This window comes from Sylvia atricapilla, chromosome 1, assembly GCF_009819655.1.
Source record: "Sylvia atricapilla isolate bSylAtr1 chromosome 1, bSylAtr1.pri, whole genome shotgun sequence".
NCBI lineage: Eukaryota > Metazoa > Chordata > Aves > Passeriformes > Sylviidae > Sylvia > Sylvia atricapilla.
Window position 1 is genome coordinate 82349958 of NC_089140.1, and position 119001 is coordinate 82468958.

Sequence of the window (119001 nt, forward strand, 5' to 3'; positions counted from 1 at the left end):
GGTTTATTATGAAGAAGAACCTCTGCCTGTCACCGATCCTGTTTCTCGCACAGGCCCGAGGAGGGCTCAGAGCCGCGGGCACAGGACAAACCGGACACACAGCGCTGCGCTGCGCTCCCTGAACCGGCGCTGTCCCGCTGCCCCTCGGGCGCCGGCGGCGGGGCGGCGCCGCCCGTGAGGAGGGGGCGTGCCCCATTCAGGGGGCGTGGCCACCCGGCCTCGCGCCTCCCTCCCGCGCAGGCGCCCCTGAGCGGAAGTGGCGCGGCGCGGGGAAGGCGGCGGCGATGGCGGAGAAGTTCGACTCCCTGGAGGAGCACCTGGAGAAGTTCGTGGAGAACATCAGGCAGCTCGGCATCATCGTCAGCGACTTCCAGCCCAGCAGCCAGACGGGGCTCAATCAGAAATTGTGAGGGGCTTTGGTCGGGGGCGGGCCGGGCCGGGCTGCGGGGCCTTTTCCTCCTGCAGGCCCAGGGTGGTGCCTCGGGGCTCTCTTCCTGTCTGGGTATCGCTGGCCTCGCACCCACTGTCAGGGCCAGCGCAGCGACCCCGAAATCGGCTAAACCCGACCGGTTTTTCTTCCCAACAGGAATTTCATGGTGACGGGCTTGCAGGATATCGACAAATGCCGGCAGCAGCTTCACGATATCAGCGTGCCCTTGGAAGTTTTTGAGTAAGTCTGTGTGTGCCTGGAAGGGCAGGTGCTGCAGTCGGTGAAACGAGGTAGTGTGGGTATTTTGAGTGAGGGCTGCTTGTCTCAAACGCGGTTCTTCTGAATGCCTCATGAAAACGTGGCAGGAGGAGGTCAGAAGTACCTTCTGCCTGTGAGGAGGCAGAAAGGTAGGAGGAGTGATAAAATACACACCTGTCTTCATAGAACCACAGGGAGCTTTGAGTCAGAAAGGACCTTAAAGCTCATCTAGTTCCAATGCTCCCACCGTGGGCAGAGATGCCACCTACTAGATAAGTTGCTCAGAGCCCAGTCCAGCCTGGCCTTTCAGATTTTTTTTTTTTTACTTCTAGATGTATAGGCAGTAACACGAATTCTGCCCAATTTAGTGTTTTCATAACAGTAACACGAATTCTGCCCAATTTAGTGTTTTCATAACATCGCAGAATGGGAACGGTTAGAAAGGGCCTTCAAGAATATCTGGTTCTAACACCCCTGCCATGGGCAGGGACACCCATTTAGTGTGTCAGCTTTCATTTTTTAAAATAGACTTTTACACTAGATTAAGATCAGAATTTAAAGTTTCAAGTGAAAATAACGTAAGTCAGTTTAGTTTCAGGAGTGGCAGTCTGGCAGAACTGGAACATCAAAAGAAAAATGAACATAGAGGAAGAGCTGTACCAGAGAGCTTTTGTGATACAGATGACAAGTTAATTTACTAGTGTTTCTTCTAAGTCCAGATGTTACTGGTCTGCTGCACTCCAGTGTGTTACTGGCTGTACACAGCTTTTTTCAATTGGGCTTTTACTCCAGCTGTAAATTTGTGATGACTCTTAAATGTTCTCTCTAGTGAGTTTCCCTTTTCCAGGAATTGTGTTACAGAACAAAATTGCACATAGGTTTGCTGATACAGGGGTGTGAATTTTTTCCTCTTTGCTGTGGTATGTGCAGCCCCTCCTCATCCTTGATTTGCTGGGTGCCATATTCTCATGTGCATAATGCTCACCATGTCCCATCTGGGCCACTTCCTGCTTAGTGCCTTTTCAGTTGATTGGAAAAGGACCATCTTCCTTTGAGAATCTGTCCTTATTGCCTGTGAGGAGCTGGTAGATAAGTATATATATATATATGTTTATATTTTCGTGTGCTTTTAGTACTTTGTTCAAAGCTCTCCACGTTTTCTGGAAACAGAGGTTTGCTGGCCATGGCCTTGTCCTTGAGCTGCCTTTTGGAAATGGATGAGTTTAACTGTGGTGGTTTTTAAAATGCGCATTTTGGGTAACAGTAGAAAGAAAAAGACAGCAAGATGAGTAATTCTGCACCTTGGAGAGCATCCTAATGGGAATGTGATCATTTAGTCGTGTCGTTTCTGTTTTCAGATACATAGATCAAGGCCGCAACCCTCAGCTTTACACTAAAGAGTGTCTGGAGCGAGCTTTGGCTAAAAATGAGCAAGTGAAAGGAAAAATTGACACTATGAAGGTAAACCAGAATTAATGGAAGTATAATGCAATAATGTATTTGCAAAGTTTTTACTTTTCTGCAAATATGTGGGTGTTTTTCACTTGTGCAATTATTAACTTCTGTTATTATGTGATTTGTCTTAGGAATTGCTCTGCATCCCTGCATCTTAATTGATGCTGATGCAGCCTTTTCAGGAAAGGAAACCTGTAGTTCATCTCACAGCTGGGGATGCAGCTTTCGCTGTGATTTTATATTGGTTAAAGCTGTATGTAGCAGTAGAGATATTTAACTCAGTTTTTTTGCGCGTGTGTGATTTTGTTGTGTGCAGACTTAGAAATAAGCAAAACAAAAGTAATTTTGTTGAATTGATGAATGAATAATAGAGGGCTAAAATGTCAAACATGCTCTATAATCATCAGGTAATCTTCATAAAATTAGTGAAAATGTAGGCCAGTGTTTAGCGGTTTCTGAACTCGTACTTCCATTTAGTATGAACCTAAGCGTTCTGTGGTACTGTTTAACTCCTGGAACTACTGCAGAAAAACACAATTAGAAAAGGAAGTTTAATGAGTTCTGAGAATGTTCTTTGTTTGGCTGAACTTAGTGTGGAGGATGACAAGTTGTGCTGCAGAATGTAGACATAAGTCCTCAGCTTCTTTTTGTTTTCTCTGTGCTTATGAAATTGTATGCTTTAAAGCAGGTGTGAGTTGCTTTTTGGAAGTGGAGTGGATTCTGTATCAAATCAAGAGGACATGTCCTTATTCAGCTTTCCTTAATAAGGTCAAGCAGATATTGGTGCACCAGAGTTTACTAGAGAGGTCCAACTGCTTTGTATTTCTTAGGAGAAAGTGCAAGTGGATTTCTGGGAATTCAAGGACATTTTAGTTTGCCTGATGCATTCTTTGTGGATTTCATGTGGGCATTTTCTGTGGATTTTGTAAATACAGCTTTCTTTGTGTGGGTTTGGGGGTTTTGGGGTACTTCAGTTCACTGAGAGATGTGTTGGGTACAAACATTTCTGTTCATCAGGTAACATTGCTTGATGAAATCTAAATAAATTGTCCAGATGATTTTTTTTTCTCTTTCCAGAAATTTAAAAGCCTATTAATTCAAGAACTGACAAAGGTGTTCCCAGAAGATATGGCAAAGTACAAAGCTATTAGAGGAGAAGATCCTCCTCCTTAAGTTGGTCTTTGATGGCTCTAAAAATGTCCCATGAACTGACACCACCTTATAAAAACATTGATTGGAGAGAGGGAATCCAGGCTCTCCTGACAACTGTACTAAAAATGGCAGTGGTGACTGTAAAGGAGCTTAAAGATTGTTCATGGTTCTGGTCTGAAGCTACTGAATCTTTCTGAAGACTTCTTCTCAGTGATTGTGGTTGAAACTTCGTATGGTAATCTGCTTTTCTTTCCTGAAGGGTTTGAGAAATGTAGTTGCCTACAGGTCATCAATGCAGAGCATTTCCCACTAAGTGCATTTCCATAGCAGAAAAACATGGTTTTTTGTCTTCTGAAAAGTGTGCCTCAGGACTGTGGGCTCATCTGGTTGTTTTGTTTTTTTTTTTAAGAGAAATGCATTTATTACACTTGATTATTTTTCATTTGTAAACTTCAGGGTTTTGGTTTTTTACTGCAGTACGAACAGTTGACTGCTTTTGTCTTGCCAAATTCTACTGAGCAGGAGCCTGTCAAGGGCTGCAGTTCTCGTGTGTCATAATTAGTTGCAGCCAGGAAAACCTTCAGATCTTGTTTTGTTCTGGGAGCTGCAGTGCAGATGGCTGAGGATATAAAAAGTGAGCATACCTGGGGACTAGCTCCTCTATGACTTTAATATTTTGTACAGTATTTAATGCAAGCTTTTGTTTATTCATTTTCTGCAAGCAAGTTGTTGAATAAAAATTTGAAAAAAAATCTATATAATGACATTTTTCTTTTCTATGCTTCTCTTTGGAGTGGGAACTGAAAACTGTGGAAAAAAAAAAAAGCATATTCCTCAGTTCCACACTGATAGAAATAAAATGTGTATCAAAACTTGGCTCTTAAAAATTTACATCTGTAGGTGGTTCAGCTTGGTATTTTGGTTTTATGATGAAAATTTCCATTTCAGTACCTGAAACTGGAGATTCTGGGCATCAGTAATTGTCACCTGAAGTCTTGGTTAGCTGTGAGCTCCTCTGTGGGATCTGTAGCTGTTGATAGATAAGGGAGCCCCAGTATGGAACAGGATACCCAGGGGTTGGAGATTTGTGGGATAAATTTGAGTTTGCAGTGAGAGCAAGAGGAGCCCTTTTAGTCTTGGATATTTGTGAAGCTGGAGCTTTTTGTGCTTATGTTTATTCTCCCAGATCTATCTTGACTTTTTGTATCAGCAATTTATTTTATTACTTTAACTTTTTTCTGGTTTTGGGCAGGAGCTCCAAAGCAGCACTGTATTCATGTGCTCCATAGCAGGCCTGCCTAGTCTACTGAAGACTGAACAGGGATTTTAGGCATGTTTGAAGTTACTGGTGGCACAGCTTGCACACCTGAAGCACTGCCTGTGCTCAGTTACCTGCCTGAAGCAGAGCCCATCCATGATGCCAAGTACCACCAAACTTTGACACAGCAAGAGGAAAAACAAAAACAGAAAATTAGGTGTTCCTTTTAAAATTTGTTACCTTCCAGTCTAAGTTAATCTAATTGGTGCCTGATATTACCCTGCCCTGCACACTTGCTTTTTCTTGTATTTGTTCCACCTCTAATCACTTTCACCTTCACAATTTTACTGTATGAACTTGGAAGAGAAGAGTGATGGGGAAAAGGCACTCTGGGTTTGGCTCGGTGTGGATTGCCCTGACTCCCTGGGAGCTGTTGGGGCAAGGCCTGTGGCTGCCAGGTGGGATGTGTATAGGACACGGGTAAAGAGGATTTTTTGTGTGTGTATAATGTAGTTGGAAAAGGAGCTTAAGAGCAAAATTGTTGACAGCAGGCAGGGGAAGCTGTATTTAAATGACAGATGAGAGAACATTTAGGAGGCAAGAGGCCTGTAGATGCTGGTCTGGATATTGGGTATTCTGTCACCTAGCACTGCCACCAGCTTGTGTGTCAGATTTAGTGGAGTAGGACTCTAAAACTGCTGCTTCCAGGAAGTCCTGTTTATATCTTATGGATTCACAGAATCACAGATTAGGTTGCATTGGAAGGGACCTTAAAGATTATTTAGTTTCCACTCCCCTGCCTGCTCAAAGCCCTCTCCAACCTGGCCTTGATCGCTTCCAGATATGGGCCCATTCCAGTGTTTCACCACCCTCACAGTGAAGAATTTCTTCCTGACACCTCACCTAAACCTGCCCACTTCCAGTTGGATCCCATCACCCTCTGTCCTGGGATTAACTTGGAGTTAGAGAGCCATGAGGGATAAGCAGTTCCACAGCCCAGAGGCCCTGAAAATGTGTGAAATGTCTGCTCTGTGAGTGTATTGATTTGCTGTTGTCATTAGAAAATTAAGTACCCCAGGCTGGCCACAGTGAGGATGACTACCCCCATAACACATCCATACCTGCTGATAAGAAGGTTTGAGGCTTCTCTAGCTCAGAGACATGATTTACACCCAAAGCATGGATCACATGCTTTCCCTGGATATCTAGGTGGTTGTGGTAAAAGTGACTGGGATAGTTGGTGGAGATGGAGGGTTAGGGAATAACATTAGGTCACATCATCACAAAGTCTCAGCTGCCTGTGTTTTGTATGGAATCTAGGAAAACATTTTTTGGGTGGTGGGTATATACATTAGGAATAAAAATAAATTAAAAAACGAAACAAGCCATAAAAAACCTCTTAGTTAAATCATCAGGTTTCATGTTCAGCTTCTGTTCCAACTTTTTGATACCTTCTATTATTTTATCCTTGCTTCATTAACTGTTTCTGGGCTAATGATGCAAAATATGCTATTGCTGCAACTGTCCATATTTAGCATGATATTGAAGAGAGGTAACTGTTGTAAATTATGTTTGTCTCAGAGAAGAAAAGGTAGCCAGAATGACTGTGTATGAGTTTGTAATGTGGAATGAGGATTGTTAGAAACAATGGTGTTTTCCATTTCCAATTGCATACAGAACAGAAAAATCCAACCTGTTTTTTCTCATTTGTTAATTGGTTCTCTGAAAAGGAGCACAGGGCTGAACTATCCTGATGTCTACTTTGATGATGACCTTCAAGGCATCTGGTAAAGGAGACTGTTAGATCTTTCCTCTTTCCTGCTCTCTTTTCTGGATTGTGTGGTTGGAGGTGAGATGGAATTTTATTTAAGGATAACATTAAAACATCATCAGCCAGGGAGCAAAGCTTCTAAAATAGATTTTTGTTGCCCTTTAGTTATCTCAAAAGGAAGTTAGAAGCATACGTGTTTCAAGTGCATCCTTGAATTTTTAGTTAGATTGGTAAGATTTTGAAAATAATAGGGAATATGCATTACAGGTAATTATTTTTTTTTAAAATTATCTTTATTACAAACATTGTAAGATGAGAACATGCTACATAATGCTGCCCAGTACACAGTTGTTTAAAATAGACTGTGTGCTCCAATACTCCATTTAAGATAAACAAAGTCAGTGTAAAACTCTTCTGCTCAGGCACAGAAAGAAATGGATCAAGAAGGTGCTAAGGATTTTACTGCCACCTTTTAAGGCTTGGCATCCTCTCTGTCCCTTTTTTTACCGGAAGGAGAAGCCGTTGGGGGCCCAGCCTTCCCCTGTCCTTGAAACATTTTTTACTTAAGCCTCCTTGAGAAGAACAAGTAATGCAGAGCTGTGCAGTCTGACAGGGACAGACATAGCTGCTACAGGAGTTGGATGCTGCTCAGCTGTTGGTTTATGCAACCTATAGCTCTTGTTAATTTGGTTTTTTTTCATGCAGATCAAGGTACTGTCATTGTTAGCCAGTTCTCAGCATAAGATGAATCACCAGTGTGCCTAAGACAATCTGTTTCTCTCATACCAATAAAAATACTCTCAGAAGACTGAGAGTCTCTTGATGGCAAAAAAAGTTATCCTAGGCAGAGCAGTTTGGGATTCAGTGACTGACCTTTCTAATTCAGTTGGATTAACTGCTAAGTGGTGGGAATGGTTTGCCAATTTCCCAAATATTTCATATTGTGATGTGTTTATAAATTGCTTCCTTTGATGAATGCAGTTCCCAAGTGACTGAAAGTGCTTACTGTGTGATTCTAGCAGCTATCCCAGGTACTCTATAATCTCATCTCTCACTCTTCTCTGATTACAGAAATAGAGCAGATAAACTGTGCAGTCCACTTCTTTTTGCCATAAGTGATCTTTGAGATTTTAACTAGATCAGTTAGGAAATACTCACTGAACTTGTAGTTTTACTGAAACCTTGCTAAATAAATTTTTAAATAAATATATAAAGGTGAGTTCTATAAACAAAGACTTAAAAAATGTGTAATAAGTGTTCCAAACACTCAGTTTAACAGCAAGTTTATAACAGAGAAATATCCCTGCCAAGAGTATTTCTGGATACTCATATTTCAACACAAAGTCATTTCTTACTCTACTATGATTAATAGCTGCAGCATTTCTGGGCAGGTGCCAGATGTCCTTCCAGCTCTGCAGAGCAGAGAGTCAAGGTGACACGAATATCTGCCCTGCTCTGAGAAAACTGTGCTTGCTGCATGTATTTCAATTACTTCCATATGCTTAAGATCCTTCTGTATATTTTCTTAATTAAAGCAATGGAGAAGCGAGCACACTTTAAAGGATACTTCTATAACAGCTCTTGTAATGCTCTTAAATCAGGAATCTCTATTTTCTGTATTGTGACATATTTCATACTGAGAACTAGATTGTATTTAGTCTCAAAAAGATGTAATGCAGACAGAAAAAAAGAAACATCTTTCAGAACAGTGTGAAAATTTCCAAATCAATTCTTTCTCCTCTCCTGGAAGAGAAGTCCCTTCATGTGCTAAGGAATGGCACTTAGAATTTCTTTTCCTACAGACCTGACCAGACTCTGCTTCACTTGCTGTTTGCAATTTAATTGTATTAAACAAATTTATCCAAATATTTCGCAAAGGAAGACAAAGCTACTTTTGTATATAATCTGGGAAAAGATAATTCAAATTAGTGTCATGCTGCATTACTTAATTACTTACTTGGGTCATATTTGTATCATTTCTGCAGCAAAAAAAAAAAAATAGGCATTTACTGTTCATGTTAATTGTTGACAGTCATAAACTTTTATTTGGAGTGTTACTAGGGATTCAAAATTCTCGAGTCTATATAAATGTATTAGCATATACCAAGCCAATTCTGTACCATCATGGAGACTTTCAGTTCCTGTCAGTAAACAAAGAGAAGCTTATCATTTTCTCTGAAATCACTGTTAGGTCCCATTTTTGTGGAGAAAATATTTTACCCTTAATCACCTTAGAAATACACTGCTAAATGAAGATATTTTCATTTAAATGTATGAGAAATTCCATCCTCAAGCTTATTATTTGTTTTAAAGTATTACTACATTTCTCAATAATAGACTATTACCTGGTATTTTTTTACATTTGACCTATACTTTTTTGAGACCTTCTCTGATTTGGTCAAAGCATAAGACCCAAGAAGTTCCAGCAGATAAAGTGGCTTTGAATAGATCTCTAATCAAACACCAGATGTCACTCAGTCTAAGATTATTTAATATAATTTCCGGTCATCACTTATTAGGTTACAATACTTAAATGAATAACTGAATAGGCATCTGCTACTCAACAAAACAAAAGATGGATTCAGTGATGCAGCAAATCCTGTTTAAGAGAAGTATGGTTAAAGAAACCCATCAACATTTCTTCTTTCAGAGACCTTAGGCATAAACTATGTGACATTGCATTTTAGCTGGCCTGAGAATTTCTCTGTTTATGTAGCACACTGCAGAATACACACAACTTCACAGATACACTGTTTACTTGGACAGACTTTATGCTCTTATATAAATGGACTTCCTAAAGTTGCTCTGGGTACGTGTAACCTCTGTCGTTTCTAGAGGTTGATACTCAGGGTTGCAGAGCATTACGATTCCAAGAAAAATCAAACCTGCTGCTCAGCTTAGAGGCTGAGTGGAGGCATCTTAGATTGAGTGGAGGGGAAAGAACCCTTAGGAGTCTGTGTTGGAACTCACTGAGATCGTGGTGAAAGCAAAAGAAAGGAATTCATTAATAAACCTCTTTTTTTCTCTCTTCTTTTTGGCTCCAAAATCTATCATAGAATCAGTTACAAAGCTTGCCGTGCAAATGTTGCTGTTACCTTTTATCATTATTTGAGGAGCACAAACAGCCTAAGGAAAGATCACAGGCACCTGAAGGGAGGATTTACAGGCAAACAAAATTGTGCCTCAGAACAATGTAGCAGTACACAACTAACTGGCTATGCTTTCCCAGTCTCCACTGATACAGGATGCGTAGGTGCAGCACTTGGGGACGTGGTTTAGTGGTGAACTTGGCCGTGCTGGGTTAATGGTTGGGATCAATGATCTCGAGGCTCTTTTCCAGCCTTAACAATTCTATGATTCTGTGAGATCATCTTGATGTATATTACCTTTGTGCTTTATAAGTCTCAGTTTTTTTCCTCCATGAATTTCTTGGACTGCCTTCTAAATGCCTTTAAGCTGCAACATCTACAAAATCTCAGAGCAAGGAGTTCCACAGTTCATATTAATTTGTTTTGATTTAGTCATCCACTAATTTAATTCTTAGTGCTTGTATTGGAAGATGTATGGAGAACACGTCTCCTTTCCTCTTCACTTGCGGTTGTATAGAATACTGCAATATTCCCTTCCAAATCATATTTTTTCCAGGCTTCAGGCTACTCTGTTTAGCTCTTCCTCGTACAGAAGCCTTTGTGTGCTTCAGATCATACTTGCCACTCTTCTCTGAACTGTTTCCAATATTCACTTCTGACTTTTTAAATCCTGAGAGATGCTCTAAGATTCTTTATGATGTATCTTGTTGAAGGACCACCAGGAATCCAGAGTCTGTCTATGCATCTTTGATGTCCAACGCTCACACACGCTTTTAGGGAGCTCCAACAGCCCTCCCTGTATCTACGTAAAGCCTTCCCTGCGCCAAAAGCTGTGTTAGCTTTTTTCTAATACATACTTTCCTTAATATATAATCTTGCTTTTGCTGTTCCTCGATGATTGAAGTGTTCTTCCTTATCATTTCAGGATTACAAATGTAGTTGGCAAGTCAGATTCCTGACCTACAAAGATAACTGCGCACACTGTATTTATCCAGAACCATGCCATTTAAGGCAATGTACACAGCTTTTAAGCAAACATTTGCATAAAGTATATGTCAATTTCAGTTCACGTATAAAACCCTCCGGTATTTTTTTCAGAGGATTTGTCAACATTGATAGAATGTTTAGAACTCCTCTTTTCTAAATGATGGCAAAGGTAAAGGATCTTAGCCACATTTGTTGGATCAGGTACCTGTGCTTTTTGAGAGTAAATATTAAACTGAGAGTTGTAGAGGCATCCTCCTTTGCCCAAAGATCCTCCAGCATAAAACCATTTTGCTGTGCCTAAGACCTCTTGCCACTGATATAACATTGAGTTTAATTTCAAAACAGCTTAATAGACCGAGTTTTAATATTGTAGCATGTTAACTCACCCCTGTAAGCCATCTGGGAACTACATCAGATGCCCTTTGAAAAGTACAGAAAAAAAGAATTTCTGTCTCACAGCTTTGGCATTTCCTTTTCTTATCTTCTTATCTGCACTCTGGGGCTGGTCAAGTAAACACAGACACATTTAAATGAATATGTAAAAGTTCAAACTATCATAGCCTGCAGTTGTACAATCATTTAAACAGCCACAGACGCATGTTAGTGATTATGTGTAAACAGATATAAGAATGGTATTTAAATGTACAAGTATGCAGTCATCCAGCCCTGCACAACCAGGAATTGTGCATCTGTCAGGTTCTAACCATTCCATACCACACTGTGCATGTCATACGGTACTGACATTTTCTCATGTAAGAATCTAGGGGTCCTTTTTTTAACTATAGTTCTATATTCTCTACTGACTTATATTTTTATCTAAGTGACTATATGTACTTTGTGTAGTAGTATTGAACATTCTTCAGGAAACCGTGGCCATATTGGAGCTCCATGAGCTGTAACAGCTGCTTTATTTACTCAGTGCTTTAGCAATTTCATACAGATTAAAGCCACAGCACAAGAGAGCTATTAAAAATTGAAAGTAATTATAGCAATTTTGCTGGTCTGTTTTCTCTAAGTGATCTGGTAAACTGCAGAGCTAGAAAACTGCAGAACAATTTCCACACAATTTTGTCCAGTTGATAGTAGAAAAAGAGGGGGTTGAAGTGGGTCCTAATAATCAAATTCGTGGTTACTGGGATATGTATTCCCTTCAAAGAAGGCAACCTGAAGACTCATCAATAATTATAAATTGCTGCAAATTATTGAAGCTGATTTATCTCCTGGGCATAGAAACAGAAAAAAGTACTGCAGAGGCAGCAGTATTTGGGGAGATGTAATGATGAAGCAAAAGGCTATTCTGATCCATTTTTATAGTAGTTGTCTTTGCAACAGTCCTGAAGCAACCCCAGTAAGGGCAGGATGAAAGATTTAGATTTGTCTGAGGAATTGACACTATTCTCCCATTCTTCAATTGGTTTGAACTGGCTCTTCACTGGAATAAAAATCTTGTTGAATTTTGCATCTTTTGCAGTAACTGTGGAACTGGGGGACCTGAGGGCAGGGATCGATTTACTGCATCTTTAGTGTTTAGATGCGCTGACCAACAAATTGCTTCCTAATTTCAAAGGACTGACGCATTTTAAAGAAAGATGCTGCCCTATTGTTGCACAGAGGATATGCAAAATTGACTGGATTTTTTTATACAGTTGAAACTCTTATACAACAGCAACCTTTAGTATTACTGCAACACAGATAAAAAATTGCAAAACCAGAGTGACTGTAAATATTAACCCCAGAGAATTCAAAAGAAGATAAAGAACTTAATAAAATGCTTATGTATAAGGCTAGAATAGACAAAATCATCTTACCAGCCCTACTACATTCCAGAAAAATTCTTAATATTGGAGAACATAAGGTTTCATTCAGGCATTCTTTGACTTAGTTATGAAAGTTGAGCTAGGCTAAAATATTTCACTGAAAAACAGGCAGAATCCAAAAGCAGGTCTTAGACATGATGGCTCTGATGTAAACTAAACCTTGTGACCTGCAAATTTATGAGCAAGCTCTAGCAGTTACGTGCCTGATCTGAGCTATTGAAGTGATGACTCATTGTATCCCTTGTTTTTCTCTCTGGAAGTGACTTATCCATGTTGCTCAAGGCTGACAGGAACAAAGCCAAAACTGTAAGAGAATAAATCTTGTTAATGGTGTGCTGAGAATAGTCTGTGAGAGTCAGACTGGGAATAGTGAAGGACAGAGGTCCATCCTGATGTCCTCATCATCTCAGGTAAACACTATCATAGATTTGTTTAGGTTGGAAAAGGCCTTTAAGACCATTGAGTCTAACCATTAACCCAGCACTACCAAGTCCAACAGTAAACCATATCCTAAGTGCCACATCTATATAGCTTTTAAACAGCTCCAGAGCTGCAAATACTCAGCAGCAACGTCCCCTCCTTGCAGAGCTGCCCAGTTAAAGCTGAGGTGCAGTGTGCAGGTGCATTAGGCTGCAATTACTGGAGGGGCTCCCAAAGTGCTCTTGCAATCCTGTCTGCAATTTCACATCCCCACAGCATCTACAACCTGTATCAGGAATCAGCCCTGGTATGATCTAACATATATACACCCTGTATGGTTTTTTAAGAGTAAAAGTGTTTTTGGTGCTCATTTATTAAGCAGCGTTTCAGACCAGAACCCCACTGTGTAAATAAAACACCAGCCCACTGTCATCCAGAAAACAGCAGGAGTGAGGGCGAGGCATCCCCGAAGAGCAGTGCAAATACTAATTTTCACAATATTCCTGTGGCAAGTGTGGTTCAAGCTGAAGAATTATGAGGTGAATGAACAACATAAGCACAGGCCACAGGCACAGGAGATGTAGGAACCAGGCTCTAGCTGCCTTCAGATCTTTTCCTCAGATAGCCTAGAAATGTTTTACATGTGCAGTACAGATAATCAGAAATCATGCCAGCCTTAAACTGAAGGAGTGCTAAACTGATCAATATGACAAAATGTTTTGAAGCAGCATTAGCTTGCAAAGCTGCTCAAATCTGTTTCGTTGAGGCTGTGTTAAAATTAATTTTAATGCATTTTAGCAAGTGTGTCAAAAGAATTCTGAGGGGAGAAGTCTGTTGATACAGATCACTCACCAGACCCAGAGTGAATGGTTTTACAGCCCGGCATATAAAAACAACTTTTGTCTATTTAGCAAGATGCCCTAGGAACCAATTTTCTAGAGCCATTGTAATTGCTTACCATGAAAATTGCAGGTTGTGTTCAAGAAAGGCTAAACACCAGCAGAACCTTTGTGCGTTTGCTCCACTTTCTGCCGAGCAGCTTTGGCTGCAGCTTTCTGAGCATCATATCTCATTTACAAGGTGACCCAGAACACAAAACCTTGTAATTAGCCTGAAAACCCAACCTGCTTTCTCTCCCTGCCTGCCAGCCTCCTCGCCTTCTGCTGCCCTTGGTTGCGATGGCAGCGTTTTCCCAACAAAAGGGGGTCTCATGCAGAAGGAGAACAGTGGAGCCAAGATTTTCAGAGCTTTTGCATGCAGCCAGATAAATATTCATTATGCAACTGTGTGCTTAAGAGCTGCTTTTTGAATTAAGCTCTGAGGCTATTGTTCACCCTCAAATAGCACCCAGAAGAAACTTTTCCTTATTTGAAAATAAACAAGTTCCTAGATAGACTGCAAATGTGAAATTACCTTCCTTCTCCAAACAACAATAAGGAACTGCCAAGACAGGAGTAAAAAGGTGCTTGACCAGTGTAAATTGGTCTGTTGAGATCTGTAAAACCTCCCCAGCTTTCACTAGGTGACAATAATAATTTGGCCCATCATATTCATGGTACAGACAAAAGCAGAATCGTTCTAACTGATGAGAAATTATGCAATGATCTATGTATTACTTCTAAGTATGTAGTATGAATTTGTTGCATGGTACAAATTACAAAAGGTCATAATTTAAATATTTACATCTGCAAATGTATTAAGCTGCTGATCTTCTTTTCAGTGATTCCCCATCCTATTCTGTGTGGCTTTCTCTTTTTTTGTGTCACTGATTTTTTTTTTTACCTTGAGATGGTACAACAACCAAAATGTCTGACTATGCTTTGGCACCTATTTCAACACAGACACAGACACACACACACAAAACCCCCAAACAACAACAACAACAACAACAACCCCCAAAAAACAAACAAAGAAAAAAACAAACAAACAAAAAAGAACAACAGCAAAAAAGTACTCTGGGATGATTTCAACAGCATTTTCTGAAATAGTTAACATCTATGCTGACCAAGGCTTATTTTAGTTCATAAATCTTATAAGCATCAGAAAAGATGCTGTACCTTCAGCAGAACACTGATTACTATAATACATCTTTCTGCCATAAACTGACAGAGATGCAGATACAAATATACAAGGACTTGAGTGGTAGAGATCAGCTTCAGGTTTGGTGACATTAAGACATCTTAAGGAAAGAGGAAAAACTGAGGAAAGAAGGCTGATTCTAGCTGGGTATCTGCATTTGGATTAAGAATTTTATATTTTTTAACCAGCGTATGAATGTTATATATTAGTTGCAGGCTGCTGTAAAGTGAAAGACTGAGAAGTACTCTATCACTACAAAGTCACTTTGGTTCCTTCTAAATAATACAAATTAGATGTAATTAATTCTTGAAATAACAGAATTTACTTAAAGTTGAAATTAATAACTTATGTAGTTGCTTAGCAACTCAGACAATACTAACATCCTTAGCCAGGTATAGAGTTCTTTTTCTGAATTTCTGACAGAATTTTTCCTTTCATTAAAAGCTTTGGAACAGCTTCCCTGCCTCTTCTGCTATAAACTCAAGACTCTCTCCTTCCTTTTCTCTCTGTACAAGAGGTAGTCTTGATTTAGGGGAAGTGATTCTACAGAATTGAAAACTGTGATTTATTTCATAACATCTCTATGGGCTTTGAACTATTTATGAGGAAAGGTTGACCTTTGTTTTCATTAAGTAATTTGGTTAAATGTAATTGATTTTTTTAAAACCTCTTCTTTGTCCTGAACCGCACATGTTGCTGATGTGACTCGGATAAGCAGAAATGTGGATGCCATAGGATAGGGGAACAAGATTTCCTTTAATGCTGTTAAAGAAAACTTTGCACCAGACTTGGATCAGATATGTGCAGTGAAATGACAAGAGGAAAATTTTCCAGCAACAAGGCAGAGCAATAGAAATGCCAGTGACACATAAGGAAGGAATTCTTCCATGGTGAGAGTAGTTAAGCACTGAAACAGGTTGACCAAAGAGGTGGTGAATTTCCTCCCTTGGCAATTCTCAAGACTCACCTGGACGACTTCCAGAAATCCTTTCCAATCACGTTTTCTGTGATTCCATCTAGGGGACAAGTTATCTGTATTTTTCTGTGATTTCTGCGCCAGGACACAATATGGATAACTTTTCCCTCTCCATAAACACATTATGGATATGATTAGGCCCCATGATGAGGCTTAGGTAATGGAACAGAGCATGAGAAAATAGGGGAAAAAACAACAGAAACTGCCAAACATAACAAACAGTAGAGTGAGCAGCTGGCAAACATTACAGTGTAACACCATGAAAAGTGCCTAGATTTCACAGCTGGTTATGGGGAACTGTGTGAGAGAAGAACAAGATTCCCAGGTAACTGTAAGAGAACGGGAGGGCAATCTTGGGAAAAAACCCACAGTGTCCAGGTTACCATATCAATTAACTGTGTAGAGCTTTGGGAAAACTTCTTCACCGAAAGCATTGGAACAGGCTGCCCAGGGAAGTGGTAGAGTCACTGTCCATGAAGGTATTTAAAAAATGTACAAATGTGGCACTTGGGGACATGGTTTAGAGGTGGCCTTGGTGGTGCTGGGTTAACAGTGAAAGTGGATGATCTTAGAGGTCTTATCCAACCTTAAGGGTTCTGTATCATGCGAGGCTGAGATGTGACAACTAAAGGTATCAGAAATGCTAAATGTAATTATGGATGTAGCAAAACTGGAACCAATGGGGAAAATGTAACTACAGCTTTTTATTTGGGAGGAGGCAAAGGTGTGGGAAAAGAGATGGATCAAAGTGGGCAGCAGGAATTACAAACGTGGCAAAGTGGAGAAAAGTGTGGATAGATGAAGACAGCCATGTATAAGCAAGCTGCTGGTTGATGACTGTCTTATCAAGTCCTGCATCAACTGCAGTTTTTCTGATCTTCCAATATCCTATTCTTTACTGTACTTTTCCTGTGCAGTCACACTCTCAAGCCTGTGCTTGTGTGGAGAAGTCTGTGTCAGTGACCAGAGAAAGGGACATGGGTCACTAGGATTCACAGTGCCAACAACAGGACAGAACAGGATGTAGACATCCCTCAGTGATGAGGGAAAGGAGATTAGGGCTGGGGGCCTATGAATTGCCAATGTGAAATGGAAGACTTGGCAGAGCTGCTTCTGGGAAGAGCTGATAGCTGATACCCAGTAACAACACTCATTCTTCAGTCCCTCCTCATTCCAGGTGGGACAGGATCAGGCTGACTATCTTCAGCAGGAACAGAACTTTGAAGGGCTGGATACAAAATGTTTTGCCCTGTTCAGTAACATGACTTTTTTAACCTTGACATTTCTGAGTCAAACATCATAATACATAATGCTGGCAAACAACAGAAAATCAGGAAGAGGGCTGGGGGAAAGAAATGTGCAGAAGTAGATGTTTGCTTATTCTTTTCTTAATTGCTTGGCTGCCATGGAGATAAGCATAGTGCATAGTTCCAGCAGGAACTACTGTTATTCTTGCACATGCAATTCTATAGCTCTGCGTATGTTTATCAAGCCTTAAAAATAAGGTATTTCAGGAGAGATTTGCTTTAGGGATTCTTAACCTCACATCTACAAACAGTACTGTCTTCCAATGGTCTCTCAAAGACTTGAGACTAAGGACTCTCTCTCCATATCTTTTGAAATGCGTTTTGAAGAACAAGAATTTTATCTATGAGTTTTTATAACATTTTTTTAAACTCTATGAGCTTTGTTCTCTTGTTTTTTTTTTTCTTGTATTTCAGTAAGGCTTAAACAGCTGAGCAAAAAGGGGGAGATGGTGATAAACTATGGACATATTATTTGATAACTGATTTCTCTTTATATAGGGAATTCTTCCAGAAGAGGGATTTCTACACTTGACATCTCTGGTCTGGTTCCACAGATGAGAGAAGTATATCTGCACGTGTAGACCGCTGTTCTTGTTTATGTTAGTGCCTCTGGAAGGCTTAATAGGAATATACTCATTCTCTCTCATGCATTCTCTCTCATGCATTCTGACACCTACAGATAAGAGAGAAGAAAGCCCAGCACCTTGAGAGCCTCTCCAGCTCATAAGAAAGGTTGAGGCAAGGCATGAGCTTTAAGGCTTGCTTTCAAAGTCTGTCATGCCTTCACCCAGGCTGGAGGAAAACATCTAACCCACAGTTAAAAAGCAGAAATACACAGACTGAGAAGGCAGCATGAACAGAAACAGATCTACATGAAAGCATCCCAAGAAGCACTAGAGCACAGGTTGGAAGAATGGCCAGCATCAACGGCCAATGATGTATGTGACAGAAATAAAATCAGTGGCAACTAAGGGAGGTGCTGCTTGCAGCAAGGGCGCAGGACAACTACCTCGGCAATGAAAGACTGCAATCTGACAACAAAGCAATGGCTGCAGGGCTGTATCACATGAGCTGTGCTCTTCTTATCCCAGAATTCCAGTAGGAAGACAGACTGCAGCCACAAGACACTCAAAATGAGGAAATGACAGAAAATGGGCAGCCGCCTTACCTAACATTTTAGCAGGCTGTTGTAAGTGAACTCCTGAGGCAAAAGATTATTCTTCAATAACTGGGCAATCCTGAGGGGTACAAAATAATTGGCCAACCAGCAAAGAGATTTCAGAATACATAACAAGGATTCAGCAGCTGGCTCTTCTAATTCTTCATGTTAAGCAGAAGTGATCCATCCTATACTAACAGTATACATGTTTATATGAGTAAAACTGAGGAAGGAATAATAGGATGGTTGGAGAATAAGTTTGGTTTAAAAATAATATCACCTTTCCCTCTCACAGGGCTTTTGATTGATTTTCATTAATTTGAAAGGGTTACATTCCTTGTTTTCTGAAAATATCACTGTCATATTGGGTATTCAACTGCTTCTAGGCAAATGTTCTAAAACTTGAGCTATAGTTGCCATAAATCTCTGATTCAATAATCAATAATTATTCCATACAAAGTAGGATGCTGAGGACTTTTCATCTCAGACTTCCTGGTATCAAGAATGTTCCACCCTTTTATTTGTGAAACTAAAGTCTTACAAATTAAAGGAAGGTGAATATGCACATGCAAAGGGTTGGATTGAGGGAGCAAGGATTGAGCAGTGGCACTCCAGTTCTACTTTACTCTTACTGCAAAAGCCTAAAAGTGATCTCTGCCCCTTCCCTCATTCACACACATTTATCACATCCTGTGAAGTTTGGTGGAGAGAAAGGCTCCTGGTATCAGCAGGATACTTGTTGGTTGCTTGCAGTTCAAATTAGCCTGTGAGGTGCTACTTGGGAAACTGCAATGTAGTTTCATGGGGAGAGTGTTCAAAGAGAGCTTTAGATCCTGATTTCCACAGGCAGAGAAACACTGTCTCTGCAGCACTGTCTCTGATGTCAGCCTCAGGGTTCTTCTATGAAAGAGATGCTGCTGCTTTCTCTACTCACTGTGTTCTCTTTCCTCCTTAGCTCCTGTCTGTGTACTAGGTGAGACCATCCTCTACAGGACTTTAAAGAATGTGAATTGTTACCATGTAAACATTGACACTTCTAGCCAGCTTTTTTAGGGCTGAGGTATCAAGCAAAGTGAAACTTCTGAGAATCTAAAATTTGAATCTAGGCACCAGGAGGGATAACTGGACAACATTTGAGTGCATAATTCCTTGCCTTGCTAGAATTATTAATACCACGTCTTCCTCCCTGCACTTCGACTTTCTCAGAAGGTCATTAACCAATAACCTGGTTAATCCCAGACCAGTTCCACTTTTGATATAAAGAGAAGCCAAGGCGAGATATATATACGTTCGTGCTTAACACAAATGCAGCACTACTAACCCTGTAAATCAGAATTCAGGTGGAAATTATTTGATTCCCTCCTTCTAATGAAATAACTCAGTCTTACTTTTACTTGAACAAAAAGAGGCTTAAACAGCAGCTGTAGCTCCACTGGTCACTTATTTAATTACACTTTCACTGTGTAAGTCAGCATGCAAAGGGGACACCATGGGCTGTAGCTGTAGAAATCATTGAATGTAACACAGTAACTTATTTTACTACTAAATATATTTAACATTATTAATCCCTAGCTGACTTTTGTGACATTCACCAGCTTTGCTGTAAATAATAATTTGCTGGTGCATGTGTCTGCTTTGTGGTAGGAGCCAAATGTGGATTATAATTGTAAGCATTTTAATTAAATGTGTATAGAAACAGTGGAACAATCCAAGCAAGGAATATTATGTATGGACAAGCAAATACACAAGCAAAAATATAAACATGTAACAAGCAACACATGGACAAATATCAATGATTCTACTAGAAATTGGGTAAAGATCCCAGATCAAAAGCTATTAGTGGAGTCTCTCAATACAGACAGATTCAAACCCACTCAGGTGATGTTGCATTCAAGTCTATGTGCAAAGAGGAAGCAGACCTTGTGTATAAAGGCCAAGAAGTTATTGTTAGCAAAGGTAAAATCTTAAGTCTAATTCAGGAATCATTATTGGTCTAGATGTATTACATAAAAAAAAGGTAGAATATTTATGTACAGATAAAAAGCCATAGTAATAGCATAGTAATAGCATAGTAATACAACTAAATGTAAAGCAACATCTTTTAGTTTCTGCCATTTTCTTAGTGTTATCTTCACCCTTCCATTGTTGTTCTGTGTCTGAAGATCAGAAGTTTCATGATGGTGTCAGTAGGGAAGGGAATATTGTGGCAAGTGGACAACATATGGAATCCTTTACCATGAGAAATATAATGTCCAGTTTGACAGTATGATATGCATAATACTGTGTACACACAAATTGTGTTTGCTAACATGCCTGTACACCTTTCTCTTTCATCTTTGGTCTGCAGCTCCAGGATACATAGTGCCATTTATATTAAATTTAGATTTATGTATGTTATATACTATATCTTTGCTCTTCTTCCTGGCCCTAACCCCAGTTTTGTCCACCTCCAGGTCTGAAGAATAATTGATCATGACTGATCTTTTTATAGCATGGAGTCTCCAGTGCCAATCCTGTGCCCCATCTCTTCTCATTCCATAGCTGTAATCCTGTCTGCCACATCTTATGCTTGTCATTGCAGACCTGTATCTCTCTACTCAACAGCATTTTATTTGAGTTGTAAAAATTCTAGGTCTACCTGGAACAACAGCTTGTTACTGTTACCTATAGCAAACAATGCTTCTATCACACAAAGGCAAACCAAACAGCTCTGGTGTAGCTACAGAAGTTAGAAAAACTGCTGCCACATCCAAACCACATGAAATAAAGCTGCAGGAAGTTCATAAGAAACTAAGACAGAGCACTCATGCCTCAGTCCTGAGCCCTTGCAGACTCAAGCCAGCCTTATGGCACATCACTAGCAGTGACAATATCACATTACAGGGCTACAGTTACACTAATATGGTTCCCAAGGGAAAATGCAGCTAGGCAAAAGAGACACAAAGGGACTAACTAACTGCTAGCACAGTAATGAATCTTCATGCCTGTGGCAGCAGGATGGCCTTGTGCCACAGGGAGCAAGAAGTGTGAGGGGGCAACAAGGACAAGGCTTCTCCACAAGAGATCACTCAGGAGCTGAGGATTACTATATCACAGGCACGAACAGTACCCTGTTCTATCAGAACAGATTTGCAGTACCTAGGTCCAGCCCAGGTAGTAGTTTGCCTTCTTCTCAGTGACATCTCCTTATCAGGTCTCTCGTTTCTACTCCTGTGAAGCCATTCTTGATCCTGGCTTAATGAGACTCTTGTGTGTGGGAAATGACTGTCTGGTGTGCTTATGTGAATTTAACCTTTTCTTTAAGTTTGTAGAAGGTGTTTCTATGGGCAGAAAATTGACTTACAATGAGTTGCAAAGGACACTTTCCTCTTCTTCAAAAATGGATGGAAGTAGTAATGAAGAACATCATCGCAGAAACCTGATAGAGAGATAAATCAGCATCAACATGCAGAGGTTGTAGAGTTAAAAGGCAAAGGTGTGGATGGGCTGCCAGCATGGGGAGAGGGCTGTTCTGTGGTTGTGTTCTTGCTTTTGTCTTCAGGAATGGGACAGATGGAGAGCTTTTGCCCCAGATGAGGGAATATTTTCTCTATGTTTATGAGAGTATAGGTCTTGCCATGCAGAAAACAAGTACCTGTGCCTTATTCTTACCTCCAGTGTCTCACTGCTGTCAAAAAGCACCCTGAAGTTGTTGGAGGCTGTTTCTGGGAGAAACTACTTCACAGAAACAAGAATGGTCTGTTCAGGGCCATGTGAGTGTGCCTGTGGGCAGAGTGGAGTGGCTTTGGTGCCCTTCAGGGACCAAATGTTGCATCACCTATAGAAATCTGCAAGCAGACGGCTTTGGATGAGTTTGCCTAGAAAAGTAAGACCTTAAAAGCAGTGGTGAAGGTCAAGAAGAATGATAATTGTTGATGGCATGTGACAGAAAATGTTCTCAAGATGTCAGCAGATCTCTCTGCAATGCCTTTACTTACCCAGATGGGAAAAGTACAGGAAAGACAGAGGGAGGGTGAACCTGCTCTCGGCTGAAGAGCAAGGAAATACTGCAGTCTCCAGACAAATGCCTGCAGGTGCATTGATGCTGGTGATTCCAGAAATATGACTGGTTATTGTCAGGGTGAACAGAGCCTCGGAAAGTTTCTTCTACAGCTACTGCTCTGATATCTTCAGTTTCATGTCCTGTTGCTGACACTTTAGCTGCTTTTCCTCTCCTCATTTGTGGCATTACCCCAGGTGCTCTGTCAGCCCATATCCACTTAGCTGGACTGCAGACCTCCACCAAGAGATCTGTGTGTACACCATTGCTTATATGTGGGAGAAAAATCTGTCAACACAATGGAAATCTGTATTGTTTTTTCATTGAAATAAGTATGAGAATATCTTCCCTATATTTACAGCATGGCAAAGCCATAAGTTGACTCACATAACTATTTGTGTGAGTTCTTCTTCCAAGCCAACTCACTGTGGTCAGAAGCAGCTAAGGACCCATGTGTTAACTGGTAGAAATAGTACAGAACTTTATTGGTTGTAATTTTTATTTTTTAATTTGAGAGAAGGAAGAATGTTTTAACAAGGTCTGACAAGTGCTAAAGGCAAGGTTAAAGTCATCCACTGCTCTCCCTTTGTCCACAAGTCCAGTCATTTTGTCACAGACAGCAATTAGATAGCTCAGGCATGACTGATGCTTGGTAAACCCATGATGATTCTTCCTAATAACTTTCTTCTGCATGGGCCCAGAAATGTGCTTCAAGGGGCCCTGGTCCAGGATTTTTGCAGGCTGGCTAGCCTGTAATTCCTGATCCTTGCTCTCAGATCCTTGTAGGCACTTTTGACCCCACTGATCTCCTCTGGCAGTGTTATTGATGCCCATTTGGATGGGCAGCAGGGAGTGATAGCCCAAGATCCTTGGTAGTTCCTCTGCTACATCTTGGATCTGAGCCCCTGGCAAGCCATGAATCGATCTAGATATCAAGCCAAGGAGGCAGATGGGGGCCTCTGTCCACCACAAATGGAAACCTACCATTACTGTCCCTTGCCATTGCCTCCTGTCAATAATATGTGGTTTATGCATGGACAACTTGAATGCTTCCACAAGTGCAACATTCTGCTTCTCTCTCGGTACTAGGTCACCAAGCCTGTTCCGTAACCGTCCTGCAAATGGGGAAGGAGCCATGTCCCAAGTGCCAGAACTCAGGCAAATTAATTGTATTTCATTCAGTAAAAGTAGTTTCTTTATGATCTTTCCTTTGATCATTCATATTATGAAGACTAAGCTCATACATTAATGCCTCACTGCTACTTGTGGCCAGTCTTGATTCTTCTGTTAAATAGTAACAGGAAAGCCAATCTACAGTTTCCAAAAATGCATGCAAATCCTTGAATACCTCAAAGTTTTACTGTCTCCATCATTAAAATGGTGGAGGAGGAAAGTTATTTCAGATAGCAGAGTGTCTAACCTGGTGGCTTGTCCTCTCCTTCAGTAAGAAGGCTCTGAATACTTGTCAGAATGCAGGGTTAGTAAACAGAATATGCTAAGGATACTGCAGAGCATTTTTCGGATTTGGATAACTCTGGCAACTGTACTTTTCCATTAAAATGAGTTTGTGAAGTTTGGGGATTATTTTTGTTGCTTACCTTCTAATTTAGTTGCTATGTGCTAACTGCATAATATTCTCCACACTGAAATATTTGTGGATTACTGCATTCATTTTTTTTTGTTATACCTGCTTTTAGTGGCTTTTCACACATTTATGTTCTTCACTAAAAGAATGATGGGAAGATTTTAATTTGGATCCCAGGATATGGGACTGGCCATGAATAAGTCTTGAAAGAACATCTTTTGAAACTGCAAAACCAAGAGTGAAACTTACAGTGAATAGATTTGTTATTGAAATATCCTGGCTTGTTACGCAAGTCTTATCTTCCCATTTCGTAATACCACTTGAACAAAAGACCCCAGCCCCATGCTGCATAGCTTATATAATATTTTACTATTTTTAAAACTACAAGAACCAGATTCATGGATCTTAAGCATAACTAATCCCTGATTGTGAAAACGAAGCACATGAAACTCTGAACACTCTCTCCCCATTGGAGCAGGCAGGCTTTTTTTGTGAAGGGAGTGGGGCTGGTGCAATCATGCTGCTCCATGCACAGCAGCCACATCCAGCTCTGCTCCTGGCAACCTACAGATGCAGCAGCTTGCATTTTAATTATTTTTTTTTTCCAAGAGACCTGAGATAGCAAACAAAGGTTTTGTGAAAAATCCATGACCAGTGCCTCACTGGTGCAGTCCATCCTGTCTTCCCCTGAAATTCTTTTTTCCTGGTTGTGGCGCTCCCTGTCCTGTGTGTGTTTGGGGGTTCTGTGTGCAGCAGCTGGGGAACAGCCATGGGTCACGGGGGCCCCTGTGTGCTTGAGGCAGCATCCAGAGCAAGTGAGAGCATGTGTCGATGTTCTTTCTTCCAGCTGCTTTCCAGGCAGTCTGCAATTCCATTTCTAACAGCCCATGGCGCCAAAAGGTAAAGAGAGGATGTGGCACTACTAATCTAAACCTTTTCTCTTTGTCCCTGTCTCCCAGCTGCTATGTCTGAAACAGCCTGTGGCCTAATGAAACTTTTTAGTGAAAAAAGTTTTTAGTGAAACTAGGAAACCTTTTGAGGAGACAAGAAGATACAGTCCCCATTCTTACAGTCTAAGGCAGGAACAAAATGAGCCTGAGTGCTGAATTATGAATTATTTTTACCTGCTGGTACAGAAGGATGATGGAACACTTCAGCAGCTGAAGATCTGCCCTGGAAGCCTCCAGAGAAGACTCAGACTTAAGAGTCTTATGTGTACTGAATATTCTCCCTCAGCTTACTTTAGGCAGACTGTAGCTGTTCCAGGTAGCATTCATTTGACTAAAAGAAAAGGTTTACAATTTACATATTTGTATCCAGGTCAATCACATCAGGCTCCATGTGTAACCAGCAGAGAGATAGGTTCATGTTAGCTTGAAGCAAATATTCACAGCAGGCTGTCTGGCTGAGCTGGCTTTTAAGTCAGCATTTGGATGCACCTTGACTCTCTTCATGTTCTCCACAGGGAACTCATACAGCTCAAAACATGGTCCTCAGCTCTGTGCTGGAAATTAGATAGTTATACTTGACTTACTCAACTGCATGGGGGGATTTACCCATGCTTTTGTGTTCTGAAATCAGGCTGGTGTCACTTGTGCTCTCTTTGGGAAGATGGAATGTGTGAAAATATTCAAGGCTGTGAGGACTCAAATGTTCCAGTTGTGTTTTAAATAGCAGACTAGAGAATCACTCTTTGGCCTGTAATATTAAAGTAATTCTTGTCTAACAACTATAACAATGTAAGATCATGCTGCTGTAGTAATTTCTCTTCCATCTCCTCTTTCTCTATTGCCTTCTCCCCCTGCCCACCGCCAAAAATAATTCAGTTTCTACCTGCAAATGCTTTTTAGTGTTGAAGGAGGTGAATAGATCAATTCTATATATGTCTGTGTTGTTTTCTTGTATATATGTAGCTGTAGAAGAACCTGTTCTGTTGCTTCTTCAGAAATGTCCTTGACTGTATGCTTTATCTGCTTCTACATTGGAAGGCTAGAAAACTTTTTTTTTTTAAAACTAAGGTATCAAAATATTATGCCATAATATTTTGCAACAGGGTGTGTAATTGGACTATGAGACCCTGTATCTTTAACTTTGTGTTTCAACAGAACATAATGATTCAGAAATATGAAGAAAATGTAAATACCAAGATTATGAACGACTTCAAATTTTTAATAACAGATCTGGAACAGAGGCAGTGGCGGAGAAGGTTACATCTGAAATCATAATGAAGTGTAAAATTGGCTTCTTTCCATACAGTTCAGGTTCCTGTCTTCTTGCATCTATCTCCATCTCTGTACTGTGGTTGCACATTGCTGTAACTTTCACACTCTACAAAATTCTATAAGCTCTTCCAAGAAGGCGTCACCCCCAATTGCTTGAGCAATAAAAGCGCTTAAATAATGTTGCTCTGCTGAAGCAGATTTGCATTTCTGCAGAAAGCTAATTCTGCAGTGGATTAATTCTTTTCTGAATTGCTGCTGAGAGGAAATGAACCTGCAGAGAGACAGCTGAGTCATAAATTTCTTGTCTAAGGTTACTTAAGGTCTCAATGTTCATTCCATACAACTCACTTGTATTGGACAGATCAATATTTACTTAACTGAGAATACACTAAGCTAAGTTACTATGATTTTACTAAACCAGCAATGCATTAATAAGCACAATAATCAAATTCAGGTTAAAATTTAAATTTAATCCATAAACCAGCATTTTCAGTTAATAGAACACCATACAAATGCAGCAAACTCAACCTCTGAACCACAGAGATTGCAGTGTGCAGACTTGTTTGGGTAATCGTAGATAGATTTCTTTCAGTACCTAGACACAAGGTCTTGGTTGATTTATGTTGGTAAATACCATCAAAAGTGCGTGGCTCATCTCTGAAATAATGCTATGTAGAGAGTTTAATCATAAAGCACCATCACAGAATGGTTTCAGTTGGAAGGGACCTTTTGAGCTCATCTACTTTGACACTTCTGCAATGAGCAGGTTTCTCAAAGCTCCATCCAATATGGTCTTGGCTTTTTCTAGGGGTGTGGCATCTACCATATCTCTGGGCAATCTGTTCCATTGCCTCACTATCCTCATTGTAAAAAATGTCACCCTTACAGCTAGTCTCAATCTCCCCTCTTCTAGTTTAAAACCATTGACCCTTGTCCTATCTCTACATATGCTTGTAAAGAGTCTGTCTCAATCTTTCTTATAGACCTCCTTTTAGTACTGAAAAGTTTCTTTGAAGTTTCCTTAGAGCCTTCTTTCATTCAGGCTGAACAACCCCAGCTCTCTCAGCTTGTCCTCATAGGAGAGTGCTCCAGCCCTCTGATCTTTTTCATGTCCTTTTCATCATGGCCCTGCATTTTCAGCACTAACCTTCAAGAAATATTAGTTTCTGCACAAATAACCTGGTGTAATCTACTGAAACAAATTTCAAATAGAACTGCTTTTGAATCAATGGCTACATTGCCTTTTAAAACACCTTTAGACTCATCTTTAGAAAACTGCTAAATTTTATGCCATTCTTCTACTTTTAATTCATTACCTTCAGCAAGTAGGAAGTGCTTCACCACAGCCTGTAAGGGTATCAGGGTGCTCTGCCCTATTGAGCTTCTGTCTGTTGAAGTGGGTCTCTCCAATAATTCGAATTTTTAATCTCATCTTTCTTCTCTAGACTTTTACAGGCAGAAAAGATTTGGGGCTTCATGGGTCTGTGCAGAAGAGAAAGAAAGCTACTTCTCTTCTGCAGAATCTTTGTTTCTTTTTTGAGTGTCAATGTTTATTTTCATAAGGGAGTGACACCTCTTACAAATGGTATTAGAAATTTAACTTTTTATTTCAATGCTGCAGTATGCTACTTCACCTTCTTAACTTAAAACAAATGAGTTTAGAGAACTCTTACCTCTCAATACTTCTTTTCAGGTTGAGTTGTGTTTGTCTCAGATTGCCTTTTCTCAGAGTTTTGATTTGTTTTCCGCTCTCTCTCTCTGGATGACTTTGCAAGCAATATCTATGAATCCTTGACTTCAGTTTTAGGCGGCCTTTTAACTTGTGTGTTGCTGATACGGTTTCAGTCTTCCCACCTGCTTTCAGACTGCTTACAGCTACATCATGTGAGGCAGGTTAGATAAAAAAGCCATCTGTGCTGTTTTGGGTTGAGGTTGAGTTGATTTTCTTCACAGTGGCTGTGTTTTGGATTTGAGCTGAACACAGGGTTGATAATATGGAGATGTTTTTGTTATTGCTGAGCATGGCTTGCTCAGAGCCAAGGCCTTTTCTGCTTCTTATACTGGCACATTAATGAGAGGGGTGGGGGTGCATGGGAAGATGGAAGGAGACACAGCCAGGACAGCTGACCACAGCTGATGAAAGGGATATTGCAAACCATATGACATCATGCTTAATATATAAAACTGGGGGAAGAAGAACAAATAGAGAAATATTTGGAGCATTTGTCTTCCCAAATCACTGTATAAGCATCCCCTGCTTTTCTGGGGATGGCTGAACATCTGGCTGACCACAGGAAGGGATTAATGAATTCTTTGTTCTGCTTTACTTGTGTATGTGTGGCTTTTGCTTTACCTTTTAAACAGTCTTTACCGTATGAGCTTTCTCACTTTTGCCCTTCCATTCTCTCTCTGATCTTGCTGGGGAAGTGAGCAAATGGATGTGTGGTATTTTGTTTCTAGATTGTTTTAAACCCTGAGACCATCCACAAACTGTAAAAAATGTTGTTTGGCAGGGAATTTTTGGAGTCGCTACTCCAAACTTCTGTTTGAAACAGGGCCGTTGCTGCAGCAGATTAGGTAAGTCATGTTTATATTTAAGAAGTCCTGAAAACCTCCAAAATCATAAATTCTGTCTGCCCCATGAATAAACCGTTTCCTTCCTGTGAATGTATCTTTTCCTAATGTCCACCTTAAGCCTCTCAAACTGCAACTCAAGTCCATCTCAGGCTTCTGCAAAGATGAGTGACACCATCAGCTTTTAGCTGCCATTTGCACAGACCTAGGCTGATCAGCACTCTGAAAGCCCTCTTCACAAGACCAAACTCCAGCTCCTCACATACATTCTGTGTCCCAAATCATCTTAGCTTTTATCTGCTGGACTGTCTCCAGTTTCTCCATGGCCCTATTTAAATTAAGGACCCCTATCTGCACATCCATGGGGATTCATCAATAATACTGAGAGAAGGAAGGTAAGAAATTCCTTCAGTCTGCTCACCATTATTCCAGCATGGAACAGTACATAAACTGCCCTATGTACAGTAGTGCCACACTGTCAGCTTGTACTCAGCCTGCCATTCCCTGCTGTCTCTGGGTTCTCCTCAGCAGGACTGCTGTTCATGCAGTCAGTTTCAATGCTGATTCAGTATTTTGCACTTCTTATTGAACTTCCTGTCTCTATTCTCCCTAATGATTATTTCAGCATTGGATTGCTAGACATTTGTCACAGTCAGCAAAAGTCTGCTTTTATAAAAATATCTTATGACTTGCTGAGCACATTCACTTTATTATGTCCTCTTTCATAGCATGCATACAAGCATTGCTCAGCTTTCTGGACTTCTAGGAATACAGCTTTTGGGATGCTAATTGAAATTCATGACTTATCCTATTGTCTTGTACCTAAAAGACCCTGGACAACCCTACTCATATATTCCGTCAGAATAAATCCTATGTACAATAACATTACTGTTTGTCTTGATCTACCTCAAATTTGTCTTCTTGACTGAACACAGTCTTCCCTGCTTTATTTTATTGTCATGGAACACAGTGTTTCTGTTCATCGCAAATACCAGTGGGCTACACAGAAAAAATTGTGATGTACTGTACCTGTACTGATACACTTCCAAAGAACCAACTAAATGGCTCCCTACTGACCCTTGTAGACAGCAGCAGTTTTCTGATGGTTGCCAAAAACTTCCTGTCCTCGGCTCCAAGTGTGTCTTTGTGACACAACTGCATTTCAAACACATTAGGTTTATTTTGAGCCCCATCTGCTTCTTGGGTAGTTGTGTCTGTAGGGGCTGCAGAAGTGTCTCTCTGTGACAGTTTAGGAATACCTGCTCTGTTCTCTTTAGCAGATGGTCATGTGAGTGTCAAAAGTTTTATTAAAGTGATGTCACATAAATTAGTCACTTCATCATAGCAAACTGGTACGAAAGTTTTCATTTAGTAGAGATGAACCAAACCTATTCTTAAGAAGTCCAGAAATTATGCAATAATTCTGATTTGTAAAAGCAACTGTGAATGTAAATATGTTGTCAGACTCTGATTGTGGCAATTTAATGAATTGCAAATACTTAGTGATGACATAAACAGAAAACAGGTGTTCTCTGCTGCCAAGACTTCATTTCCCACTTTCCTGAATCCTGTTTTATTTGCTTTATGGTTATTATAATGGCTGCCACCAAGCGCTGCCACTTCAGTGTGCTAACCGTGACTCACAGAAGTGCCTCATAAATTACATCAATGGGAAAGCAGATGAGCACATGAAGAGGAGGTGCAAAACTCATTAGTCATGCAGTCTCCTTTTCTGGGGACTGAATTGCCTGACAGAAAAGCATTGTGAGCGCCTCGTGCATCTGTCAAGTCCACCAGATGCCAATCTTACTCTTGCAGGTTTTTTGAAAGCTATGAATCGATATGCATTATTCAGTATTGTAAAACAGGACCTCAATTAAGCGGCTGACTAAAGCAGAAGGAAAAAGGTAATCACCCAATACACAGTGAGTTTCTTCAGACAAAGGGAATAACATAGATTTTGCCACTTGAAGCAATATCTAGATCACAGTCCATTTATTTCTTTTTCATACATTATCTTGCATGGTGATTCAGTTGAGGACAGGTATTCTGGAACAACAGAATGAAATGAATCTGAGCAGACACTGATTTTGATCCATCTGCATGAAATGAAGTGCATCAGTGTACTAGATCAAAATCAGAAAAAGATACAGGATTACACTCTGTATTTTTGGGGATGAGCCAGCACTTTCTTTATAACCTGTGTGACTCTGGGGATTTATAGCATACCTATAATACTTCACCTAAGGCTGAAACTGTGTAAGACCTTCAAAAGCTTTCCAGGATTTTTTTTGGTTTATTTTCACAGAAGGATCCAGTGCATTTACACAGCAGCACAGTACAATAAAAAAATTATAATGTTTTTAATTTTAGCAGCTGCAAAGGTTTTTTCTTTGTGAAAGAGTCTCACTAAGCTTGAAAAAAGAACTTAAGAGACCACTTACGACAACCTAAAGAAATAAAATAATGGCCATGAAGGCTTTAAAGAAACAGTAGATAGAGTACAGAAAAAAAACCTCACAAACAGAGCTGAGCCCCATGAGGAAGCATTACACAGAGGTCTGTCTATCCTGAAAATATTTGTCACTGAATAGAGTGCAATGCAGGATTTTGATCCCAGAAAAATACTAAAAATTATGACCTTTTTTCCTATATGAGGATGCATTGAGTCAGAACTGTGCTTAATATGTCCAAATGATCTTATAACCTAATATAAACCTGCCTCTCCTTCTCCCAGTTCTTCTCTGCATTCAGAACAAAGACAAATATAAACATGCTGAATCTGGTACCTACATTAAGTTCCTGAATCAGGTCCCTGCAGGAGCTTCAGGACTTCTCTGGTACCAATTTATTCAGTTATCTGGCTCTGGTGTGTGGCTGGCAAGATTTTCTTGTTTACAGGGGTATGTCAGTATTTCTTGGCAATAAGGCAGATGTACCTAAAAGGACAAAGCCATTTGAGTCTACTTTTAAGTACTCATTGTTCAGGTGAAGCTCTAACCAGCTTAAATGGACTGCAGCACTTAGGCAGAGCAAGAAAAGAGGGAAATAATCAGACTCTGATTGTGACTATTTAATGAATTGCAAATACTTAGCGACGACATAAACAGAAAACAGGTGTTTTCAGTAAGTGGTGGTTGCTTCTGGCACTTTCTGATTCTCCCCAGTTTTCACTTAGCTTTTTTTTTTTTTTTTTTTTTTTTTTTTTTTTTTTTTTTTTTTTGCCTCTTGAGCACTAACATAATCTTAAATTTGTTTCTGTTCTCAGGAACGTAATGTGCACAGAAACTTTTGCAGGTCAATATGCTGCTATGTAAACCAGCCTATTCTTGCATTCATTCCAGTTTGTTTGGTATTGGTTGTTTTTCCAATGAGGATAGCAATTTCTCTCCAAAAATTTGCCGTGATTCTACCCTTCATTGTAAGAAATGTTATAAAAAACAAAATCAATGGTTGACCTGCACAAATCTGATTGTACCATTAGGAGCCCTTAAGAGAAATGCATCGGTAAAATAGAGCATTGATCAAGGTAATTTTTCTATCATAATAATAATGATATTAAGAAAAATCCTGTTCACCAGCAGGGGACCTCCTTATTAATAGTCCACATACTATATGCATGTTCTGCATACTTTATGAGACTGCTTTTGCCAGATTGGTATGTTGATTGCTTTATATGTCACAACAATTAATAATATACAGATTTACAGTTGCCATCTTTAGGAGCTAAAAATGTAAAGTAAACTTAGCTGCCAGCTAAAATGCTGTCTTGGGAGGTGGGATGTGTTGCTGTGAAAATGTTCACAATATATGTTGTTTACAGCCCTTTTATGAAAAATACTCCTCCTTGTGGTAATTGAAACTTGTAAGGAATTTTCAATGACTGAGGCAAGCTGCAGAAGGAGCATTGCTGTGAATGGATAAAATCTGCTTTCAAAGCATTAAACAATATGAAAGCTTGATAAACACATTAACTTTAGGAGAGCTCAGATCTGGGGGAGCTGGGGGAGAAAAGAGGAGCTGGGGCCTGCCAAGTCCAAAAGCCTCTTGGACTGCTTTAGGAGCAGCAGTCAAGAGAGATGACCCTTCACCTCTGCTTGGCACTGGTGAGACATATCTGGACTTCTGCATTCAGCTCCAGGCTCCTGAGGACAAAAAAAGATGTGAACTTATTGGAGAAAGTCCAGCACAAGGTCACAGAGATGATGAAGCATCTTCAGCGTCAGGGAAGGCTGAGAGAGCTGGGGCTGTTCATCCTGGAGAAGAGAAGGCTCTGAGGAGTCCTCATAGCAGCCTCCCAGTAGCTGGAACTGCTTCAATAGCTTGGTGTTCATCCATGAGATTGTCCTTCATATGTGCTTCAAATGCCCATTCATTTGCCCTCCCTGCCCAGCCTGGCTCAGGTAAGCACAACTGAGCAAGGCTGGCTCCATACAGCTGAGAGTAAGAGGACTGCTTGCTTGAACCACACAGTCTTTGTAGACCAAAGGAGACTCGAGCCTCAGGCCAAGCCCATGGCCTAGGATACAGCTGTTCAGTGTTGTGGGCTTTTCATTCGAAGTCTTTGGGACACCATGAAGGACTCTGTCACAGCCCACCAGAGTGGGTGTTTCTGTAACATTGGTATAATGTGTGCCCGTGCACTTTGTGCCATAGGTCTTTATGTCAAGATGGTTGAGTTTGGCAGAAAGAGCTAGTTCTGCCATGCACTTACTCATATTTCCTGTTTCAAGTGGTGGTGGGAACTGCATTTGCATTTTTTTCCAGAGAAAACTAGTTGTACTTACTCCAAGATGGTGCTCAGAAACAAATAAACCAACACGTGTGTATGTATTTTTAACAACCAGGGAACTGGCATGGGGCAAACCCTTAAATTACTTAACAGGATAGATGTTGGCAGAGAATATCTTGGATTATCTAGAGTCATAATTTGACATATTCTGAATCAGAGATGTGGATTCAGGAACAAAAGAGATTCCTGTTTCAGGGTTGATAATTTTGCTGATAGAGCAAATCTATTTAGCACCATGAATTTGAGCAATGGGTACATTCGAGCACATTTACCTCAGTGAAGTTGTCATTTCTGACAAACAGTCTTTCAAATGGCTGATGTATGGAGAGAAGCAGCGAAGTAAATGTTTAAATGCACATGAGAAGTCAGCCACTTTTTTTACCAAATGTGAAAGAAAACCTCAGACAGCCCTGCATGCAAGTCAAGCATAGGCTCCCTCAGATCTATTAAGAAAAGCACAAACTAACTCTAAAGCTGTCAGATTTCTCTTTGGCTGTAGACTTCTGCCTCCATGCGTCACTTATTTCTCCTGCATCTCACACCATAAGCACACTCAGTTCTTCCCTAGAGAAGGAACAATCTCCAGTTCCCACCAGAAGATCTTTGCACTTGTTTTTATAAGATGATAGTCAAAACCCAAGATTACACTAAAAATCTAGATATTGTTGTCATATCTTCTCCAAAAGGACAATCCAGGTATTACAGACATAGCTCATTTCATGTGTTACTAAACATGTCTGAAACTTGCTCAGAGTAATTTCTCTTTCTCAGGACTTAGGAATATTTTGTCTTAGAATCAGAAAACTACTTTGTGAAGATTGTTTTGGGTTTGTTTTGTTTTGTTTTGGGTTGGTTTTATTTTTTTTTTCTTGGTTGTTTTCCTGAAGAAAGGAGCAGCGAGTACTGCACTATCCTTTGCACACATTTCCAGTGAAGTATTTATTATAACTGTAGTATCTGACATAACTTTGCCTGGACAATCAGTGCAGGTAAATTGATTTACAGAAGTTGTTTATGATTGTTCTGGATTTTCTCTCCCCAAATAGTTACATTTTCATTGTCAGCAAAAGACCACAGTCCAGTCTATGTTCTCACCAGATATAACTTTAGAGTTAGAAAGAGCTTTGTATATTTTTGGTAGGGTTTATTTTAGAAAAAGTGCAACAGATCTACCCTAAGGTTCTGACCAATGTGCTACCCCATCACTAAAGGAAATCTCTCTTAATAGGAGCTCAGAGACCAGGGCATACAAAGAAAATCAGACTAGATCTGCATCAAAGGGCTGGTGAATGAGTTCTTAGAGGAAGGATGTGAGTACTTTAGAAAGAATGACATGCAGAGAGGGACCACAAAAATTAGTTAGGCCAGGAAAAAAAGGAAAAATACTCATTATTTATCCATTGTGAAAGAAAAGCAGTGATTACTGCAATGGATCAAAGCAATAGAAAGGTGGACTAAAATTGCTTGGTTTTCTGTATTAAAAAGGAGGAAGTAGAAAAGCTTAGCAAGATAAAAATGTAAGACTGGTAGCTGCCATCCTTGATGATAACAATTATGGAAAACAACTATATTCTATAGATATGCTTATAAAATAATTCTGGATACCTAAAGTGGTCTGAGCTTTTTTTTTTTTTTTTTTTTTTTTTTTTTTTTTTTTTTTTTTTGTCTAAGCATTAGCTCTGCATGAGCAAATCTATGTAAGGGAGAAGAAAATAGTTTTGGAAGGTGATATCCAAGTATATGGTTCTGTGGTGGATATGCTTTACCCAGTTTAGTTTTCATTTATTGAATGAAAAGCAAGCCATTTGCTGTCCCTGCAGCACAAAATTAAGGGCATAATAATCCCAAGCTGTTAACCTACTCTGACACACAAGTTCTTAGTCCTGAGTAACTTTCACTCTTTGCAGAAGTCTGAGATCCTTATAGTCCTCCTGGAAACCAAAAGGTTCAGACTCAATGTGCTGAAATGATAAGGAACATTCTTACAAGCTACTGAAATCCAGATATTGTCTACACAGAGGATGTATACCAAATATATGTATGTATATATATGTATATATAACCTCCAAAGCATGAACCACTGTTTCTTACCTATGTCCTGCCTTTCAGTCCAACCCCTGCTATTCCCATTTTGTTGCCAGTTGTTAGAGATTTCAAATGTTTTCCAGGTTTGTGTCACTCATTTGTGAATCAAGATGCAAGACACATGCATTTTCTTTCCAGCTTGTGGCTTCCTATCACAACAAACAAAGAGCATGGGAGCGATGGAATCCTACCAGAAGTTAGGAAAACCAGCAGGAATTTTTGTCCATGAACTTCCTGTGTCTAATTGCAGCACACAGGCAAGTAACCTATGCTCACATCAGGAAGCATGAAGGGAAGGTGCTCACACACCAGGGTACTAGAGCAGCCTGACAACTTCCAGTGGTTGGCCAGAATCACTGAAGGCAGCCAGCAAATGTAGTTTTCATTTGCAGAGTAGATACAGACTACATTTCACATTCTTGTGCTTGAACAATTATAGGTTATTTGTATCAAAAGTGAGAAGAAAATGATGGTTAATTTCCTAAAAAGCCCTATTATGGAGGTAAGATGAAACTCTGAGGTATTAATAGACTGTGACGCACTGATGTTGTAGCAATAACATGAAGTAAATCAACAGCAATCTGTTCTGATCACTCAAACTGAATTGCTAGAATGTGTTGAACAGTGGAGCTAGCTCATACTCTTCCTGTTTATTAAATCTTTTCTTTAAAGAAATAATGCTGGGATAATGCCAGCCTTAAACAGTTCTCTTTCATCGATGTCATTTGCTGTCAGAAAGGACCTGGGGATTTTCAGGAGCGCAACATGATGAGTCAACCATGCAGGCCTGTGATAAAGCACAAAGAATACTGAAACTGCATAGGCAAGAGTGAAGCCAGCAGGTAGAGCAGTGTTATTCCCTCTCTGTTCAACGCTGTTGAAATTGTATCAAGACAACTATGCCCAGTTTTGCAACTCGATTACTATTTACAGGAAGGATAAGAGAAGGATCTTGTTGCTTTCTTTGACTACTAAAAGAGAAGGTTTAGAAAAAATAGAGACAGATGCTTTTCAGGGATAAAAGTGATAGGGTGAGAGGAAATGGACAGACATTGCAAAGTGTGAAATTCTAATTAATTGTTAGGGGAAAAAATAAAATTAATGAGATTGCTGAGAGACTTCATTAAATGTCAAGCTTCAGAATTATTTAAAATGTAACTGGTCAATGCCCTGAATAATGTAATCTAAGTTGGTTCAGTTTAGAGGTAGAGTTTGGGCCAGATGTTTGTTATGGCTTCCTTCCAACCTACAGAATTCTATAATCCTATGATCCTGCTGGAGCCCACAGAAAAAAATAAAATCCTTTCTCATCTCAACAGAGCCAGATTATTTAGAAATAATTTTTTCAAAAACAGTAGGTTAAATTCACCAGTGATATGGCTGCATCAAAGAATGGAATTGCACTGAATATTCCTGATTTCTATGTAAATCTAGTGCCAATTTTAAAAGAAGGTAAATATTATATTGGAAGAGTATCTGTCCAGGACAGTATGACATGACACATTTTCTTATTTAGAGACAGTGTTTAAATCCTAGATTTTTTAAATTCTGAGGGTTTTTTTTGGCCAACCAATGTTTAAATATATTTGCAAAGCTGTGTTTAACCTTCTTTTGAATATAATTTCTTATTTTATTGCAGTAAGTCTAGATTGTGATATCTCAGGGAATGCTTTCAGAATTCAGAATGCATGGACCCCTAACCTTCAACTCAGCCTGAAGCTCTGAAACAATAATATGCACATTTTTATCTCAATTGTTCTTCCATAATTTATAGTGAATGTAATTGGACTGAGACGCTCATAATAATGTGAACAGATGTCTTCACTTGTAATATGTTGTTCCATATTAGATTCTATTTTTATTACGGTTGAAATGGGCCTTTAATGCACATCTCCTTCCTGTGAAGTATGAAACAATTTAGAAGTCCAGGAGTAGTGTCTAACTGATAAACCAGATATAGATGGGAAACAAAAGTTTTGTTATCATCCATCAGAGAGAAAAGCCATAACTTTATGAATGAAGTGTTTTACACTGGAGAGTGAAGACACTGCCTCAGCATTTCTTGGACAATCCCATTACAAAATTAACAGCACATTATAAGATAAAACAACCAAAACAACAAGGGTTATCATTGTCCACAGGGTATTTCCCATTGTCTGTCATAGAAGCTTTGGTGCAAAGGACCAGACAGTCATTCAAAAATTTTAATAAGACTTGAACACACAACTAAAAAAAATCAAAATTGCTCATATCAATAGAAGCATACCTTAGGAATCTCTTAGTCTATTTTAGAAAATGTCTGCAAAAGAGAAGGTCAAAGAAGTTACTTCAGACTCTGCCTTCTGTACTGATTAATGGATTTGCCTAAACCAAGCAGGATTTGGTACCTGCTCCCCACTTCGTAATTGCAGTTCATCTCAAAGTAATTAGACTTCATTTGACAGGTCCTCAGAGACATTCCATAGGCATTCTGCATCAGGTAGAATGAGAACCCTGGATGCAGATGTATCATAGAATCATTGAGTAGACTATGCTGAGTCAGAAAGAACCTGATCAGGATCATTAAATCCAACTCCTGGCCCTGCACAGGACACCTCAAGAATCACATTGTGTGCCTGAAAGTGTTGTCCAAATGTAGATCCTTTCCAAAGCAACACCACATCAGTACTGAATGCACTCCTCAGCTGTCCATAGCACTGCCAAAAACCAGTGCACTCTTCATGTCCACGGGACACCACTGTAGATAATTCCAGTGCAGCTGGCAAATTCTGCCTTGCAATGCATTGCAAGAGGAGGAATTTACTGGCACACAGTGAGCTGCTGCCAGAAGGAAGGTCGTAAAACCATTATTAGGTTTTTCATAGGGAAACCCTTTAGGTACTCTTTTCAGGGAGATAAAAAGTTCAATTTAATGACTTAAATAGTTGTCCAAAACATGTTCCTACCTGTAGCACAGCAGAACTTTTTTACTTCACTCCAGTGAATTGGAACGGTCGGTGTCGTTGCTCTCTATTCCTGTACCTACTATCCATCCCCAAAGGTGCCACAAGAAACTGACATTGAAGAGATTGGGGCAGTTTGGAAGGAGAGTGAGAGGGCTTGAAGGAAGGCTGATTGGGCAAGGTACCCTAACTACTGCAAGCATGAAAATGAATGGTGCTGATCCTTATGGATGTGCATGCATGTGGAGAGCCACCATCAGAGCTCTGGACAGGTAAAATGTCTACCAGGAATGACAGGCCTTCTGCCTCTTTTCACTATACCTGTGATCTAGAAGAACATTAGTACCCCTTGTTTCAGAAGTAGGTTAATCACAAATAAATCACAAGTATGTTATTCATACGGATGTTTTGAAAAGGTATTAATGAGAGTTTGTTCTGTGCTTTCAATCTGTGTAGTCAAAAATTTTGCTTTGATCAATTAACACTACTTTTTAGTAGGTACAGGGAAGAAACATCTTGACAACAACATCTTGTTGCCCTAGAGCTGGCAGAAGCCCTCATTGGTATCTATGAACAGATGGCAGGCACAATAAATAATAGAAAATCAAATTCAAGAGAATGCAAGACTTTTGGGACAAGGGTGATACACTCCCCTGCTCTTTTTCAGCTTTGCTTTCTTGACTACTTTCCTTTACTTTCATTTTCTATCCCTTGTGCTAGTTTTATTTGTTTATTTGTTATATTTTTTTCTCCTCAGCCTCTTTTTCCTTTGCATATTTTTCCTTTTGGAGACAGGAGGAGGATGGTACTTCTTGATACAAATAAATGAAAGAGCCAATAAAGACAGTGGCAAATTGCACATGGTTAGAGAATACTCTTGTCTCTCTTCAAATGGAAGTTGTCTATTTAAAAAAGAATTTAGACTGCTACCTGACTGAGTGGTGAATAAAAATTATAACAAGGCATGGTGGCTGTTCATAAACAACTGCTATTCCCACTTTATCACACCGGGAGTCCTTCCAAGTTGCTCCTGCAGATGGTTATTTCCCCCTTGAGCTGCACAACAAGAAGAGGGGGTTAAATTGACTTTGCCCAAGTATCCTTGCCTTTCAGCAATATAAAGTCTGAACGAGACTAGGCAATGACAATAAATCAGAAAGAGTGCAGCATGTTTTGCCAAGTTTTATTTGGCACATGAAGAAGAGGAACATCTCACACCAGGAAAAGAATAGGCACTCTAAGCGATTGTTAAACAACAAAGACTCTATGTGCAATCTTGTTTGGCTGTTCTTGTTACCCAGTATTGACATCCTGGAGAGATTTGAAAGCAGAGAGTAAAAATGATCTCAATTCTGAGAAGATACATGGCAAAGTAAAACAATAACAGCCTGTATGTCTTGTTTAAAACCCCTGACTTCATTCTGCAAGTAGTTAAAACATTTACACCAAAACAGAGACACATTAATAAGGATAAAGATTATGAAATCACAATAAAAGAAGAGAAATTTAGACTGCAGTGCAGAAAACCTTTCTAGCAGTGAGACAAAGTATTGCCAGACGTATTTTAACTCTGATAGACTATGTATAGGTATACACCAAGACCTATATTTTGTTGGAAGGGGTCTAAAGACATTTAACTACATTCTAGCACTATATTCAATTAGCCAAATTGATTTTTAGTGCAGTCTCTTCAAACAATGAACTGCAAAATACTCAATATTCCGTCTCCTTTAATAGGGGACTATGTGCACTCTTCTTCAAAAACAACAGAATTACTTTGAGAAAAAGCATACATTAACTGTTTTTTTCCTCAAAATAAAGATGCATAGAATAATAAAAAACAATAAAAAACAAAATAAAGATGCATAGAATAATAAATAGCAAAAGATGCATAGAAAAATAAATAGCAAAAAAAAGGGGAAATACAATCGGAGATTTTTGTGCTCATCTTTGAATGCTGAAAATTGTAAATAAAGGATGGGTACCTGATGATAGAATCATCTACCATATACAGGGAAGTTACTAGAAACTATTTCAAGCTGAAAAACAATCTATCAGATTGTTGCAACAATCATTGCAAAAAAACACCCCCCCAAACCATCTGATTTTTATCCAATTTGTGATTTTTAAAAAAATAATGATATTATCTGGTTTATCTGTTATCAATAATTTTTGAAGATATGGGTAAGGGTTCACAGATTTTCAATATTTGGGGAGGAGGTGTTGTATTAGATGAAGGTATATATTTTTTTTAATAAACTATATCAACATTAACATTGCTATCTCCCTGTCTATAACACAAACTTTTTAAACTCTCATCAACCATCCTAAAATTAAATGGGAGCTGAATGTGTTCAGTGTTTCCCAGCATCAAAGCATATGGTGAAAATCTTATGCTTTTCTGATTCTCTGTCCCATTACATGAACAGATGGAAAATACTGAATGCTTTTAAGAATTATCAATAAATCTAATCTATATTATGTACTACTAAAGCACATTATCCCATCAGAATGAAAAAATGTGTTTTTACCATGCATACAGAATTTATTTCTTATTTATTGCAATTTTCTTTCTGGTTTCCCAAGAGTCTCTGCCACCTTAACTTGCATTATTCTGTCCTTCTTTTGTCCTTCTTGTCCTACTTCCTTGAAAATGGGAAGTAAATATGCTATCACAAGCTTAAAAAAAAAAAAAAAAAAAAAGTGGCGAATTATTCCCTTTTCTTTTTTAACTACAAGATAAACAAGCAAGGACACAATTACTGTAGAAATATGTCCTGAGCTGAATGCTTAGTAGTGCAGTCTTGCAGTATTAATGATGTTCCATGTGCATGTGTGCATTTTCATGTGTGGTGTGAAAAGCCACAGGTGCATTTTTGAAATCTCCATTCTTGTTTCACAGAATGGAAACTCAAATGCTCACACAGGTGGAAATTCTTATTATGGCCATGATCTGATTCATCTCATTAGGATGCTACTTCAGCTGTAATAGTATTAATACCTGCCACCACTATTAAATTATCAGGAGAAGCAAGTTAAATTAAAATGTAATGTAATTAATATCAACAAATTTGAGACCCAACCCTCATTGCTGAATTATCTAGATCAGCTGCACTCCATCAATTATACCGTCAATCACAATCTGGAACATTTTTGTTTTGTTATCTCAGGATTAGGTCCTTCTTTTAACCTCATGAATTTTTATTTGGGGATTTTTTTTCTATTGGTTAATTTGCAGCATTCCTATCTTAAGCATTAGAAAAACCTTGTATCCCTGAACTGGTTTTATGTTACAATATATTGATCCTTCATGTACCCTGTAAGGTGGAAATAGTAGAGAAATAATAAATTTGTGATAAGTATTTTTCTGCAGATGAGTTATTTTTTCTCTGTCTCTTCTGTATCCTCTTTCCTTATTATTTCTGCTGGTTGCCTCTCTGCCTTTCATCTCCTGAAGCATTTAAAAAAGGATTTCTTCTTAGTTTTCATGCCTGGACAGTCCTAGCATATGTTTACATTTAATCCAACAGTATTGATCATCTTTCCTCATTACTGAAAGATCATAATAGTCCTTGCTCTTGTTTCTTTTACACTGCCATGCAACCACTCTAGTTCCTTTCTGGCCTTTCTGAAATTCTCCCCAGTAAGTGGAACGTATTCTGAATTTCCCGTGTGATGGATGATCAGAATGCTCTCTCTGCTTCTTGGGAGAGTGGTTTGCTTAATTGACAGCTTCTTTAAAAAAGATCATAGACTCAGAGAGGGGTTTAGGGTGGAAGGGCCTCCGTAGTCACCTGCTCCAAGCAGACCTAGCTGCAAAGCTAGATCAGGTTGGCTGAGGCCTCAGTCTGGGCAGTTTTAAAAATTTCCAAGGATGGTGATTCTGTCACCTCTTTGGGTAGTGTCTAAACCTGCTTAAATAAAGATTTCTTCACCTCAATCAAAATGTCCCCTGCTATTACTTGTGGCTGCAGTCTCCCACCCTTTGAGAAGCTCTCCTGTATTGATGGTGTCCCTCTTGAAGCTGAATGGATGCAGGGACTGTCTCTGTTGCTCCTACACTCTGCATGTGTTACTATCACTCTCACAGGATGACTCTGCAACTGCGATAGCCTCAATCAGGTCTTCATGCACTGCTCAGAACCAGGCCAAAAGATGTTGATAGTATCTAAATATTAGTCATAATCTCTGCCATTTAAGGAAGCTGTGTGGTCTATTGTGTTTCTGGAGCGGGGGTAATGACCCTTAGTGTGCCTATGTCAATACACATTCAAATACTTTAATCCTCTAAGTTACACAATCCCATAGGTCTTAATATAGTTTCATTTCACAGAAAAAGCACTAATTCCTTAAAAGTGACCTTCCCCCCACCTATTTTTGAAAATGCAAGCATATTTATTGCTGTACTGCAGGTGGTAAGAGTATCTGAAGAGAAGGACAACAGACTATATTTTAAATAGCCAGAAATAAATAAGCTGGATCAATATACTGTAACAGATTGTTTTGCTCATTAGAAGGTAAAAATAAAAAGGAAACTTGTCAATCTACCAAAAATCTAGCCTTTCAATAAGGATATAATTGGAACAAGCTGTCAAAAACAACTTTGAAATTAAATTCACAGCAGCTGGTACTCAATACATTTCATGACAGGTCATCAAAGATAAAAATTTACCTCTACATGTTATTTCTTTCATCTCTGTCAGATATTTCAAAATGTCCAGAATTTTTAAAGCAATATTAACTATTTCATGTTGGAATAACACATAAATTGTGTCTCTATCTTAATTGGAGGCTTTTCATTTGCATGAATATGTCATTGTAACATTTGTTACTGTTAGTATTAATCCTTTCCTAACCCATTCCTCACAGCCTTGACTAGTCCTCAGTTTTGTTGTAGGTTTATCTCTCTAGCAATAGATGATTTACTTCCTCCTCTGTAAATAATACACAATATTTTCTATCAATCAACAGACTGTGGATACCATCTTACCTCTGAATATTTCTTAGGCACTCAAACATACCAATCCAGAGGTATTTAGAAAGACAGAGGATAGTATTAACAGTTAAATCTGATAAAGATCACTGCAATTCTGCTCTGCAGCTCACTATTAAAAAAAAAAAAAAAACAACCCAACTCACCTTTTTTCATAATACCCTCTTTGTAAAGGAACAATGAATGATTGTTTCTTTTCCACATCGAAAATTCTCTTTGATATTTCCTATCCCTCGAGAAGCCTCCCCCCAAAACAGTACAGAACTCCCTAGGTGACTAGTTTCCTAATTCGAGATAATCCATACATTTAGACAAAATCCTGTCTCAAGTGTGATATCTCTGCACTGCAAGGAACTATCAGTGATGATTGTAAAGCAGAGTGTGACCCCTGACAGTGATTGCACATTTCTAGGCCATTGCTTGGACTTGTGAAGCTGGAGCTACAGAACAAAAAAGCCTTTCTCCCCAAGGGTAGCTGCCGTGGACCTGTTGGAGGGTTGCTAGAAATCCAGATGATTAGTTGGTTTTCACACATTCCACTCTTCTGTCATCAAGGTTGGTGAACGATTAAAACTTGCTGGTACCTATTTTGGTATTCATTGTGTTTTGTACCCATCTCCACTTTGCCCTGCATCACCTTCACTGGTCCTTTTTGTCATTTGCAAAACCCTGCAGTGGTAGGGAGGATGTGTTACAAAAGTAAAAGGATGAGAGCTAGCAGGCGGGGATTCTGCTAAACCTCAAGAGATCCCTCATAGCAAAACTCTTCCTACAATTTCAGGAAAGTGTGTAAAGCTGTTTCTAAGACCAAGGTCAGGCCCAGGGCTCCAGACTGAACTTTCTGCACACTGTCACTCATAATAGTTGGAGTGGCATGCTTTTAGTGCTGGCATGATGCTGCCTTTTTTTTCTTTAACTCCAGAAAAATTCAACTGATTGCTCCTCTCACTGCTTCCCTGGTGTGTGAAAGAGAGAAGAAATGCGTGGAGTTGAAAAAAATTCATTGCACCGGCACCCTTGCACCCCCTGCACTCTTATTCTGTAGCCATGCCTAGGCGTCAAGGTTCATAAGGGAAGGTGTGATCTCAAAGAACTACTGTAGACCTGTAAGCCTTCAGTAAAACAGAGTTCTTTACTAGGGAGCTGGGGTCCCACCATTCCGGATGATTTTATAAGCAAAATAGCGAAACCACAGTGCTTTCAGAAGTTTGAGGTCAGTACAGCAAATATAATCTTGTGAAGTCACCACTTTAGCTGTCTTAGCAGTATTAGTTTCACTAATAAAGGATCCTGGATTGATTAAATTAGCATTTTAATTTTTTTTTTCAAAATATAGAATACTCAAGAATTAAGCAAACCTTTTGTCTTTATCTTATATTACAAGAATAAGACTGCATTTTATGGATCAGAATAATTTAGGTTGGAAAGGACCTCTAAGATCATGAAGTTCATGATTATCATAATTATCACAGGATTCATCTAGCAGCTGGGTAACATTTTATGGGAAGGTCTGTTGCCTCAGTATTGAAAATGAAACATATTTTTCAGAGAACAAGTGCAATATTTAATTTTGGCCAGTTTCAGTTTATTAAATCTCTGTGCAAAAGAATAAGATTTTCTCTTAGTTTTCCCCATAAGCCTCTTTACAGCATTTTGCAGACTGACTTAGATATACAAAATTAAATACAGAGCTGTGTTCTTTTGACCTGAAATCTTTGACCTGTGAGATAAAGTGACATTGTTTCTGCTTGAAGACCAGTTCAGCTAATTGCTGAGTGATGGCTGTGACACAGCTGGTACACGATTTTGTTCCCAAGGTAACTCTGCCACACAAAGTGATTCAGAATCAATCATTTGTTTTATAGGGAGACAGCAGGTGTTATGTGCTGCACAGGGGGAAAATAGGCATTTTTACTGAGAGGGTCATCCTTTTATTAAAATGTCCTTTCATCTCCCTTTGTGATGTAGAAGGCACATTTTCAGTGTTATAGCTGAAAGGAACATAATGTTTTCAATACGAAGGATACTCAGGAATTTCTTCTTTGCTTAACATGAGTTCCCTGGGACCAACAAGAACATAAAAATCTGTAATAAAACTGCAAAGAAATACGTTTACATCTCCTCTTACCTTCAGCAAAACCATAGAGCCTTTCCCTGTGCCTCTCACCTAAAAACATTGGTTCACAACAACAGTCAATAAGCTCCTTGATATTTACAGCACAGCATCTCATTAAATAGCAGTGTTTGGCAGTTAGGACTGTGTTCATCTCCCAGTAAAGTCTGATGGATTTCTGTGTTTACAGTCAGAGGTGCTGGACTGCATTTGCAGAGCTGAAATTGTTGCTGGGGAAAGCAAAAACTTCTACACAAACAATTACATATGCCTTCTTGTTCTTGAGACAACATCAGAAAATAAAACATAGAATTTGTTCCCCTCTCTCTGAATGGAAAAATCCTAATTTTTCACGTGTTCAAAAAAGAAACAATTTTTTAAAATAGAGACTCTAGCCCCAGATCACCATTTATTAGAATAAAATAAAGAAATAATGCTGTCTGCAATGTATTGAAGTATCTGTAAAACTGAAAAAAGGACATGGGTTTTGAATTGCTGATCCCTTTCTGTAGTTGCACAAAATAGTCCTTGATTTCCATCAGGTTCTACCTGCAGGCAAAGCCCCAGAATCTAGCCTATTATTTCTAAGGAAAACCAAAAAAATTTGAAGATGACACAAAAGAAGATTTCTGAGTTTGGTGAAAAATACATTTTTAAGAGCTGCACAAAGAGGTACTCTCTCCATTATTTTCTAAATATTTTTTAGGGTTTGTTTCTTTGTTTAAGAATATAACAAATGATTTCTTCAATTAGATTAAACCAAGATTTCTTAGCCAAAAGCTGTGAAGAAAATCTGTGATTGAATTCCAATAAATTGACTTTTCTATTAAAGCTGGTTTATTTTTATTCCAACCACAAACCAGCATCAGCATAAATTCCTGTGATACAAAAGAACATCCTGACAGATTATTTTAAAGCTATGGGAAATCCTTTTTCAGGTTTATTATGATTTTACAAGTTTAAAACTCAGTGATATTTTTTATTTTTGTACTGCTTGGAAATGTTTCTTATAATTTCAATATCTTCCTTGACATTATTTTTTTTCTTGTAGGGACACCTTTCTTGCTTGTAGGCAGTGTATGGTAGGATACTCTGGGCCAGCAGTCAAACCCCTTATATCTCTCATTTATTCCGGACAGAGTTTTATGTTCAATTACTTTTGTCAAGTTTTATCTTGCCTCAGTCACTTAGAGGCTGTCTTGTATTAGAATTAAATAGTTGTTTTCTAGGCTTTTTGGTTGTTTTTGGTTTGTTGGGGGTTTTTTTGAGGTGGGGTGTGTATGTGTGTGTTTGTTTTTTGTAGTGGTGTCTGTATGATCCTGACTACATGGTTTTTTTGGTTTTGTTGCAGAGATCCAAACGTGCATTGCATCTGTCTTTTGAACCATTAGAACATGAAGCATAGGCAAATCAAAGAGGCTGGTGTAGCCAAATTCAGTAAAGAATTGCATATCTATGATAAATCAACAGCCTCAATAGAAAAACTGAACAATTTTTTGATTGAAAAAATAAGTAGTGGCTGACTGTTGCCTTCTTGTCCTTATAGGGCTCATAATGTTGAGAATAAACCTCTTTTTCTGCAAAACCACTGTGTGAATTCAGTACCTCAGAAATCAAATCAGGGATTCAAAGTGCATTCTTTAAAAGCAAGCCCTTCAGTACGCTATTGAGCTGCACACATTAGGGATGGCTTAAATAAATCTGTAAAGGTGTTACTACATAAATGAGGCCTGGTGCCTCATTTCAATGGAACTCTGATTGACTGAGGTTTGTGACAGTGGAAGACAAAGCCAGAAGTGTTACCAGTACACTTCTCCCCACACAGCAGGCTAAGTTTTAAAAATAATGAAGATGCAATTTTCAGTGTGTTTTCATAGATCCTTAATTCCTATTTCTTGAAAAGGACAACATTTTATTATAATTTGCAAGTTCTAGAATGTATTGATTCCTGAAAGTTCGATTTTTTAATAGCAAAAACATTTCTCATGGTATAGAAGCATTGATACTATCATTATAATCTCTTCAGAATCCCTGGTATAAGGAACACATTTTCTCAATGTGTCATTCATAAGAGACATCAATTCTTTGACTCTCCTGATGGTTTATATGCCTTACTATTATTTTCTGCTGCCTTTTTTATTTCCAAATTTGTGTCATTGCCTGTAGGTCTTACTGTTAATTTCCATTGTTTTTCTACATTCGATATTTCCCTCTCATATTTATTTGCTTTTTATATTTCTAGTAAATCTCACTTGTCCTGATTCTGCATGGCAAGAGCCAGTGGTTCCAGTGATTTCTTAATCACTTCCCTCTGCCTATGCCCTGCTTTACTGATGTTCACAGGGTGCTTGTAGGTATTTTTAAAATAAAGCTCTTAAAAAAATTATTTTTTAAATCTTTTCAGTCAAAAATGTTTTATTCTCAAATATTTGTTCTTTAAAAAAGATTTTTTTTTATTCCTTCCTAGGAAAGAACCACCAAGTCAAACCCTTCTATTAGACATAGTGATAAATTAATGGTAACGTTACATGTTTCAGACATCATAGATGCATGTAATAGTTACTGTGGTAGTAGTATTCTCCTACATAAGACAATGGCCTTGAGAAATTGCTGCTCATGAGCAAGCAATTTGAGCCTTATGTGTTTTTGTGTTTTGCTTTTTTTTCTTTCATTAATGGAACATTTCTTTTTACGAAGCTGATGAAAATTGAAACATGGGCAATTTTTTGTGATGGGTTAAATCTTTTTAAAGATTGATGACGAAATGTGCGAACAGTCATGGATAGCTATAAAAATCAGGAATAAAACAAAAAATGTGTCTGTCTGATCAGCTATGTGGAAATCAAAATGCCATCACCCTATGCAATGTCAATTGCATTATTTTGATCAAGCCGTGACTACACCATCAGATTGAAAAAGAAATTACAGTATCTTCAATTAAATTGAATTTCCATATAAGCCTGCTGCAAAGACTGCTCCTTTTTTCTTCTCTTTTAGTGCCTCTGGCTTCCTTGCTCCAAAACAAATATCTGATTTCGTGCTTGGGCCTTCATTTTACCCTTATCTCTTTCTCTACTCTCTCCTTGTCTTTGTTTAACAAAAAAAAAGCCAAGCAAATCAATACATTGATTTTCTGCAAGAGGCTGCTTTTCTACCTGATGTTTCAGATGCTTTTGAAATGAGAACTGTAGCACTTTACTTTTTCATGTAAACAAATTATAGCAGTCTCTGATGGCCTTAACTGGAAGGCAAAGCCATCAGCATATCCCTATCTGACCAGGGGATGAGGTTATATAAGGTCATAAGGATATCTCTTGAGCTAGCAACCCCAGGACTTGTGGGCCATCCCATCAGGTCACATGGACTCACGTCTGTCCAGGTGCTTTAAACATTCCCTAATTTAATAACTCAAATGATGGCAAAGTCTTTCTTGTCCTAGACTGTTGAACTGCTCCCAGGGCCTGGTGCCCTCATGAAGGCTGGTCTTGCTGGTAAAATCTGAGCCAAGATGCACTGAGCATTTTGCTTTTCTCTGACTTACTCCATGCAGCACTGGGCCGTGTTTTCCTATGTCCCCTGTTTGTTGATGGTACATCAGTAGAAGCCCTCTTTGTTTTCTCACATGTCCCTTGCTAGATTCAACTTTAGATGGGCTTTGGCTTTCCTAACCCCACCACTGTGGGCTCAGGCTCTGTCTCTTCTTGTTGATACCTCCCTGCTTCCACTTCTTGCACACTATTTTTCAGATGTGACTTCAGTCAAGAACTCCTTGTACTATGTTCCTGTTTTAGTCAGAAGCTACATGAAAGTTGCTGGCTACTTTTCCTTGAATTTCTGCATGTCAAGATGAACTATTCTTGAGCTTGAAGCCAACAGTTGTTATTCAGCAATTTTTCTGTTCCCTCCTCTCACAACCCTGAGCACCACCATTTCGTGGTCATGACAGCTAAGGCTGTCCCTGACCTCCAAATACACAAGACTGAAACTTTCAAAATCCTGAAAGGCTGTGACTGTTCCTCCTGTGGAAGAGAAAGATGTAAATGCTGGTGTTTTGCAATTATTGTAAAATTATATTTTTCCTTCTTTATCAGTCTTGAGATACTATCGCTTTTGGGACATGCTAAGTAGATACAATCTTCAAGAAGATTACAAGTTGTCTTTATTGCAGACGAGTACTCTGGCTGCATGATTAGAACCAAAAGATGATTTTCATTTATGTACTTGCTATAAGATGTGCTAATATTTTGCTTTTCATTGTGCTGATAAGATGTGCTTGTGTATGTTAGTAAGCGCTACATTTCATTCTCCTTTATTTGTGTTTGACAGAGTTCAGAGTTCTGCCTTAAGACTTATTACTATTGTATTAAGAATGTTTTGCCCCACAAGATACTATGACCAGTTCTAGTACAAAATCATTGTGCCAAATCCAATTAGCAAAGATTTTTTGATGAATTAACCTTGTCACAGCATAATATATACACTGCACCTGCTGTTCTGCTTTAGAGCCAGACTTCAGCCCTCCTACAGTTAAGTCCTTGCTTGTTTTGCTGATCCCTTTCAGCTCACTTTTTCCTCCTTGTATTCAGACGTCACTACCTCCAGATGTCCAAGATTTTCTGCCTCATTTATATGTATGATTTCCCTCTTCAGTTTGTTCTTTCATCATCTCAGTACTCTCTTGTTGCAGAAGTCTGCAGCAGATGTTTGATTTTTTTGCTTGTACCTTGCCTTATCTCCAAGGAGGCTTGCAAATTCTGCTGCTCCAGACAGGAAGGCAAGGCTGATCATTGGAGTCCATGAATAACCAGAAGAGAAGGTTATTTAACAATCTAGCTGGGGAAATAGCATTAACAATTTTTCTTGATGTGCTTCAGGGAATCTGACCTCCAAGGCAGCATGAACCTCCATTGTGGCAAATGGAAAAGGGGTGTTTCTGGTGGGAGTTCATGTTTCCTCCACTTCTGGCAGTTTCCAGTGAAGAAAAAGTGCAGGAGAGGGAAGAAGTTTGCCTTGGCTGGTTTCCCTCCCTGTCTGGAGGAACCCAGTACGACAGTGTGAGGAGTACATACTGTGAGCCAGTGTCAGGGGAAATTTTAGAACTCCATTAGGTGTTCCAGGTAGACCTGAATGGCTGATCCAGTGTAACCAGTCGTGGCTGACCCCACTCTGCTAATCTCACCAAATATTTGGCTGTGAGATTCCCTGCCTCTGGGAATGGAGACCCTACAAAGCCTCCTATCCTCCACAGCTTCCACAGTCTTTAGCCAGAATCCTGGCCTGAGCATCACAGGCTGCCACTTTTGGGGCCATTCCTGGGTAGTCTACTTCTCATGCTGGATTAGACACACATCTCCTGCTTCATCACCACTGCCTGCAGCATCTGCATTGGGAACAGAGGCAGGTATGAGGAGTATCCTTCTTTCTCTGGCTTTTAAGGGAAAGAAAAGGAAAAAAACTTGAACTTTTTTCTGGAATCAGATGCTTCATGATACTGGGCAGCAAACGCAGGGGTCTGCACTGTGGGCCATCTGTCATTTCTTCAGCTGTCAGCCAGACTTGAAAACAAACCAAAGGATCAGTCACTGGAGAGCAGGCTTGCATGGCCAGCATCCCTGTCAGATGGACTGCTGTCTTTCAAGTACAAGGAAGATGGATGCAGCTAGCACAGCAGGGCACACATGCTTCCTGACAGGGATCAGCTCTGGAGCAATATTCATCTGGTGTTCAGAAAGCCCAACTCCTCCTTCTCCCAGCATCTCTCCTTCTCCAGGCACTGACACTGGCTGGCTAGAACAACCTGAGCAAAGCCCACTGGGCCTGACATGCCAAGGAGGTGAAAGGACAGGGGTGATACCTCCTCTCTACCTGCGAGCAAAAAAAGGAATCATGGCCTTAAATGGCAGGAGGGGAAATATTTCAACAGTAACTAGGAAAAAAATAAATCACTTGCCAGGAATTTTGGCTTCTCTTGGAGCACAACATAATGCCCAGACTCTCCCCTGGGATGAGATGTACTTCTGCATGAAGAACTCTGGTTTTGGTGTCCTAGGGAGGGCAGCCAGTGGCCATCTCTTTACTGGCCCACTCCTGGGTCTGCCCAGACACCAGCTCTGAATAAACATGTCCACAGCAAATGGGTACAACCTTCCCCCATTTCCAAGACACCCTTTATTCTGGCATGTGTGTTGTAAACACTCCTGCTCCCAAGATGTCTCTCTGACAGCAGAGCCCTGGACAGCACCCACCAGGTTTGCTCTGAGATGGTGGGGGCAGTGCAGCCTGCACAGTGTGCTCAGTGACCACAAGCCATCACTGACCAGCAGCAGGCACACAGGGCTGCTTAAGGGCTGATGCGGGCACTGTATGGTCAAGTGTAAGGTGCTCCATTCCTTGAGGTGGAAAGGGAGGAAGCAGAGGAACCTGCAGTGAAGTCGAGGCTAACACTAGGTGTGCGCAGGGAGCTGTTGCCATGATCACTGCTTCACTCCACTGGTACTGTGCAAATCCAGCAGCATTTGTTGCTTTCCAGAGAACCTTTCAGAGGTCAGCATGTGTGATACTCCATTGTATTCCAGGGCAGGGAAGTAGTGTCCTTTGGGTACTGTGCCTACAAAGCTTGATCTTGTTTGGGAAACGCATGATCAAATAGTTCTGTAATAGTAGTGTGCATGCATGAGCAGGGAGTGTGGGACCCTTGGTCTGACATAGCTGGTTGCTATGCAGCTGTCTGCCTCTGCAGCTACTGCTTTTACTGCTGCAGTTGCTATAGGAGACTATCTGATGAAGTGATGAAAGATTTCTCCCCTCACTCTCGATGGCATATTGCCCAGCTTTGTGTACACTGCATACCAAGCATCCGATCCCTGCAAAAATCTATCCCTGTATTCTTCCTTCTCCCTGGCTGGAAACCATGGAAACCAAGCTGACTTGATTCTGCCATGTTCAAATAATAGAGAGGTGGCCCAGAGATGTGGCCCTTGTCAGCACCACTGAGCTATCCTCATTCTTTGCCTATAGGACAGAGTTAAGGCTTTATTTAATCAGCGCTGAAACTCAATGACACTAGTGTTTAATTTAAGGTACGATTTACAAATATTCTTTGACATGTTACTAGTTTCTTTATACTCACTTCCCTCATATCAGGCATCTTTAGCCATGAGGAGGAAGCATATAGACTAGGAACACTCAGATTCATTGCATTCCTTGAGGTTTTTAAGGCATTGTTTTGTTAAATAGTCAAATGTTAGGCAGAGCCACACATGCATCTCCTGGTTGATCCATCATATGGCAGGGGATTGCAATACTGGTGCTTTCTGACTCACAGAATGATTTGTTGAGCTGAAACAGTTTCAGAGTTGCAGATGGGCACACACAATTAGTTTTCCCAGCTGAACTGAGGACCCTACATCTGCCTGTTCAAGAATAAAATAATGCCCTGCATACAATCACTCACACCAAGGGAATAGTGCAAGTACCTCTCATGCACACCCTCTGGAGTGTACACCCTCTGAGTGGTAGCAGCCCTTTATGGCATCCTCAGCCTCATTTTTCCCCTTCCAGCTCACCAAGCCAAGAGGCCTGGCTGAAAAATGGGACCCTGAAAGGCAGCCACTGCATTCCAGCCTGGGTTGCCTGTGGCCAAAAGCTCTGTATTACCAAAGAACTGCAGTTCATGCTGAGCTACACCAGAACACAGGCTGCAGCCTTGATCCTGTGTATGCCCTGTCTTGAACATATATATTTTTTCATGGCTGCTCATCTGTGTGCAGCTTATCTGCCTCAGATGCTCTGTTAACTCTCTTTGAGTGGCAAGAGACACAACAGCTGGTATTCAAATCTTCTCCAAACCCTCAATCCTATGGGAGATCTTAACAAAGAGAGGCAATTGTTGCCGTCTCCTTGGTGTACACACTTTTCTGTTGTCCTTTGACTATAATGAGAATTAAAAAGTTCTTCTCCCTTGAGCTGACATTCTAGGAAGGGGGTAAAATACGTATTTCCCTTGTAGCAGAGAAAGAGCTAGAGCTGTGTTTGAAATGGCCCTAAGGGGCAACCTCAGCAGAAGTTGGGGATGAACAGATCCAGAGCAGCCCTGCCCAGTAGGACTTTGGGGTGCTGGTGGATGAAAGGCTGGACATAGACAGCAATGGACACTCACAGCCCAGAAAGTCAAACGTGTCCTGGGCTGCATCCAAAGCAGCATGGGCAGCAGAGCCAGGGAGGGGATTCTGCCCCTCTGCTCTGCTCTGGTGAGATCTCACCTACAGGGCTGCATCCAGCTCTGGGGACCCAGCACAGGGGGCACATCGACCTGTTGTAGTGAGTCCAGAGGAGGGATATCACAATCATCAAAGGGATAGAGCAGCTCTCCTATGAGCAAAGTCTGAGAGAATTTGGATTGTTCGGCTTGAAGAAGAGATGGTTTAGGGGTGACCTTCTAGTACCTGAAGTTGAACGGAGCCTATAAGAAGGTTGAAGAGGGAATTTTACAAGGGCATGTAGTGACAGGACAAAAAGGAATGGATTCAAATTGAAGGAGACTAAGTTTAGATTAGATATGAGATAAAAAATTCTTTAATTTGAGAGTGATGAGTCTCTGGAACAGGTTGCCCAGAGAAGCTGTGGATGCCCCATTCCTGAAGGCATCTCAGGCTATGTTGGATGGAGCTCTGAGCAACCTAGTCTAATGAAAGGTATGCCTTTCAGGAGGGTTGGAACTTAAATGTCCCCTCCCTTCTATCCCAAGCCATTCTGTGATTCTCTGATTCTATAAAGTATAAACATGGGAGAGAGGTTACTGTGTCAAGGTCAGCTGGGATAGGGCTCTAAGACTGCCAGAGTAAACATGACAGAGGGTACAATATTGTCCACACTGCCTGCTTGTTCCCACATCCAGACCATGCCCAGGCATAGCTGATGAGTGTGCCAGTTGGAGAGGCTAAACACTTGCCACAAGGGCTTATTAAATGTTAATCAGCCTGGAGAATCCTGTATCACTATTAGATTATGTGCTTGGCACAGTTTGACTCATGTTATGTCAATAGACATAACCCCAGACTCCATGGGCTGTGTTAACACTGGCCAGAAGATTACAGAAGAGACAGTAGAGGGGATCTACTAAGCTAACAGATTTTCATGCAGAGACAGAATGAAAATGCTGTGCAATTATCCTACATAACACAAATTGACTGACTTCATAAGTGGTATGAAAATGCTTGCCTTGTTGAAGCAAAACCACATAGCAGCAGGGTCCTATTCCTGGTCTCAGTAATCCTTGTTGCAAGAAACAATTATTTTTTTGAAAAGGAGTCAAATAGGGCACATCAAAAGGCAGCAGTGGGTTGCTGCTCCCTAAAGGACAGAGACGCAAGAATCAAGAGCAGTAACTCAGATGACAGAGCAGGGGTCTCAGCCAGAGCCCAGTCCCACAGCCCCTATGCAAGGTGAGTAGGGCAGAACCAGGGATAGTGACTGGCTTCAGCAAAGGGTCCAGACCCCTCCAAGCATGTTCGTGTTATTGTGGCTGGTCCCAGGTCAAGCCAGAGATTTTGTCTGCAGGACAGGGATTGAGTCAGTGGGGACTGGAGCTGAACTGGAGACCAATACTCCAGTGACTTGCCTCAGGGATGAACAGAACATCCAGAGCTGAGCCTAAAGAGAGCTCCTGGTCCTTGGGACAGGGTGTTAGGTGGAGGTCCCAGGCAGCACTGGGTCAGGGCTGTTGAGGCTTATTTGTACGCTCAGAAGTTAGTCAGGGTGGACAGTGCCTGGACAAAAAGTACACAGGCAGAGAGCAGGCAGAGCCAGGCAGAGTCATCCATGGTCAAAAGGACTTCACACAGAGGACAAAGATCACAGAAGCAACAGCAGCAAGAGTTCTCTGTAGAAATTGATCAAAAGACAGCAGGGGAAAGGAATATTACACTGAACCCTAACAAGTGTTTTTACCAGCAAATTGAATATGCCTGGTAGCAAACATACCCAGACACTGAAGCCAGCTGGCATGAAGTGGCCTGTGCCTGTGCTTGTAAGCTGCCTTGGCTTTTAAGTATTAAACTACATCCAGCTCAGGAAATTCCCTATGGAGCATACAGAAGGCAGGACAGTACTCTGGGCATTTTTGGAGCTTTGGCTACCTGGCAAGAGGAGAGTTATTTTTCCAGTCCCAAAGGTGTCAAGTGTCAAGAAATTAGCTGGCTGATATGAGAGAGTAAATGCACGTGACTAACGACGCTCAGGTCTCCTGCCCAGACGAGTGCCTGTTCACCAGAGCGAGTTGCCATTCTGCGTTCCAGCAGTGAGGCAGGTTATGAGGTATCTATCCAGAGCTTGCTCCTGCTCTGCCTGAGCTCTGGCAAAAGCCTCAGCAGGACATGTGCTGATCAACTCTGATAATCTCTGCTGATAAACTCTGGGCCATGCTGGGCTGATGGCAGAGGTCGTTCTGGGACATCCTCAACCTCTACTTTGCTACTATTCAAACTGAGTCTTTGGGTTCTGGAGGGCAAGCAGCCAGGCTGTGATTGCTTTCTTGCTGAGGAGAGACCTCCAAAATGAGAATAGGCACAAAGCACAGAATGATATTTCACATTTTTAAATTCACTTGGGATTTTCCATTTTCTGATTTTCTGATTTTCTGCTCACAGTTGTTTATTCCTGCGTACCTTTAAGTTGTGACTCATCCTTTAAAGACCGTGCAGCCAAACTGGCAAACAGTATTCTGGAATGTGGATGTGCACAATGAAATAATATTTTTGTTCTCTTATTCCTAATTTCCATTTTTTTTTCCTTCCTTGGGCACTAGTGTTCACCAGGAATGATTGTCAACAGCTCCAACATTCCTCTCAGGAGCACCAATGGCTCACTGCTGTACCTGGGCAGTCAGGGCTGTTTCCTGCTGCCCTTCCCACAGCTGTGTAATTGCTAACACAATTCCCTCTGCCATTTGATCTCATGGGCTTTTAAAATTCTAAGACATTTTTCAAATCTTTGAGATCAGTTTTAGTTTTGTTGGCTTTGAATAATTTTGACTACTCATTATTCAATGGCATTTCTAGGTAATTTGTGAATATGTTGAGCCTACATCCTAGAGTGTATCCCTGTTAATGTAAGTGATCTGTGGTAAGATCTGGCTACTTACCCTCATCCTTTATTTTTGCTCTTTAAATGAGCAATTTTTCTTATCTTTTGTTTTTCTATTTTTTCTTTTATTTTTAATGAGAGCATTTTTGAGGAAACATTTTGACTGTATTGTTTTTTCTTTTTAAAAATAAAAATATATGTATCCATTTCCTTGTTCACTGCCTAAAAGAACAATTCATCAGCTTTTGAGGGATAACTTCTCTCTACAAAAACTGTGTTGATTTTTGCTTGCTTGATCATTGATCACAGATTTATTAATTTTCTCTTTCCTTCCGCTTTCACTCAATTTTCCTTACATCAAAGATAGACTTCCTGACTTGTACACCCAGGGGCAGTTTTCAAAATTATCCATGACATTTACTTTCTATTTTTCTGGTAGAAAAATAGATTTAAGCAATACATTACACACTTGGCTGGTTGGCAATCTGTTTTACAATCTGGCCAAATAAAAACCATGGATTTTGAAATAGTTTTACTAGTTTTCACTTCTTGTTTGTGTTTTTCAAGCTGTTTTTCTTCCTTCACCTTTCCAAGGTGAACTATATTTGAGTTCCCAGTTTCTAAAACCCTTTGTGCTTGTTGAAAGCAGTAAAAAAGCATTATGAAGAATGACCTTGAAAATTCATGGTTCATAAAAATCTGGGTGAAGAGCATTCCAGGAAGAGTTTGACCCACCTTTTCCATTTAATTTTGTTTTGACCCACACATGTATAACCTTTCTACCAGCTACTGATGATAAACAAAAGAGCTGGGTTCAGTATACAATGAGTGATATTAGATAGTCTATCCCTAGGTAGTCTATGCCTTTCCAAGCAGTTTTTTTAAAACTAATAAAGACATATGGCTTTTCTGTCAGAGCTTTCTTAAAATTTAAATATAGATGCAAGGGTAGGTAACATATAAGAGTAGAGTGTATTTATATCTATATAAAAATACATATAAATATATATATAAAGATATTTTTTCTACATATACATATACACACATGTGTGTGTGTGTATATATACACATATATATACACATATATATATGTGTATATATATGTGTATATATATATATGTATATATATGTATATATATGTATATATATGTATATATATGTATATATGTATGTATATATATATATATGTATATGTAGCTGATCAGGAAACTAGTTTTACTGTCACATTAACCAAGTTTTTCTCTCTGGTTTTTGGTTATGTTGTCTGTACCTAAAAAAAAGAGTATTTAGCTAACAAAATAATTATTCAATATGTCTTGATCCTTGAAAAGGTCTATCTTGAACCAGATAAAGACATGCTGTAAATTTCCATTAATCTACATCACACAGGCCTAATCAAATTACTTTATATATGGGCTTCTGATTAAACCTAATGTAAATACAGAAGTTTCAATCAAGGACCTTCTCTCTCTTACATCACTAAGAGAAGCAAAACTTTTACAAATTTACTACATCCTATAATACAAGAGTAGTCTACTTGGGGATTTTTTTTTGAGAAATCTAGATAAGTCTACATTATGAAATGGTGTTTCAATATTCATATGGTAGACTTAGGGAAGTTTGAATTCTTTCGCTAAAGGTCATGTTGCTTGTTACACTGACCACTTTGGATTTGGTTTATATTTTAGGTGCACAACAGTATACAGTATTCTATAAAGTGCTCATTGCAAAAAATGTTTAATTGCTACGAGAACTGTAGGTTTTCTAGGACAAATATACAGACAGTTTTTTCCTGGTCATAGATTCAAAGTAGGGTGTGGATTTGAAGGGACATCCTAAAGTCTGAAGGGACATCCTAAAGTCATCTAGTTTAGTGCCTCAGCTGAAATCAGGACTAACTTCTAATCATCTGTTCCTACTGAAAACTTAGGAGTAAATGACAACTAGAAAATAGAGCAGAGATGAGTAATCCTGGTGCCTACTCTGTAAACAGACTGCTCACTACTCAGGTGTAACTTTCCATAACATGGGTTTGTTCGAATGTAGTAAGCAATGAACTATGAAAGCTCCTGGGCCCAGAATTGGCAGCACATGAGATGGGCACCACACCACAGGAGACCAGTGGGAGCCCTTTTCCCAGCTGAAGTGTTTCAGCTTTGCAAAACTCAGTGAAGAATACTTAGGCCTGAGAACTGAGTTGCATACAGGTAGTTTAATAAATAGAGTGCTCAGTTAGATGGAAAGCTCACAGTGACCTTGTTTATTCAAGAAAAGGATGAGATTTTATATATTTATTACTATGAGGTTTTTCTTTGGCTGGCAGTGACATGCTGGCTAAATTATAATAATAATGTAACCATGGCAATGTGGGCTTAGTGAAAATGATTTGGTTAACTAATTTTATTGAGTGTATTAATTAAGGACTCAAGTAAAACACTGAGTGCAAGTCTTTCTGTGTTTTCCTAATGAAATGTTTCCAGAGAGCACACTCCTCTGCTTCCACTGGTGTGGGACACGATGAAGGAGGCAGACTACTGCTTTGGCACTGGCCACAATGGTTGTGTGGCAGAGGTTTGGGTCTTGAGGACATTCCTCAAGCAAGTGTCCTGATGACCCCACTGCTCTGCACCCTGTGGAGGGGTGTGACTGGATGGGGACTGAATTCTTTGGCCATGAAACTGAACCAGAAGGCGTGTGTGTCAACAGCACACCTAATGTGCTCCAGCTCAATTTGACTACTCAATACATGAGACTTGACATGCGACCAAGGCTTGATGAAAATAAAACTGCCAAAGGTACATCTATGTCCAGCATATCTGGACATTGCTCCCTCAGCAGTAGGTGTTTCATTCTACCTAGGTGCATTATTATTTAAAGCAGACATAGTCAAAAGATATTAACTCAGTTTCTTGATACCTATTTAAGTGAGCCTTTGACTTGCTGCAAGAATTTAGATGTTAGAACAGAAACTGAACCCAGAAAGAGTTGTGTTACCTAATGCTACCCCTTTCAACAAAGTCTGGTGGTTTGCAGCCACTGAGGTCTTTAATATAATCTTGACTGGTTTTAATTCTCTAGTCCCTGAGATTTCTTTCCTGTATATCTTTGAGGCCTGTTGTTGGTATTTTATAGCGTTCAGCCTTGCACAGCTTTTCCTGTGTAGGTTGTATGGTGGAAAATGGCCTGCAGAAAAGAGTACAGAGCAGGACAACAGACTAAAATACCATAGTTTACTTCTTTGATACTGCTTATACAGAAGATAAGAAAGTGAAAAAAGGTCTTGTTGAGAGAAGAGAATGTGTTTAGTGCAGAAAACAGAAAGAAACATAATTCAGGAAGTGCTTGATTCCATTTAGTTTGAGCACAGACACCTCATAGTCACGACATAAAATGATTCCATGGTTTGCAGGAATGGGATCACAGGGTATCCACAATCTTATTGTATCAATATTGCACCAAATTTAAGCAGGTTTATCTAAGTTATCCCTCCTACAGAAGCTCAAAACCAGGAAAAAAGTGCCAAAATGCTGAAGGCAAAGAAAACAGCAGAAATAATGCATTCATTAGTGGCATGTCTGAGTTTGTAAGGCATTGGGCTGGGTGTTCACCATTTGATTTGAAATGACAGAATTTGGACAGTACCTACAGCTGCTGTAATGCTGTGTAATCTGATGAATCACTTCTGCATTTAAGCACCAAGTACTTGCTGACTAAGACTGATTGCAGAATTACAAGTTAAAATCATTTCATCAGGTAATGTAAATGAAAGGTATTGCTCTTTTTAATCTTCAGTTATTACATTTTATGTGACCATTCACATGGAATATAGTGATATGACTGAAGGACTCGTACAAACCCATAATTTGTTCCTGATCTTAGAAGTCATTAAACCATAGCATTTCCTCCCTTATGAATGCAAATGGTCTTTATTGATCCTATTATCATAAAACATTTAGCTCTTATGCTGTGGTGTGAGATTTTTCTGAGATGAAGGGCTCAAATCATTAAGTAATTCATTGTATCATCTTCTTCATGTTCTCAGGAGAAACACAAAGAGGTATGATAAAGAGTATTGACTAATATTAAAGCTAATAATGTCTTTTTTACATCTGTGTTCTATGCCCATCTATCATCTTCTTTTACACTGTTCCCTCATTTTCAATTTACCATTTTCTCTGTCCACACTCCATTTCTCATCTCTTTTTCTCTACTGTTTTGGTGCAGAGTTCTGAACACATTACTCACATGGAGCAATTGGGTAGGAGAGGGGCTCTCATCGGCTTGTTGTGTCATGCTTTGCCCTTCCAGGCCACTTCTTTAAGCTTATACCTGCTTTGAAGCAGTATGGGGACAAGGACTGTACTCATATCCTTAGAGAAGCACTACTAACTCGGAAGCAGCCCACTTTGCAGACACACAAACATCAGAGATGTGTCCTTATTCCATTTTATATCAAAAGCCTAGTATAACAGGGGAGAAGAAGGAAAAAGTCTTATGAGGAACTGCAGAAGTCACTGCTATTTCAGGATCTGGAAGCTAAAGAACTTAGTAAAGGGTAGAATGGGTAATAACTGGTTGAGTACTGCACTGATAAAGGTGGAGTAGTACATACCTGTAAAGCATTATAAAAAGCACATATTTAAAATGAAAGGAAATCAACACAGGGCTGAAAGGAGAACCAAATCTCTTTTCAAATGTCAAAACCATTTTCTGTCTCCTTTCATTTGGAGAGTAACACAGAGTAATGTAGACTCAGGCTTCCAATAAGCATTTTAATAATTAAGTTAAAAGGAAAAAGTTTGATATAGCTGAAGAAATGAAGAAAACGTTAAAAATCTAAAGGGGCTTCAGGAAAGTTTGAAGTTAAATATAGCATAAACAATAGTTCTTTACAAACTTACTAACTGATGGACTAGGGAACTGAAATGGGACTCACAGGAGAATAGTGGAAAATAATTTCCCACAACATCCTTTATGTAAGAAAGAAAGTTCATAGAAAAAATGAAGAACTTAAATGTGATCCAGCATTCCTTTAAGGTCTTACAGGGCAACAAGACAGAAAGTTGAGACAAACAGAGCCAAAATCATATTAGTCCAGACAATGAGTCATGATCCAGAGTCATGCTCCTTGAGTCATGATCCAAGATTGGCAGAAAAAGGACAAGAAAGAAGAAGAAAGAAGAAGAAGGAGAAAAAGAAGAAGAAGAAGAAGAAAAAGAAAAAGAAGAAGAAGAAGAAGAAGAAGAAGAAGAAGAAGAAGAAGAAGAAGACTGCAGACATCAGACACCCAAAATGAGGAAACAAAAGATAAAAGGCAGCCTAAGATTTACAAAGGATGAAGCAGGCTTTCTTAGGAGGTAAAATATAATGCTTTTTCTGAAAGCTGTAACCAACAGCTTCTGCATGGTGGAGGTAGAGGGCATGGATTACACACACTTGGTGTTCAGACCAGTCTTTTTTTTTTTCTTGGTGGAAGGAAACTTGAGCTATCTGCATGACATCAAGATTCCTGTGATCCTCAGATTCCACTCTTTCCACACTTAGTCATCATTTTTCATCTTCTTTGCATTTGCTAGCAGAGTATATCGAATTATCTAAAAATAACCATGCTTTCTGGTATCTGGAAATTAGCCAAAGGATATCCTTCCACAGAAAAAAATGAACAAGAATCTGCCAAGCAATCTCTCATACAGAAGTTGCAAGTAACTAGAATACTGCACAGTATTTTTGAGGATGGCAGCACAGCAGACAACATCCATATCCCATTCTTATTTTCTTTATCCTTTTTTTTTTTGTCCTGAAGTTCACTGTTGCCATTCTTTTTAAGTTTTAAAAGTGAATCAGAGAACAGGTGTTTCTATCATACATTTGTTTTCTAAAACAGCTAGTGAGAAATCCTTTTCTGTGGTGACTAAGCTTTCTGGTTAGGTATTTAAGGGTTATTTTACTCCCTGTTTTTATTCTTCTGCATGGTCAATATACACGTTGCATCTCTTTTTTAAGATAATTTTTCCCAGTCACAGTACAGCTGAGGACAACCACCTCTTTTTACATAGTCAAAACAGATTTATTTACCCCACTGGTTTGTAGCATTTCAAATAATCCCTTTGACTGTCATGCAGGTCTCCCACCCCTCCACCAAGCTGGAATTTCTTGGGCATGGAAACACAAGCATGTTTGGTGTTCTGGGTGCACCAGGTGCTAGCACAGGGGTGTCTCTTAAAACATCTTCTGAGGAAGGTTCTGCTAATCCCCTGCATCAGCAATGCCACAGTAGCTGAGCCACATTTGTATCATTATAAGCAAATAAAAGGACTGGAAAATAGCCTCCTAAAACATGCATATTTCTGACAGATGCATAACAGTCTTTGGCATACTTCCAAGCTGCCATTTCACTGCTGATTAAGTCAGAGGATGAAACCAGTTGTTCTGTGAGGAAAATGTGACAGAAAAAAAAAAAAAACAAAACAAAACAAAAAAAAACCCCAAAAAACCCCACACCAAAACAAAACCAATTTAGGACCTCTCACGGCACTGAGATGGTAAAGAATTGTTCTTTGAATAAGTCTGCCACACAGATTTCACAGCGTTTTTCCTCAGGCAAAGTTCATTCAGTACTATGTGCTGCAATGAGGGTAAGCATGGAATTGTTCCTGTATTACATGCTACTATTCTGTACCTGTTTTGTGCTGTGGAAATACACACCTCACTTTTGGTGGAGTTTCTCTTTTCCCATCTCATGCCAAGCACTGTATCATACAGGGAATTCCAAACCCCCTTTTTCCTGCCTGAGATGTAATTTCACCTAATCAGAAAAAGAAAGGACAACTTTATCTCCAAGCAGTGTTAACCATGCCTCACGCTGGTCCTCTTTTACACCCATCATGATCTGTGCCCCAGGGCAATGAACACTTTTGGGCAATGTGACTTCCTGATGGCTTTTCCCACCTGAGGGGTGCAGAGGGAGAGCTGAGGTGCATTAAGCAAAGCTCTCCACCCAGCTCCAGCACAGCCTTGCTGTCATATTCCCAACAGATCCTTCAGTGAACTTGTGTCTAATTAAGATATTCAAGCTTGTTCTATATCTGGTAATAAAGAAAATACTATCTTTTTTCTTATTAGGCACTCTCCTGTGTTTCACAATAGCAAAAATCTTTGAAAAACAGTCTTTATATTCAAAGGTGTTCTGTCAACAACCGTGTAACTTCAAAAAAGAGCCCTCTTTTAATTCCACTCCCGTGATCTATAACAAATCTCAAGGTTTCTTTTGCAAGCTATCTGTCCACCAGTGTATCAATAAGACTGCAACAGCTGCCTGGAGATAGAAATCCTGTGCCTTGTGCCTTAATTACACAAACCTCTAAAAGCCAAGCAGCTGGCAGGTTATTTGAAAAGACCTATGCACCCTTTTCTTCCTCACTTCTATTTCGTCTTCACAAAGTGGCCTGCTCTGCCATCTCTTTCTCACACAGAGTTCAGGTTGACCTTAAAATTTTAGCATCTCACAGCAATAAATATACACATTTGTTCTGAAGGGTAAAAATCTCAGTCATGTTCCAATATTTTTTACTTAAAACTGCAGCTTGTTCCTGGATTTAATTACATCATTGTCTTTGGAATGGTCAACAAAATGCATATTTTAAAGAATATTATTTAAAACGAAAAAAAAAGAAAAAAAAAAGAAAAAACTCTCTAGGGACTTTAAGCCCCATAGCATGGTGGAGCTTGTTAAATCTTAAAGTAAACAAAAATGCAAAGAAATTGTCAATCCAGAAGCCTCCCTTTTATGCACATCAGATCCTGAGTGATCAGATTTTCCTTTTCCTTCAGCAGCTAGTTGTTATAAAATGGCCTTTTCAACCTGTGAAAATGTTTCCTGCATCCCCACAGTCTGTGCCCATACATCTTCTAAGAAAGAAGCTTTTTACTTTTAAATTCTTAAGGTTTCTCCAGCTCCAGGCTCACCCTAGAGCTGCATTTGGTTATATGCCTTTCTGTCTCAAACATGCACTCAGAATTATTGTAAAAGTTATTTTCTTTGAGTCTTCCAGGTCTGTAATTTGGAGACTGACATGCAAAAGACCTTTCGTGACAAAAAGCAGAAAATAACACTCATTGCACTGCTTCATTTTGCCTTTGTAATTCCTGCCCATATCAGAGTGGCACTAGCACACACCCACCACATTTTAAGTTGGCCCTCAGCACAGTTCTTACTGGCACACAGCTGCCTGTGTGTTTAAGTGCTTTTCTGAACAAATATACTGCAATTAGGCCAATTCAAAGACCACTCACCCGAAGTAATCTGCACATATTGCACTCAAATAAACAACACTAGGGCCAGCAAGAGGGCTATCACAACCTGATGTCTAGCCAGAAATTTCTCTCTCTGGCAAGCTACTCACATCTAGAACACCATGGCAACACCAACCTGTAGCATGGCAAAATGCAATGGAATACATTGGAGTGTCATCCATTCTGAACATACCCCAGACTTTTGCTCACTGCCTGGAAGCCCCTTGGTAATAATCAGCAAAAGTTCTTTGAAAACCATTTGGTCAGTCCACCTCATACCTTGGGTTTTGGCCCTGCAAGCAGTTTTGTCCCTGTGCTGTCCCCAGTGAGTATGAAGGCAACTGCAGAACAGGTTATTGCTTACATTGTAAATGCCTAAAATTTTCATTCTGCATGCCCATGTGCTTCAACTGCATTCCCGCTGTATCTGTGTGTTTGCTATAAGAACCAGAGAGGGGAAAAAATGAGTTTTGGAGACAAGAAATCAACTTTTTAAAGTCCATGTATGACAGGCCAAGGGTAAATGGCTTCACACTGAAAGATGGTAGGTTTAAATTAGATATCAGGAAGAAATTCTTCACTGTGAGGGTAGTAAGATACTGGAACAGATTGCCCACAGAGCCTGTGGATGCCCCATCCCTCAAAGTGTTCAAGGACAAGCTGGATGGGCTTTGAGCAGCCTGGTCTAGTTGAAAATATCCCTGTCCATGGCAAGGAGGCTGGGATGAGATGATCTTCAAGGTTCTTTCCAACCCAAACCATCCTGTGATTCCATGATAGCGGATGCAGGGCAATCCTCTTTCCTGCCTTGTGAGGGCTGGGACCCTGGGTATTTCTCCAGCCTCAGGTGGTGCTGCTCAGGGGGGTGGTTCCATATTTATGGGGAGGTCACAGCAAGGCTGGGTGCAAGTTCTCAGTGTAGATACAGACAGACCCCCACAGACCCCAAACCTTTCATTTACTCCCCTCAAGTGCTACGTCCCTCACAGTGCTGTAGGCAACTTTTGACCACTTCTCACTCAGATACTTATTAAGCCCATGAATTTTTCCTGTCACATTCAGCACTTTAACATGTTCAGTTCAGCTACTTTCTGCTCAGGCCAGGGCCCTGGCATTTGCACATACTTCAAGAGGAATGGTACAGATTCATAAATTGATAAAAAATATATCACAGGCAGTCATAATCCAAATTTATTTGTTTAAAGGGCAAAGTATCAACCACATCACAGTCCTGCACACTCTCCTATTTATCCTTCCACACACCACTTCACCACACCCATGGCCTAGCAAGGACTCCTGGAAAAGCTGACACATCCCAATGGATATTCTCCCTTCTTAAGATACAAGATGTCTTGAATTCATCACAACTATATCACACATGTTCCAGAAATAGCCCTTTTTGGTCTTAGGCTTACTAATCAAACAGAAACTTCCCCAACCATTATCCTACAGACTCAGCCCAGGGTATATACACTGAGTGGCAATGGAAAGCATAAAACATATCAAAATCATGTGAACATAGACTGAAAATATGAAATTAATGGCTAGCTGACTTGATTCTGCAAGCAAGAAATGGAAATGATCATGGATTGAAAAAAAAAAAAAAGTTTTGAACCAGAGAAGTTCCAGACAGAGAGAAAACTCTGGGTAAGGATAGACATTTCTACACCTCCCTTGGTGTGTTGATCTTAGACAAAAAAAAAAAAAAAAAAAAAAAAAAAAAAGAAGAATGTGAACCAGAGAAATATATCCATATTATTTTAGATATAAAGTTCAGAGTCATTATTCCACCAGAAGCGGGAGGTATATCTGAATCTGAGTTCAGTTTTCTGTCTATAGACTATTCTTTGGTGAAGGAATGTCCCATTCAAATATTAAAGATTAAGAAGTACTACCCCTGTCCTGGAGAATACAGGTATCAGTTATGAGTAATTTGAAGGATGAGGAAGCCTTCACTGCAGAAGTCAGGGTGTTGCTAAAGTCAACATACTCTGTTGAAGTGCTGCACTGAAATATATTGACAGAAATGCTGTGGGCAAATTTAGAACCCCAAATGGTCACCCATAAAAACTACTTGTGTTCATGTTCAAGCTACTGGCAGGCATTAAAGTATCTCAGTAAACAAGTGCTTTGTGGCTTACTGAAAGTAATTAACATATGCAATACAAAAGTTTCCTAATGACTGAAGACACAAATTTCAAAAGCATATATTTTCTGGAGTGGTATTAAATTAGTGCTGTAGATGAGAAGAAAGAAATGCTAGTTATATGCCCAATCGCTCCTTTTGGCAAGGATTTTCTGAGATCAGAGGAAGCAAAACAATCAATCTTTAGAATCCCTTGAGAAGTGTGATCATGTAAGGCCTCAAAATGTTCTCTGGTACAATTATCATTGAAAGGAAAGGAGAGCTATCAAACTGTGAAACACCTTATGCTGGTCTGGCAAAATTACTCTAATAAATGTTAATCAGAAAATGTAATGAAATTCTGCACAGTACTGCCTAATTTTATTGCAAAGTATTGATGTAGGCATCAGTTCAGCTACTGGCCAGTCAAAGACTATGAAGTGATGACAGTCCATGCTAATAATAACACAGAGATTGTTAAAAGGCGGCGTGGTTTTAATACAAATGAGAGAAGAATATTATACTTGCCTATGGCATGTTTTCCAATGGACTCTCTCATGATGTATGTGCTCTCCTCTCCTTCAGATGTTTCCTAACCTGAACATAATGAATATGTCCAATAGACAGTCTCCTTAAGCTACATGAAAACTAAACTTAGTTGGGGCTTAGATTGTAGTTTTGGTCCAAAATTGTTTGTGACCTGTTCAGATTAATTTATTCTTTTGGCATCATTATACTTTTCCTTTTTTTCCCTTCCCATCTCCTCCTATGTAATAGCCAGTTCTTCCGACGTGTTTTGGAAGAGCCTCTGTACACAGTTACCAATCTAAACAAATGAACAGTGATCAGCTATGATCTGTTCTCTGTTCCGTGGGTCATCATGTGTGGCAATATCACTTTGGTATTTTATAATGAAATTTGGTAGATAAAGTTTTCCCAGTTCCACTGGGAATTCAGAATCTGAAGTGGCTGAATCCAGCATGTATTCCCAGCAAGACTGTGCACACAAACTTACAGAGGCGATTTAGGTACGACATACAAGGCTGGACACACAAAGCAGCACAGACAGACACACTCAGCACACACACAAACACAAATGGCACCAACAGCCTCATCCTTCCCCTCTCTCTGTCTGAGCAGGAGGAAGGTCTCAGTGGACTAAAGACTGACTGTGTGATTGAATCCAAACTTTACAATTAGATTTCAACTTTCACTTTTGCTCATTCATGGTTGCATCATCATAATAAGATGACTGGGCTCGGTGTCTGCTTTAGACAGAGTGCGGAGATAAGGGCTGTGGGAGGGGCTTTTGTTCCTTTTTGTACACGACATTGCAGAGATTAGATAGAGAAATCAAACTATTGTGCAGGTTTTGGATCTCACTAAACAAAGGAGGAGGAAGAAAACCTTTCCATGTTAAGTCTGCATGAACAATGCTATCACTAGGAGCTAAGTAATGGCATAGAGTAACAACTGAATAAACTCTGCAATAAACCTGATTTTTACAAAGCAATTTTTAATATATTTCCCATTATAAATTGAAACAAAATGTCAGGGGAGATTTAGAAAGAATCTGCTTAGCAGCTGGTTCATACATCAACTCCTTGATGTAATACTGGTCTGAAGTGACTTTATGTTAGCTTATTTTATTCTTTAGAACAGGGAGAAAAAATAATCACACAGTGTACTGTACAAAAAGTCTTCATATCAGGTTATCTGGCAATATCTCAGACTTCTTCCTTGCTGTATTTTATTTTCTCTGAGCAGCCTTGAATGCTCAGAACACCAAGTATAAGAGATTTTCTTAGAACCTAGAAGCTACTAAAACCATATTAGTTAAATTCCTGCTTACTATCTGAATGAGACAGTAGGGACTGTCTTTTGGGAATGACAGGCAGTAGGAACTGACAGAGGACAAATAACTCATCCCAGTTTCTAAAATGCTGAGGGCATAATATTCTGTTCCTGGTGGATAGTTGGCTTTATTGCAAAAATATATTGTTTAAATTTTGAGTCTAGCAGAGATATTTTTTTAATGAAATGGGCTTCCAATTTCCACACATTCATTATAAAACCCTATTCAAGTCTGAAATCTAGACTACTTCTTGACAGTAGGTGCAGCATCTAAAAAATGTTTGCAGAGCTCAGACAAAATCCAGCATAAGTTACTCCTAATTGTAGCTTGTTACAGGAGAGCGAACATAGGAGAGAGAACAGCAACATCAAAGCACTTGGTCAAAGCACACAGGGCAAGAAAAAGAAGCCTGGGGGGAAAATGCAGTTTTCTGTCTTGCATATGACCTGAATAATAATTTTTCACAGGAAAAATCAGGTAGGCCATTTACAAACAACAGAATTGTTTTGAAGTGATTAGTCAGAAAGAACAGTCCCTCTCCTGTACCTGTCCCCCTTGTCCTTCACTTTGACCTGCAGCCATCTCTTCCACCTTCCAGTTTCCCTGAGGCCAGGATGCATTTGGAATCTACCATAATGCCACAAGTCACTGAAGATTCCGGCCTGAAACTTGTTGATTTCTCGGTCTTGGTTGTGCTCAGGAAGCATTTAGCACAGTTCAACTCTCAATCATCCAGAATTTTTCAGTACTTCAGGACAAACAAACATTTAATGACATCAAGTAAAAAAAGCAGATGACAGAAGAGCCCAGCAAACACCTACATTTTTGAAGCTATTTAACTGGTTATATTTCCACACTGTACCCCACTGTACTTTTTAAGCAAGCCAAGGTTAAAGAACAATTTTGCAGCTAGAAGGACAAACTGTGAGCTATTTCTGTTACCTTTCAGAAAAGAAAACAGTCTGAGAGCTTGAACCCTTAAGGAAAGGCAGTCAAAGCATTTGACATCTTGTTTATCCTACCAGATGATCTTTAACATTGTCTGTCTTTACTGCCAAAACCTACCCAACAGAAATGATGTAAAGTATTGACAGAAATACTGTTTCCCCCCACCTATTATTATTTAAAAAACAGAGCTCTATAAAGAGGTTTACAATATCTGGTTGGGGAAAAATTTTTGCTGAAGATGAATGCACTGACGTTTGTATTTGTATTCTTCCACACTCTTAATCCAGAGCTCAAAATTGTTAACAGCACAAAAACGAACTGAAGAGGGCAGTCCAGTCTCAGTCTTCATAGCTTCCAATGTCATCAGTTCAGCAGTTCAGCATGCCAAAGGAGAAAAGAAGATGAAATGTTATTCCTCTCTTTGCCTTTCATTTTTTCTTTTTTTTATACAGTTGAAATAAAAATGTAGTGGCTCAAATAATAAAACAAGAAAAAAAGTTTGTACATATGACTAGCCCAGCGATCATTTCAGAGCATATATGGGCAACTGGCTTCTAGTCTTTGATCCAGTGGATGACTTCATATTTCATTACAAAATATTTTGGCGGCTATGATGTGTTGCTGCTGTGTCCCCACCCCCCCCCCCCCCCAAAAAAAAAAAAAAAAAAAAAAAAAAAAAAAAAAAAAAAAGCAGCAGCAGCATCTAAAACTATGTCTTCAGTAACCAAGCTGAGTTCTTTCAAAAGCAGAGTATTGCAGACTGACAGCCACCACCCTCAGACTAGTTTTCATGAAGGTAGGAGGCTTAGGCACTCTCTCTGGACTAATTGTCTTATGTTGAGTCACCTGTATGAATTAACGGGATGAATCCCAAAGGGGAATTGGCATTCCTCCAGTTCCGCACAGCCCACACAGAAGTGATCCTGCACATGCCTGCCAACAAACCTTTAGAGACAGTGAGGAAGATTCACTTTTTTTATTTGAACACCTACTAAGGCAGGCAGGAATACAAATCCTCCTAGTGAACCCACACTTCCCTTCACTTCCAGAAACATACACTTAGAACCTGTCATCTAGTGCTTGCTTCCTGAACTTGAGAGAAAGAGATTTCACTGACGTGTAGTTCAGTATCTCTGATGGATTCGCTCCAAGGTAGCTTTATTTAGGAATAATTCACTGGAATAGGGCACTCACTCATGTCTCATATCTTCCTGATGTACTTTGTTCAAGTAGAGGCTTGTCTGTGTAAGCTATTTTAATTAACACTTTAAGATAAGCCTTCACCATCTGCTCTCCTTTATAATTACCAATGTAAAGGGAATCTCATTCTCAGTAGTATCATTAAAATGCAAGATAATAAAGAAATACATAAATGCATGCCATTTTATTCATTCCAAGGGCACTCATTTGCTGTGTTCCTTTTTACTGGTTTTGTCTCATCTAGGACTCAAAGGACAGAGCAGCACTTAATGGTGCCCAAATATTTCCTTGACTGAGCCCTTGGGACTGCCTTTGAAATAATGTATGACTCACATGAGCTTCTGAATCACAGAAGAGAAAATTGTATTGTACCAATATCATTCTAGACCAATGAAACTTTAAAGAAATTCCATGGATTTTTTTCTTCATTAAATTCCCCAGCATTATCTGTTATGAGGAGAAAGGGTATTCATCAAGCATACAAGAGTAAAAACAGGAATCATACCAGAAAAAGTTGCAAAAAATAAATGAGAGAAGTGAAAAAGTTTTTTTAAGTATTGTAGCACCTAAAATTATAATTTCCATTCTCCAGGCACTTTGAACTCTCTTAAGTTATGGTTTCATGTGTTCTGCAATGACCTTGCAACGTGCAGAGCAATCTAACCATCCTTTCCATCAGCACGGCCAGCAGGGAGAATGCTCAGAAGTGTCCCACTGCCTTCTGCAGTACCAGCCAGCCATAAGCACTTGTTACCAGCTGTACACCAAGGACAAAGCTGAGACAACAGCCAACAAACCACTGGAACTGAGGGGAAAGAGCCCTCTCAGCAGCACTGACCAAGAAGATTTTGTGTCATAAAAAAGGAAACTCTTAGCAGTTAATTACCAGTACATTTGGGAAAAGTTTATCTTTTGAACTGTATTTACTGAACTGAAAAAGACAAGTGTATGAAAGAAGGGATCCAACCATCAGCTTCTTTTGCTAATGGAATGGAGGACTCTGTGTATATGGTGGTCTCTTGGCTCCCCAGAGGCCCTGTGGGCCCTGACTCCTACACCCAAAGAAACCATCTATATAGTTCTTCTATTGTTCAAGTACAGAGACAGGGTTCCTTTGCAGAAAGGGCATCAGTGATATTTTGAATGAAAATAGTTATACTTGGTATTGAATTACTAGTACTATTTTTAGATGTAAACAAAGAAGATGTCATTCTATAAATTATTCAACAGCTGTCAGACAGAAACATTAGGACTCACATAGATTTTAACTTGCCCAGAACTGGAGTCTGGTTTGTTCCCAACTGCAGATTTTTTCCCAAAGAAAAAATGATGTTTCTGAAATTAATTCAGATACAAAATTAATCAAATAATATATTAATCTTAGATTTATAGCTCATAATTCCATCAGTTTCTTCATTACTTCAGCATTTCATTTAGCTTTACTTTTTTTCTGCAGTTCTTGATAGCTAATACTAAATAGTCTTAATTCATAAATATCTAGTACCTGGACTTATGGAAAGATTTCAGCTTCTTTCCATATTTCCATCAGAGTTGATTGTTCCTGATATAAGCACATTCCATTAATCAAACAAAACATGAAACCCATCAAATGTCAGTAATAACTTAGATATGATCTGTCATCTCTTTAGTCACAGCAAGTGATTTCTAGTCCATTGCTCAGTATTTATTTGTATTTTTTTCATTTCAGTGTGCTAAGGTAAGTAACAAAATATGTGAAGTCATTCTAAATTTCCTTGCAACGCTGAAAGATAAGAGGTGAATGCCACTTCTTATTTTCTTTTAACTTGGGGATCTCCTTCATATCAAGCATGTTGAAGCTACATGAAACTTAACTTTGAATTTCCTCTGCTCACAGAAGCACTTGGGACAAGATGATTTTCAGAGGAGAGGTGCCCTCCAAATGTCTGGATTCACTGTTTATATGAGTGAAATCTTTCCGATGCGATGCTCAAGGCTATGCTGATAAAGTGCATCAACACCAGCAGGAGCAGTCAGGCCTCAGATCTTGCTCCTGCCCACACAGCTGCCTTGGTAGAAACTAGTTCCCATCCAGGAGTGGTATCTTCATATAATTAAAATTATTCATATCTTAAAATTATCTAAAAAGAGCTCAGAACCACCACCTTGGTACAGTCTATTTCTTATTGCTCTCCTGCTCCACCTGATGGTAACACTAATTTGGAAATTCATAAAATAATGCATGTTGGAAGGGATGTCTGGAGGTTATCTATTCCCCCACTACCAGCCTCCTCAAAGTAAGTCAGCTTAGGTCAGGTTCTCCAGGATCTTCTCCAGCTATATTTTGAGCATTTTTTAAAATGTAAACTCCACATCACTTTGAGCAACCTGCTCCAATTGTGTATCCGTGTTTGACAGATGCAGCTGAGGTACCCTTATCAGTACTTTGCACAGAAGGTGGTCCCCTGGTACAACTCTAGTTTGCTGTAAAACACTTGTACAGTGCCAGACATGAATGCCAGTTTCATAAATGTGAGGCCCATTTTTTCAGACTTTGTCATGTATATTATGTTTATTCCTTCAAGCTAAGGCAGGAAAAGCACTATGTAAATAAATGCAACATGTTTACTCAACATCTCCGCGCAACCATTGCTTGAGCTCCTGTCCATGAATCTAAACCATGCTGATATATCCCAGACTACCCTTAACCAAGGCTCCAGGACTCCATGGAATGGGTAAAGTACAGATTTTCATTTTTTTGGAGTCAGTGAAACTGTGTTATTGAAAGGATTGTACTTGAACATGATGAAGGTAAAACAAGGATCTGAAGACTTTCTAAAACAACCTTCCTCATTGTAAGTCAGCACAGAGAATTTGCTGGCATCTTTTTATTTTTCAGGTTTTATACCAGCTCTTACAGGATGCCATTTTGGAAGCAATTGGTCATTTTTGCAGTGTGGGTTTCTTCCCTGTGTTTTTTGTGGTATAACTTCTTGTTTGCCTGAGAGTACACAAACATTTTGAAGATAACACAGGGATGCTGTATACGCAGATCTTTAATGCTACTAAATGATGCATTCCATGCTTTGAAGTTTACAAAAGGGAAGCTTGGATTTAAATCCTCACCCTAGAAATATAAGATATCATAGCTACATACTTGTGCTTCCTGTACATTGCATGAGGGTGATCAGACCCTTTACAAAACAGCCTCAAATCCAGCACGTTTACCAACAAACCAATGTCAGTGACAGAATGAACAGCCTGTCTTTCTTCATGAATAGCATAGGGCACCTGAGTGGTTGCATAAGAGCAATCCATTTTTTCTTTTTATTCCAGAGGGTTTGCTGAAAGTGCCAGAACTGCTCCTGAAAACATCTTCATATAGATACAGAATTAATTCAGTGGTTCTGAAACAAGCAAGGCTGAAGGCATGAAACTTCCTGCCCTAAGTTGTTTGCTCAGTAGAGGGACTTTTGGATTTAGATCCCTGCTAAAGCAGAAATACAATTATCTTAGAGATTCACCAACTCCAGCCCATTCTTACTTCTTGTCCTCTTGGCTCCACAAGTGTGGCGTTATCATCTGGTAATACCCATGCACCTATGGAACTCACCTTCCCCCTGAAGCTCTAAGACTTAGCTACTTTTGTGGATGAAGGTTCATGACAGAAGGATGGACACCAACAACACTGTCCAAGGGAAAACTGGGCATAGTTTGGGACTTCACTGCTGTTCTTCCCAGTTTCAGCCAAGAGATATTTTAGCAGATGCAGAATTTTAGTTGTAGGATATATAGAACCCTGAAACTTCTCTGAGAGATGACTAGTGAATTTCAAGTGTTTTGAAGTTCAGCTAGCAACTGAGCAGATGCTTTCTCATCTGTAATTTTGAACCTTGACACCCTGAGATTTATCTATATCTGGCACTGAGGGCCTCTCCTGTATGTTCTCCTTATTACAATTACTGCTGAAGCTGATGATAGCTGCCCTTTTTGTATCACCAAATTCAATTCCTCCTAGCAGCCTTTTAATTAACTCTGGTGTTCAGTAGACCAGTCGTCAGAGAAAGGCAAAAGGGGATCATAAAATTTCATTTTGCCCATGCTTACTCCTACTGAAAATTATGACTCAGTGGGAGAAGAGGAGGCCGATATGCAGCACTGAATGATTCATTACAAATACTTCAGAACTCTGACAGAGCTTATCATTAAAGTTTTTATAGATGTGTTTCCTGGAGAGAATCCCACGGTCCAGATCTTTCAGTGCAGGCAGGTTCAGTTTCACCCAAAACAAAGGTGGGTAACAGCAGCCTCAAGCAAGCCCTATGAGCCTTTCAAATTTCTAGCTTCCTTTGAGATAATCTCAAGAAATTTTGAATTTATGTCCATTTCCCCCAGGCTTTTAGGAGTGGTAAAGTACAGTAAGTAAAGACTGTATGTGTTTTGTAGATGCAACCCAAAACAAATTCCTGGGGAATTTGGTAGTGGAGTACTGCTCAAAAAAATGAAAACTTCTTGGCAACTAGGAGAAGGGAGTTTATTTTTTATCAGACTAACTTACACAGACAGAAGAAATAGGAAAATGTTAATGTACAGAAACTTTGTGTATTGAGCAGAAGGCAGAGATTTTAAAGCTGAATAGAAAGTTGAGTTTTCCTCTTGCACAAACCAAAACTAAATATGTCTTTTACCTGATAATTTTTTTATGACTTAATTTTTTCCTGCCTGAATCTTTTAACCAAAAGAACAGTAGACCTCTTCCAGATGATTTCATGTTGTACAGTTAAAATCTGCAGCAGCTGAAACAAACGAGTGGTTTAGAATCTTCATTTAAAAGGAAAAAAGTTAAGTAGAATATTACTGATCTTGCATCACAAAAAGTGCCGTTGATGTACAATCTGAATACTGACAAGCATCATCTTGTTCCAGGTGCCATCTGCAATTTCTTTACAGATAAAAAGCTGTGGGTGAAAACCTTCTTACAAGCACCTGCTGCTAGGGAGCTCACCCAGCAAAAGCTGCTCCTGCTCTGAGTCAGCTTTATTTCAACAACCACACTATTCAACAAAGTTGTCTTGAAAAAAGGGGTCACTGTGGAGGGGTCCCTGCAGTCCAATCCTCCCACTCTGCTCCATCACAGCTCAGCATTGCCTTATCCCTGATCACCAAAAGTGCTCAACATGAGCTTCCTGCTGCCCAGGCGTGTCTTTGGAGAAAACAGACGTGGATAGCATGATGTAGTTGTAGCTGAGAAACAACGTGATGGCTGAATGGTAGGAGAAAGAGCTGCATCTCTGGCATTTTAAATCAGATTTGGGGTTACAGATCAGCCCAGCTCTCTCAAGGAGCCCATAGCTGCTCCACCACAGGCCGGCAATGCCTGAGAGGGTGGGTGGTAATTATTGCTGTGGCTCCTCTCTGTGGGTCTGTGGCCTCTTCTCAGAGCTGTGCAAGCCTCACCCAGCTGCACCCGGGCAGCACCTGCCCTAGCCTTCCTCAGCCTGGCACTCTCATGCTGCTGTGGCCACAGCCTTGTCCCTGCAAACACCCGCATCCATGGGGGGTTCCCATGGGAAACGGTTTCCACCAGTGCAAGAATCACCTCTTCTTTCCCACTTTTCCTACTCCTCAACTACAGTTTCAGTTTGCAATATAGGAAAAATATTACTTGGGGTAATGAATAGAACAGATCACCTTTTTTCCTGTGTTTTCCATTTCTTGGAAAACAGCTTGTTTTTCTTCTTCTCCTGATCAGGCTGCTGCTCTGTCCCACCCTTAATTTCTATTTCAAGGGGCTGGGGTGGGCCTTGACTCTGTCAAAGCAATACATTTATAATCTTTTAAATTTTTTTCTTTGAATAAAGACCAGCCATAGCCCTCCTGTTCTTTCAGCATTTCCAGCTTGTCCAAGATGATCTGAAATAGGTGTCTGAGCACAGTTTTCGCATGTGAGCTTTTGCAATTGCTCCTAGTTCAGGAGCAATCACTTCCTGGCATCAACTTCAATGATGAATTAATTCTAGGGGGAAAAAAAAGCTTGTTGCAAATAATTTGATAGAATACATAATTTCTCTCAGGAAAACTATGCTATACAGAAAACTGACATGCTTTCATTCACCTAACTGTAAGAAAGTTACATTTTTTAAAAAATGAGAAACATTCATTATGAATTGCTTAGGCTGTCACAGGAAAAGAAGAGATTCATGTATGGAAAATGAAGAGTTTGACTATGCTTTTCTGTAGTGTTTCTATTGAAACAAAATATGTTGCTTAGCACATGACTAACTCTCTAATTCTTTTGGTAGGAAAAAAAAAGTGTAAAAATTACATACCTTATTACCATACAATGTGTCTGTGATCGTGACTTCTAAAGCTGGAATAAAAAAGAAAAGAGACCTTTCTTAATCATCACTTGGTGTTAATACAAAAGCACCATAAGGAGCAGATGAAACAAACCATTTAAGTTAATACACACTTGTCAAGCAAGAAGCAGTATGATGGCATGACTCCAGTCTCTCAGAGGAAGGAATTTTTTTGTTCAGTGAAAGCTGATATGTCAGTGAGCCGCCCAGCACAAAAATAGGAAATGAAGCTAAGAAATGCAAAGCTCTTCCATTCCTCTCATCTTTTCTCTTTTCTCTTTTCTCATTGCACCAATACATAGCCATCTTTAATTTTATGGGAGGATAGAAGAAAACAAACTTGTCAACACAGCTTGTCTTCAGAGCTTGACAAAACTAGAAATAAGTTTTCTTTTGTTGTTAACATACAATGACATTTTTCACAGAACTATTACAGGTATCAGCTCCCTATAAACATATCTGTCCTATTATAGCTAAGCAATACTTAGGGGACAGAAAGCAGTTGAATGAAAACCTATCCCTTGCTAGAGGAACAAACAGTCAGTGGACTGCCAGCAAAGTCACGTAGCAGACTCTGGATGACATGCATGCCAGAGTTCCTTTGGATCTCTCCAATCTAAAGGACAATGCTCTCTTGTGTGCCAATCTGTACTTCATTACCTCATTAGGTAAAAATCAAACAAGGTCTCAATCTTCTCTCAGCAGACTAGTCTAATGGATAACTCTCTGCTTCATACTTTCACTAAGTCACAAATTCATTAGCTGACAAAGGCAATAACTCCAAAATTCACTCTCTCAGCCAGTGTACATGTTGCTCTCACTTTAGCTTAGTCATACTGCTACTGCCATACATCAGGCTTTAGCATGAGTTGTGTGTTAGGCCAAAACCTAGGCAGGAGTCAAGTAATCACCCACACTTCATCACTTAAGTATAGGCAAAAAGTCTGGTAAATCCCACACTGCAGTGGGTGAGGTACTGCAACTTTTCCTGCCTCACTGTGGGTGAGGGTAGGGGAAAGCTTTGAGCACTTCCATAGGAAAGTCTAGCATCACAGTTTATTATTAGATTACATGCTTTCAGCATGATGTTAATACTAACTCTGGATGCATTAAAAAAATGCAGAAAAAAATACAGTGATCCTGAGTTTCAACCTAAGATGCAATATGCCAGTTGCAGATGGTGTACAATCCATAAAAATCTCATACCAATGATATTAAGTAGTATTTTCAGTTCCTAGTACAGTTGTGGAAGTTTAGTCAGTACAGAAACAGTAATTTGCTTTTGATAAGCAATTGTTTTCTTATACTTGTTGATTAAAATTTTCATTTCCTCAGTTTGAGAATGTACCACATCCCATAATGTTCCTAAGGGTCCTCTCCAAGCTGTAAGATAGTATTCCAGCAGTCAAAACATGAATTAGATTTTTAGTTTCTATAAAGTCATCCTGTCATTACAGAAAACATCACAAAGCAAACCAAATGCATATATGACCCAATTTTTACTTGAGTACAACCATGCAATGATCACACACTTAGCCTAAACAGCAGTTACCTGAGGCCATACTATTTGTACAAGGGTGCCTTGTAGTTCTAAATGTTCAGGGCAGTGCTGTTAGTGCTTTCCCCATTTTACATCCATGAGTATTGACTGGGTTACCTTTGTTATCCATATATTTTGCCCTTTGAACTGTCAGCCACATTCTGTTGGCTACAGTAACAGGGAATGTGATGTGTAAATGGGTTCATTTTCACTTCCCCTACTGATGGTATGGTGCTAAACAGATCTACCCAACAGACTACTTCTGCTTGCTACTCCTAAGCTTTGATAAATGGAGGTTACAATGCTGGCATCAATCCAAATAACCGGGTTCTTAACATCACAACATTCCCCTTATGGATCCAATGGGTTTGCAGTCCATATTCATTTATAATAAAGGTTTGCATGGCAACACAAGAAATGGTGCTGCTGAAATTTGAAACAGAATTGTGAACACCAGCATACATTTACTTGAAAATCTTCTGTAGTTTTCTCCAAGGGTTTAGGCTAATTATCAAGATGTCAGTAGTTGCATCCTTGCCATTTATTATATCCAGGGTCTGTTCAATTATAGCTTATCTGCTTAATAGTCCTAGACTGGACACTTAATTATTCAGGATTTCTGAACTGATAAAGTTCAATGCTCCTGTGCCCAATCTAACTGCTCCCAATCCTCTGGAAAGATTCCTAACTTTGCAGATGTTATGGTGGGACATCACCGTTGCTCACACGTAAGTACTATCAATCATGAGTAATGGGATTATACTTGAGCTAAGGTTGTCCCATCAACTCAAATAGAACATCCAAAATCTTGAGAGATAAAAATTGCAAATCTTTTTAGAAATCCTTGAGTAACTATTACTGCTGTAGTAGTGGGAATAGAAATCAGGGAAATTTCAATTTTGTACTGCCCCCTGTGGCACACAACCTTGATGACTCGTTACTCACTGACTTACAATGAATTCTAATGGTTCTGTTTCCCAGCAGTCATCACTGTCCCTTGTTGTGTTATCTGTTATTTCACACATGTACAACTGCGCAAGAGGAAAAACTAACACAGAAGAGCAGGAGCTTTAACAGTGTTGTGGTTGTTTTGGGGGGGTCCTTTATAAATGTAATCATTTCTCCACCCAAGTCCAGGTTGCCAGACTCTTGGAGAGAAGCTACAGGCAGTCAGATGGATATCTGATTCTTTCTACCTCACTAGTGGGTTTCAAATATACTGGGCTCTCGAGGGGGTTTTCCTCACCCAAGATTTAGGTGGTTTAAAGTCCTTGGCCCTCTAAAAGCCCCGAGTCGCGTTGGTGTAAAAAAGAAGAGTCCTCAAGGTCTGTTTTCAGGTTTCTTGTGTTGTTTATTATTTGATATCTCAGAATTTTCTCTGCTCCCAGCCAAGGTCTGTACAGCAGCTGGGACACGAGGCGACTGCCCACAGATGGGACATTCCCTTACATTTATACAGATAACTACGTGTCAGTTATTTACTATTTTGTACCAATGCCCAGTGCCCACACTAGAAGTGTCATTTCTACTTTGACCCAATCCATTCTAACTACTTTGTGCCATCACCACCCCAAAAGATGGAGGATGAGGAAGAAGAAGTACATGAGGTACCACCCAAATTCCACCATCTTGTCCCCATTTACTTCTATTCTATAAACTCTAAAACTACTGAATTCTGTATTGTCTACTATACTAAACTACTATTTTCACATCCCGGTGGTTTGTAATTCCTTTTGCAATGTTGGAAGCTTTTCCCAGGGATTAAAATCAAACCCGGTGTTTTCCTGGGCTCTGTGCCAAGGTCTCTTAGCCCCCTGGACTGGCTCCACACCCCCCTGTCCAGGGGTCAAATTCCCTTCCTCAGGTCCCAGGCCAGCCAAGGGGCCTCTTAGCCTATGTCATGGAGAAGGTGTGCTTGGTTATACCATGATCCATAGGTGTGCTTGATTATTGCACTCTGCATCAACGTTTCTCTAACAATGTAAGGGTCAGGCTTGTTTGATATATGAAGGATGCCGACTTTCCAGATGTTGCCAACATTCTCTCTGATGATAACACCCCACCAGGGAGTGTTAATGTAGTTCCAAGGAATAGGTACTGTATTTGCTCAATGGACACTTTCCAAAGCAAACAAGATAGACACTTTCCACATCAAACGAACACATTTCACTGGTATGTCCAGGATCTTGGTCTGTATTTACTCTGTAATGATAAATTTCGCTTCCATTTCCTATGTTTCTTTCCCCCAAACCCACTGCAAAGTAACCCAGTGTTTTCAGAGCAACAGTGGTGAATTCTCACCTAATGTCCTAGATGCCACACTGAGGTGTTCAAAGCATCCTGTTTCTGTTGGTTCAGCACAGGAGATTGTTCAAAACTTGTATACAGTGACTACCAGTTGCTGTCTGTCAGGATTTTAACAATTGCATGGCCTCTGATAAATTTATTTCCTAATTAGTGACACTATTTTTTAAACAACCTGCTTCATCTTTCTCCTACACCACTACTCTGAGGCCATCATAGTTAGTGCAAAGTCCACTTTACCTCCATGCCCAAGGCAACATTTCTGTATTAATTTCCTTTAAAGGTTACCTGACTGTACTTGTTGTGGCATTGGCTGTGTAGCAAAACCTGGTGGCAAAACACTGTACAGGGGTCTTACAGGCTACACCTAAAGGTACTGTTTTACCAGCCAGCACAGGTTTAAGAATAGGTGTTGACAATGCAATTTTTTGTTCCTTCCCTGGTTTAAGGGTTCAGTCCCTGCCAGTCCTTTGTAAGTTGGTAGCAGCTTCTTTTCAAGAGTGGAATGACCGTGCTCATCACTGCCACGTACACACATACACTGCCCAACAGTGACCTCCTGTGGCAATGGGAATGTTTCCAGTTCTTTCGACAAAACAGCAGTGGTCAGGCTGATTAAAATGTGAACAAAAGGAGGAAATGTATATAGTGGAATCCCTGCCAGGTAGAAACAAATTGCTCCCTATCTGCTTCTGGTACATGTCATAGAATCATAGAGCCAGAGAATGACAGGCTGGATGATACAACCTTTCTTGTCAAGTCAAAGCATTGTCTAGACAAGATAATCCAGGCACCTTGCCCAGTTGGATTTTAAATGTATCCAATGTTGGGGAACCTACTGCTTCTCGGGGGAGATCATTCCAACGCCTGATTGTTCTCACTGGGAAAAATGTTCACTGGTTTCACTGGTGAAACAGAATTCCTCCAGGAGTAACTTTTACCCATTACCCCTCATCCTTTCCATGGAATTCTTGTAAACATAGAATCTACATCTTCTTTGTGGCCACCCTTCATATACTAGAACATGGTAATATAGTCTTCCATAAGCCTTTTTTTCTCAAGGCTGAAGATACTTACTTCCCACTGAACAAACTTACTTCCCACTGAACAAACGTAGCCTCTCTGCATATGTCAGGCTTTCCAGTCATTGGGTCATCTTAGAGCCCTTCTCTGGACCCTCTCCAGTCCATCCACATCTGTTTTGCATCCTGGGGACCAAAACTGAACACTTTTCCAGGTGTGGCCTGATGCGTGCTGTATAGAATGGGATAATGACTCCTCTGCCTCTGCTGGTGAGATTGCTTTTGATGTAACTCAGCATCCTGTTATCTTTTTCTGCACTGTTCACCCATATTGAGCTGCTTCTCCACCAGGCCCTTCCACACGGATGCTCTCCATCCTGGTAGATCCCATTTGTCCTTACAGTACAGTTCTTGCTAGCCCATTCTTCAGCCTACGTAGGTATTCCTGCAGGGCATCTCTCCTTTCCAAAGGGCCCATTTCCCTATGCAGTTTGGTGTCATTGACAAACCTCAACTGAGTAAAGAAATGCTGCTGGAGAGGAGAAACACAAGCCCTGCTGGCTGTTGAACTCTAACGGCACTGGGTTGACCCTTCTCTTGAGATGGAGAGGAGAACAGCAACAGCACAGGTACCAATGGGATGTCATTATTATTCATTATGTCCCTTCCACTTCCAAAGAATTCCTCTCCACTCCCACAGATGAGAGGTCTGACCACAGCTTTTGTTGTGGCTCCATAACCTCCTCTGGAGCCAGAGGCCTTCATCCCTAAGAAAATGATGCCAAAAACACTGCCTTCCCAGGTGACCTGTGGTGCACTTGGTGACAACTCTACAACTGACTCAGGCTTATACAAGACCAAGCCAGGGATGCCAGGTTCAAGACCTGCAGTCCCTACTGCTGCTCTTGAGTCTGCTGTTGAACTGTGTGGGTACTGAAGGCTTCAAGGTGCTTCTCCTCCTTGCTGCCCTGCAGGAAAACAAAGGTTTTGAAGACATGACCCCAATACTGTGTGTCTTCCTGTTCTTTTTCAACAAGTCTCTCTGCAGATCACACCTGAGGGTGGTGCTTTAGGATATCCCCAGGGCTCTGTTCTGCCTTCTCCTGCTGTGACCAGAAGAGCCCAGCTAAGAGAAAAAAATCTGCTGACAGGGATGTGCTGGTGTCCCCTGCCTCAGAGGAAGTGTGGGCTTAACTTTCTCAAGAGGGCTAAGCCAGTTCTCTGAAGCTGAGGGAGAGGATCACCTGACTCAGGAGGTTGAGGAGCTTCTGGAGTACCAGGAGCATGTTCTAGGGTAGGGGATTTGTCCATCTGCTGCAGCCCCTGTAGTGCAACAGTGACCACAAAAAAAAGGAGCAGGCACCCTGAGGCATGACCCCATCTTAGACTGAGTTCCAGGCATAAGGAGAGCTTTGGCATGTGCCTGACAGGTGTCTGCCATGAGGGACAGCTTGGTGGAGAATGCCTCTGGAGCAGGCAGCAGTGTGCCAGGCCTGCATCTCCTTCTGTGTTTGACCCCTTCAACAGTGGGGGATGTCAGGGTTTCTTCAGGTGAAGGCTGGTTCTGCTGGCATAATGCCAGAGCACACAGGGCATCTCACGCACAGCCTGTGGTCAGGGCTGTAAATGGACACCCTCTGGTCACACAGTGGCCACCGTGGCCATTCAGACAAAGGCCAGCTGGACCCAACAGCAGTGTCCCCACAGTCTGTGGCATTGCACACAACTGACAGAGAGCAGTGCTGAGGCAGAACTTGGCCTGTGAAGGTTTCAGCAAAGCACTGTCTTGGCATGAAGACTTGAGTCTTTTGATCAGCATTAGAGTCCTGCTGCCCCAACCTTCTGCATGGGGCCATTTCAGAAATTTGGCTTTGGGCAGAATTGCTTTGAGCCCAGGGACGATTTTTTAGAGTGTGCCCCAAAGGACTGAGCAGTTCAGGGCTGGTGCAAGGAGATAGAGTGGGGCAGGGCATTTGGTAGGACCAGTTTCAGGGAGGGAAACAAGCAAGAAAGCAGAGGAGAGAACTGTCTTTGATAAGAACCACTTGGCAACAGCAGCAGCTTTCCCTTGTTTGTACCTTGCAGCCCTTCCTGTCTCTGCCCGAGCTACAGGCACAGCAGGAATTGTGAGTTCAGACTAGGCAGACTTGCACTGGATCAGAATGCCGTGCACCTGTTGGGTGTCTCTGAGCTCACAGCAGCCTGCCTGGAGACTGCTTTTAAAAGAAAAAGCTAACCACATGTGGTTTCCATGGCTGTTTTCTATAGGAACTGCCTTCCCATGCCTCTATTGCTCCTTTTTTCTTGGCCTGCAGAAAAAAAGTTAAGAGAGGTGCTGAATGAAGCTCCAACCTTGCGACTTGATAAGTCACTGTCAAGCTTGCTATTGAACTTCGTTAACTCGCTCTTGTACCAATAAAATCCATTGCCCCTTCCTTTGAGAGTGAAGTCCAGGACTCCATCCATGATGGAGGCACAAAGACCATTGCCAAGCTTGAAGCAGGCTAGGTTTTCGGCTTTCTGGAGTTGTGAGGAAGAGCACACTACAGAAGTCTTGACACAGACGTTTCTCCCCTCCCTGCAGCATGTATTCTCCTCTAGTTTCCTGACACAGCCAGTCAAAAGGCTGTTGCTGATGAAACAGGTCCTGTTTATGGCCACACTTCCTTTTCCTGCTGTCTCACACTTACTGATAGAGAACAAGAGTGCCATGGCAGGAATTTGAGCTGCCTTTGTCGTACCTTCCTCTCCATCCATGTCTTGAGTACTACTCAAAGGGAGTACTGTAAAGAAAGGACAGTCTCAGCAGTCTGTATTTACATGTGCTGCTGTGGTCTGATCTCTGTGGCACTGCTCTGTCAGCAGTCACACACCACAGAGGAAAAGGACACTCATTTCCGCTTCTCATTTCAGAAAGAGTCCTCTGGGTTTTTTAACTACCTCAGGCTGCAGGTGCTGGGCCACTGTGGAACCTGAGCCACACTTCCTGCCTGTCTTCAAACAGATCTCACAGGGATCCTGGTGAAGAAGAGTGGAAGATATTGGGTCAGTTTTATCTGGCCATAGATGCCATTTCTTTTCCCCAGACTGAGTGCAAGGCCATTGTGCTGGGGATGCAAATGGGCAGGGGAGCACGGCTGGGGTGGGTGGGAGGCGGCTCTGCTGCCAGCTGGCAGCACTTGGCACATATGGAAGGCAGGATGGCAGATGGGGCAGCACAGAAACAGCTCTGTGTGATGGTCAGGGAACACAAATAGTCGAATGGAATAGATGAGACTGCTCTTGGCACTGAGGAAGCACCAGGAAAGGAAGCCCTGTCATTAGAGAGTGGATGGGGGTGGGAGGGGGTTGGAAGCCCAGAGAGGTTTTGTCTGGAGAGACACAAAAGGCTGAATTGCCAAAACTAAAGTCAAGGAAAGCTCCAGCTCTAATAGTCAGAACCAAATTCAAGTCAAGTGCTGTTCAGCCAAGGCAGGGGCAATAGCCAACCTCACCTGCCCTGGAAGGATGAGGAGCTTCTGCAGGATCAGGAGTGCATTTCAGGGAGGGAATGTCTGGGAGGGAAATGGCTGAGTGGTCCAGTCCTTGGTTTATGGGGGCCTTGTTCTTGTTCCCATCCCAGTCTTCCAGTTCAGGGTCTCAGGTACGCTGAGAACAAGTGCTCTTACTGTTAAAGACTGAAGCTGAGGAGGCATTAAGTACCTGGGTCTTTACCTCATCCTTATTGCTATGATTCCCCCTCATATCCAACAAAATGTTGGAACAAATTAGGCAAAATATGGAGAAAACAAGATAAGTTATGAAAATGTTGGGGAAAATCAGGGGCAATTAGGGTGAAATTGAGAAAATTGTGGAAATAGTGAGAAAATAAAGGGGAATTTAAGGGGCAATTGGGGTGAAATTGAGAAAATTTTGGAAATAATAAAGGGGAAATTCAGGAAAATGCGGGAAAATTAGGAAAGATTGGGGCAAAGTAGGAAGGAATGAGGGGAAATCTGGAGAAAGTAATAAAAATGAGGAGAAAAATATGAAAAAATTGATAAATTGTGGAAATAAATTTCAGTTAGGGGAAATGAAGGATATATTAATGGAAAATAAGGAGAAATTGGTGGAATTTTTTTGGGAATTGAGGAAAATTTGGGAAAAATGAAATACCTTAGAGGAATCAGGGAAAACTTATGGAAATATAGGGAAGTGTAGGGGAAATAAAGAAAAACTTGAGGGAAGTGGGGCAAATAGAGGGAGATATGGGAAAATTCAGGGAGAATAACAGGAAATTTAGGTGTAAAATTCAGAATAGGGAAATTAAGGGGAATAAGCGGAAATTTAGGGGAAATTAGCAAAGTGAGGGAATTAGGGGGAAATTGGGGAAAACTAAATTTGGCCATAATTTGGCCATCAGCGAGAAACAAGGAAATTTGGGGGAAAAATCAGGAAACTTTGGTGAAATTCAGACACCAGGTCCTCTATAGGGCATCTCATGGATTGATGAGGCCTGGATGCCTGGGTGCCCCTGTCTATTCTTAGGTGAGCTATGGGGGTCGAGGGGGGAAGGGGAACCTGTAGGGCCAGCCCCATATATGGTTATAAGGTGAAGGTGCCCCACAGCCCCACTGGCGTCACAAGCTGATCGGATGTCAGGGGTTGTGGGGGGGGATGTCCCAAAAATATCCCATTGTGGGGGGAGGGAGAGGGAACAAAGGGATGGGAGGAGGGGCACAGATGCCTGAGCTCCCATGGAGGGGGAAGGGGGGGGTCACACCTGTCCTTTGTCTGTCTGTCCCCTCCCCCACCCCAGGGGGACCCAGGCATCCAGGCGAGTCTTTTGGCTTGCCTCATCTGTCCCATAATAAACTGCGGGGTGGAAGGAAAGGGGAGTTAGAGGGGGCCCCTATAGGGGCTGAGAGTGGGATATTCTGTGGGTGTGGGGGGTCCTATGGGTCTGGGAGAGCCCTATGAATTCTATGAAGCTAGTACTGGGTTGTATGGAAGGTCTATAGGGCCAGGAGTTGCCTGTGGTAAGGGGGGGAAAGGATGAGGGTTATATAGGGAAATATTTAGCGGTCCTATGGGGCTGGACGTGGGTCCTATAGGACCATAGGACTGGGGAGGGATGTCTGGGAGTGGATTCTGTGGGGCTTTGCACACTTACAGGGGTCCTATTGAAAGGAAGTAATGGGAACCCTGCACAGTTGAGGAGGGCTCTGTGCACTTCCTATAGGGCTGGAGTGCTGTCCTATGGGGCTGGGGGGTCCTATGGAGCTGAAAGTAGGTCCTATGAAGTGGGGGGGGGGGAGGGGGGGCTATAGGATCCTTGTGGGTGTGAGATATGGGGGTCCCATGGGGCTGGTGGACCTTTATAGGCCCATAAGGGTCACTGCACCCTATGGGGCAGTGAAGGTCCTGTAGGACCACAGAACAGAGGGAGGTTCCTATGGATTAGGGGAGTGTACTGTAGCTCCATAGGGGTCACCGTGTCCCTATAGGGCGGTAAGGTGGCCTTGAGGTCACCCATCTGTCCATGCCCCCCCCTCCCTCCTGGTGACGCAGCTGCAGGGGGGAGGGGGGATATAAGGGGGGGTCCCTCAGCCAGTGCCTGCAGACCCAGGGGCAGGTGGGGCAGGGGGCACTTGGAGCACTGTGAGGATTGGGGAGGCAGTTATGGGGGAACTGGGGGCAACAGAAAGGGACTGGGAAAGAACAGGAAGGAACTGGGAGGGAACTGGGAGGGTCTATGGGTGAACTGGGAGGGACTGGGAGGGTCTATGGGAGAACTGGGAGGGACTGGGATTATACTGGGAGGGTCTATAGGGGAACTGGGAGGGACTGGGAGGGACTGGGAGGATCTAGGAAAGAACTGGGAGGGTCTTTGCAGGAGACTGGGATGATACTGGGAGCATCTGTGGGGAAACAGGGTGGGACTGGGATGATGCTGGGAAGGTTTATGTGGTAACTGGGAGGGACTGGAATGATACTGGGGGAGAAAGGAGGGTACTGGATAAATTCTAGGGGGATACTGGCATTTACTGAGCAGTACTCTGTGTATGTGTGTCTGTGTGGTGGTGTACTGGCGAAATAGTGATGGGGCTGGGATGTTGGGATGTAATTGGACATATTGGGATATACTGGAACATACTGGGACATACTGTGGGGGGGTTGTTGTGTCCCGGAGCAGGACCAGAACTGCCCTGACTCTGCACTGTCATCCCCTGACTCGGAGACCACAGAGAGAGGTGGGGCTGAGTAGAGGAAGGAACTGAGGGGTGCCTGGGGAGACTGGGGGGGACTGGGAGGGTCTGGGGTGATACTGGGAGGGTCTGTAGGGGAACTGAGAAGGACGGGAGGGATGCAGGCGTACTGAGGAATACTGGGAGGCACTGGGGTGGGATAAAGGGCAGGCAGTGTGAAGCAGTGCAAGGAACAGGGAGCACTAGGGAGGGCATTTGGACTTCCAAGAAGGAACTTGGGATGGAGATGAGGACAACTGCTGGGAGCTAGGAGAACTGGAAAGGAACTGGGGAGCACTGGAGAAGAATGGGAGAAGATGAGATCACTTTGCATGGGGCCGACTGAGAGAACTGGAGAGAAAGTGGAAGCACTGGGAGGGAACTCTAGATGATGGAAGCATGGAGGATGGACTTGGGATGGGCCAACTGGGAGGAGTGGGAGCACTGGAGAAGAACTGGGAGCAGTGGGAGGAATGGAGATGAGTTGACCAAGAGGAAGTGGTAGATGTGGAGAAGAATAGGGAATGATGGGCTCAGCAAGAAAAGAGCTGCAATGGGGTCAACTTGGGAGAACTGGCAGCACTTCCAGAGTTTGATCTGTCCTACCCCACCCAGCTCTGTCCAGCGCCACCATGCCTGATGTGGAGATGGCTGAATTTGGGGAGGCTGCCCCCTATCTCCGCAAGTCGGAGAAGGAACGGTTGGCTGCCCAGACCCGCCCCTTTGACCTGAAGAAGGACATCTTCGTCCCTGATGAAAAGGAGGAGTATGTCAAGGCCACCATTATCAGCCGTGAGGGCTCCAAGATCACTGCTGAGACCGAACATGGCAAGGTGGGGGGACCCCATCCACATCTGGGACACAAGAACCTCAAAACAGCAACTTTATTCCACATGGGACACAAAGAACCCAACTCACCTTCTTTAGAACCCAAGAAACATCTAGACCTCAACATGCCTTCTGCAGCACCCACTGGATGCTCAGATTCCACAGCATCTTTAAAGCCCAGGAAATATCTAGACCCTGATCCACCTTTCCCAGAACCCACTGGACAGCTAAACCCCATCCAACCTCCTCTATTACCCCAGAGACACCCAGACCCCAAAACATTTTCTCTATCACTTGAGGGACACCTAGACCTCCTCTGGCTCTCAAGGGAACACCCAGATGCCCATCTCCCAGCCCTTAGGGAGGGAACAACTGGGGCAGCTCCTTGCCCTGTGTTCCTGCTCCATGGAATCCTCCTTACCTTGAACAGACAGTGACGGTCAAGGAGGACCAGATCATGCAGCAGAACCCCCCCAAGTTCGACAAGATCGAGGACATGGCCATGCTGACTTTCCTCCATGAGCCTGCTGTCCTCTACAACCTCAAGGACCGCTACGCATCTTGGATGATCTATGTGAGTTGGGAGCCCATGAGGTTTTTGAGACCCCATGCAGAACTCAGACACCCCTTCTGTAGACCCCTTGGGCCATATAGATGTAAGATGTCCATTCTCCAGATCTCATGGTCCACCCATAACTGGGATGATCCTTCTTCACACCTCTTGAGCCACCCAGATCCAAGACATCTCAGACCCTTTGGGCCACTCAAAATTAGAATGTTCCTTCTCCAGATTACATGGGCCACCCAGAACTGGGACATTTTCTCTCCAGACCTCTTTGGTCCCCTAAACCCAAGATGTCCCATCTCCAGACCACAGGGGTCACCTAAACCCAAGATATCACCTAGACGCAAGAGGTCACTTCTACAGATCCCTTGGACCCACCTGGTGGGGTGGCACCTCCTGGCTCTAACCCACCTGCCCTTTTCTCCAGACCTACTCAGGGCTCTTCTGTGTGACTGTCAACCCCTACAAATGGTTGCCTGTCTACAATGCTGAGGTGGTGGCTGCCTACCGGGGAAAGAAACGGAGTGAAGCTCCCCCCCACATCTTCTCCATCTCTGACAATGCCTACCAGAATATGCTGACAGGTAGGGACCCATAACCATTTACCCTGCTCCCTTCTCGGGAGCAGGAGATGTGGGGCAGAGCCAACGTGGGCTTCAGAACCTCATGTTTCTTCTCCTCCTCCCACCAGATCGGGAGAACCAATCCATCCTCATCACGTGAGTGATCTCATCTGTAAACACTGTTTTAGTCCTGCTCACAGATAAGACCTCCCTAGCTGGCACATAGCCCCTGCCCTTCCCCCTTGAAGTCATGCCCACTGGCCAGCCCTTTATCAGTACATGGCCTTGTCTGTGGAGATCCATTATCTATCCCTCCCCAGTGAGTCCCCATCCCCAGCACCATAGCACCAGTATCCAACCATTGCTCTCCTTGGCTACCTTCAGCGGAGAATCCGGGGCGGGGAAAACAGTGAACACCAAGAGGGTCATCCAGTACTTTGCTGTGATCGCTGCCATCGGTGACCGTGGCAAGAAGGAGGCGGGGGCCCCGGGCAAGGTAAGGGGAGTGGGTGGGGGATGACACCCTGGTATGTGGCCAACATTCTGCCACCTCTCTGTCCAACCAATGACATAATAAACCACCCAAACAATTTCCCAACCAAATATCCAAAAATCCAACTAATCATCCAACCAACCAACCATCTATCCAACCTTCCATCCATCTGTCCCATCCCCATCCAACCAACTAACCATCCCTCCATCCACCCATGGCATCAACCCACGTCCCTGTCCATCAACCTGATCACCCACACAAACCTTTATGGACTGCTGTGCTCCCCCATTCATCCATTTAAACCTCACACCCTACATCTCCTGCCCCTTACTGTGAGAACTCCCCCTGACACTGTCCCACTCCATCCAGGGCACCCTGGAGGACCAGATCATCCAGGCCAACCCTGCCTTGGAAGCCTTTGGCAATGCCAAAACCGTCCGGAATGACAATTCATCCCGATTTGTGAGTGTTTGGAGTGGAGTCTGCCAGGAAGAGTCTATGGGGTGGAGTCTGTGGGGAAGGGTCTGTGGGTTGGGGTGTTCTTGGAGAAGGTGGCCACCTTTACCTTCTTCCACAATTCTTCCAGGGGAAGTTCATCCGGATCCATTTTGGGGCCACTGGGAAGTTGGCATCAGCTGACATTGAGACCTGTAAGTAGGTTGAGGGCTCCATGAAAGGACATGTTGTTGTCCACTATCCCTCCCTCTATCTATCTCTCCATCCACCTGCCCATCCTTCTCCTCATGCCACCATCCATCTACCCTTCCACATCCTCAAGCCTCCCTCCATTCATTCATCTGACTCTATCTCCTCATCCAAACTTCTACCCATCTTCTCTTCATCCCCAACCCAGACCTCCTGGAGAAGTCCCGTGTCATCTTCCAGCTCAAGGCTGAAAGAAACTATCACATTTACTACCAGATCCTCTCCAATAAGAAGCCAGAGCTATTGGGTGAGTCATGCTCCCAATCTACCAGCAAATACCTGATCCCACTCCCCTTTTGGGAGCTGCCTGTCCCAACCACTTTTTCTCCTTTCAGACATGATGCTGGTGACCAACAACCCCTATGACTATGCCTTCATCTCCCAAGGAGAGACCACAGTTCCATCCATTGATGATGGAGAGGAGCTCCTGGCCACAGATGTGAGATGGGAGGCCATCAGGCAGTGTGTATGGATCTCTGTGGGCTGGAGAAGATATTGAACACATTTTTGCCCCACAGAGTGCCTTTGATGTCCTGGGCTTCACCCCAGAGGAGAAGAACTCCATCTATAAACTGACAGGAGCCATCATGCACTTTGGCAACATGAAGTTCAAGCAGAAACAACGGGAAGAGCAGGCAGAACCAGATGGCACAGAAGGTTGGGTCAAGCCAAGGTTGAGGTGGAAATTTGGGTAAACTCCATGATCCTTCCAGGTTCATATTTTCTCTTCTTCATCCTCAGAGGCAGACAAGTCAGCTTACCTAATGGGGCTGAACTCAGCTGATCTTCTCAAGGGGTTGTGCCACCCTCGGGTCAAGGTGGGCAATGAGTATGTCACCAAGGGGCAGAATGTCCAGCAGGTGAGTAGGACATCCCCAAAATGTCCTCCATTTGGGGTGACATGGTACCAACTCCAGCAAGGAGGACACCAAGAGGCCCCTCTCACTGATGAGACATCCCTCTTCCAGGTGATTTATGCTGTCGGAGCCTTGGCCAAAGCCGTGTATGAGAAGATGTTCAACTGGATGGTAACCAGGATCAACAATTCCCTGGAGACCAAGCAGCCACGCCAGTACTTCATTGGAGTGCTGGACATTGCTGGCTTTGAAATCTTTGATGTAAGCCCTGGTTGACTGTTGTGTTGATCCCCACTGGGTGTAGAGTTAATCACACTGGATGGTCAGACAACCTTGTTTTCATCTGTGTTGACCAGCTGGGGCTCAGGTTGACACCACTGAATATATTAGTTGTTCTGTTGACCCCACTGGCTATCTTCTCTCTCCTTCCTCAGTTCAACAGCTTCGAACAGCTCTGCATCAACTTCACTAATGAGAAGCTGCAGCAGTTTTTCAACCATCACATGTTCGTGCTGGAGCAGGAGGAATACAAGAAGGAGGGCATCGAGTGGGAGTTCATTGACTTTGGCATGGACCTCCAGGCCTGCATTGATCTCATTGAGAAGGTACTACATCTCCCAGGGCCTCATGAGGCTATGGAAAGGCCCTTTCAGTTAGAGCTTGGCAGGAACCCCAAAGTTGGCCAGTTTGATTGTACTTGGTGTTCATTGTAGCCAACAAAATCTTTTCTTCCTAGCCCATGGGGATCATGTCCATCCTGGAGGAGGAGTGCATGTTTCCCAAGGCCACAGACATGACCTTCAAAGCCAAGCTCTTTGATAATCACCTGGGCAAGTCGGCCAACTTTGGGAAGCCACGAAACATCAAAGGGAAGCAAGAGGCCCATTTTGCCCTTATCCACTACGCTGGCACAGTGGACTACAACATCATTGGGTGGCTGCAGAAAAACAAGGACCCCCTCAATGAGACAGTGGTGGGGCTCTATCAGAAATCAGCCCTGAAGCTCTTGGCCAACCTGTTTGCCAACTATGCTGGGGCTGATGCACGTAAGAGGAACCCCCTTCCTCAGCATCTGGGGCTCTTCCCACCCTGTCCCTGTCCTATCTCATCCCTTCTTCTTCTCCAACAGCTGTGGAGAAGGGGAAAGGAGCTAAGAAGAAAGGTTCCTCCTTCCAAACTGTCTCTGCCCTGCATCGGGTAAGAGTCCAAGTTACTGGTGGACCACAGTGTGTGTGGGCATGGAAAACATGTCCTAGGGCAAGGAATGATCCTTGGTGGGACAGGCTGGGAGCTGTCTTCATTCCCTTCATCATCTCCTCCTCCATCTTTCAGGAGAATCTCAACAAGTTGATGACCAACCTGCGGTCCACCCACCCTCATTTCGTTCGCTGCATCATACCCAATGAGACCAAGTCTCCTGGTGAGCCAATCCCTGAGGGTTGGTCCAGAGGACAGTGCTGGGCCCTAGCCAAAGGTGGTGGTGGGGAGCAGTGCTATGGCGCAGGCCTTCCCTTACCAGTCTTGATGACCCACTGCCAGGTGTGATGAACAACCCCCTGGTAATGCACCAGCTCCGCTGCAATGGAGTGCTGGAAGGCATCCGCATCTGCCGCAAGGGCTTCCCCAATCGCATCCTCTACGGGGACTTCCGCCAGCGGTAGGCACAGAGGAGAAAATGTGGAGATGGGTAGACAACCCCACTGGGGCTGATTTCAGAGGTTTCCTGTCCTCTCTGGTCACCAGGTACCGCATCCTGAACCCTGCTGCCATCCCTGAGGGGCAGTTCATTGACAGCCGCAAGGGCGCTGAGAAGCTCCTGGGATCCCTCGATATTGACCACAACCAGTACAAATTTGGACATACCAAGGTGAGGTCACTTGGTCTCAGTTCTGTTGGTCCCACCATCCACAAGGTTTTCATGGTGGGACCCGATGGACTCTGTGGTCCCATCATGTACTTGTCCACCTGCCCATCTGAGCTCCCTCCATCCACACCACCTATCCCTACACCATGCCTCCAAATCCCAGCAGCACTTATCTTCATCTCTTCTCAAAGGTCTTCTTCAAGGCTGGGCTGCTGGGGCTGCTGGAGGAGATGAGGGATGAGCGCCTGGCCCGGATCATGACCCGCTTACAGGCCCAAGTCCGTGGTTTCCTGTCCCGTCAGGAGTTCAAGAAGATCCTAGAGCGCAGGTAGGTAGTGAGATGGAGATGGTGTTGCATCCATGTTGAGTGGAAGCCCCTGGTGACCCACATCTTGATGTGGCTTCTCCAGGGATTCATTGCTGGTGATCCAGTGGAACATCAGGGCCTTCATGGGGGTGAAGAACTGGCCTTGGATGAAGCTCTACTTTAAGATCAAGCCCTTGCTGAAGAGTGCTGAGACGGAGAAAGAGATGCAGGTAGGACAAGGCCATGGGTGGGGAAGGTGGGTGGGTGGATGGAGAGAGAAAATGGTATGCGTGAACAAAAAGGAAGAAATGAGATTTACACGGCACCTTTGGGCCTCCCACAGAACATGAAGGAAGAGTTTGGGCGCCTGAAGGAGGCCCTGGAGAAGTCAGAAGCCCGGCGAAAGGAGCTGGAGGAGAAGATGGTGTCCATGCTGCAGGAGAAAAATGACCTTCAGCTTCAAGTGCAGGCTGTGAGTGACCTAGATATCCTGGCCCCACATTCCTTTTTCATTCACCTCAAACCAAGCTTATTCCTTCCAGGAGCAAGACAACCTGGCTGATGCTGAGGAGCGCTGTGACCAGCTGATCAAGAACAAGATCCAGCTGGAGGCCAAGGTGAAGGAGATGACTGAGCGGATGGAGGATGAGGAGGAGATGAATGCTGAGTTGACAGCAAAGAAGAGGAAGCTGGAGGATGAATGCTCAGAGCTGAAGAAGGACATTGATGACCTGGAGTTGTCATTGGCCAAGGTGGAAAAGGAGAAACATGCCACTGAGAACAAGGTGAGCGTGGGGAGAGGCCTTGACCTCAAATTGTGGGGAATTGAGCTGACTCAAGACAAAGTGAACAGAGTCTGGTGAAGACCCAAGACTGGTTGGGTTGGATTGCCCAGAATCAAGGCTCTTTAGGCTGCCAAATTCAAGGCTAGAAGAATTGGGTCATGAAGATGTAAAATTGCTTGGGTTGGTTTGTGGTGATCCAAGACTGGTTGGATTGCATCACCAAGAACCAAGACTGGTTGTGTTTTCCTACATCTCCTGATTTGGACTCAGCTCCACCAAAAGCAAGAACAACCTCCTGTCTCTTGTCCTACCTCTGGTACAAGCTGGAGGCCTGATATTTCTCCTCCTGCAGGTCAAGAACCTCACAGAGGAGATGGCTGGGCTGGATGAGATCATTGTCAAGCTAACAAAGGAGAAGAAGGCCCTGCAAGAATCTCACCAGCAAGCACTGGATGACCTGCAGGCAGAGGAAGACAAAGTCAACACCCTAACCAAGGCCAAAGTCAAGCTGGAACAGCAAGTGGATGATGTGAGTGTCGGTTCCACTCCCACAGCGGGCACATAGCTTGTCCCTTGGGGTGTGGAAGTCCTTCTGGACTGTGTGTTTGCAAGGACTGATGGGTGTGTCTCTCCCTCACTTGCAGCTGGAAAGTTCACTGGAGCAGGAGAAGAAGATCCGGATGGACCTGGAACGGGCCAAAAGGAAGCTGGAAGGTGATTTGAAGCTGGCTCAGGAGAATATAATGGACCTGGAGAATGACAAGCAACAACTGGATGAGAGGCTGAAAAAGTAAGGGCCTGCACATTTACTTGTCCTTTACCTATAACACCTCTGCTGAGCACTAGGGAGAATGACTTACTGGTGTTTCTCCCCACACCTAGGAAAGACTTTGAGCTCAATGCCCTCAATGCCAGAATTGAGGACGAGCAAGCAGTTGCAGCCCAGCTCCAGAAGAAGCTCAAAGAGCTTCAGGTGAGGTTGGCTTCAGCTTGGGCGTCAAGCAGAAGTAGGAACTAGTCCTCCCCCTTACCTTCTTCATATTTTTTTTGAGAAGGAGCTAAACCAGTGTGCCACCCACCTGAGGTCAGAAGCCCATCCCATGTCCCTTGTCCCAGAACTTCTCTGTCATTTATTGCCTTGAAATTACTCATGGACTCCTGGACAGGCTGGCTTTTGTGGGGGTTGAGCTGGTTTGGAGTACTCAAGGCAGGGAGAGCATCTAGGGCAGAATCATCTGAGCTGAGCAGACCATCTGAGTTGAATCACATTCATTCCAATGTCCTTAGAGAAGTTTGTGCTGAGTTGTCTGTCAGTACAGTTACCTCTAGGACTGGTTGAATTGAATGTCCTCAAGACCAGTTGAGTTGAAGAATGTCAAGGTAATTTGAGAAGGCAGAGTGTCATAAAATAAGGCCATGTTGATCTGGAGAGCTCAGATCTTGACTAGGTTGAAGAAAACTGGATGGGATCAACACTTGGTTGAGGTGAAGGGTCTATAGATGTCTGGGTTGAGCTGAAGAGTCTACAGGTGATAGGGTTGACTTGAATTGAATTGAGTGAGTGGAGGAGTTGGGTGGAGCCAAGTCTTCTGAAAACATGTTCATCCTCGGAGCACAGGCACGGATTGAGGAGCTGGAGGAAGAGCTGGAGGCAGAGCGGACAGGCAGAGCCAAAGTGGAGAAGCTGCGCTCAGACCTGTCACGGGAGCTGGAGGAGATCAGTGAGCGGCTGGAGGAGGCGGGTGGTGCCACTTCAGTGCAGATCGAGCTCAACAAGAAGCGGGAGGCAGAGTTCCAGAAGATGCGGCGGGATCTGGAGGAGGCCACGCTGCAGCACGAGGCCACGGCCGCTGCGCTGCGCAAGAAGCATGCCGACAGCGTGGCCGAGCTCAGTGAGCAGATTGACAATTTACAGCGTGTCAAGCAGAAGTTGGAGAAGGAGAAGAGTGAACTTAAGCTGGAGCTGGATGATGTGGGCTCCAACATGGAACAACTGATAAAGGCCAAGGTAGGAAAGAGGTCTCCAGCAATGAAGGGACAACACTTCTACTGCCCTTTCAAGGTTCCTTTTCATCTTCCTGCCCTTTCTGTTTGTAGGCCAACCTGGAGAAGATGTGCCGCACTATGGAAGATCAGATGAACGAGCACCGGACCAAGTCCGAAGAGGCTCAACGCATGGTCAATGACCTCACCACTCAACGAGCCAAGCTCCAGACAGAAAATGGTGAGGGGCTGGCTCTTCCCTACCCAATTGCCTAGCTCTTGCCCAGTGGGGTGGCTTTGGGGTGTGTCCCACAAGTGATTATCAACCATTTCACCCAACAGGTGAGCTCTCTAGGCAGCTGGAGGAGAAGGAAGCCTTCATCAACCAGATGACACGAGGGAAACTCACCTACACACAACAGCTGGAAGACCTCAAGAGGCAGTTAGAGGAAGAAGTCAAGGCAGGGCTTTGCTGGGGGGACAGTAGGGCTGAAAGACACCTCCATTGTCAAGGACGCAGTTGGTTTGGGATTGAGATGTGCATCATGAGCCTGCCCTCAGAGTAGGAGAAAATGAATTGAGGGTTCTCAGAAGTTCAGTAGGGTTGGTGGGTTATAAGGAGGTTGGGTTGGGTTAGGTTGGGTTGGTTGGTAAGTAACTAGGTGGTTCGAGTTGGAGAATGCCAATATAGCTCAAGTTGATATGGCCCCAACTTCTCATCTCAACTCTCTCCTCTCCCAGGCCAAGAATGCACTGGCCCATGCCCTCCAGTCAGCCCGGCATGACTGTGACCTTCTGAGGGAGCAGTATGAGGAGGAGACAGAGGCCAAGGCTGAGCTCCAGCGCTCACTCTCCAAGGCCAACTCTGAGGTGGCACAGTGGAGAACCAAGTATGAGACAGATGCCATCCAGCGCACTGAGGAGCTGGAGGAGGCCAAGTGAGTAATCTCTCCATGAAGAGAGCTTCTATGGGGCAGGGGAGAGTGGAGACTCCTCCACAGTACAAGGATCCAGAGAATATATAGGAATTTTGAGATGGTAGAGGACATTCAGAGCAGAATCTCAGCCAACCAGTGGGTGGAAGAAGGTTTGAGTTGACCCACTAAGTCCATGGGTCACCACAGCCAGGTTTTCGCCCATGGCAGGAAGAAGCTGGCCCAGCGGTTGCAGGAGGCTGAGGAAGCGGTGGAGGCAGTCAATGCCAAGTGTTCCTCCCTGGAGAAGACCAAGCATCGGCTGCAAAATGAAATTGAAGATCTCATGGCAGACTTGGAGAGATCAAATGCAGCAGCTGCTGCGTTGGACAAGAAGCAGAGAAACTTTGACAAGGTGGGAGGACCAAAAACTGGTGGAAGGAGAAGGGTAGGAAGGGGGTAGAGAGATGTGGGTCCCATGAATCAAAAATGTGGAGGAGAAGTCCAGAAGAAAGCTGAACAACTTTCAAGGGCCATATTTTAGCAGAGCTTCAAGGCCCTTTCAGAAGAGTATTGGGAAAAGGAGGAGGAGGATGGAAAGAGGGTTCTTTATGGGCAAAGCAGCAGCTGAGCAGGTGGTGTCCTCATAGATCTTGTCTGAGTGGAAGCAGAAGTTTGAAGAGTCACAGGTGGAGCTGGAAGCATCACAGAAGGAGGCCAGGTCCCTCAGCACCGAGCTCTTCAAGCTAAAGAATGCCTATGAGGAGTCACTTGATCACTTAGAGACTTTAAAGAGGGAAAACAAGAATCTCCAAGGTGAGACTGTGGCCCTTCCCCACCCTCCTTGTTGTATTCCACTACCTTCCACCAATGCTGATGGGTTATCATATGTGCAGAGGAGATTTCGGACCTGACAGAGCAGCTGGGTGGCAGCCACAAGACCATCCACGAACTGGAGAAGGTCCGGAAGCAGCTGGATGCCGAGAAACTGGAGCTCCAAGCTGCACTGGAGGAGGCTGAGGTGAGCCAAATCACATCCCCCGTGAGGCCCTAATTTGTCCTAGTCTACTCTGTGGCCCTCTACTTTCTCTCTGTCTCCACCAGGCCTCTCTGGAGCACGAGGAGGGAAAGATCCTGAGGGCCCAGCTGGAGTTCAACCAGGTGAAGGCAGACTATGAGCGTAAGCTGGCCGAGAAGGATGAGGAGATGGAGCAGGCCAAGCGCAACCACCTGCGGGTGGTGGACTCACTGCAGACGTCTCTGGATGCTGAGACCCGGAGCCGCAACGAGGCCCTGAGGCTGAAGAAGAAGATGGAGGGTGACCTCAATGAGATGGAGATTCAGCTCAGCCATGCCAACCGCGTGGCTGCTGAGGCTCAGAAGCAAGTCAAGACATTGCAGGGCTACCTCAAGGTACCCATCAGACCTCTGTCCCCTAAGCATGTTGAGATGTAGTAGGTTCCACCATGCCAGAGTGGAAGAAAGGTAAACTTTGAGACGCTTCCCCACCATCTCCATTCACCCTCTTCCCACATGCTGCCTTATAGGACACCCAACTGCAGCTGGATGACATGGTACGGGTCAATGAGGACCTGAAGGAGAATATCGCCATTGTGGAGAGGAGAAACAACCTCCTCCAGTCAGAGCTGGAGGAGCTGCGCGCAGTGGTGGAACAAACTGAGAGGGCCCGTAAGTTGGCCGAGCAGGAGCTGATTGAGGCCAGTGAGAGAGTCCAGCTTCTCCACTCACAGGTGAGACCTCACATACCTTCAAAGAGAGAGGTCACCTCCATCCATAGGTGTAGGCTTCTAATGGGCTGCGTTGTCAAGATCTGCAGATCCTTTAAGCCTGCAGAGTTGGCAGGGAGTAGAGGGGCATTAAGTACTGGGGGACTGAAGAAAGATGGGTGAGCAGTTCAACAGGCACCTCCTGAGATCCTCTCCTCTATCTCTAGAACACCAGCCTCATCAACCAGAAGAAGAAGATGGAGGCTGACATCTCCCAGCTGCAGACGGAGGTGGAAGAGGCCATCCAGGAGTGCAGGAATGCTGAGGAGAAGGCCAAGAAAGCCATCACTGATGTGAGTGCCATGGTGGGACCAACATCTAGGACACCTTCCACTGGAGGGTGATGGAGAGCATGCTTTGGTCCTCCTTCTCTGCTCGCTTCTCTCCTCGGGCAGGCGGCCATGATGGCAGAGGAGCTGAAGAAGGAGCAGGACACCAGCGCCCACCTGGAGCGGATGAAGAAGAACATGGAGCAGACCATCAAGGACCTCCAGATGAGATTGGATGAGGCTGAGCAGTTGGCCCTCAAAGGAGGCAAGAAGCAGCTGCAGAAGCTGGAGGCTCGTGTGCGGGAGCTGGAGAATGAGCTGGAGGCTGAGCAGAAGCGCCATGCTGAGAGTGTCAAGGGTCTCCGCAAGTCTGAGCGTCGTGTCAAGGAGCTCAGCTACCAGGTGGGGCTCCTAGGCCGGCACAGGTCAGCTACTCTCCCTGTGGCCCCAGGGCCACATGTCTCATGCTGTACATGACTTCGAACATGGCTGACTACTGGCCAGAGAGACACAGGTAAAGTAGACCATCCACTGCATGTATGTCTGATACTGCAGTGGGATCCAGAACATGGTCTGGGTCATGAGCCGCCCAGGCCACCTCTCGGTGGGCCAGTATCCATGGGGTCTTTGCATGATCCAGAAAGTCAGGTGGGACCTCATCACGATGATACCTTCAAACAGAGACAACCCACTTTCTTCCCCACAGTTTAGGCCACTAGACAAGTTCTAAAACCACAATTAACTGTTCCAAGAACATAATTAACTACCTCCTGACCCTCGCCGCTCTTGTAGTGATTCAAAGCAAAGGTAGGGTCTTGTCCTGACCCACATGTGTCTCATGCCACAGACGGAAGAGGACCGCAAGAACCTGGTCCGTCTCCAGGACCTTGTGGACAAGCTCCAAATGAAGGTCAAAGCCTACAAACGACAGGCAGAGGAGGCGGTGAGCACTGAAGGGGACATCTGTTGGACCACCCCCCAGGAGAGGACAGTGTGGGACTAGGATGTGGGAGAGGATGTGGGGAGTAGCAGGGGACCTTGGGGTGGTCAAGGCATGGGGTGTCAGGGGCTGAGTAGAGTAGGTCAAGAGAAAGTGGGGAAAATGAGCAGGTGGTAGGATGTGGAGATGGTGGTTGGAAGAGTGGATGGATGGGTGGATGGAATGTTAGATGGATGGTTTGTTGAGTCGATGATTGGGTGGCTGGAAGATGGGATGTCTGGAAGGACAGGTGGGTCCAGATGGAGCAATAAGAAGATAGGATGAAGCGACAGCTGGCAGGGTGGCAGGAGGCCAGACAGAGCTGTATGGGAGCCTCACTGGTGTCCCTGCACCTCAGGAGGAACAGGCAAACTCCAACCTGGCCAAGTTCCGCAAGGCACAGCATGAGCTGGATGAGGCAGAGGAGCGTGCTGACATCGCTGAGTCCCAGGTCAACAAGCTGCGGGCCAAGAGCCGTGACATTGGAGCCAAGGTGGGACCTTCCCCTGCTCTACAGTTGCCCTATGTCTGCCCCACAACTTCTTCATGCTCACAGTCCCTTTTTCTCGTTCTCCATCAGAAGGGACTCCATGAAGAATGAAGCTCTGGACCCCCAACAATATCCTCTGGACCTCCAAGTGGCCCACCCCCACTCCCAGCCCCCTACCCTTGGTCAGCCAATAAAAAGCATTGAGCAGCAGCAGTTTTTGTGAGGCTGTGTTTGTGTGGGGAGGCTGGGGGTTCCCCATGGCATGGCACCTACACACTGCCTGTAGCCCACACAAGATCACCAACCAATGTGCAGCATGGTGTGCCCCACAGCATGATGCAACCAGACCCAACCACACAACATCATGGTTGTGATGTGAACCATGAGCTCAACCTGGAGCTGCCCCACAGTGTATATCTATCTGCTCCATGGTGTTCTGTAACCTCAACATGCTCCACACCAACCCAGATCCATGTGGGGGGAGAGACACGTCTCGGGAAGATCTGGGGGAGGGAGCAACCCCTGTAGGTGGGGGACAGCATCTGGGCCCCCCACATATGGAGCAGAGTCTGAGTGGATGCCTTGGACATGCCTTGGCTCCTGAGGTTTCACCTTCTGCTGCAGGTGCTGGGGTCCCTCTGTCCTGGCCCCAGTGTTCCCCTAGCCACCAGCTGCTCTGTCCCACCACACACCATGTCCCACAAACCCTCATGCCCTACTGACATTCTGTCCCATGTCCTTCCATTGCTCTGGACTTTCCATTCATCACCCCACCACCTCTTGGCCCACCAGCCCCGTGTCCTCCATCTTCCACAGCCCTTCTACCTCCTCCACATCTCCCTGGTTCCCGCATGTTCTCTGTGTCCCACTGTCCCTCTGACTCCTGCCTGTCCCTCCCCTCTCCCCCCCCCACCCTCCCTTCCCCCGTCCATCTGTCGCCCCATCCCTCCCGGTCCCGGCGGCGCCGCATGATGGACCCCAGGGGACCCCGGCGTCCGGGCGGCTCCCCTCCCCCGCCAAACCCGGGCAGAAGAAGGGTGGGGTAATGTCTCTATGGGGCTTTATGTGGAGCCTATGGGGCTCTAAGAAGACTCTGTGGGGATCTGGAGATTCTCTGTGGCTCCATAGAGCAGTTATGGGGCTCTATAGGGGCTCTGTGGGGCAAAGGAGACGGTCTGTGGGGCAGGGGGGAGGGAACTATGGGGCACAATGGGGAGGTGGGGACCTCCCCGCCCGCGGGAATGTGTCACCTCGCAGGAACACTTGTCACCTCCTTGATGACAAAGTGGACACGGTGTTCGGGGACTGCTGCCAGACCCCCCCGTCCCTCAGACCCCTGCTGGCCCCACGGCGCCTCACTGGGGACGAGATAACAATCTCCCCTCCACTGTCCGGCCGTGTCCCGATATAGACCTGGCAGCGTAGAGCTGTCACCACCCCACGGGTGACAGGACATTGGCCAGGGACCGAGACATCCAGGCCCCACAGGCATCCCCTTCACAAGGATCCCCGGAGTACTAGCCCCACAGATCCTCTCCTTGCACAAAGAACCCAGGCATCTGGGCTCCAGAGATCTCACACATACAAGAAACCCAAGCATCTGAGACCCACAGAATCATCACAAACCCCACAAAAGCACCCTGGTCCCCACAGATTGCCCCCATGCACAAGGGATCCAGACATTTGGACTCCATGGACACCTCCTACACAAGAGACCCAGGCATCCAGGGCCCCCAGCTCACCCCACATCCCACCCCTACAAAGAGTCTGGACAGCCCTTGCTCACCCCTATAGCTCTGCCCCATAGATCATCCTGTGGGGTGAATATGTGGGTCCTGGATGCCAGGGTCACGGGAGAGATGCCATCTCGTGGCTGGTGAAGTGGAGGAGAGGTGCCCCCCTCCTTCTCCCTTATCAGCCATCCCCCTCCCCAGGAATGCTCCTCCCCATCCCATGATGGTCTATAAAGGCCTTGGGGCTGCGGGGCTGGCATAGGTGTCGGTGTGGGGCAGAGAGGGAGAGGGTGGGGGCATAGTGGGAATGTGGGATATGGATACGAAGGGCTGAGGGAGGATATGGAGAGCTATGGGGTGCAGGAAGGTTATGGGGCATATGGGGATCTATGGGGCACAGGAATCTGGGGGGGATATGGGGAACAGGGAGCCTATGGGACATATAAGGGTTCTCTGGGGTGTGGGGACCTGTGGGTACACATGGGGTTATGAGGCACAGAGGACCTAAGAAGCACTGAGGGGAACAGTGCGGGAAAGAGATCTATGGGGGCACAGCAATCTAGGGGACACTGATGGTCTGTGGGGCACCCAGGGGGCCTATTTGGCACAAGCAGAGCTATGGGGCACATGGGGTCTATGTGGCAAAGTGGGTCTATAGGGGGCATGAGGTGTAGCCCTACTCACCTTCCACATGTTCTTCCAGCTCCCTTCATCTTACCTTCTAGATCCACAGACTCCAGGTGAGGGTGCGGCAGCGTGGGGACAAGTGCTTCGGGGGCGGAGGGGGAGGTGGTTATGGTGCTATAGGTGTATGTGTTGCTATAGGGTCTGCACATCACTACAGGGGATCCATACTTTGCTATGGGGGTCTGCATGTGGGGCTGTGCAGGACCCTAAGATTCCCTGCATTGTTATAGGGGTCCCATACACTGCTATGGATCTCCTTGCATCAGTGTAGGGATGCCTGAATTACTATGGGGGTCTGTGTGTGGCTGTAGGGGTCTTTGTGTTGCAGGAGTCCATGCATCACCCCAGGGGTTGGTCGTCCCTAGTTGTGGAGGTGCCTGCATGAGTACAGGAGTCTGTGCATGGAAATTGGGGTCCCTGCATGACTATAGGGGTCTGCCTACAGCTATAGGGTGTGTGTGCATTGTATAGGGCTCAATACATGGGGTCATGAAAGGCTATAGGATTCTGTTCATGGGGCCATACACAGCTATGAGGTCCTGTACCTCACTATTAGGGGTCCTTTAATGACTATAGGGGTCCCTGCAGAGAGTCCCTGAATCACTACAGGAGTCGGTGCACGGGGCAGTGAATGACTGCATGGGTATGCAGAGGGCTATAGGGCTCCCTGCACATCTATAGGGACCCATGCATGGGGCTGTGCACAGCTACAAAGCTCCGCGTCTGCCTCCGGCGTCTGCCACAGCCATAGGGGTCTGGGCGTGGCTATGGGGGCCCATAAATGGCAATGGGCTGTGGCCAACGAGGTTATGTGGGGCCATGGAACAAGGGGTGACACCCTGTGGCCACAGCCTCAGACCCCCCAGGTGACGCAGGGTCCCTGTCTGTGTGGGGCAGGATGGCGGATGCAGTGCTGGCAGCGCTGGGGGCAGCAGCCCCCTTCCTGCGGCCGGGGGAGCGGGAGCGGCTGGCAGCGCAGACCAGACCCTTCGACCCGCGCAGCGAGTGCTTCGTCCCCCACCCCCGGGAGGAGTTCGTTCGGGGACGGGTGACGGCGCGGCAGGGAGGGGAGGCCACCGTCCAGACTGAGCTGGGAGAGGTGGGCAACTGGGGGATAGCGGTGGGTGAGGGGAGGGAGGCAAGGGGCCATGTGGGGCAAAAGATTAATGGGGGTGAGGGGGTAATGGAGGGAGGGGTTAAGGATGGGAAGGGTTGATGGCCGGTGGGGGCATAGCGTTTGACTGGTGGGGGAAAGAAGCAGGGGCTGGGCATCATGAGGGGTGAGGGGCTGGTGGGAAGTAGTGGAGTGAAGAGTTAAGGAGGGAGGGATTTATGAGGTGAAATTAATGAGGGAGGGGTTAAAGAAAGGAGAGGGGTTGAAGGTTTGGGGGGGGGCGGGAGCAAATGGAGGAGGGGGAAACCAGGCTGATAGTGGTGGGGGTCCTGATGCATTAAAGACTCCCAACCCATGGGGGTACCCCCCAACCCATAGGAGACCCTTCCCAATCCATGGAAGAAATCCTATTAGCGGAGCATCCTCTACTCTCGGAGGCACCCCCCAAGCCATGGACACCTTCCAGCCCTCACCCCCATGTCTCCCCATTTCCCCCAGACTGTGACGGTGAAGGAAGCTGATATTCACCAGCAGAACCCCCCCAAATTTGACAAGATCGAGGACATGGCGATGCTGACCTTCCTCCATGAGCCTGCTGTCCTCTACAACCTCAAGGAGCGCTATGCCTCTTGGCTGATCTATGTGAGCCTTCCCACAAGCCCCTGGAGCCCCTGGGAAGTAGGCGGGGCCTTCCTCACAGCCTGTGGGGTGGATGGAAATTAGTGACCCTTCCCTAAAGCTCTTGGGATATCTAGAACCAGATAGACCTTCCAGAGAGTCTATGGCCATGTAAAACCTGGTGTGGCTTTTTCACAGACTTTGGGACACCTGGAACCTGGTAGCCCTTCTCCAGCTCCCTTGGGCCATCCAGACCCAAGATAGCCCATTTATAGACTGCCTCAGCCACCAAGACCTGAGATGTTGCATCTCCTAACCACTTTGGCCACCCAAATCCAAGATGTCATTTCATAATATGTCCCATCCCCAGACCCCTTGGGCCACTGGCACATGAGATGTCCCATCTCTGCATGTTGTGGGCAATCCAGACCCAAAATGTCCCTTCTCCAGCCCCTTTTCAGACAGCCAAAATCAGGATATCCCATCATCACATCCCTTGGGCCACATAGACCTAGGATGTCCCCAACTGGTGGGGTGACACCTCCTGGCTCTGAACCACCTGCTCCTTTCTCCAGACCTACTCAGGGCTCTTCTGTGTGACTGTCAACCCCTACAAGTGGTTGCCCGTCTACAATGCTGAGGTGGTGGCTGCCTACCGGGGAAAGAAGCGGAGTGAAGCTCCCCCCCACATCTTCTCCATCTCTGACAACGCCTACCAGAACATGCTGACAGGTAAGGATGTCCTGTGAGAACCTCAGACTAGAAGACTCCACTCCAAAAAATTACTCCTGACTTAGAACTGGTTCTCATCTGGGAGGATGAAGAACCTCAGCCTCAACCCCAAGACCCCAAGCATGTTTCCCAACTTCATCCCACCTTACTCCTCTCTTTTGTTGGCAGACCGAGAGAACCAGTCCATCCTCATCACGTAAGGCCCTGCTTTGTCCAACCCTTCCCCATAGCAGTGGGGTGGGTAGAAGAACCCACCAGGATGTTATCCAATATCTCACTGTTGCACCTCCAGCGGAGAATCCGGGGCGGGGAAGACAGTCAACACCAAGAGGGTCATCCAATACTTTGCCAGCATTGCTGCCATTGGTGACCGCAAGAAGGAGGTGACCAATAGCAGCAAGGTGAGTGCCTTAGTCAGTGTACCCTTGGCAGAGAGTGTACCTAAGTGGTGTCCACACCCAACATTGTCCCACCCCATCCAGGGCACCTTGGAGGACCAGATCATCCAGGCCAACCCTGCTTTGGAGGCCTTTGGCAATGCCAAGACCCTCCGCAATGACAACTCATCCCGATTTGTGAGTGATGGGGGTTGGTTCAATGAAGAAGGGTCTGTGGGACAGTTTGTGGGACAGGGTCAGTGGTGTGGGATCTCCGGTGTGGGATCTGCTGCATGAAGGCAGCCACCTCCACCTCCTGCCACTGCTTTCCTAGGGGAAGTTCATCCGAATCCATTTCGGGGCCACAGGGAAGTTGGCATCAGCTGACATTGAGACCTGTAAGTAGGTTGAGAGCCCAACGAGAGGATGTCTTGTAGTCCAGCATCCATCCATCCATGGACTTATCTATTGATGGATTTATTCATCCATCCTAGGACTCATCCATGTATGGACTCCTCCACGCATGAACTTCATCCATCCACCCAGGAACTCCATTCATCCATACATATATTCCTTCCTCCATCCATCCAGTCACATCTTCATCTCCTTATCCCACCATCCACCTGACCCTTCATCTCCAATTCTTTGTCCCTCCATTTCCTTGTGTCTACCTCCCTCCATCCTTGCCTGCTTCCCCTCCACTCAGGTCCGTCCCTTCATCTGTCTTCATGGTTGATGGATCCATTGTCTCATCCCACTATGCATCTGACCTTCCATTTTTCTCTCTTCTTCCCTCCATCTCCTCATCCCACCATCCAGATACCCTTCCTTTTCCATCTCCTCATACTACCATCCATCTCTCCATATCTCAATCCATCTTCTCACCCCAACCTCCATCCTCCTTCTCTCCATATCTACCTCAGACCTCCTGGAGAAGTCCCGTGTCATTTTCCAGCTGAAGGCTGAGAGGAATTACCACATCTTTTACCAGATTCTCTCCAACAAGAAGCCAGAGCTGCTGGGTGAGTAGGGTGCTTGTCATCAAGTCTTCCATGTCCTTTCCTCCAATTCTCTGCTCCTTTCTGGGGCAAATGAGGATGATTTGGGCTGTTTAGCCAGTGCAAATGCTCGGTTTTTCTCTCTATCCTGGGCCCATGGAGCAGAGATGCTTCTCATCACGAACAACCCCTATGACTACAGTTATGTCTCCCAAGGAGAGGTGACTGTGGCCTCCATTGATGACTCTGAAGAGCTGTTGGCAACTGACGTAAGTAGTGGGCTGGGCAGGTGGACATCCCTGTGATGAATTGAAGGTGAAGTGCCAAGTGGATGGTTGAGATAGTAGAAGATGGATGGGTGGAGGAGAGGAGGAACATAGGGATGAGAGGTGGAGGATAGGAAGGGTTGGAAGATGGTGGGTTGGTGGAGTGGGATGATGTGGGATGAGGGACAGAAGGTAGGACAGGAGGTAGGGAGTGGAGGAGGTTGTGGGTGGAGATAAAAACAGGTGAGGAGAGTATTTAGGTGGACAGATCTGTCCATGGGTGAACAAATCCTCAAACGAATGAGTCCATGGAAGCATGGATGGAGTTAATGGTGAATGGATGAGTCCATAGATGGATGAGTCTATAAATGGATGAGTCGATGGATGGATGCATGGACGGAAGAATGGATGGGTGAATCCATAATGGGTGAGTCCATGGGTAAATGAAACCACAGGCGGATGGATGAGTTGATGAGCTGGAAGGGCAGAGGGACACAAATGGTGGCCAGCAGAGAGCCATGGCCACAGCTGGTGGCGAGGCCCTTTCCCATTCCCCTCCACCTATCACCCAGAGCGCTTTTGATGTCCTGGGCTTCACGGCTGAGGAGAAGGCTGGTGTCTACAAGCTGACAGGTGCCATCATGCACTTTGGCAACATGAAGTTCAAGCAGAAGCAACGGGAAGAACAGGCAGAACCAGATGGTACTGAAGGTGAGTGGGTACAGGTTGACATAGGTCTTGGGGTCACCAGGTTAGGTGGAATCTGACAGCATGTCTTCTTCTTGATGCTCTGCAGATGCTGACAAGTCAGCCTACTTGATGGGGCTGAACTCAGCTGACCTTCTCAAGGGGTTGTGTCACCCCCGGGTAAAGGTGGGCAATGAATATGTCACCAAGGGGCAGAATGTCCAGCAGGTGTACTACTCCATTGGGGCCTTGGCCAAGGCTGTATATGAGAAGATGTTCAACTGGATGGTGGTGAGAATCAACAACTCTCTGGACACCAAGCAGCCAAGGCAGTACTTCATCGGTGTGCTGGACATTGCTGGATTTGAGATCTTTGATGTGAGGACTGAGGGGGTGGGAGGGTATTTGTCCTCTTGGGGGTTGGGCAGATCCAGTTGGGTGTTGGAGTTGATCTTCTGAAACTTCATATTGACCTTTTCTGGAAACTTGATCTTTTCTGGGCCTTGTGTTAATCCTCTTGGGTGTTGAGCTGGCCTCATAGATACTACTGGGCATTCTATTCAACCGGTTGGGTGTTGAGTTGATCCAGTTAACCCCATTGGTCATCTCTCTCCTTCCTCAGTTCAACAGCTTTGAGCAGCTCTGCATTAACTTCACCAACGAGAAGCTGCAGCAATTTTTCAACCACCACATGTTCGTGCTGGAGCAGGAGGAATACAAGAAGGAGGGCATTGAGTGGGAGTTCATTGACTTTGGCATGGACCTCCAGGCCTGCATTGATCTCATTGAGAAGGTACCACATCCCCCAGAGTCTTGTGGGGGCTGAAGGGACTGCTAGGGAAGCGCCCTTTCACTTGGAGCCTGCCAGGGACTCCAAAGTTGGTCATCTGGGTTGTTCTTGGTGTCCTCCACCACTGCTTTTCTTCCTAGCCCATGGGGATCATGTCCATCCTGGAGGAGGAGTGCATGTTTCCCAAAGCCTCAGACATGACCTTCAAAGCCAAGCTCTTTGATAATCACCTGGGCAAGTCGGCCAACTTTGGGAAGCCACGTAATGTCAAGGGGAAGCCAGAGGCCCATTTCTCTCTTGTCCACTACGCTGGCACAGTGGACTACAACATCATTGGGTGGCTGGAGAAGAACAAGGACCCCCTCAATGAGACAGTGGTGGGGCTCTATCAGAAATCAGCCCTGAAGCTCTTGGCCAACCTCTTCTCCAACTATGCTGGGGCAGATGCTGGTGGGTAAACAGATGGTGAGGTGATGGAGGGATGAGTTGATGGAGAAGACTACTTTCCACTAGTCACCCTCTTTCTTGTGTTACTCTACCCTTCTTCTCTCCAGGTGGTGATGGAGGGAAGGGGAAAGGAGCCAAGAAGAAAGGTTCCTCCTTTCAGACTGTCTCAGCCCTGCATCGGGTGAGGGACCTAATAGTGGACCCAGTATGGGGCAGTGGGAGGACAACCTCCTGAATGGTGGATCACCCCTTCAGTCCCACATACCCTCTCTTGCTCTCTCATTAGTCAGCTTCTTCCCTCTTCTCTCCTCAACAGGAGAACCTCAACAAGCTGATGGCCAACCTCAAGACCACTCACCCTCACTTTGTCCGCTGCATCATCCCCAATGAGCGGAAGGAGCCAGGTGAGCAATGGGCAGGGCTGAGGGCAGGGAAAAGGGTGGTAGGTGTGGCTTGTGGCTGACATCACCCCTCCAACCCACTGCCAGGTGTGATGGACAATCCCCTGGTAATGCACCAGCTCCGCTGCAATGGAGTGCTGGAAGGCATCCGCATCTGCCGCAAGGGCTTCCCCAATCGCATCCTCTACGGGGACTTCCGCCAGCGGTAGGCACAGAGGAGAAAATGTGGGGAGGTGATGGACAACCCAGCTGAGGCTGACCTGAGGGTTTTTGTGTCCTCTCTGGTCACCAGGTACCGCATCCTGAACCCTGCCGCCATCCCTGAGGGGCAGTTCATTGACAGCCGCAAGGGCGCTGAGAAGCTCCTAGGATCCATTGACATTGACCACAACCAGTACAAATTTGGACACACCAAAGTAAGGGCACGTGGTCTCTCCATGGTCCTATCATCCATGGGGTCATGTGATAGACACTGATGTGTCCAGCTGCCTATCCACACCCCCATCAATCACTTAATTCCCCCAACAACCCATCAATCCATTCATGTGTCTATGAACCTTCCCAACCAATTCACCCTCTCACCTGCCTCCTTCTCTGTCAGGTCTTCTTCAAGGCTGGGCTGCTGGGACTTCTGGAAGAAATGCGGGATGAGCGCCTCTCCCGCATCATCACCCGCATCCAAGCTCAGGCCCGAGGGCAGCTCATGCGCATTGAGTTCAAGAAGATCCTGGAGCGTCGGTGAGAAGGGAAGGGTCTTTCTCCTTGGGAAGGGACCTCTGGTGGGTCACCAGGTTTGTGGTGTAGTGGCATCTGTGTTATCATTCTAGGGACTCACTGCTGGTGATCCAGTGGAACATCAGGGCCTTCATGGGGGTGAAGAATTGGCCTTGGATGAAGCTCTACTTCAAGATCAAGCCCTTGTTGAAGAGCGCTGAGACGGAGAAGGAGATGCAGGTAGGAGGAGGGGTTGAGGCAGGCAGCTTGAGATCCAAAATGGGTTGGGTGGCGTTGATGGATGGAGGGGATTGGATGTGGCTACTGGTCTCCTGGGCTTTGCTTCAGAACATGAAAGAAGAGTTTGGGCGGCTGAAGGAGGCCCTGGAGAAGTCAGAGACCCGGCGCAAAGAGCTGGAGGAGAAGATGGTGTCCATGCTGCAGGAAAAGAATGACCTTCAGCTCCAAGTGCAGGCTGTGAGTGAGACTGCCCCCCAAAACCATGTCAGGGGGGTGACCAGAACTCCTCCAGAGGTTCCCAACTTGATGTACCACTCCAATACAGGAGCAGGACAACCTCAACGATGCTGAGGAGCGCTGTGACCAGCTGATCAAGAACAAGATCCAGCTGGAGGCCAAGGTGAAGGAGCTGACAGAGAGACTGGAGGATGAGGAAGAGATGAATGCAGAGCTGACAGCTAGGAAGAGGAAGCTGGAGGATGAGTGTTCAGAGCTGAAAAAGGATATTGATGATCTAGAGCTGACTCTGGCCAAGGTGGAGAAGGAGAAACATGCCACTGAGAACAAGGTGAGCATGGAGAGAAGCCTTGACCTTGAGTTGTAGGGATTTGGGTCAACACAATCTGATTGTGTTGGGTTGAGATGATTCAAGGCTAGTTGATCTGGGCTACATGAAGGCTCAACATCTTTTAGGTTCTCTACCACTGCGCTGGCCTCACTGGCCAAGGACAACAGCAGCATCACCCAGCTTTGCTCTACCTCTGGTACTAAGCTGGAGACCTAGTGTTTCTCCTCCTTCAGGTCAAGAACCTCACAGAGGAGATGGCTGGGCTGGATGAAACCATTGCCAAGCTAACAAAGGAGAAGAAGTCCCTGCAAGAATCTCACCAGCAGACTCTGGATGACCTGCAGGCAGAGGAAGACAAAGTCAACACCCTAACAAAGGCCAAACTCAAGATGGAACAGCAAGTGGATGACGTGAGTGTGATCTGGTCCCACCATGGGTAGTGCTAAGGAGCTTTCTGGGGCAGATATGATGGAAAACTGAGATTTACCCCTATTTCGATGTTTCTACACAGCTTGAAGGCTCCCTGGAACAGGAGAAGAAGGTCCGGATGGACCTGGAACGGGCCAAAAGGAAGCTGGAAGGTGACTTGAAGCTGACCCAGGAGAACATCATGGACCTGGAGAATGACAAGCAGCAGCTGGAGGAGAAGCTCAAGAAGTAAAGATGGGCCTCTTTCCCCAGTCTAAACTGGTCAGGGGCAAGGGCAGGGACCTCACTGCTAACTGCTTTCATTTGCAGGAAAGAGTTTGAGATCAACCAGCAGAACAGCAAGGTTGAGGATGAGCAGGCTCTGGCTCTGCAGCTCCAGAAGAAGCTGAAAGAGCTGCAGGTGAGGGGTCTATTCTCTGCTTATTTGGGCTGGAGAGCCTCCAACTGGTTGGGTTGAGGTGAAGAGTCTCTATCTGGTTAGGCTGAGTTTAGGAGTTTCTAGTTGGTTGACAAATGTTTAGATGTCTAGGATGAGCTGAAGAGTTTTCAGTTTATTGGGGTGAGTTGGGTTGAAAAGTCTTCAGCTCAATTGGTTGAGTTGAGTGGAGGAGTTGGGCGGAGCCAAGACTTCTGAAAACATGTTCATCCTCGGAGCACAGGCACGGATTGAGGAGCTGGAGGAAGAGCTGGAGGCAGAGCGGACAGGCAGAGCCAAAGTGGAGAAGCTGCGCTCAGACCTGTCACGGGAGCTGGAGGAGATCAGCGAGCGGCTGGAGGAGGCGGGTGGTGCCACTTCAGTGCAGATCGAGCTCAACAAGAAGCGGGAGGCAGAGTTCCAGAAGATGCGGCGGGATCTGGAGGAGGCCACGCTGCAGCACGAGGCCACGGCCGCTGCTCTGCGCAAAAAGCACGCCGACAGCGTGGCCGAGCTCAGCGAGCAGATCGACAATTTACAGCGTGTCAAGCAGAAGTTGGAGAAGGAGAAGAGTGACCTCAAGCTGGAGCTGGATGACCTCAGCTCCAACATGGAGCAACTGATAAAGGCCAAGGTAGAAGGAGGCCAAGGTGGACATCTTATCTCCACCATGGGCATCATTCTCCTGGTTCATTCCTTCCCTCCATACTTTCCTCCTCCAAGGTGGGCATGGAGAAGATCTCTCGCACCATGGAGGACCAGGCAGCTGAACACCGGGCCAAGCTGGAGGAGACACAACGAGTCCTCAATGACACGAGCACCCAACGGGCCAAGCTCCAGACTGAGAATGGTGGGAACCCTGACCCACCATACCCCTCATCCCACATCCTCAGTCCCTGCCCCACATCTTTAATCCCTGCCACACTCATGAAAACTTGCCCTCTGCAGGAGAGCTGTCCCGCCAGCTGGAGGAAAAGGAGGCCCTTGTCTCTCAATTGACCAGGGGCAAGCAGTCATACACCCAGCAAATGGAGGACTTGAAGAGGCAGCTGGAGGAGGAGATGAAGGTGAGGTTTGTGAGATGGGTGATAGGGTCTCCAGGGGGGTCACAAGACAAGGTGTCCTTTACCCTCATGGCGGTAGCACCAAATGACAGTGAAGTTCAGGCCAGTTCAGTGGGTTGGTTGCATCTAAGAGTAGTTGAGTTGGGTTGCATTGGTGTAACAGCTGAGAGGTTGGGCTGAGCAGGTCAGGTCTGAAGCAGCTTGGTTGGCCTATGGGTGGTTAGATGGCATTGAATGAGGGAAAGTCAAACTGGGCCAGACTAGAGATACCCATTTTAGAACTCTCTAGGTCTAGGTATGCTGAATTTGGTTGGGATGACCGAGAGAAAGTTTGGCTGAGAAATACCAGTGCTTACTGAGTTTGAGGACCTACACACAGCTCAAGTTCCCCTTCTCCTTGCTTCCCCCATCCAGGCCAAGAATGCGCTGGCCCATGCCCTCCAGTCAGCCCGGCATGACTGTGACCTTCTGAGGGAGCAGTATGAGGAGGAGACAGAGGCCAAGGCTGAGCTCCAGCGCTCACTCTCCAAGGCCAACTCTGAGGTGGCACAGTGGAGAACCAAGTATGAGACAGATGCCATCCAGCGCACTGAGGAGCTGGAGGAGGCCAAGTGAGTAATCTCTCCATGAAGAGAGCTTCTATGGGAGAGGGAAGAGTGAACACCCTTCTACTGTAGAAGAATCTGGAGAAGGTATAGGGATCTGGAGGGATGGTAGATATCCAGAGCCTCAGCCCTATTATTCTAATAGGTAGAATAAGGTCTGAGTTGGCCCACTTGGTCCATGGGTCACCACAGCCAGGTTTTCTCCCATGGCAGGAAGAAGCTGGCCCAGCGGCTGCAGGAGGCTGAGGAGGCGGTGGAGGCAGTCAATGCCAAGTGTTCCTCCCTGGAGAAGACCAAGCACCGGCTGCAGAATGAGATAGAGGACCTGATGGCAGATGTGGAGAGATCAAATGCAGCAGCTGCTGCGTTGGACAAGAAGCAGAGAAACTTTGACAAGGTAGGAAGACACAGTGGTGAGGCTGGATCAGATGGGAGACACCGGGACAGAAGGTGATCCGTTGCTTTGTTCCAGATCTTGTCTGAGTGGAAGCAGAAGTTTGAAGAGTCACAGATGGAGCTGGAGGCATCACAGAAGGAGGCCAGGTCCCTCAGCACTGAACTCTTCAAGCTAAAGAATGCCTATGAGGAGTCGCTTGAGCACCTAGAGACCTTCAAAAGGGAGAACAAGAACCTCCAAGGTAAGATTGTGGTACTGCCCCTGCCCACCTTGTTCTCTACCATTTCCTCCAAGTCTGATGTGCTCTTATCTGTGCAGAGGAGATCTCGGACCTGACAGAGCAGCTGGGTGGCAGCCACAAGACTATCCACGAACTGGAGAAGGTCCGGAAGCAGCTGGATGCCGAGAAACTGGAGCTCCAAGCTGCACTGGAGGAGGCTGAGGTGAGCCAAATCACATCCCCCGTGAGGCCCTAATTTGTCCTAGTCTACTCTGTGGCCCTCTACTTTCTCTCTGTCTCCACCAGGCCTCTCTGGAGCACGAGGAGGGAAAGATCCTGAGGGCCCAGCTGGAGTTCAACCAGGTGAAGGCAGACTATGAGCGTAAGCTGGCCGAGAAGGATGAGGAGATGGAGCAGGCCAAGCGCAACCACCTGCGGGTGGTGGACTCACTGCAGACGTCTCTGGATGCTGAGACCCGGAGCCGCAATGAGGCCCTGAGGCTGAAGAAGAAGATGGAGGGTGACCTCAATGAGATGGAGATTCAGCTCAGCCATGCCAACCGCGTGGCTGCTGAGGCTCAGTCCCACCTGAAAGGAGCTCAGGCTCACCTCAAGGTGGAATCACCCACTTCTAAGGAGATCCTCCCCTTTGAGCCCCTTGGAGCTGCTGGCTGATGTCCGTTGTATTTATCCCAACAGGACACTCAACTGCAGTTAGATGATGTAGTAAGAGCCAATGAGGACCTGAAGGAGAATATCGCCATTGTGGAGAGGAGAAACAACCTCCTCCAGTCAGAGTTGGAGGAGATGCAGGCAGTGGTGGAACAAACTGAGAGGGCCCGTAAGTTGGCCGAGCAGGAGCTGATTGAGGCCAGTGAGAGGGTCCAGCTTCTCCACTCACAGGTGAGACCTCACATACCTTCAAAGAGAGAGGTCACCTCCATCCATAGGTGTAGGCTTCTAATGGGCTGCGTTGTCAAGATCTGCAGATCCTTTAAGCCTGCAGAGTTGGCAGGGAGTAGAGGAGCATTAAGTACTGGGGGACTGAAGAAAGATGGGTCAGAAGACACCCCCTGAGATCCTCTCCTATCTCTAGAACACCAGCCTCATCAACCAGAAGAAGAAGATGGAGGCTGACATCTCCCAGCTGCAGACGGAGGTGGAAGAGGCCATCCAGGAGTGCAGGAATGCTGAGGAGAAGGCCAAGAAAGCCATCACTGATGTGAGTGCCATGGTGGGACCAACACCTAGGCCACCTTCCACTGGAGGGTGATGGAGAGCATGCTTTGGTCCTCCTTCTCTGCTCGCTTCTCTCCTCGGGCAGGCGGCCATGATGGCAGAGGAGCTGAAGAAGGAGCAGGACACCAGCGCCCACCTGGAGCGGATGAAGAAGAACATGGAGCAGACCATCAAGGACCTGCAGATGAGATTGGATGAGGCTGAGCAGTTGGCCCTCAAAGGAGGCAAGAAGCAGCTGCAGAAGCTGGAGGCTCGTGTGCGGGAGCTGGAGAATGAGCTGGAGGCTGAGCAGAAGCGCAATGCTGAGAGCATTAAGGGTCTCCGCAAGTCTGAGCGTCGTGTCAAAGAGCTCAGCTACCAGGTGGGGCTCCTAGGCTGGCACAGGTCAGCTGCTCTCCATGTGGCCCCAGGGCCACATGTCTCATGCTGTACATGACTTAGAATATGGTTGACCTGCTCATCAGAGAAACACAGGCTGTCTAGATTTGATACTAGACCACCACTGCATGTATGTCTGATACTGCAGTGGGATCCAGAACATGGTCTGGGTCATCATCCACCCAGGCCACCTCTTGGTGTCCCAGCATCCGTGGGGTCTTTGCATGATCCAGAACCTCAGGTGGGGCCTCATCAGGGGCAAGAAGGCAGCCCACCTCCTGCTCCCAGAGCTGAGGCCACCCTCAGATCTAGAGAGGCTCCACTTCCCAATAACATCATTAACTGTCTCCTGACCTTTGTAGCTTGGGTGGTGATTCAAAGCACAGGTAGAATGAGGTCATGATCCATGTGTGTCTCACCCTATAGACAGAGGAGGACCGTAAAAATATGGTCCGTCTCCAGGACCTTGTGGACAAGCTCCAGCTGAAGGTCAAGGCCTACAAACGACAGGCAGAGGAGGCGGTGAGCATTAGGCGGGGAACTGTGGGACTGTTCCCCAGGAGGGGACAGCATGACTTTAGGATGTGGGAGAGGATGTGGGTGACTTTGAGATGAGGTGCAGGTGACTTTGAGATGAGGTGGTCAAGGGGTGAGGTGTCAGAGGGTGAGGAGGGTGGGTAGGTCATGTGATTGAAAAATGGTGGTTGGAGGAAGGAAGGAAGGAAGGAAGGAAGGAAGGAAGGAAGGAAGGAAGGAAAGAGACTGAGTGGATGGAAGGATGGACAGGATGCTTGAAGTTTATGTGGGTGGAAGATTGGATGGATGGATGGATGGATGGATGGATGGATGGATGGATGGATGGATGGATGGGTGGATGGATGGATGGATGATTGAGTAGATGGCTGGGTGGTTTGAAAATGGGATGCCTGAAGAAACAGAGGGTTTTATTGTGGGCCAGATGAAGCAATAAGAAAGTCAGATGTATGGAGAACAGATGAGGTTGCAGGAGGCCAGACAGAGCTGTGTGGGAGCCTCACTGGTGTCCCTGCACCTCAGGAGGAACAGGCAAACACCAACCTGGCCAAGTTCCGCAAGGCACAGCATGAGCTGGATGAGGCAGAGGAGCGTGCTGACATCGCTGAGTCCCAGGTCAACAAGCTGCGGGCCAAGAGCCGTGACATTGGAGCCAAGGTGGGATTTTCACCTGCCCACAGGTGCCTCATGGGCCACCCCATGTCTGCCCCACAACAGCCCCCTTTTCTTGTTCTCCATTAGAAGGGACTCAATGAAGAGTGAAGCTCTGGACTGCCAAGTATCCTACTGGAACTCACAGCTGTCCCACTTAGACTTCCAAGTGCCCAACTCCCCCTAGCCCCCCTAACCTTTGTCATCCAATAAAATGCATTGAGCAGCAGCAATTTGTGTGAGGTTGGGTTTGTGTTGGGAGGGTGAGTTTACTCCACTGTATGGCACCTGTAATATTGATGGAGCCCACACAAGTTTCTAGTAAATCTGAAACTTATGAAAAAGAAACTTATGGGATGTGGAAAAAGGGACAGCTACGTGGGAGTATTACAGGAGCATTGTCAGGGTATTCAGGGATGCAGTGAGGAAGGGCAAAGTCCCCTTGGAATAGAATCTGGCAAGTGTTATCAAGGATAACAAGAAGGGCTTCAGCAGGTATACCAGCAGCAAAAGGAAGATTAGGGAAAATATGAGGCCACAGCTGAATGAGATAAGAGAGCATCTCTGTGGAGAAGGACCTGATAGTCTTGGTGGATGACAAGTTGACTATGAGCTGGTAGTGTGTCCTTGGGCGCAGGAGGGCCAATAGTGTCCTGGGGTGCATCAGGAAGAGTGTGACCAACAGGTCGAAGGAGATGATCCTGCCCCCTCTATTTGAGCATAGTAAGACCACATCTGCAGTACTGTGATTCCAGTTCTGAGCTCCTCAACACAAGAAAGACAAGGAGCTATTGGAGAGGGTCCAGCAGAGGCCACAAAGATGATTTGTGATTTGGAGCATCTCTCCAGGGTAAGAGACTGAGGGAGCTGGG

General features: G+C 43.8%; 2 protein-coding genes across 4 annotated transcripts; both read left to right on the forward strand.

Moving 5' to 3' along the window:
• Positions 1-212: 212 nt before the first annotated feature.
• Positions 213-47088, forward strand: MED10 (mediator complex subunit 10). 3 transcript variants are annotated; one of them, XM_066326755.1, is made up of 5 exons: positions 213-406; positions 587-670; positions 2047-2149; positions 28518-28581; positions 28700-29460. In XM_066326755.1, exons 1-5 carry the CDS (start codon positions 285-287, stop codon positions 28744-28746), a joined length of 420 nt encoding a protein of 139 aa, XP_066182852.1. In that variant the 5' UTR covers positions 213-284; the 3' UTR covers positions 28747-29460. The 3 variants fall into 3 exon arrangements, with proteins under 3 accessions (XP_066182852.1, XP_066182868.1, XP_066182860.1); XM_066326771.1 differs by lacking the exon at positions 28700-29460 and adding an exon at positions 46855-47088 and having other exon boundaries at positions 214-406; XM_066326763.1 differs by lacking the exons at positions 28518-28581; positions 28700-29460 and adding an exon at positions 3221-4167 and having other exon boundaries at positions 221-406.
• Positions 47089-88349: 41261 nt separating this feature from the next.
• LOC136357690 (uncharacterized) lies at positions 88350-118362 on the forward strand. Its single transcript, XM_066313229.1, has 77 exons — positions 88350-88442; positions 89052-89269; positions 89695-89838; positions 90257-90413; positions 90521-90548; positions 90777-90888; positions 91255-91347; positions 91472-91535; positions 91739-91837; positions 91926-92029; positions 92109-92247; positions 92332-92450; positions 92559-92708; positions 92882-93052; positions 93184-93493; positions 93577-93644; positions 93780-93867; positions 93987-94104; positions 94191-94314; positions 94503-94639; positions 94722-94848; positions 94962-95090; positions 95161-95403; positions 95756-95932; positions 96048-96193; positions 96286-96376; positions 97022-97411; positions 97501-97627; positions 97729-97847; positions 98128-98324; positions 98532-98715; positions 98951-99116; positions 99197-99321; positions 99405-99713; positions 99848-100051; positions 100255-100380; positions 100483-100758; positions 101204-101299; positions 101694-101828; positions 101916-101935; positions 105143-105344; positions 105858-106001; positions 106553-106709; positions 106878-106905; positions 107002-107284; positions 107421-107484; positions 108010-108108; positions 108250-108353; positions 108923-109061; positions 109147-109415; positions 109660-109830; positions 109968-110277; positions 110382-110455; positions 110591-110678; positions 110763-110880; positions 110968-111091; positions 111277-111413; positions 111503-111629; positions 111738-111866; positions 111955-112197; positions 112431-112607; positions 112709-112854; positions 112936-113026; positions 113286-113675; positions 113765-113891; positions 113990-114108; positions 114520-114716; positions 114924-115107; positions 115183-115348; positions 115426-115550; positions 115634-115942; positions 116027-116230; positions 116424-116549; positions 116652-116927; positions 117371-117466; positions 118001-118135; positions 118220-118362. The coding sequence occupies exons 2-77, from the start codon at positions 89069-89071 to the stop codon at positions 118238-118240; spliced, it is 11712 nt and encodes a 3903-aa protein (XP_066169326.1). The 5' UTR covers positions 88350-88442; positions 89052-89068; the 3' UTR covers positions 118241-118362.
• Positions 118363-119001: the final 639 nt, after the last annotated feature.

Coding starts and splice junctions, on each gene's coding strand:
- MED10 (XM_066326755.1), top strand. CDS start 285: ATGGCGGAGAAGTTCGACTCCCTGGAGGAGCACCTGGAGAAGTTCGTG. Junction 671..2,046: donor GTGCCCTTGGAAGTTTTTGA/GTAAGTCTGTGT, acceptor TTCTGTTTTCAG/ATACATAGATCAAGGCCGCA. Junction 2,150..28,517: donor GAAAAATTGACACTATGAAG/GTAAACCAGAAT, acceptor GTTGTTTGGCAG/GGAATTTTTGGAGTCGCTAC.
- LOC136357690 (XM_066313229.1), top strand. CDS start 89,069: ATGCCTGATGTGGAGATGGCTGAATTTGGGGAGGCTGCCCCCTATCTC. Junction 90,889..91,254: donor AGGCGGGGGCCCCGGGCAAG/GTAAGGGGAGTG, acceptor CACTCCATCCAG/GGCACCCTGGAGGACCAGAT. Junction 110,456..110,590: donor CTGTCTCAGCCCTGCATCGG/GTGAGGGACCTA, acceptor TCTCCTCAACAG/GAGAACCTCAACAAGCTGAT.